The 115,294-nt window shown below is 29.2% G+C and overlaps 21 protein-coding genes across 21 annotated transcripts in view; 7 read left to right on the plus strand and 14 right to left on the minus strand.

Moving 5' to 3' along the window:
- The window catches only part of MKS88_002484 (kinase-related protein PKRP), a gene marked incomplete at both ends in the record, with an annotated part of 11,210 nt that extends 3,688 nt beyond the window's left edge, over positions 1–7,522 (minus strand). Inside the window, 3 exons of the mRNA XM_067215497.1 lie at positions 1–4,741; positions 4,855–6,634; positions 7,097–7,522. The exon at positions 1–4,741 is cut by the window's left edge and continues 3,688 nt beyond it. Of these exons, the coding sequence (XP_067073918.1) occupies positions 1–4,741; positions 4,855–6,634; positions 7,097–7,522 (6,947 nt within the window). The remainder of the gene's footprint in view (positions 4,742–4,854; positions 6,635–7,096) is intronic.
- Positions 7,523–16,372: 8,850 nt separating this feature from the next.
- MKS88_002485 (phosphatidylinositol 3- and 4-kinase) lies at positions 16,373–20,114 on the plus strand (the record flags this gene model as incomplete). The annotated part of the gene is made up of 4 exons (XM_067215498.1): positions 16,373–17,424; positions 17,620–17,689; positions 17,932–18,177; positions 18,453–20,114. The coding sequence occupies 4 exons, from the start codon at positions 16,373–16,375 to the stop codon at positions 20,112–20,114; spliced, it is 3,030 nt and encodes a 1,009-aa protein (XP_067073919.1).
- A 2,156-nt stretch (positions 20,115–22,270) lies between these two features.
- On the minus strand, positions 22,271–26,516 carry MKS88_002486 (valine--tRNA ligase; the record flags this gene model as incomplete). Its single annotated transcript, XM_067215499.1, has 3 exons — positions 22,271–22,671; positions 22,752–25,346; positions 25,577–26,516. The coding sequence occupies 3 exons, from the start codon at positions 26,514–26,516 to the stop codon at positions 22,271–22,273; spliced, it is 3,936 nt and encodes a 1,311-aa protein (XP_067073920.1).
- Positions 26,517–28,759: 2,243 nt separating this feature from the next.
- Positions 28,760–31,470, plus strand: MKS88_002487 (pre-mRNA splicing factor; the record flags this gene model as incomplete). Its single annotated transcript, XM_067215501.1, has 6 exons — positions 28,760–29,009; positions 29,222–29,284; positions 29,422–29,601; positions 30,006–30,685; positions 30,754–30,992; positions 31,338–31,470. The coding sequence occupies 6 exons, from the start codon at positions 28,760–28,762 to the stop codon at positions 31,468–31,470; spliced, it is 1,545 nt and encodes a 514-aa protein (XP_067073921.1).
- A 792-nt stretch (positions 31,471–32,262) lies between these two features.
- Positions 32,263–33,272, minus strand: MKS88_002488 (uncharacterized protein; the record flags this gene model as incomplete). Its single annotated transcript, XM_067215502.1, has 2 exons — positions 32,263–32,629; positions 33,073–33,272. The coding sequence occupies 2 exons, from the start codon at positions 33,270–33,272 to the stop codon at positions 32,263–32,265; spliced, it is 567 nt and encodes a 188-aa protein (XP_067073922.1).
- A 1,143-nt stretch (positions 33,273–34,415) lies between these two features.
- Positions 34,416–36,743, minus strand: MKS88_002489 (uncharacterized protein; the record flags this gene model as incomplete). The annotated part of the gene is made up of 1 exon (XM_067215503.1): positions 34,416–36,743. The coding sequence occupies one exon, from the start codon at positions 36,741–36,743 to the stop codon at positions 34,416–34,418; it is 2,328 nt and encodes a 775-aa protein (XP_067073923.1).
- Positions 36,744–39,124: 2,381 nt separating this feature from the next.
- MKS88_002490 (trafficking protein particle complex subunit 4) lies at positions 39,125–40,176 on the minus strand (the record flags this gene model as incomplete). Its single annotated transcript, XM_067215504.1, has 2 exons — positions 39,125–39,514; positions 40,126–40,176. 2 exons carry the CDS (start codon positions 40,174–40,176, stop codon positions 39,125–39,127), a joined length of 441 nt encoding a protein of 146 aa, XP_067073924.1.
- Positions 40,177–41,490: 1,314 nt separating this feature from the next.
- On the plus strand, positions 41,491–42,672 carry MKS88_002491 (eukaryotic translation initiation factor 3 subunit K; the record flags this gene model as incomplete). The annotated part of the gene is made up of 3 exons (XM_067215505.1): positions 41,491–41,569; positions 41,899–41,916; positions 42,017–42,672. The coding sequence occupies 3 exons, from the start codon at positions 41,491–41,493 to the stop codon at positions 42,670–42,672; spliced, it is 753 nt and encodes a 250-aa protein (XP_067073925.1).
- A 2,515-nt stretch (positions 42,673–45,187) lies between these two features.
- On the plus strand, positions 45,188–52,621 carry MKS88_002492 (ATP-dependent RNA helicase DHX57; the record flags this gene model as incomplete). The annotated part of the gene is made up of 1 exon (XM_067215506.1): positions 45,188–52,621. One exon carries the CDS (start codon positions 45,188–45,190, stop codon positions 52,619–52,621), a length of 7,434 nt encoding a protein of 2,477 aa, XP_067073926.1.
- A 1,099-nt stretch (positions 52,622–53,720) lies between these two features.
- Positions 53,721–57,266, minus strand: MKS88_002493 (parasite-infected erythrocyte surface protein; the record flags this gene model as incomplete). The annotated part of the gene is made up of 1 exon (XM_067215507.1): positions 53,721–57,266. One exon carries the CDS (start codon positions 57,264–57,266, stop codon positions 53,721–53,723), a length of 3,546 nt encoding a protein of 1,181 aa, XP_067073927.1.
- Positions 57,267–59,056: 1,790 nt separating this feature from the next.
- On the minus strand, positions 59,057–63,057 carry MKS88_002494 (phosphoglycerate mutase; the record flags this gene model as incomplete). Its single annotated transcript, XM_067215508.1, has 2 exons — positions 59,057–59,160; positions 59,349–63,057. The coding sequence occupies 2 exons, from the start codon at positions 63,055–63,057 to the stop codon at positions 59,057–59,059; spliced, it is 3,813 nt and encodes a 1,270-aa protein (XP_067073928.1).
- A 2,823-nt stretch (positions 63,058–65,880) lies between these two features.
- Positions 65,881–80,229, minus strand: MKS88_002495 (phd finger protein; the record flags this gene model as incomplete). The annotated part of the gene is made up of 5 exons (XM_067215509.1): positions 65,881–72,896; positions 72,931–78,490; positions 79,116–79,122; positions 79,230–79,320; positions 80,181–80,229. 5 exons carry the CDS (start codon positions 80,227–80,229, stop codon positions 65,881–65,883), a joined length of 12,723 nt encoding a protein of 4,240 aa, XP_067073929.1.
- A 1,462-nt stretch (positions 80,230–81,691) lies between these two features.
- MKS88_002496 (calcium-dependent protein kinase 3) lies at positions 81,692–84,123 on the minus strand (the record flags this gene model as incomplete). Its single annotated transcript, XM_067215510.1, has 5 exons — positions 81,692–81,736; positions 81,872–81,970; positions 82,115–82,189; positions 82,404–82,895; positions 83,152–84,123. 5 exons carry the CDS (start codon positions 84,121–84,123, stop codon positions 81,692–81,694), a joined length of 1,683 nt encoding a protein of 560 aa, XP_067073930.1.
- A 413-nt stretch (positions 84,124–84,536) lies between these two features.
- On the plus strand, positions 84,537–85,241 carry MKS88_002497 (uncharacterized protein; the record flags this gene model as incomplete). The annotated part of the gene is made up of 2 exons (XM_067215512.1): positions 84,537–84,576; positions 84,952–85,241. The coding sequence occupies 2 exons, from the start codon at positions 84,537–84,539 to the stop codon at positions 85,239–85,241; spliced, it is 330 nt and encodes a 109-aa protein (XP_067073931.1).
- Positions 85,242–87,130: 1,889 nt separating this feature from the next.
- MKS88_002498 (50S ribosomal protein L9) lies at positions 87,131–88,237 on the minus strand (the record flags this gene model as incomplete). Its single annotated transcript, XM_067215513.1, has 4 exons — positions 87,131–87,292; positions 87,526–87,770; positions 87,953–88,075; positions 88,165–88,237. 4 exons carry the CDS (start codon positions 88,235–88,237, stop codon positions 87,131–87,133), a joined length of 603 nt encoding a protein of 200 aa, XP_067073932.1.
- An 807-nt stretch (positions 88,238–89,044) lies between these two features.
- On the plus strand, positions 89,045–93,968 carry MKS88_002499 (uncharacterized protein; the record flags this gene model as incomplete). The annotated part of the gene is made up of 3 exons (XM_067215514.1): positions 89,045–89,111; positions 89,250–89,552; positions 89,707–93,968. The coding sequence occupies 3 exons, from the start codon at positions 89,045–89,047 to the stop codon at positions 93,966–93,968; spliced, it is 4,632 nt and encodes a 1,543-aa protein (XP_067073933.1).
- Positions 93,969–94,843: 875 nt separating this feature from the next.
- Positions 94,844–96,653, minus strand: MKS88_002500 (YTH domain-containing protein 2; the record flags this gene model as incomplete). The annotated part of the gene is made up of 6 exons (XM_067215515.1): positions 94,844–95,150; positions 95,375–95,448; positions 95,574–95,658; positions 95,810–95,899; positions 96,141–96,217; positions 96,519–96,653. 6 exons carry the CDS (start codon positions 96,651–96,653, stop codon positions 94,844–94,846), a joined length of 768 nt encoding a protein of 255 aa, XP_067073934.1.
- Positions 96,654–98,119: 1,466 nt separating this feature from the next.
- Positions 98,120–99,697, plus strand: MKS88_002501 (SECIS-binding protein 2; the record flags this gene model as incomplete). The annotated part of the gene is made up of 1 exon (XM_067215516.1): positions 98,120–99,697. The coding sequence occupies one exon, from the start codon at positions 98,120–98,122 to the stop codon at positions 99,695–99,697; it is 1,578 nt and encodes a 525-aa protein (XP_067073935.1).
- A 1,083-nt stretch (positions 99,698–100,780) lies between these two features.
- Positions 100,781–101,119, minus strand: MKS88_002502 (60S acidic ribosomal protein P2; the record flags this gene model as incomplete). The annotated part of the gene is made up of 1 exon (XM_067215517.1): positions 100,781–101,119. One exon carries the CDS (start codon positions 101,117–101,119, stop codon positions 100,781–100,783), a length of 339 nt encoding a protein of 112 aa, XP_067073936.1.
- A 2,185-nt stretch (positions 101,120–103,304) lies between these two features.
- Positions 103,305–105,044, minus strand: MKS88_002503 (asparagine synthetase; the record flags this gene model as incomplete). The annotated part of the gene is made up of 1 exon (XM_067215518.1): positions 103,305–105,044. One exon carries the CDS (start codon positions 105,042–105,044, stop codon positions 103,305–103,307), a length of 1,740 nt encoding a protein of 579 aa, XP_067073937.1.
- Positions 105,045–108,507: 3,463 nt separating this feature from the next.
- Positions 108,508–111,276, minus strand: MKS88_002504 (N2227-like protein; the record flags this gene model as incomplete). Its single annotated transcript, XM_067215519.1, has 1 exon — positions 108,508–111,276. The coding sequence occupies one exon, from the start codon at positions 111,274–111,276 to the stop codon at positions 108,508–108,510; it is 2,769 nt and encodes a 922-aa protein (XP_067073938.1).
- Positions 111,277–115,294: the final 4,018 nt, after the last annotated feature.

Below are 115,294 nucleotides of genomic sequence, written 5' to 3' on the forward strand. Positions count from 1 at the left end.
TTCTTTATATTGGACAAAGTAACATGCAGCAGTTTATTTTTTACGTCATTGTTAGTGCAGATAGAGACAGTATGACCTTCGTCTCTCATGTTGAGCTTTCTACTGTTTATTTTTCCATTTATTTCTACCTTTGTATTCCCATTTATGGCAGCCTTTTTTGGAAATGTAGCTGCCTCTTCATCTTCTCGCTTTCTATTTTTCTCATCCTTCTTTCTCACATCTCCATTCATATTGTTTAAAAATTGTTCTAATGTTAATTCATTACTTGATGCGTTCTCTCCCTGCATTTTTCTCTTCATTGTTGTTATAATCTTTTTCTTATTTTTCATCGTAGTGTCTGTTATAATATTTCGAATAGAATAGTTTTCTTTCATCCGTGAGGGTGTATTTCCCATGGAATTATTAGACAGAAGAGTAGAAGAGATTAAGGGCTTCTCTCTTCGTTTGGTCACATTGGGCAAACGTTTACTATAACTAAAATTAATATTATAATTTTTACTGCTGTCATTGTTATTATTTCTCTTATTACTATTATTCCCCTTATCATTGTTTTCACTATCATTATTCGCGTTATACTTCTTCACGTATGAGGTTAACATAATTTTTCTTTTTTCAACCCCGCTCGAGGTTTTTCCTTTCTCATTTTTCTCTACGCCGTTATTGCATTCACTCTTCTTCCCCGAAATATTATTCCACTTGGTAATATTTACGTCATTCTTATTCCATTTGTTGGTAGCATCCTCTATACCTGTTATTCTATGAGTAAATCCCTTTACGCTACTTCTTCCCAATGCATTCACATGCCTTCCTCTAGTTGCACATATGCCATTGATAATACATTTATCATTATTATGAACTGCTACATCTACGTAGTTACCCGTATATACTTTATTCACATAAACATTTTTGCCATTGGTAGTGTCTAATTTTTTATTTTCATTTTTTATATCAAAATTGTAGGTTAGTACCTTTTTTTTTTCTTGTCTGTTGCGCTGATTATTAATTAAGCTTTCTCTAAATGGTTGTTTTCTTATTACATTTTTTAAAAAATTTGTTTTTTCAAACTTTGAACCTTTTGTGTCTTTTCTAGAATCGTTGATAAGAACATTAGAATATTTATTATCTTCATACAATTCGTTTAGATTTTTTTTTTTGTTTTGTTTTTTTGTCTGTTTCCCATATTTCTTACTTACATCCCTTTCAAGTAATATATTTTTACTAAATTTTTCGACAAAATTTTCATGCATTTCATTTTTATCTTTTTTCATCTTACCTTTTGCACATTGTTTAATGTAACTAGCTGATTGGAGAACACCTACTGCCTTTCTATCGACTCTATCCAATTCAGCAGCTGTCAAGGAATAATTACTACCTCCTTTCTTTTCTAACCAGTGGTTGTACAAATTATCACTCCGTTTTATGTTTTTCTCACTGTACTGATGATTCCTCTTTTTTGTTTCATATAACACTCCTATTGTTCTTCTAACACTGGGGAGTAAGAACACATTTTTTATTATTTTCCCTGCTCTTCCAGGTTCTTTACAGAATTTAATTTTTCTGTTTTTTTGCTCTACTTTGGGAGTAATGAAGTCATTCTTTTTTTTATTTTCACCTTCTAGTTGTACTCCTGATATAGTATGTCTTTTTGAAATGGACGTTTGTTTGACATTACTGTAATTGTAACTTCTGTTGATACGTTTGCTACTACTGTTGTTACTATGCTTATTTTTTTTTGCACCGCTTTTTCCATTTGCGCACTTAGTAATGGTAGATATGCTCTTATTTTCATTTTCATTTCGCTTGTCAGGTATACTCTTTTTATCTATAAATATGTTCAGTTTTGCATTATACAAATGGTTTTCTACTGGAGTGGGGTTTCTTATTATGAACAAGTTTCTTTTATTCTCTTTGTTCAATTTGTTGTTAAAAAAAAGGACTTTTTTTTTATTCTTATCAAATACACATGTTCCATATTTTACAATTTTGCTTTTTTTCTTTTCTGAATTAAAGCAATATTTTACCTTTTTCATTTTATTCATTGATCTTCTCTTTTTTATTTTCAATTTGCATGATACATTTTTTTTCTTCAAAATTTCTTTTATTTCGTTTAGCTTCTTTCTACTCCTTATTATTATCTTTTTTCCCCTTTCTCTCCTCAATTTTTCCTTTATTGCACCTTTTTTATACTTGTTCGTTTCGTTAAGCTCCTCAAGCAGTAGTTTGTTTACTGCCACTCCTTCTTCTAGATCATCCAATGTTCCTATACAAAATTTTATTAATTTCTCTTGGGATGAATGGATGACTTTTTCTGCTTTATCCCCCAACGTATTATCTATTTTATTGTCCCATTTATCGCTCCGTTCAAGTAGGGACTGGTCTACTTGCATATGTGCTGGCTCCCCCTTAAATCTGTTTTCCAAATCAGAAGGATCTATATTAAAATCAATCTGCTCCTCCTTTTCTATATTTTCCTCTTCTTCTTTAATTTCTCTATCCAATGCGTTTTCCAGCTCATACTGCAAGGCGTCTTTAAACTCATCTTCTTCGTACTCTGCGTCTACTCCAGCGTCTACAACTGCATCTACATCTGCATCTACTTCCGTATCCATTACATCTTTGAAGATGAGGGCTTCTAACTCGCTTCGAAAAGAACCCAGGTTTGATTCCTCGGAATCCTTTTCGTCATATTGTTCCATGTAGTCACCTTCCAAAATTAACTGCCTTTTCTCTTTTGATGCATATATGTCCAAACATTCAGTTGTTAATAATGATGTAACTCTATTTACATTTTCTAGTGCGCATTCTTGTTTGTCTTCAACTGGAAGACAAGATATAGACTCATTCGTAATGCTACCTTGTATCATCTGTCTTTTTCCGTAATTCTCATTTTCATCCTTTATCACTTCATAACATAGATTATTATCTATTTGCTTATACTCCTTATCTTTTAAAATTATGCTCTCTTTAGAATCGTTTATCTCTTTTTTAGATGAAATAAAATTTTTTGAAAAATTTATATCTGAAGAAGGGGAATGGTAACTTTTACATAAATTGTTCATATTTAATTTTATAGTTTCTACTTTCTTCTTTTCGCCTACAATATTGGACTCCATAGAGGTAGAGAAGCTATCACTAAGATGTTTTTCATTCGATAAAGAATCATTTTTGTATTTTTTAGACGCATGTTGGAACTTTTCACTAATAACATCATCGTTTTGCTTCAAGCCACTTGTTCTATCACTACACACAAGAACACTGCACTTTCTGCTAATATTTTGAAGAAAATGCTTTTCTACATAACAATTTTTATTGATTATTTGTCCCGCACAAATACAGCTATTCTTTGAACTATCATAACTTTCGTTAGTACCACAGGAATCATAAACATTGAGGGGCGATGTGCACTGGTTTTGCTCACTTCGATCATTTACACCAGTTACACCATTTATTCCACTTAAAATAATTATACTTTGTCCATCCTTTCCACTAACCTCTCCATGTGAGCTACTTTTTATATACATTTCTTTAGTCCCATACATCGTATCATCATTATTTGTGTTCTTTCGATTTCTTACCCTCATTGTTATTCCTTCTTTTTCCTTATTTACATTTGAACTGCTAGTACTTAAAAAACTGCTCTTAAATACGTTCGCTGGCCCATTTCTTGCATTTCCCTTTTTGGCCTCTTCCAAAATGGCGGCGTTCTTGTGGCTGCTCTTTTTGGTAGAAGGAGTAGCAGCAGTAGAAGTAGCAGTAGTAGCAGTAGCAGCAGTAGCAGTAGCAGTAGCAGCAGTAGCAGTAGTAGCAGTAGCAGTAGTAGCAGTAGCAGCAGTAGCAGTAGCAGCAGTAGCAGTAGCAGTAGTAGCAGTAGTAGCAGTAGCAGCAGTAGCAGTAGCAGTAGCAGCAGTAGCAGTAGCAGCAGTAGCAGTAGCAGCAGTAGCAGTAGCAGTAGCAGCAGTAGCAGTAGCAGTAGCAGCAGTAGCAGCGCCCGCATCGTTGTTAACTTGCACTTTGTTGCCTACTACACAAAATTCATCTCTTATTTTTTCAACAACAAACTTGTCATCATTTATTTTACCCCTTACGACTTCCAGTTCAGTATACGGAAGAATATACAACTTGTTATTTTCGTCAGGTGGTTCTTCGTTCTTTTTTAATTTTTTTAAAAAGGAAGTATTTTCTGGAATTTCTTCCAACACTTTACATTTTTGAGACTCATTACTTTCGACTACCTGCGCACATTTTCCGCAACTCTCATTATTCATTTCTATTTCAATCAAGCTGGTGTTTTTCGACAACTCAGCGCTCCTTCCCCCGCTGTTTCTACTAGAACTGTGCATAATTTTTCCATTTTCCCCTGAATTGTGCATAATTTTCCCATTTTCACATGAACTATGCATAATTTTTCCATTTTCACATGAACTATGCATAATTTTTCCATATTCATCTGCAGTGCTCACACTTTTTCCATTTTCCCTATCCTTTCTGCTCGAAGTGAACACATTTTCCTGAAGATCTACAATCAACGAAACGTAGTTTCTCTCGTGGCTTCCTCTTTTTGGGAATTCTTCCATTTTGTTAAATTCCATTTCTGAAACTACGCTCACGGTAGGCATTTCCTTATTTGATACCACCGGAGCAGTTGATATATATTTTTTTTTTTTGACTACATTATTTTCTTCATTTTTAAGGAAAAACTGCTTAGACGCTACATGGTTAGCGCTTTTATTTTCTAAATAATCTGTACCTTTTTTTATTTCAGGAAATAATTTTTTTTTTTTTTGTTTTTTAGTTCAATTAATTTGTTGATATTTTTTTTATGATTATTTAAAATTTTTATTTTTGATCTTTCACTAAGTTCGTTGCAGGTTTTTAACGTCTTCTTGTAGTCAAACTGATTAGTTCCTGCCACACATATGCTGTCACAGTTGGGTTGGTTAACATAGTTTATCTGCTTGCTGTTATAATCGGCTCGCTGGAAGTTTTTGGCACTGCCTTTGATCTGGGTATAACTGATTGTGTTTCGGTTCATGGTGGTACCACTGAGGTGCTCTGAGCTGCTGACATTGTACATTTTATTCGAATTACAGGTAGTGTAAGAACAACATTCAGGGATGCTTCCTCTGTTAATTGGCATCATCATTGTATCTTTCTCCACATTAGTCATGTTATTGTTATTATTTTTACCTTTTTGGGAATGATAACTATTAGTACTCTTATCACTACTGTTATATTGATTAAAAGGGGAAAAAACATTTGCAACATTATGACCATGTTCAGGTTGTTGAATATAATTTATCTTCTTATAACTATTATACAAAGAACAGCAGGCTTTACTGCATTTATTTTGTATTTGTATATTGTACGAGTTAGGAGATAAAAAAACATGTTCATATATTTGAAATTCCATAGTTGAGTTTTCGTCTATCCTTATGTTATTCTTTTTTGCGTATTGTTCAATTTCCAGAGAGAGTTTGAACGAGTGTGTGGTATTGATAATGCCGCTGTGACCGCTACAGTTGACAGTAGTACTGCTTCTATTAGCATTATTATCGCGAGCACTGCTTCTATTATCATTATGACAACTAATACTATTGCTATTACCATTATTGCCGCTATAACTTCTATTGCCGTTACTGCTCCTGTTTCTTTTGCCAGATATGCCGACCTGTGGAGGTCCCAGAGCATCATCACAGTACAAATTAAGATTGTGCACAGGGAAGAAGGTACCCTTGAACCAAGGATGATTCAAAGCTTCGTTAATGTTATATCTTATTTTAAAATTTGGTTCTAAGCAATGAAATATTAAATCAAGCGCTTGATTGGATAGATGTAATCCTTTTTTATCTTTTAACAATTCGTTATATTTTTTATTTTTCAACATATTCCAATATATATCTTTATTTAGTGCACACCTGAACAGTTCATGTTTTGTTAAACAAAAATATAGAATATATCCTGTACAAAAAATATCAACTTTTGTTGGGTCATATTTACATTTTTCATATATTTCTGGAGGTCTGAAAATTTTCCCAAAAACCTTTGTATACTCTTCTAATATAACTTCATGCTTTTTATTTATATTAAAATATATAGCTTGCCCAGGATCATTTAACACTGGGTATATTAAACCATTCTTTTCATTTTCAAACAAGAGTATATTTTCTAGGGATATATCTCTTAATGCCATTTTTTTTGAATGCAAAAATTTAATAGCTAATAAAATTTGATAAAACAAATATCTAGCTTCTTCTTCTGAAAATGATTTATTTCTATGCTTCATAACTTCAAACAAATCACCATGGATAGCAAAAGGCATAACCATATAGACATACAAATTATCATCAAAAATATTATCGCAACTCAATATATTACTATGACCACTCATATTATCTCTATAATAGTACTCTGACAGCGGATCTTCTTGCACTTTATCCTTTGCCATTTCTATAAGATGTTTAGATAATATTTTAATAGCCTTCTGGGTATTTACTAAACTTTTATCAACATCTTCAATTACTTCGGATAAGTAGACACTCCCATAAATTGCAGATTGAAGAATGTTAATTAACTTGTACTTCGACTGACTGCATTCAATGACGTTTCCAGCCAAATTGTAAGATAGCGAAGTGAACTGAGAAAAGGGAACAAAGACACGTAGGTAGGTAAGAGTATATAGGTAAGAGTATATAGGTAAGAGTATATAGGTAAGAGTATATAGGTAAGAGTAGATAGGTAAGAGTAGATAGGTAAGAGTAGATAGGTAAGAGTAGATAGGTACGGCAGACAGCTAGTGCAGATAAAAGTGGATAAATATACGAAATAATATAAGAAGTAAGTTGCTGCTAATAAAGGGGGAAAAAAGTACGTCTTAAGCGTAAAATGATGCTCACAGAATGGGCCTATATACAGCATATAAATACAAACAGTTCGCAATTACACTAACGACATATTGATAATACAAAAAAATGTGGTTAAAGAATGGTACATTTCATTACAAACAAAAATGCATGCTTGTATATATTTACTTATGTACATATGTATGTATGTACATTTGTATGTATGTACATATGTAATAAGTAGTTATGCGTATTACGTATTTCATTTTGTGTTCCCTTGGTAAGTTCTCAAAGTACTCATCATTTTTTTCACTAGTATATTTGTACTGATAAAAAAAGTTCTTTTGATTTTTAGACATAATTCCTCCTGGATTAATATCAAAATATAGGCAATCGTTTTGTTTTTCTTTTCCATTTCTATTTTTTACTTTTAATTTTAATTTCAGTGAAACGCAAATATTATTTATGTCAAAGGTTTTACTTAAAGCTGAAAGTTCTACACTATTGCTACAGCCCTCGTTCAGGTAGGATGGTGGCCTAAATGCCACGCTGTGCTTTTCACATTTTTGCTTATAAAATTTGTGTATATTTTGTATTAACTCATTGTCGATATTTATGCAGTTATGAACGCTGTTGTCTGAATGGTTTTTCAAGAAATTATGGAATTGTGTTTTTAATTGCATAATTGAATCGTTTCGTTCCCTTTTATTTTATGTATTTATTAGCTTATTTGTTGGTTAATTTATTAGCTTATTCGTTGGTTAATTTATTAGCTTATTCGTTGGTTAATTTATTAGCTTATTCGTTGGTTAATTTATTAGCTTATTCGTTGGTTAATTTATTAGCTTATTTGTTCGTTTATTTATTAGCTTATGTGTTCGTTTATTTATTAGCTTATGTGTTCGTTTATTTGTCTATTTATTTATATACCTGACTGTTCATCTACTCATTTGTTTATTTATTTTTATTTTAATTCAATGTTTTTTATTTTATCTATTTATTTTTTTTTATTTTATCTATTTATTTTTTTTTATTTTATTTATTTTTTAGGCGAAACGCAGTTCTCATGCGTGTTTTCCTTTTTCATCTTTTTAATTTCTCAAGGTAGAAATTTACGAAAAATTGTCTAAATTAGAAGATGAATATAAACGCTTGTATACATCTGTAGAACGGGTGAACTTCTGCGTATATTCTTGCGTGTTCAGGCAAGTTCTTGCTCATTCATACGATTTTCTGCACGTCCATACGAATTTCCACACGTTTTCGCTAGTTCACACACAAGCCACCAAAATGTTCTTGCAAGTTCATAAAAATTATTTTTTACTGAAATAATTTAAACTAATTAATACTATATTTTGTGCTTCTATACACAAACATGTATATAAATAAACATAAGTTTCTTTATAAGTATACACTTTTTAGTTTCATTTTTTTAAATAAAATTAAAATAAATGAAGAGATGAATAAACAAGAAAACAATATTTGCCACAAGTCGGAGGTAGATAGGATGAGTGTATAAAGTGCATGAACAATTACACATTTAGAGACTTTTGCTTTTATAAATTCTACGGTGTTACAGTGTTACTGTGCTTCATTCTGTAACGCATACATGCGTGCACTCACACATATGAATATATACGTGTACGTATGTGTATATATGAATGTATATATATATATATATATGCGTATGTATGCGCGTATATTTAAAAAAGATATGTATAAATTACTTATATCACAATGTTTTATCAAGCTTAACTTGCTAAAGATTACATGCTTTTTTTTTTTTTTTTTATTACAAGAAAACAACATAAAAAGCGGTAAATATCTATATAACTCTTTCTTTTTCTTTTTCTTTTTTTTTTAAATAATTATTATTTAATCTTTCAAAATATTATGTCTGAGTTATTTTATTATTTCTTTTTTATTTTATTCTTAAAGTTATTAAAAGGTTGTACATATATATATATATTTTTTTTTTCATTTACCCTTTTGTACAATTAAGAAAAAAAAAATTAATTTTTTCTTAATTCTTTTTTTTTTTTTTTTTTTTTTTTTTTTTTTTTTTTTTTTTTTTTTTTTTTTTTTTTTTTTTTTTTTTTTTTTTTTTTTTTTTTTTTTTTTTTTTTTTTTTTTTTTTTTTTTTTTTTCTTATTTTTGGACACACACATTCTACAACATTGACAGGACCTTTTTTTCTTAGAAAAAATAAAAAAGGAATTTATGAAATATTTATTTTCCACATATATAGAACGAGTCTTCTTAATTTTTTATTTTTATTTAAACTTAAGTACTTTTAATGTTATAAGTACATATGTATGTATTCGCAAATACACAGATATATACACATACATGTATACCTATTCCTTTGTGAATAATTATATATGTGCATGTTGAAGTTTGTGTACGCGCAGTGGCCAATAATATATTCCTTAAAATGTTATAAATTCATGTACTTTGTTATTATTACATATACATGTTTATACGTCTACATGTAAGTATATGATGAGTACATGCGCATATTCCTTCTGTACTCATGTTATCTTCTTAAAAGCGTACAGTAACCTAGCATAGGTATGTATGCACATTTAAGAATTATTTTTCTATGTGTGCATGTGTGCACTTGTCTTAAGTTATTTCAATTTAGCAAAAAAAAAAAAAAAAAAAAATTAAATAGTTGAAGTGTTGAAGTATTGAAGTGTTGAAGTGTTGAATAGTTGAATAGTTGAATAGTTGAATAGTTGAATAGTTGAATAGTTGAATAGTTGAATAGTTGAATAGTTGAATAGTTGAATTGTTGAATAGTTGAATAGTTGAATAGTTGAATTTATTTCTAGTAAAAACAAGCCAATGAAAATATAATTTCAATTTTACTACTTATTAAAAAAAAAAAAAAGAAAAAAAAAAGCAATTTTAATATGAACTGCTAATAATTTTTTTTAAAAATACATTAGAAAATTTATTTAAAAACGAGTAAGCAATAATAACAATGTTGCAAATTATATTATATATATATATATATATGTATATGTATATAGAAGACAAAACATTGCATAAGCTTCTTACATTTTATAGTTAAACATAACTGTATTGCAACAACTGTATACTATATATTGTCGAAAGCTTGGACTTAATAAATATTAAGCGAGCATCTCATTTTATTTATTGCTTCTTATTATTTCTGTTATATTTCAAAGAAATACATTTTAAAAAAAACGAAAGGTATTAAGAGTTAATATTATAAGCCCTTCCCGGAAGAAAGAAGAGCTGAAGGAAAAGAAAAGGTCGGCGGGTGGACATATATATATATATATATATTTGCATGTACGTTCATGTAAGTACACATTTATGCATCCCTTTCTTCCGCTTAAAAGGAAAAATGTTTTGCGCGATCGGGGCTTTAACAGCACACATACATTAACTGAACAAAATAAAACGAAAAGATCTCACCTTGTTCGAAAAATGAAGTAAATAAAAAATATGTCTCTGTGAGACTTGCACATATATATATATATATATATACTTAAAATATTTTTTAGGCATGCAATGTGCTTTAAATAAAGAGCTTTTTCCCCCTTATGAGGGAACGCCTTTATCATCTTATAGAACTGTCAAGTTCGCATTTTAAGCAGTAAATTTATATAGAAAAAAAAAAAAAAAAAAGAACGTTATGTGGTTATTTGCACCTACATACATATATATGTAGTTACCAGAATTTTTAATTATTGTCCCCCTCCCCCTTTATAAATTAACATAGAGGAGTATAAATAAGCTACACTATGAATCATTTTTGTTCCTACATAATTACTCCCTTCTAATTTTATTTTTTTTTATTTTTTTTTCTTGCTCTTATTACATGTTGTACATATAACATGACCAATTTATCTTTTTCTGTATAATTTAAAAAAATTTTGCGTATAATACTGAATTTCTTTTTTTTTCCATTTATTGCTTTTTCTTCTTTTTTTTTTTTTCTCATGTATCTGAAGGCAGTAATTTCTTCTTAATTTAAGCTAGCTTATTCAAATAAAAAAAAAAAAAAAAAAATTTACCATTTTGAAAATTAAAAAACAAAGGTTATAAACAACTGTTATCATTTTGTGCTTAATATTAATTCTACAACAATAATTTTGTTTTGTATATTCCCCTTTATTTTTTTTAATGTACTAACAAACTGTTTCTTTTTTTCTAAGTACTCAGTTTTTTCATTTGTACATATGTGCATGTGTGTATGTATAATCTACACATTAAAAAGGAAGGATTTTTTTTTTTTTTTTTTTTTTTATGCACAGATTATTTCCTACAAGTGCCGGTAAACAATTTTTTTTTCTTCTTCAAAACATACTGTATATGCACAGAGTATATATAATAGAATTTTCATTTGCTGAAACGTTTTAATAAACTTCATATTCAGCGTCCCAATCTGCGCACATATATAAATATATATATGTTTATACATATTAACACATACATATTTATGTATGCGCATTTGTATGTGCTTGCGTGGGCGTATATGTTCCACGAGGTACCATTTAGCATAAGTTTGCTAGATAATACTGAATCCTTAACACTTAACGCGTATCGTTTAATGCTTATCACTTAACGCTTAACGTGTATCACTTAACGCTTAACGTGTATCACTTAACGCTTAACGTGTATCACTTAATACTTAACACTTAATACTTAACACTTAACACTTAACACTTAACACTTAATGACTTTTTTTTTTTTTTGCAAGTGCCATTTCACACACAGTAACTGCCGTAGTGCGTTATGGTCAAAATGGAAGCAGATAATTCGAAACTACAACATATAAAGAATCATATAAAAAGTTACAGTTAGCTAGCTCGTTTTTTTTTTTTTTTTTTTTTTTTTTTTTAAATGTGTAAGGTGAAAAAAGAAAATTTCGTTTTTACGAAATTATAAAGTTAAAGAATAAAAGAGATGAGTTTTATATTCCATTTTTTTTCATTTATAACATAAAGAAAAAAATGTAATGTTTTTTGTGCAATTTATGATTTAATATTTTCCGTTAATAAGAAAGTTTAACGGTGCACTTCAATTCAATTCAGCAGTTATGCACCAATGTATATAACTGCATTTAAGTATATCTATATACCTGTATTTACAAATATATCTACGAATGTATGTATATTTTGTATACACTTATGTGTTACTTAAGTATGTAAATAGGTAAAAATATTTTAAAAAGGTTTATTTCATTTTGTTTCTTAATGTACGTATTAAATTTATTATATTCTCTCTTTCTCAACAATGCTTTTTTTTTTTTTTTTTTCTTTTACTGTCCTTTATTTTAAGGCATATGGATGTGTTGTTTATATATATATATATATATATATTATTATATATATATATATTTATATATTTTTTTTTTATTTTTTTATTACATTTTATTTTAATTTAGTTTTTTTTTTCAACGTGTAAAATAATATTCTTGCTTACAGTTGTGCTAAGCCGTACCGGCATACTAAAAAAATTTGTCAATTTTTTAATTTTTTTTTTTTTTTAGGTATATATATGAAGGGGAAAAAACAAAATATTAGTATAACGTTCACTTTTTCAATTAATACGTGAAAGGGTTATATATAATTTTTAATTCTTGCCTTTAAAAGAAAAAAAAAAAATTTATACATGGATAAATATATATATTTTATTCTGATTTTGTTAAGGTCGAATTAAACTTATAAAAAAAAAAAATAAAATAAAAACTAAACATTCCTAAAAACGTTTTCTTTAATTTTCCATACCGTAAACAAATATTTCAAACGAAAGAAATGTAAAAAAAAAAAAAAAGGATATATGTTAACTCGAACGGATAGGAGTACACGCATACAGTATGTATGTATATCTATGTATGTATGTATATCTATGTATGTATGTATGTATGTATATCTATGTATGTATGTATATCTATGTATGTATGTATATCTATGAATGTATGCATATCTATGTATGCATGTATATCTATGTATGTATGTATATCTATGAATGTATGCATATCTATGTATGCATGTATATCTATGTATGTATGTATATCTATGTATGTATGTATATCTATGTATGTATGTATATCTATGTATGTATGTATATCTATGTATGTATGTATATCTATGTATGTATGTATATCTATGTATGTATAAAAGTGTACCCTTGTGTTGGTTGGAAAAAAAAAAAAAAAATGCAATGAACTCTCGAAATAAGCAAAATGGTACTGATGATGATGAAATAAATGAAAATTCATAAAAAATTAAGTCCTTGAATTTATATAAAAATAAAAGTGTAAAATAAAATTTTGGCTTCAACTCATAGGCAGGTTTATTAGTTTTAATACAGTATTAGTACAAATGAAAAAAAAAAAAAAAAAAAAATTAAACAGGCGGAAAAATAAGAAATGTAACTAGAGGGCTGGGAAATATATATATAAATATATATGTAATTATATTCATTTATGTGGGGAAGGGAAAAAAAAAGAAAACTGATAAATAAGCAGCAGAAAGGGAAAAATAAATGGCGAACAGAATAAAAAAAAAAAAAGTATTACATAAAAACGGGAAAAAATATGGAACTAAAAAGTGAAAATATAAACTTGCATATCATCCATGATATACAGTTAATATACGTATGTGTGTACGTGTGTATGTATAATAGTTTTATAGGACTAATTACATATTTGTTTGTAACTAGATGGTGAGTAATATGCATAACGTATATGTAATTTATATATGTAAAGATCTGTATGAATTACACATGGGTATAAAGTTATGTGCTCATATATACTTTTTATGCATTACTTACTTTACATTTGTGTGTAAATAAATTCATTGCTAAGGGTATAATTTTACATATTATATGAACAAAAGGCAAAATTCGCCAGAATTCTCCAAAAAAGGTATAAGCATAAAAAATGGAAAAAAAAAGAGGGGAATGAAGAAAGGGCGAAAAAGGGAATTAAAAAATTGGAAGATGAACGAAGAAAGAAGAAGCAAGATATAGCAAATTCTTCTTGAAAAATATTAGATTAAACGATATATTAAATATCATTTTTCATTTTTAATAAACCATACGTATGCTTTACTCTCAGTAGTAAAATTAAATCCATTTCTCTTTCAGTTGTTTGAAAAGATATGTTTATATGTTAAAAAGCGTGTAATCAGATAAAATTAAGTGCTACATTTTTATAATAATTTTATTTTTTTAGTGAGAGAAAAAAAAAAAAAAAAAAAAAAAAAAAGAAAGAAAAAGAAAAAGAAAAAGAAAAAGGAAAAGGAAAATAAAACAAAGAGAAACAAAACAAAGCGAAACAAAACAAAGCGAAACAAAACAAAGCGAAACAAAACAAAGCGAAACAAAACAAATCAAAAAAGAAAACAGACGAAGAGGCGAAAAGAACGCGAAAAAGGAGCGCTGAAGTGAGCATAAAACAATATCACGAATAGGCAATTGTGTTGATGCCTTGGCACAAAAAAGGTCATTCTTTGTGCTGAACAAATCAGAAAAAAAAAATTCTTCAAATGTGTAATTAAAAATAGCAAAAATGAACATATGCTTGTTTTTGTTTAAATAATTGGGATTAAATGTATGCATTCATAAATGTAACATATATATATATATATATATATATATATATATATACATATATGTATACATATATGTATATATGTGTACATATCATAAAACGTATGTGTTAAAATAAGGCTATTTTAAATTTTGTGTATACAGTTTTTACATTGATCATTTTTTTTTTTTTACCACTTGTATCTTTTTTTTTTATCCTCTTTATTTTTTTTTAATTTTTTTAATTTTTTTAATTTTATTCATTTTCATTCCATTTTATTCCATTTTTTTTCCTTTCATTACAGCTTAATTACAGCTTAAGCTTATAAATATATATGAACAAACATATACTCATGAAAGTGTACATATGAGAATATATATCGTCGTAAATGATTATGAACAATATGTGAATTATCCTTTTATACATATGTACACGTGAACATATATATATATATATATATGTATGTTGATCATGCTCTTTTCATTTCCTTAAATTCGACGTACTCTTTTTTTAAGCTTCTCCTGTCCTTTCCTTTTATACACTACTTCTGCCCTTACCTTTTTTTTTTTTTATTTAGAACATACGTATTTGTGCATTTTGTAAATATATATATATATTTATGTGTATATATTTGAGTATATATTTGTGCATATATTTGAGTATATATTTGTGTATATATTTGTGTATATATTTGAGTATATATTTGAGTATATATTTGTGTATATATTTGAGTATATATTTGAGTATATATTTTTATATGTATTTGTGTATATATGTATGTATATATATGCGCATATATGTACGTATTTTTATGTGTATAAGTGTATGTATATTTATATATACATTTGTACATGTACATTTGTATAAGCACGTTCTATATTTTATTTTTATGAAACCTACCAATTTGTATCGTATATTTGTTTTATCATAACGTACATATATGTATATTTTTCTGTGATTCTCCAAATGCGTATGTATGTATTTAAGTATAAATTTATTGAATGAACATGGTCATAATTTTATGAATGTTCCAATAATAGCAAAGAAAAAAAAAAAAAAAAAGAAACAAGAAAAAATGAAAAATGAAAAAGAAAAATGAAAAATGAAAAATGAAAAATGAAAAAAGAATAGAAATGGAGATATAAACAGAGACTTAAAAATAAATGAGTAATGTTTGATTTATTTGTGAATATATGTGCATTTTTGCTCTTTTGCTTTTTATAAATCCTATATGTATTTACGTACATACATATGTATATGTACCCACACAAGTGCACACACACACATTTGCTCACGCACCTTTAGTGAACCTTTATTTTATTAAAACGCAGATAAGCGTTATAGGTACGAAAAAAGGTCGTGCAAGTAAAAGGTTGTACATTATTTGTAAATTCGTTTGTTTTTAATTATTTATGAATAGTAATATTATATGAGCGTAACGGTTGGTGGAATTTTATATCATATAAAATGCACCCCTCGTTCACGGTATGTTTGCTAATTTTTAAGTTTTCATGCATTTTTTTTCACACGCACATGAACACACGGATGCACACACATATGCACACAAGTCTATACATGCATATACCCGTGCGCTTAATTAACTATCGATTATTTGGATGCTCTTCCATCTCGTTTTTAAATAACGTTCACACCTGTTTTTGTATTTGTACCATTTGCTGATACTTTTTGAATGCCTTATTTTTTTTCATTGTGCATATATTATTTGAGTCTGATATTATATTCGTACAATTTTGGGCCTGATTTTGGTCTATTTTATACTTCATATTGGTCAATTCCGGGTCCATTTTGGTCCTATATTTTGTCCTATATTTGGCCCATATTTGGCCCATATTTGGTCCATATTTGGTCCATTTTTGGTCCATTTTTGGCCCATTTTTGGCCCGTTTTTGGCCCGTTTTTAGTCCATTTTTTCCTTCACCCTCTATCCGCTAATACCAACATGGGTAGCAGCAGCCTACCAATGTCACAGCAGATGTACTTTAGTACGCACAATGCTTTAAGAATAAATGAAGAGAATGATGTAATTAGTACGTTATTTTATGAAATAAATGGGAATAGACATATAAGTTTGTTAATATTTCCTTTTTATGATGTGCAAATGTTAAAACGATTATTAATAAAAAAATTAAATTTACCAGGAGGAGTAAAAGTAAACGATATAATAATATTTTATAAAGGTATAAAACTACCAAATTATAGAATAATTAGTACATATTTAGATAATTCAAATAGGAGAGAAAAAAAAAAGAAAAAAAGAATAAATAAATTATATTGGGCAATAAAAGATACTAATCCAAATTCATCAATAAGAGTTATAGACAATAAAAGTTATCCATCTTTTTTTGAAAATATTTTAAATGATATAAAATTAGCTTTTAAAAAAAATATATCACCCAAATTAACAATGGATGGGACTGGAGGAACATATTTACTATTTAATGCAAAAAAAAAAGTATGCTCTGTTTTCAAACCAATAGATGAAGAAGCATTTGCTCCATGTAACCCACGTGGTTATGAAGGGAAAATGTATCAAGAAGGATTTAGATCAGGTGTACTCTCAGGGGAAGGAGCAAGTAGAGAAATTGCAGCATATATCTTGGATAATAACTATAATAATTTTAGTAATGTACCTTGTACTATTATGGTAGAGGCATGCAACCCATATTTTAATAATAAAAGTAAATTTAAATATATTGATAATGAAAGTAATTTAAAATGGAAATGTGGATCCTTACAAGAATTTATAGATTCAAGAGAGAGTGTTGGAAATTATGACTTCAAACAATTTAGCATAAGAGATATACATAAAATTGCTATTCTTGATATAAGAGTTATGAACTTGGATAGAAATGATGGTAATATTTTAGTATCCCCTTTAAAAAGTTTGAAAGATTCGTGTAATCAGTTCTTGTACAGGAATAATAAATGTTTCAGCACCAACGACGAGGACATCCTCAAGCGCATAGTCACCATAGATAAGAAGCCGTCGCGGTAAAGGAAAAAAAAAAAAAAAAAAAAAAAAAAAAAAAAAAAGAGATGTATTGACGTGTGGGATTGTTTTGTATTTTATGGTATTTCATACGAACTGAACATATTTTGGATCATTTTTTTTTTTTTTTTTTTTTTTTTTTTTTTTTTTTTTTTTTCCCGACACACACGCCGCTACTATATATCGTTTCTTTACAGATATAGCTTAATACCCATAGACCATGGGCTTATAATGCCCCACATAATGGATGTCGCGGAAATTGACCTGGTTTGGTTCGAATGGCCCCAAACAAAAGTATTTTGCAAATTTTGAAAAATATTTATAATGTATTTTTTTTTTTTTACAATGCACTTGTGTAAATTATTGCATGGTCAGGTGAATGTGCATAGATTATTGCACTATAAATATTTACGCGTAACTGCACGCATAGTTACTCCTTTTGTATATATGATCCATGCATGCATTGTTTATTCCTATTTTTTTGCATTTTTTTTTTTATTGTCAAAAAGGTACCATTTGACGACGAAGAGCTGGAGGTTATATTTACATTCGACCCCGATAGGGATGCTGAAAAAATAAGAAACAAATTATTAATTAGAGAAGACTGCATAAGGACCATGAGGGTGTGCACACGTCTTTTGCAAATAGGAGCAAGGATGCATTTGAATTTGCATGAAATTGCAAAAATAAGTACAAGAAAAAACATCGATGAGGAATCAATTCTGGAGCATTTAGTTAGGGACTCTATTATTCAAGTAGGTGCTTTCCCGTGTACCATCATGCTCGTATATATGTGAATATACGTATGTGTGCATGTATGTACACGCATGTGGACTCGTCATTGCTGCACATTATTTCCTTATGATATGTTAATTTTTATTTTTCATGTTTTATTCATCTTTGCGCATGGCTGTCTCTCATTTTTCATGTTGCGAAAGTTATGTGATATCATCTTTTTTTTTTTTTTTTTTTTTTTTTTTTTCCATCCACTATGACTGCCCATTTTTTGATTATTTATTCATCTATGAAGGCCTACCAGATGATGGACTGCACGTCTCTAATGAGTACGAACAGACTTGGGTACATCCTTGACCTGGCAGAGATTAAGATAAACAAAAAGAAGAAAGTAAATAAAACAAAAATGTCTGAAACTAATGATGAAAAAGTGAAAGTAGGTGAGGATTCGAATGAGCAAGGAAAAAATGCAAATGCGCAGGAAAAGTCGAGTAGTTTCACTGCACAAATGAAATATGTATATCCAGATAATAATAGCAACAATAGTAATAACAATTGTAGTAGTAGCAATAATATGAAGGAATGTATCTGCACTTCAGTTAGTTTCAAGGATGTAAGAGAGGAATTACCATCAGAAGAAGACTCTTTTTCCAAAGATAAGCTATTAACAATGGTTTGCAGTGATGTAGATGTAAGTAGGAGCGATGATACAAATGGTCAAACCATTACTACGGTAGCAATTTCGACTGCGACTGGTGCTATAACTGCTACTACGACTGTTGGTACTACTTCCAATAAGTGTTCATTAAAAAATGCGCATTCTCGTAGTCCAACGGAAAATGGTTTACACAGCGTGAAAACAAAAGAAGAGGAGGAGAGTGAAAATGGAAATAGCGCATATGAGTTTTTGCACTCCTCAGATATAGTTGAATCAAGCAAAAAAACAAATAATATTTACAAGGATAGTAAATCGTTTATCAACGAATTAGAGAATACATCGTGTAATGAAGTAGGTACTGGGTGCAGTACATTATACAAAGATAATGATATATGTAAGAAAGAGCAAAATGGAGTAAGTAACAAAAAAAATAAAATTTCATCTAATTCATTTAGCTATGGAAGTGGGTATAATACTCTTGTTACAGGTAGTTCAAGCTCATATAACGATGATAAGGATAATTATTCGATGAGGAATGCTTTTCCAAAGGATGGCGTAAATAAAAATGTATATACCCGTCCGAGAATGGATAAATGGTTTTATAAGAATGACGAAGGAAAAGATGCAAAAGCTAAAAAAAAGAAGAAAAAAATAAAAAAAAAAATAAAAAGTGATGAAGAAGAGGATGAAAAACATTATACATATGAAATAAAGGATGTTCATGATGTCGATGAAAATGAAATCATCAAGGATGAACAGAGCGAGGCACAGCAGATGCAGATGCACAAGGATTTACCGGACGGTACCGGTGAAGCGGAGGAAAATGTTGATAATAATAATAATAATAACAGTGATAAGGATAATGATCACAATGTGGACGATGATGAGGAGGAAGAAAATGATGATGACGATGATGATGATGATGATGATGATGATGATGATGACGATGACGATGAGGAGGAAGACGATGATGACGATGAGGAGGAAGAAAATGATGATGACAATGCTACTTTTAAAAAAAAAACAGGTACAATAAAAAGAATAAGTGAAAATACTGGAACAGCATATAGAAATATAGAAATGAACAAAATAAATTCCATTTGGATGATCAGAGATAAAAATAATAAAATAATAAACGTAAAATGGGAAAATAAAATTTTCGAAAAACTTTTTTTTGAAACCTTTGAAAATTATGTAAAGAAATATATTAATGATTATCACCCTGAATGGAAGCAGTATCCATACAATGGCTCAAAAATAACTTGCATAAAACATCCCTACTTAAACAGCATAAAATAGGCGCTTTCCTCAGGGTGAGCTCGGCATGTACACATACATGCGTACTCTACAGCATGCAGGGATTTACACGAGTACTTCCTATTCATTCGTTCATTTGTTCAGTTTTTGTATTTGCACAATTCGTTTAATTCGTGAATGTATTCATTCGTTCAATGCATTCGTTCAGTTCATTCGTTCAGTTCATTCGTTCAATCCATTCGTTCAATCCATTCGTTCAATCCATTCGTTCAATCCATTCGTTCAATCCATTCGTCCAATCCATTCGTTCAGTCCATTCGTTCAATCCATTCGTTCAATCCATTCGTTTTTGCTCGTCGGTTACCCCTCTCTATTTATTGTCCATCGTTATTCTTCTATTTATTCCTATCATTTTCCCTCATATGTAAAACTTTTTTTTTTTTTTTTTTTTTTTTTAAATGTATTTTAGCGCATGTCAGTTATATTAATGTGCATATATTTATAAATTGTGCTGTACAGTATTATTTTTTCAAATTAGTTCATATATATTATGTTCGTTTATGTAAATTTTTTTTTTTTTTTTAAATTCTGTCTTATTTAGTATATTTCCACTTTTTTTTTTTTTTTTTTTTTTTTTTTTTTTTTTTTTTTTTTTTTTTTTTTTTTTTTTTTTTTTTTTGCATTTTTATGATTGTATTAAAAAGCAAAGGCTGATAATTGCACTGCAAGCGTATTTATGCTTTACAGCGAGTTTGTTACGTTACGCTTATTACAGCTTGCTAGTTACTACTTACGTGTTACTTCCTATGCGTAATCATTTATGTATGATTTGTTTATATTTGTAAACGTCTCTCTTGCATACTTCCCCTTTGTACCCATCATTTCTGTTTATTTCATTTTTTTTTTTTTTTTTTTATGTTGTTATTCTATCTCATTTTTAAGAGACAAGAAAAACAACAACAACAACAACAACAACAAAAAAAAGAACATAGAAACGAATAAAATCTATGTCTCTAAACGAATAAAATCTGTGTCTAAACGAATAAAATCTGCGTCTAAACGAATAAAATCTGTGTCTAAACGAATAAAATCTGTGTCTAAACGAATAAAATCTATGTCTTTAAATTAATAAAAATACATGCCATTAAATTAATAAAATGCGGCCAATATGCAAATAAATGATGCAGAGATGATGCACAGATGATTTAAACAGAATTAAGGTGGGCATGCTAAATATGTCAAACGAAAGTTCATATTTCGGTTTAATCTTTACTACGGATTATTTGTGTTCATATAATATAAAAGAACGCGGGCTTTTAGAATGTATATTTCGAATGGCGGATGATAAAAAAAAAAGAAAAAATACATAAAGAACATGTTGATGGAATAACTACATCGTCAAACAATTTTTGTTACGTGAAGTTTATAAATACATAAAAAAAAGAGTGCATTGAGAGGAGAAAAATATATGTATATTGAAAGGGCGTAAATAAAAACGTATAAAATATAAAAGAGTAAAAACATAAAATCATAAAAGCATAAAATTGTAAATGTATAATTATGTGAACAGGTGTTCACATACTGCGCAAACTTTATTTCAATAAAGCAGTTTACATGAAAAAAACAAAAAAAAAAAAAAAAAAAAAAAAAAAAAAAAGGACATCCTGTATATACAGATTAAAGACACGCTTAAAAAATCGAGGGGGAGGAAAAAAAAGAACCACAAACTCAAAAATATACAAAAAATGAAAACAAAAATGAACAGTAACAAAAACAGTAACAAAAACAGTAACACAAACGAAACACAAATAGTAACACAAACAGTAACACAAACAGTAACACAAACAGTAACACAAACAGTAACACAAACAGTAACACAAACAGTAACACAAACAGTAACACAAACAGTAACACAAACAGTAACACAAACAGTAACACAAACAGTAACACAAACAGTAACAAAAACAGTAACAAAAACAGTAACACAAACGTAACACAAATAGTAACACAAACGTGTGGGCATACTCGTGCACGTGTTGTCTCTTAAAGACGATATGTGATGTAAGTTCCGCTATACGGAAAAAAAAAAAAAGAAGTCTTCTCAATTTTTATATGCATTTTTTTCTTCCTAAATAAATTGTATATTTCCTTCATTTCGCGTTTTTTAAAATGCACATTCCATTCGGCTATGTTTTAAGTTATGACAACATTATAAAAAAATCGCTACTGCACAATATCTGTTTCCCCTTTAACTTATGGCTGCGTTCTTTTTCCTTATTAAGACGAACTTCCGGATGGCTTAGCGCCTCCTTATCGTGCACAAAATAAACGTTCGAGCCGAACAAGTTGTGCAAGCAAGCTTCTTCATTCTTGAAGTATTCCATGGGAATTTGTTGTCCACTTGTCTTCAAATATATATGCACTGATTTGTGGTTATATGCACCGTTCTTTTTGTAATTACGAAGAAAATTAACTATTTGAGTAAATTGGACAAAGTATTTTTCCTCCGTATTGTTTTTATTTACGTTAATAAAATTTTGATTTTTAAAAAAATCGTAATTACAAGATAGAAATTTTTTTTTTTTTCTTTTGACCTGACCTGTTCATATTTTAAATTAAGTTGTATGAACAAGATCTCAGCTATATGTGGGATGAATGGATATAAAACTTTTAATAAACCATTAAAAATAAAAAATATTAAAAAAGTATTTATCTCATTATTATCATCATTATATGCATAATAATTTAAATAAAATTTTGAAAAATATGTCATTATATAATTATGAATAATGTTAATACTTTTTTGCAAATTATGATTTTTCATTTCATGTACTACCGAATTGATAGTATTACAATATAAATTAAAAATTCCTATATTTGATATTTTGCATATACTTTTTTCCTTTAAAAAATCATATATTTTTTTATTATTATCTAAGAAATAATTTCTCATATTGTTATATAAATAGAAAGAACAATTTTTTTTAATAAAATTGGCTATATTCCATATTTTCCTTACAAATTTTTTACTCTTACGAATACAGTTATCAGAGAAAATAATATCCTCTGTTCCTTTTTGAAGAAAACTAAAACACATCCTCAAACAGTCTACATTTACATTTTCCAAGTACTTGTTATAATAAGTGGAATTCTCGTCGCTCTTGCTGATTTTCTTTCCCACGTTGTCTTTCAGCATACCATGAAATTTTATCACATTGGAAAGGCGGTAGCCCTGCGGGGGGGGGCCCGAGCTACGTTCCCGCACTTCAGCGCTGCCTACACTGCTTTCGCTTCCCACACTGCTCACACTGCTTACATCGCTAACATTAAGAATCTCCTTAATGTGGTCATGCTTCATAAAGTAGTGCAGTAGGATGAAGCTCCTGAGGATCCACGGGTAAAGAATATCTTTTCCCGTGCAAATGAAATCAACTAAGCATCCCTTGTGTCTAAGCAGGCGTTTTATATTTATTCCGCTTTGATGCAAACAATGTAGGAAATATAGTGATGAGGAAAACCAGCTATCCAAAACGTCCTTTTCTTGTTTTAGATCTTCCTTTTTAATTATTCCCATTTTGAAATAATTCGAATCGACCAAATTTTCATATGCTTCATCCACATTTGTACCGTATACGTAACAAGTGGGTGGGTTCCCGTTTACGTCTTCTGTGCTGAAGGTAGGGGAAGCAATAGAGGGAGTGGTACTTTCAGTGGCAGCAATAGTTGGGGTAGTGGCAGTGGTAGCAGTATTGGTAGCAGTATTGGTAGCAGTAGTGGTAGCAGTAGTGGTAGCAGTAGTGGTAGCAGTAGTGGTAGCAGTAGTGGTAGCAGTAGCAGTGGTTCGGACTGCCGAATCACTAGCTGGTGCCCCTACCTGTTCATATTTATACAGTGGAATGGGATGACCGTATGGAATTTGACGATTCAGTAACCACTCCGGACTGTTTATGTAATCATACAAAAAGTATTTCTTATATTTCAAAGGTATTACAGTGAAGTTTTCGTTAGGTGCATTCTCATAAAAAAGTTGAGTTATCTTGTCATACTTTATGCTCCACTGTTCTGCAAGTGTTAATGTGCATTTGTGATTCTTATAATATGCACATTTGAAGATACTACTACTCTTCTTTGTTTCTACAAAATTTATTATTGAGTCGTCATTTTGTTTTTCTAGTCTCTTCAATAATTGTTTTTCTTCATCCGAATAAACAAAATTACCATTCATTTCATTTTCATTATATGGTACCTTATATAATCTATTGTTGTGACGTAAGATAGTTGAATATGCTTCCCTCTTTATAGAAAATACAGGTATGAATATGTCTTCAGTTTCATCATCTACATCACTCGCTAGGCAGATACATATATTTTTTTTTTTACAGAAAATTAGGGGTACTGCTACCTTATTGGAAAAAGGAATCAAAGCATATTTATTTTGGTATTTCTCCTTGTCTGAAGAATAATACAAAACTGCAATTAATCGGTTTAAATCATGAATAGATTCCAACTCGATGGAAACAAAGGGTGGATTTCTTCCACCTCGTTCGGCTCCTTTGGAAGCGACTTCTCTTTGTGCACCTTCTCTTTCACTTACGTAATTAAAATGATACGAATTCTTTCCAAAAAATTTTACAGTACCCGAGTTAGGATTTTCTCTCGAGCTCTCCACATTACGCGGATCATTACGCCAGTTATTATGCTGCATGTAGTCTGTGGTCCCGCCTGCTTTTTCCACGCAGTGATCCCTGTCAAGTTCAACATTACAGTCGTCAATTTTGTTACAGCCACTAACGTTAACACTTCGAGTAGTACCCGTAACACCGATATCAGTGGCTCTGTTGATGGCATCACTGTTTGAATTGTTGTCCAAAGACAACCCTTGTGATCGCGTATAGTCCATATCATTTACTATATACAACTTCAACAAGTACCTATCTTTCTGCTCCTTTCTAAATTGTAAGTCAAACCTTGGAATTATCGTATTCATATCTTCACAGTAATAAACAGGATACAATTTTTTTACGATTAAATTGTCTTTATATAAAATTTTAAATGCCCTACTGATAATCATTTGCATCCTATCATCCATTGTACTGTAAAACTTCTTTTCATCAACAATGATGTTCATTTGTTGTAAACTTTTTAAAATATCTTGTTTTAAGTTTTCTTGCCATTTTATTATTTCACTTATATATTCTTCTTTACTCCAGTGGTCCTTCTTTTTGAATTCTTTTGAAAACATTTCGTGAGCACTTAGACCTCCATGATCTGTACCTGTTGAAAAAGGGAGAGAATGGATTGAAAAAAGCTATGATCAATGGGTAAAGATACTAAACGGGGTGAGACACAGGTGCACAGGGATTTGTGCATGAGTGAATGTGCGTAGGTTCGTGCACATGTACCCACATACATACTGCTACATGCATATATATATATATATATATATATGTATATGCAAGTTCGCATGCCTGCCTAATGGGCAGCCTCCTCCACATGCACATTACCATAAAGGGGAATGACATACTTCGATAAGATGTGCTTATTGAATAGGCACAGAATATCCTGGTAGATATAATTGAAATAATGACCAGCATGTAACTGTCCTGATAAATTCGGAGGAGGATAAATTAAAATAAAAGAATTAGAATAATGAGACGAGTTGAACTTTTCAAAATACTTTCTATCTCTATCCTTTCTAAACAAATACATATAATTTATAAGTTCTTTGTTGTAAATATTTTCATATTCGTCAATATTGTACAAATGTAAAAAAGGATCTACATAAAAACTCGAACTTATTGTAAATCTCCTTAGAATTGTATTAATTATATCATCATTTAAATGTAAAGGATCTTTTTTAAAAAAATTGTAGTTTAACAAATAATTATGTCGTGTACATCTTATCCTATATATCGCTTCAAGAATATCATTAGTTATCTTTTTCGATTTGCTTTGATGATGTTTTATCATTACTCCTAGTGTACATCTTTTTTTATTTTCTAAATTGGTTTCATTTAAATTTAAAAGAATTTTCTTTTTTTTTTTCCCATACGATTTTTTAAAAAAAAGGGAACGGGAGGGAAGCATAATATTGTTACTTGTTCCATCTGTCAAGTAGGGAGTGCCATATAGAAAGAAAAGAATACACTCGCGGTAGTTTGCTTTTATCTCTACTTCATTATTTGTCATATTTTCTACTTCTTTTTGTTTTTTCCATTTTCGCTTTTTTCCACCCCTATATTTATAAATAGGCTGACTCCTACCTTTTACAACCTGCGAAATTGAGTAGCCTACACTTGGACCTTCCCCACGCTTACTGTTACATTGTGTGGTAAGGGCATGTAATAATTTCACTCTATTTGATGGCTTTCTTTTTAAAAATACGGTTGAACTGAAATGTACACAAAGATAAATAATGCACAGGGAGGTTAATAACCCTTTCATAATTAGTACACTAACAAACTCTTAAAAAAAAGGGGGGAAAACGGAAAATAGGACAAAGGGAAAAAAAAAAAAAAAAAAGAAAATTTTTTTTTTTGCTCAGCTTCACTGCCCAGATTTGCCTGAACAAGTCATGTCAAAAGCGTCCTTGCTGCTTCGACTTTTTTCCTTCCTTCATTTTTTCCCCTTTTTTTAATATTTTCAATAATAACATCAATGGAAGCAATGGTAGCAATCGCACCAAAAGCAGTAATAGTGGTAAATTATGTATATCCCTTTATTTTCTACCTGTCTGTGTGGAACAGTAACTGATTATACGCGATGAGAAAAAAAGGGAAACTATAAAATGTCTGTTCATTGGAAACTACACGTGTAGGGTGGAAGCTGCCATAATATACGTACTCTCCGTATGTGCATACATATATGCATATGTGTATGCACATATGTATACATGTATGTATGTTTGTATTTATGTATAACTACTCAGGCGCCTGAGAAGGCACATAACGAAGGGTGGTGTTTCCCCGTCCGTAAACCTTGAAAGGGATCTCTCTCAGAAGTAGAGCTTTATTACAGTGACAATTGAGCTTATATATATTATTCAAAAAGAACTCAGTGTTTCAGTAGTTTTATTTTTTATCACCTACTACTCATACTGTACAACATATACCTTTCTAATGCTAAATCTGTTCATCTGATTTTAAGCTTATATTTGCTAAGGAGGACGTCTACAGATACTTTTGAGCAAGGCAATTCTGTAAGAGGCTTATAACGCTACTCCACTGTGCCTCTCGTAAAATCCTCATACACATGTATATGGAGATATATGTATGTATATATATATGTATAAATGTTTATATATATATATATATATATATATATGCTTATGTTGTATTTGTATTTGTGTATTTATTCGTATATATATATGTACATGTACGCATATCTGTATTCTGTAAGGGTGCCCCGTGCACTTCACAGTAGCCTCATCACATTCGCTCACTTTTGTATACTAACTTTTACGTTAAAGAAAAACAAAAAGTAAATCTAAAAAATGCATTCTCTTCATGTTTTTATGCTGCTCCGTTAGTTCTTCTACTTCTACTTCTACTTCTACTCTTTTTTTTTTTTTCTTTTTTTTACGTCCCTTTAAAAGATATAAAAAAAGATCATCCATTTTTTGTAAAAGGAATTTTCAAGTTTCTTCTCATGAAGAAAATTCAAATTGGGTATTCGCATAAATGAACACAAAACGCATTTATACATAAAATGATGAATATATACACGTATATTCATATATATATATATATATATATGCATATATATACACTTATATGCATATTCCATGCCGCATTTTTCCCCTCTTTTTCTTTCTACATTATTATGCTCTATATGCATAAAATAATGCAAATGTAAGGCACTGTTAATATTAAACGGGAAAAAATTTATCTTTATGCTTATGCTTTTTTCTTTTTTTTCTGCTGAAGATTTCTTGTCCTTTTTATGGGTGCAAGTATTACAAAGGTATAAACAAACGTATGTATGAGTTTATGCATGTATGTATGTACGTATATATGAATTTACGTACGTACTTAAGTATGTATGTAGGCATATATATATATATATATATGTGAATAACTGTGCTAAAAAACGTAGCAAAAACGAACTGAAGTGGAAATAAAATAGTCTCCCTTACCCACAACGTATTTACGATATATTTTATTTTTACTCTGTTAAAATATTTTTTGATAAGGCCTAGAAATGTATTGAATAGTTGCACAGGATGAGGCTGTAAATATATATATATATATATATATAAATGTACAAATATATATAAATATATATATAAATGTATAAATATATATACATAATTATATATAAACTTACGCATTTGCATATATGTATATATATCTATATACACGCATTGTTTACACGTTCGAGAAAATTAAACGAGCCCTCAGAAGAACAACTGAAACTCTTAACTATATGTATTTTTGTAATATATAGATAGAAAGATGCACATAAGGCAGTCGCACTACCCCGTAAAGTAATGTTGTTTAGTCATCTTTATAATAAATACAAAGCGTATATTAAAAGGAAAAACAAATAATAGGGGGGAGGGGAAAAAAAAAAAAAAAAATCAAACATAGTGCACAGTAAGTAGTAGCAATTGTAGTATTAAACGCAGCACTTCCACTTCCAGCCAAACACATATATACGCACAGTTGCACTAGGGACTGAGCAGAATAATGAAAGGAGGAGGGTTTTACAAAGGGACGAGCACAGAACAGACTCCTTTCTTTGGGGATAAGGAAAAAAAATTGATGGAAAAACTCGTATGGCCAGAAATATACAATTACAAAATAGATGTAACCAAAATTAATTTTAATGTAGTAGAAAAATGGATAAACAAAAAGCTAATAGAAATCTTAGGTTTTGAAGATGATATCTTATATGAGTATTGCATATCACAGTTAAAATATGCCAAGGAGAAAAAAGGTTAGCCCTCAGCCTGGTGCCCTCACCCAAGCGTCTGTCCAGCGCGCACGAACATATATACATATATATATATTGTATACATGTGTATATATACCTATGTGTATATATACTTATGTGTATATATACTTATGTGTATATATACGTATGTGTCTATACACTGGTGCATTCTCCTCACTCTCACACATTCCATTGCGATTTACTTCTTTCACAAGATGATGAAGAACAGAATTATTTAAATGCAAAAAAGCTAAAAATTAACTTGACTGGATTTATAGGTAATTCGAAAAAAGGAAAAAAAAAAAAAAAAATAATAAATAATAAAAGCTTTAACAAAACAGAAACGAAGCGAAATAAAGACGCTGGAAAAAATGAACTTATAAGCGACGCATTATTCTAAAATTCTTTTCCTCAGGTAATAAGAAAAGTGAAATATTCGTTAGGGAACTATTAGAATTGTTAATATCTAATGAAAGAAATGAAGAAAAACTTTTAAGCTCATTAATGGAAAACAGGAAAAATGAAATGGAACAGGCGAAAAATCAAAATGAACTCATAAATGAAAATATAAAAAATATTAAAAGCATATATGCAGGTAAGGGATAAGTACTACTACTATTAGTTTAACCATTACTCATTTGTACAGATTCGTTCATATGTCCTCTACACATAAAGGGGAAAAAATAAAACACGCATATCTTGGTGCACTGCATTATACGGAATTACTTGATGTTGTTTTGCGTTCCTTCGGCGTGTTTTGCTTTGCTCCGTGGGGTTATGCTCTTTTGAATTTTGTCATTTTGTCGATTTGTCATTTTTCCACCTTTCAGTTGTTCATTTATTTTACAGTTTTATTTTACAGTTCTATCTTACAGTTCTATCTTACAGTTCTAGCTTACAGTTCTAGCTTACAGTTCTATCTTACAGTTCTATCTTACAGTTCTATCTTACAGTTCTATTTTATTTTTTTATTATTTTGCTTCTTTCCCCCGTACGCAGAAAATAAACAGGGTGAACGGAACGACCAAGGAGGGGATGATAACCCTATCAGTGTAAGGAACAAACAACAAGAGAAAAAAGAAGAACAACAAGAACAAGAAACGGGTAAATACTCTTCAGAGCAAAGTGATAGTAATAGTTATAATAAAAAAAGAAAAGAAGGGGGAAAAAATAAAATAAAAACAAATGAGCATTCGAATTCATCAGATCAGTCAGTATTACAGGATGAGCACTCAGAAAATGATAAAAATTACTATATGAAGAAAATTAGAAATAACACAAATAAAGATAGAAATAAAAAAGGTACGAGTAAACATTCGTCCATTTCGTCCAGTGATCAGAGTTGTTATTATAGCGCATCATTAGGTAGTCAAACATCGGAATATAAAGAAAAAAAAAAAAAAAAAAAAAGGAACATAATGAAAGCAACGAAAGGGGGAGCAGTGACAGGTATGGTAGGAAGTACGAGATGGGAAGAGAAAGGGATGGGGGTAAATATAGACATAGGAGTAGGTCAAGGGAAAGAAAAAAGCATAGGAGTAGGGATAGAGATAGAGATAGAGAAAGAGATAGAGAAAGAGATAGACATAATAGGGATAGGGAAAGAGAAACACACAGGGATAAAGAAAGAGATAGACATAGACATATGGACAGAGAAAGGCATCGGGATAGACATAGAAGTAGGAATGGGGATTGGAAAAGAGAGAGAAGAAGGGAATCAAAAGAAATGCATGCTGATGAAATGAAGTCAAGAAGTGCATCATTTAATAATGAAAGAAATTATAAAGTGAAACAAAAAAACAAATATGAAAAACGACGTGACAGAAAAGAGAATAGTTTAACCAATTCGATTGAAAGAAGTAGTAATCCTTTGTCTAATTCATCTACATCATCAATCATTGTTAAAAGGAAAAGAAGGAAAGAGAGAGTCATCACAAATAGTAGAAGTAATAGACACTGCAGAAGAGAAATTGAGAAGGAGGACGGGTAAGATATGTATCCTATGTTTATATCGTATTTCATGTTTTGCTTGATTTTTCATTTTTGAGTTAAACATAAAATATTTTATGTATATTATAATATATTAATGAAAACCTTTTTGGTTTACAAATGTAGTCATGTTATCATCATTCAAACATCGATAGAGGTGTGCTTTCATCATTCACCCCTTTTTTCCCCTTTTCATTTTGCCACACCCATACATTTAGCATATTTCATCCATTAGGTCGCTATTATATTATGATTTTAGCATTATTATTATTTGAGTAATATTATATAAGTACTGTTATTATCTTATCATTATTTTCTTTTTTTTTTTCCCATCTTTGTTAGTTCATTGAAATTACACAAAGAGAATAAAATAAAAGAAATAGACAGCATAATGCAGAAAAAGAGTTATAAACATTTCAAAAAGAAATTAAGAGCTTGGTCGTCGTCAGAAAGCGAAAAGGGCGAAGAGGATTAGATGGCTGAAGGGGTAATACGGAAAGGTAGAATATGTAAAAAATGGAAAATAGGGAAAAAAGAAAAGTATGCGAATTCTGCTTCATTGACACTGTAAAAGAATCGTCTTAGTCTTTTCAATGAACAGCATTTACATTTTACGAGAAAAAAAAAAAAAAAAAAATGTTTTCTTCACTTGAACTCGGTTATATTCATCGAGCATAATACTTATAGGTAGTGTCTATATATTTTTGTTTTTTCATTGTACATTGTATGAAATGAACAAATGCATGTGAATGTATGTGAGTGACTGCAAATGTGTGTACAATTTATTTAAGCAAAAAGGGAGGGGGTGTACATAAAACGATCAATATTAACGAAGGAACAGGGGTAACGCAACGGGGGTGAAGGAGCGAGGATGAAGGAAATATCTTGTTCCCATTTTCGACTGTATAATCTTTGTACATTTCATAAAAAGATAATTTTACTTTTTTTAAGACAAATTATAAAATATATTACAGTTAAGTTGATATATTTAAAAATAAAATGAATTAAAAAAAAAAAAAAAAAAAAAAAAAAAAAAAAAAAAAAAAAAAAAAAAAAAAAAATACAAAAAAAAAATGTAGTATATATGAGGGTAAATGTTATTACATACACAATAATATATAATGAAAACATAATAATATACGTTACACACATAAATGACGTATATATACATGCATAGATATTGTACGTTGCACCTGCAAAAAGGCACACTTATTTTAAGAGGGTAAACTGATTAGTACGTCAGTGGTTATTTATGTGTTAATTATACTTAAATTATTGTGTAATACTTATAGACAACTCTCAAAGAAAAGTAGACTACTCCCTTATTTCTTGAAAGGAATTTTAAATACTTAAATCCTAAACCACTGAAATTAATTAGCTTAAAATATATTTGTTCTTCTTTATATTTTTTATTTAACTCTTTGATATGTATTTCAACAGTTCCGATAACGCTCTTAGTTATTATGTAGCTGTATATCTTACACATAATATAATGGACAAATGCAATTATGAATGTACAGGCAAATATGAATGAGACAGGTATATCGTTCTGGGTGTTGTAAAATATGAACAATCCGATAGTACAAAGTACCATAACTAAGTAGGAGAAGGATGAAATGAAAAACACCGAATACCTATTGAAAAAGTGAAGAGAGGGAAGAAGAGGAATATGAAGAGGAAAGATAGGAATAGGAAGAAAGGAAATTTTATGATCATTTGTATGTGTGTGTATAGTTGCTGGATGCGATGGTCCCGCGATACGTCATATGTATGTATGTACATGTATTTACTGTTAAAAAAACTACTTGTTTACATGTACGCCAAAAGTAAGCATAAACTGCAAAGGGGTACTTTTTATTTTTTTAATGAAGATGAATTTAGTGTGTACATGTATAGGTATGTATATGCATGCACACGATCATATCACGTAAAACATCAGCCTATAATGTAACATTTAAAAGAAAAAAAAAAAAAAAAATTATATAATATATGTAATTTGTATAACTAATATAATTTATGTATCTTTTATAATTCACGTAACGTTTATAATTTACGTAAATTTTGTAATTTATTTAACCATGGTACCCTAGATTTCATCAACACGTTCAATTCTTCTATTTCTTTTTGCATATTTTCATGTGAATATAAATATCTGGAATCGTTAGACCAAGGATTCAATTTATACGTATATGTTAATAAGGACACTAGCATTGGGATGTCCGTATATTCAAAAACTGCTAGGTCTACTTCAGGTTTTGCTAAGTCGGTGTTTAGCATATTGTTCTTAAGGAGGCATTAGACTTTTTAAAATATGCAAAACTTTGAGACTCTTTATTTGCTAATCGATTTATCAGATGTTAATTTAATTGCTTTTATATGTAAAGTGTTAATATACCTACTTATTAATCTATGTGCCCATTTATTTATGTGCTTATTTTGATTTTTTTTTTTTTTTTTTTTTTTTTTAACATGTAAATATGCATAAACTGAGCATTTTCAAATTTTTCTTTTCATGAAAAACAAAAGAACATACAAAAACAGAATTAGCTTAAAACTGAAAAGAGTAAAAATGCTTTCTTTACGCTTTTAATAAAGAGGAGTCTGCATAAATATGTGCTCGTACAACTCTATGTCTACGTGCGTGTTACTATGTACACCTGTATGTTTATACGTATGTATGTGAATATATATATATATATATATATATATATACATATAATTATCTTTTCGCCTAATTTATGTTCCCCGTTAGCTTACTATTTCGTTTTTTTCGTTTTTTACTTTTTGCTTAATTTTAATTATCGCAAATGGAAAATTTTACAAAATAACCTTGCACGTTAATAAAATTCTGGTCATTATTATGAACGTTCACATTTTTTATAAAGAAAAAAAAAAAAAAAAAAAAAAAAAAATTTGGTACATCCTTATGGCTAGTTTCCTCAACATAATCACCTAAAAATACATTAATTTAATAAATCACAAATTTGGACACGAAAAACAAAAATACATTAAAGCCTATGCAATATATGCTTTCAATTTTATATACACAATAAAAGTAGAAATAAACATTTGGGAAATTTTTTCTTATTTCTCATTTTCAACTCAGTTTTGCAAATTTGTTTTCAAGTTAAATTTTATCCTTAATGTAACAATGTGAAGTAACGAAAAAAAAAAAAATAAAAATATAAAAAAAAATTGAACATCTTACGAAAAAAAATATGCACAACAAGGTAAATTATTTAAAAGTTTGAATGAGGGAAGTTACAAAAATGTATATGCAGTTACTCGGTACTTTAAGCTGATTAAATGAATCAAAAGGTAAAAGAAAAGGGTAGCATATAAACAAATAAATATACATATATATATATATATATATGTGTGTATATATTTTTTTTTATCATAACGCGAAACGAAGGCCCGTCACATATTTGCCCGCAAGTAGGTGTGCGTCACAGGTACCCTGTAGATATTGGACGTTAGCGATTTAGACCTTTCGAGCATTTTTGCATAATTATCTCTCATTGTGGTACGGTCGCTTTTTAAGCTATTCGAACTATTTACATAATTCCTACTAGTATTGCTATTTAAATCATTTATATCTAGTGCTCTCGAATATTTATTTGTGTACATATTCAAATTCGATTCAACGGATTTATGCACATTTCGTGAGAAGTTACTAAGGTTATCTGTATTTAATGGTGTACTAGAATTGTTATTTCGTTCAGACATAGGGTAATTCATATATTTATTATCACTTAAATAATTTTCCCTTAAATAATTAATTTTCGATTTTGGAGGAAAATGGTTATTATCAAAATCACCTACTACATTGAAGGAGTCTTCCTCTAACATGTTCTGTTTATTTGCACTACTTATAATAAAACTACTGTTATTATTTGTGTCTGATGTATAATTCTTTCTTTGACCTAATGTACTATATTTGTTTAGTGACATATCACTGTTATAATTATGTGAATTTCTATTAATAAATTTTTCAATACTTGGTTTTTCATACGATTTTCTTTTGCTAAATAATAACTCTCTTTGTTGAACATTTGGACTTAGAAGTATAGAGCTCATTCTTCTAGCAGCATAATCATTACGTGCCATAGAATTTTTTAAATGATTATTGACAATTTCTTTTTCTGCTTTATCTATATTTGCTAGTACATTACTGTTCCATGTACTGATTTTATTTTTATCAAATATAGTATTGTTTGGTGAGCGGTCTTTTTTTAACCCTATGTTGTATATGGAGTTGTATGCGGCACCATTATTATTATTATGATCACTGTTAATTCCACTAACATGATTACCAATAATATTATTTCCACTCATATTATTACCATCATCATTACTGTTGTTACTGTTTATGCCTACTTTAAATTCTGCGTTGTTGCCATCATAACTCATTTCATCCTTGTTTAATAAGTTTTTATTTTTTTCATCATAATTATAGTTCATATTGCTGTATTCAGAAACATCTGATCTAATTTTATTATTGCCACGCGCATCGTATAAACCTTTCCTGTTCATAATATATTCATTACTAATTCTATTTGTAAAATGGTGAGCAGTACCAATTATGGTACTCCTGTGATTGTTTTCATATAGGTCTTCTTCGTCTGTTTTTTCATAGTGTGTTTTTCTATTCAAGTAGTTCATTTTCATTCGATCGTTGAATATGTTTTTCTCACCCGAGTCGTAATGAGACACGTTATCACAGCTGCTCCTCCTCTGGTGATACGTATTACTATTATTTTTAACGTTGCTGTTTAGATTGCTGCTGACGCTAGTAGAGGAGTTCTTGCAAATATTGTGCTTCATTCCATGGTTATTATTATTGCTCCCGTTGCTGTAAACGTTTACATCGCCATTCACATTTTCGACGCTATTACACTGGGTACTGTTTGTGCCCTCCTTTGCATAGTAGTGCAAGTTACTTCCATTCGTATTTCCGTTACGAGCGGTGCTATTGTTGTTGTTTAAGTGGGCTCTGTACCTGTAACTGTAACTGTCGTACACATTAGGCAGAGTGGTACTGTGTCTTTTTTCATTTTTTAAGTTCACATAATTTTCATAATTATTAATATTATTATCATCATATAAGTCCTTGTTTAAAATGCTTCTATCACGATCTAAGTATTTATTTTGTTTCATATTATAGTACATATCGTTTTCACCCAAAATGGAACTAAACTTATCAGATTCATCATTCGTGCCAATACCATTGTAATGCAGTAGAGCATCCCTTTTTAAGTGATCCTCTGAATAAGAAAGTAATTTACGAATTTTTCCCTCATAATTTTTAATTTGATTATTTATATCATTCATTATTTCTAAATTTATGTTCATAACACTTCTCTTGTCATTTAAATTAAATGTACTGTCATTTGTAATTAATCCTTTCTGAGAATATTCATAATACATTTGTTCTGCTAATTCTAAGATATAATTTTTATTTCTGCTCTCATTAATTACTATTTGTTCATCCACTTTTTTTAATGTTGACAATGCTAATATAATGTCATTCGTATCGATATCTTTATATATATCATTATTTATGTTTTTTATTTGACTTCCTAAAAGTGCCATTATGCTATAATTATTTTTCATATTACTTATTTCATTAAAATCTATACTATCGTTTTGAAACTTATGCTTATCAACTAATAAAGACAACACGTTGCTAATTTTGTACTTTTCGTATATTCTTCCATGGTAGTAATTTAGCTTAAGCATTTTCATTTTTTTGAAGAATTTCGCTTATTTTAAAATATTTCGCGTTTTTTGAAGAATTTCCCTTTTTTTTTTTTTTATTTTATTTTTTATTATTTCCTATGTTTTACCGTTTTTATGAACTGTACAGGTGGTGGAAGCATTTACTCAAATGTGCATTCATAAAAAAAAAAAAATTCATCCGCGATAACATGTACGCATTTACATATTCTTGATAAAAAAACTGGGAAACTGTGCTAACTGAAACTAATAAAAAAAAAAATTTCCAACATCAAAAAATGCGCAAAAGAAGCATATTGCGTATTCAAGCCTATACACACATATAAGTAAACATAAACGTATACCTGCACATAAACGTATACCTGCACATAAACGTATACCTACACATACGTATAAGTGTACGTATACACACACTAGCGCACATATACCTTACGCGTTTGAAATAGTTGAATAAATTTTAATTGAAGCAAACGAAAATTCATAAATGGTAAAGGAGAAAAAAAAAAAAAAAAAAATACTTCTCACAAACACGTATGCACATGTGCATAATACATGCACATTTTATATGCCTATTGTATTGTGCTACGTTTTTGTATTTCCGTAGCATTCTATTTTCCCTATGTTACTCATAAAATGTTTATTTTAAAACGAAAATAAACTGCATGCATTTTTTTTGTTCTTTTCTTGCTCGATGTATTTCAAAAGAAGAGATACACATTTTTCAAGGTTTCCCCTTTCTGCGTACGTTTAATGGATAAGTACGAACGTTTTTTTTGAGAATTTCAGATAGCGAAGCGGCAAAAAAATAAAAAGAAAAAAATGTAGCTGGTAAAACGTAAATAACAAAACGTAAATGGTAAAACGTAAAAATTAAAGTACATAAATAGGACACGTACGGATGCGCAAATACGCAGAAGGAATAAAAAAGTATATGGAGAAAAGTAAGCTACTAAAGTTTGCATTTTTAAAAAAATATTAGCAAAACAGATCACAACTAAAAGTGTATTACTTCAATAATTGTTCCATTATTATAATATTAAAAAATGTTAATTTGTTATTTACTCATTTTGTGACATTTAAAATAATAAAAAAAATATATATATATATACATAGCATACATAGGAATTTAAAAAAAAAAAACAGGACTATTTCAAAATATAAAATTAAAATAAAAGAAAAGTACGTAGCAATAATAATGAAGAGAAAAAAAAAAGAAAAAAAATTATGAACGGTAGCTAAAATTGTCATATAATGAATATACTTATAATTGTAAAAAGAAATAAAAAAATTATGAACACTTAATAATTTTAATTTTTCTCTACCTTTTTTTATTAATGGTGCATAATAATTTATTAAACTAAATGAACAGCGCGATATGTGCATAAATAAGTGTATTGATGAGTTTACGTATTGCTATATATATATATAATATATATATATATATAATATATATATATATATATATATATATATATATATATATATATATGTATATATACGTGTGAATGTGATTCCCGCGTATGTGCATGTGTGCAACGCATGCTCGCTCGTACAAAATTCCGCTATATTTTACTTAGCTCATACTGCTCATAATCATCGCTTGCTGAAAAATACGTGCTTGAGAGCTGAACATACTTAGGTGCGTTTCTGTTTTTCATAAAAAAGTTGTTATATAACTTTCGCTTGTTTTTGTACGCTCTGTATATAAATAATAAAACTAAAAAAACAGCATATAATAATATGGCTGCAACCAATGCTTTTTTCCCATTTTCTCGGTGCGCTTTACTTAATAGTAAGCTCTCTTCATTTAAATTAATCATAAGAAATGTTATTGAAAGAAAAGCAACACTTGCTGCGTCAAGCAAAATAAGTATATTAAGAAACATGCTCATTTTATCTCTGTTTTGAAGCCACGTGCGGATTTAAAGCCTTCTCTCTCTATATATATATATATATTTTTTTTTTTTATTATATTTTGTATTATTATTCTTTCTTATTTTTCGTATTATTATTCTTTCTTATTTTTCGTATTATTATTCTTTCTTATTTTTCGTATTATTATTCTTTCTTCTTATTTTTCTAAGTGTATATATATATTTTTTGTATGATAATGCTTATATACAAAGTACGTATTAATCCTTGAATTATACTTCTTTTTGTGTATATAAATACATGTACATAAACATATATATGTATATATAAATTATTTAATATATAAATTACGTACAGGGGCTCCTGTGCTTGAAAAAATGAAATTGGAAAAGGAATGACAATAATGTAAATAAGTATATATACACATAAACACAAACACAAACACATGCATTAACACAGGCACATGTATATGTGTGTATGCACACATAGTTTCTCTTACATACAGTAATACAAACCTGTCAATTTATATTTGAAAAAAGCTTCTCAATATGCTCATTAAAAACTGCAGAACGTATAGGCATATCAATATCGTAAAATGGATTTTTCAGTATTATGTCACTGTACAATTCATATACCTTTTTTAAATATGTGCTCACCTCAACATTTAAGTCATCTTTGTGGACAATAAATATTTTTATACCTGTTAAAGTATCAAAACATTGAATTTTAAAACCATTTCCCTCAATTGCCTCTATGCCCTTTTTTTCCAAAGATTTAAATATATTATTTTTATTTTCATTAAATGATGAATGCACATTTATTTTTTCAGAAATCGTTGAAATACCATGTAACATGGATGCAAGTCTTATTTCTTCATTACTGTTTAATTTTATTTCTTCACTGAAATGCTGCAAGGAACATTTTATAAAAACAATTTAAACTAATAAATGGTAAAAATAAAATTAAAATAAATATTGAAATTGAAATTTAAACTGCAATTACAATTTGTATTTAAAAAAAAAAAAAAAAAAAATATTTACAATTAAATTAAAGCAAAATACAAAATCACTTGTGCAGTTAAGGTTTTTGCAGAAAAATGCGAAGCACGAATTGTCATGCTTACACGTAAGTATGTACGTAAGTATGCAAATATATATATATATATGCTTTATTTTGTTTCCCCCTTTACACACCTTTTATGTGTGTAAATGAAAACAATTTTTTTTGCTGAGAAAAATCAATTTTTCAAAATTGACCAAATTTTGCTAAATGTTGTCAAATATGAAAAATTGTAAGTTCTTTTTTTTTTTTTTTCACATAATATAACCATTGGGTAACGTATAGAAAAAGGTTCGAAATATATTTTTTTGTTTTCTCCCAAAGCATGTAAAATATAAAAATAGCAAATAACATGAAAAAAAAAAAGATATTTTTATTCTTTAAAAATGTGTGTATAATACATATATATATATATATATATATATTATATATACTGTAAACGCTTGTACATGGTTTATACCTTTTGATAAACTAAAGTGCCGTGTTGGTTGTTAACATAAAGAGAATACATTTTACTTCTTCAATTTAAGTATACTTAAATTTGATATTGTATAATCTCAGAAATCAAAATTATACAATTCTTTTACAGTTTAATTCCCTTTTTTTTTTTTCCCCCCTTCTCTTAGCTTAAACATCTTATTGTTTTCTTTGTTCCTTATCCTTAAACTTTATTCTTTTTTATTTTTCGTATTATTATGAAATGAAATTTATAACATATATATAAGTTGCAGCGCTTATTCGTTTTTTTTTCCCTTTTTTTTTTTTTTTTTTATTTTTTTAATTCATACTTTTTTTATCAATCCAAGTAACACGAAAAAGAAAAGAAGTCATACATAATCAGATAAAAAAAAGGTAAAATATATCGTACAAGGAAACTAGGCGAGGATTCCCAAAAAATTTTTTCTTAAAGGGAAAAATTCTTTATTTTCTAATTTATCACGTAAGTACATAATATATAATGCGTGTACATAATATATAATGCGTATACATAATATATAATGCGTGTACAAATATATATACATATGTGTACAAATATACATACATATGTGTACAAATATACATACATATGTGTACAAATATACATACATATGTGTACATTTATTTATATATATATATATATATAATACATATACATTTGTGTATAAATATATATAGAAGGAAACACTACGGATGTAATAAAAAAAAAAAAAAAAAAGTCAGTATTCTCATGTTTTGAAAATATTCGAAAATATGTTTTCCTTTTCTTTTTCTTTTTTTTTTTTTTTTTTTAATCAACGTTATGTAATATAACATTTAACATAAAAGATAATAAACTTTTTGATTTTTCTAATATTTTTTTTTTTTTTTTTTAGTTTTACTGAAGTTCACTACGGATGTTACGAATTTTTTTTTTTTTTTTTGCGTCGATAATAAAATAATTGCAATGTTAGAAGTATATATTGTACATACGTATACGCATATATGTAAAAATACGTATGTACGTGCCATATATGTACATAATATAAATTTATAAAATATATATGTATATATAGCTTGTATGTATTTAATGCATATACATATATATTACATTCGTTTTATTATTTGTACAAATGCATAACATTTTTGTTCGTAATTTTTTTGGCATATATTTATAAAAAATTTATAGGAAAACTAGTGTTACATGTACAATTTATATAAATATTGTATGTATATATATATATATATATATGTATATATTTAATTACAAACGTGTACAAGCAAGTATGTGATACGAAATTGCATAAATCGCGTTGAGTTTTAAAACATTTCTTGTTTAATCAGATAATACAGGTTTTCAATATTAACAATGGATGTGAGAAGCGTTATCGAGGAGGTTCAGGCAATAAAAATTTTCCCGCATATGATGTTCAATGCGTCAAAGCTGAGTAAGTATAGAAAATGGCATAATTTAAAAAATATGAGCGCCGACTTTTGCCGTAATATTTAACAAAAAGAAAAGAAAAGAAAAAGAAGTGTATGCATAAATATATATATCCGTTTTGCAAAGAAAATGTTAATAAAGTCTTGCGCGTAGTATTTATAGGAATTATAAGCATTTGCAAAGACATACATGCTTACATACGTTCACTGCGCGTGTTCAATCTGAAACGAAGTTGTTCGTGCGACTTCGTAAATATATGCATATGTACATACATATAAGTGCATGTGCATATTTTCATTTGCATGTAGCGCTACAGGGAATTACCCTTTGTAGGGAAACCCCTGCCAACCGGTACTTGCATATTCTAAGTGTACATTATTAAGAAATACTGAAAAGCGCAAAGAAGCATATGTATTTTTTCATTTTATATTTCCTAATTTTCCGTTTGCAGAAGTACTGAGTGATTATGTAGATATAGCACTTGAAAATAATGAATATTTTGATAATGAAGTTATGCTGACCTTGTTAAGGTTATTTTGCTTATATCCCCACTGTTACGATAAAGTTGTAATTAAGAAAATTTTAGTATGCGTTTTGTATAATATAAATGAAGTAGACATGAATATTTACCTTAGTTTAATAAACCCCAATATATATGATGATAACATAAAAAGCATTGTATATTTGCATGATTTGATAAAAGAGTGTCAGTTTAAGAAGCTATGGGCATGTATAAACAGTGGTAGTAGTAGTAGTATCGATGATAATAATAATAATAATAATAATAGTAATTATGATTACACCTTTTTAAAAAATTCTATTAATTTTACGTATAATATTAGAAAATATATATTAAATACAATATCGTTAAGTTTTGAAAATATTACGATGAAAAATATGTCGGAGTATTTAAATATGCATGACTATTCAGAAATTGAAAAATTATTAAATGAAAATAAATGGATGATTAAAAATGTTAATTATAAAGATGAAGAGCAATCAATTTGCTGCAACGGAAATATAGAAGCTGTTCAGCAGAAAAAAAATATCAACGCTTATTTCAGTGAAGATAATATAGCGTCTTACATGACCAAATTGAATAATTGATTGGGTGAGTACTGGGTGTTTTCATACCCCCCCCCGTCGTTGTGCCATTCGTGAGCTTATTCCATTTATTCTATCTATTATGTTTTAATATATCTTTACATTGTATGTATGTAATATTTACCTAATATTATTTTATTTTTACTTAATTTTATTTTATTTTTATTTTTACTTAATTTTTCTTCATTTTATTTTTACTTAATTTTTCTTCATTTTTTTTTATTGCACGTACATCCTCCTTTTTCACCTGCGCAACCTGCAAAAAAAAAAAGTCGTTATTACACTACAACCTAGCTACCTACGACTTAGTTTTTAAACGGTAAAATTTATTTTTAATTAACTCATATTTTTGTAATAATTGGTAAGGGGGTTATTATTAAGACCAACAAAAGAACAGTAGAAGGAAGCATACTTGTGAACTTGTAGAAAAAAAAAAAAAAAAAAAAAGATTAAATATGCAACTAGCCAAAATTTTCGTTGTTTTTCTCTTATTTTATGAACTTTTTTTTTTTTTTAATTAATATGCCTATATGTGTATATATGGTACTTTGTATATTTGTACATTTGTAATTTTCGTTGTGTGCATTTCATTTTTTTGCTTCATCTTTAACTTCTTGTTCTAGTTTATTCTAAAAAGTGTTTTGTAACAAGCGGCGTTAAGTTGGTAAGCAGGAACTATATTAGGAGGATAAAATCTTAGAGAAAAGATAAAATGTATGAGAGGAATATATGCCTTTTTTTTTTTTTTTTTTTTTTTTTTTTTGGGGGTTCTTTCCCGACTTGTTAATATTATTTTATGGGAATCCTTCAGAACCGTTATATTATATCCCTATACTATTATAACTGTTTTAAACTCGTTTTCGAGTAGGAAAAAAAGAAAAATAAGATATTATTAGTTTGGTTCTCAATATATAATAACAAATATGTAAACGGAAAAGCATGTATCAGAAATGCTTATTTATATCTGTTTGTATATCGTTGTGTATGTAACAGTTATGCGCATATATTTATACGAGAACACAAATATGCAAATTTGTTCTACGTAGAATTAAAAAGAGAAGAAGATTGTTTTGAAAAAAACACATCACCCCCAAAAAACTGTTTGGTCGAAATATTTACATATGTTAAGTATGCATGTATGTTCGTGCGACTGCACATATATTTGCACGTATGTATGCATTTATCGCCTGTGCAACAATGTTCAAACGAAAGGGCGTACCTGGGGATTATATAATATATTTGCCCCTTTTAATTTTGAACACTTCATTTTGTTCTTTTTCCTCTCTAATTTGTTTTTCGGTTTTAACTAGGGGAGAAATATTTGTACGTATTTATATAGGTAGTTGTACATACTATTTTTTTGCTCCTTTTGCTAATATTTGAGTATGTTTTTTAGTTTATTTTTATGTCCTCTTGCATTTATTATTTTTTTTTTTTTTTTTTATTATATTATATTATATTAAATTTATATTATTATCTACACTTATTTTTATAAAAAAAAAAAAAAAAAAAAAGTTGTCATCCTATACACCTTAAAAGAGTTTTAAATTTCTCCTTTATTTTTCATTATATTTTTTTAATGTTTTATTTTTGAGTAGTGTTCATTGCATAATTTGAATATCTTAATAAGGTTTTTTCTTTTTTTTTTTTTTTTTTTTTTTTTTTTTTTTTTTTTTTTCTTTTTCTTTTTCTTTTTTCTCGTTTTTTGCAAATATTTTTTCAAATTCTTTATACACTTCTTCCCTCATTTTTTATAAATTTCTCCCCATATTTTTTGTTTATTTATTCCTGCATTTTTTATTTATTTCATTCGTCATTTTTTTTAAATTTCTTTTCTGATCTTTTATAAAATTCTTCACTCATTTTTTATATATTTCTTGCCTTATTTTTTATTCATTTTTATATACCTTTTTCTCCTTTTCTATATCACCATCTTTTTGCATTTTGTCCATGCCCCTTTTGAACATATGTGTTTATGGCATAAATTTTACAATCTTGTATTACACTATTTATATAAATAAATTTTATATTAATATATATGATATGTACATACGTAATATATATATATATATATATATATATATATGCATATTTATTTATCCATTTATCCCTTTTTAAATGATTACCTCTATAAAAGTAGGCTTGTGAATGTTAATTGTATTTTCCCTTTTTACAAATCTTTCGCATTTAATTTATTTTTAATAATCCTTCATAGGCCTGCATAAGCCAGGAAAAATCTGCAATTCATTGAATGCCCACGTTGATGATTACCTTTTCATACATTCTGAGGCTGAAAACGTTTACTCGATACTTTTCTGCTTCTTCTTATTCTCTACCCTTTTTACCAGTTTGGCAGTACAATCAGCTTCTCACACCCGTACCATCTGCTTGTCTTATTTTCCACTGAGAGTATTCGTACAAATATATTTAGGATGTTAAAAAAAGGAGGTAGATGAGATTACACCACTAAGTTTGCTAATTGTACATATGACACGTTACAGCAATATTAAAAGTTAATATGAAATGTAACAACACGATAGGTAAGAAAAGAAGGTATACAGTCAAGCCAAATCATTTAAACACATTAACCAAAAAGAGGTTCTCATACTGTTATAACGACCATATTGATAATGATAAAGGAATGGTATATCAAAAAAAGATAAATCAAGATTTACATAAAATGAATTCATCAAAAAGGATTAATAGATGTGCTAATGGGAAGAACAAGGAAATAGAAGAAATACAATTTTTTAAAAGACCCATAGGAAGTAATACTGCAATAAAAGAAAACGCATATTATAATAGAGATGAAGATATTATTAGATATAAAGAAAAGTACATGTGTGAAAATGATGATGCAAATAATGATAATGGTATCTGTGATGGCAATGATGACAGTGGCAAAAATTTATCCTACAAACAAATTTATTATAAATACAGTAATTACGATCCATGTAACGACCATTTGAAACACTCATATAATACAAATAGTGTGCACAGTACAAATGGATGTTACGTGGTGAAAAGTGTTCACATGATGGACGGTAAACATATAGACAATAATGATAATAACAGTTACAATGGGAATGAATGTAGAAGTAATAAATATAAAGGAACGAATTCTAATCCCTTTTTCAGTGTTGTGAACGGGGCTCAGTCTCTGAAGGAAAACAGTATGAACAGTACGCGGATAAATGCATCTGATGTTAGGGGGAGTGATGTGCACAATAATAATAGGAGTAGTAACAGTTTTATTGGCAATAGCATCGATAAGAATAGTGATAAGCATAACCCAGTTGAGGTGAACTGTTCAGAACCCAATAACAACGTAAAGGGGGAGGATTATATATTGCAGGATAGCAGAAACGACAATTTGTATTTTTTTGAAAATGAAGAATATGAACTAGTTAGGAAAAATATTGAGGAAAGTAGAAATCGAGCTGACGATTTATCACATCTAGTTGATAAAACAATGGAGGATGGTATACGAAAGAATAATGATCATTTGAAAAAAATAGAAGGGGGATGTACAACAAATGACAAAGTAAATTATGCAATGGATAACGGTAGTTATAAAGACGGTTGTAATGGAAACCATAATGAGGATGATTATTATAATTATGTACAAAATAATGAGGAAAGAGAACTTAATTATGAGCATAACATGAATAATCTCCTTAATTATAATTACGGTGGTGTTTATAATGAAAATTGTTCACTGCCAAAAAATTATAAGAATGACTCGGGGAAGTATAACAATTATAACTGTATTTATGAAAATTATAATAGCAAGTACGGACAGAGTTATGCTAAAGGTATTGAGGGGAATGATGATCCTAAGCATGAAGCATACAAACGAATTTCCCCATTAAGGCGTAATACAGCAAATAGAACTACTGATGAAAATATGATGTGTAATGAGTGGGAGAGAGATGATTTATCTTTTCATTGCCAGCCATATGAAGCAGTTAGTAATGAGAGAAAGGTAAAAGGAAGTTTAGGTATACACGCAGATAACAGTTGGAATTATCGCCCTAACAGGCCTAATCAGACAAATCAGCATCATAATAGGCCATATCAGCCTAATCTATCTTACCTTCATCGGCATTCCTATGAGCATAAAACGAAACAGGGAAACTACAACAGGGACTCAAGAAGACACAGTAAATATGACAGAGACTCAGAAAGGTGCATATCCAATTTTGAAGCAAGCGATGGGACTGGAAATAGGAATGGAAATGGACATAGAGATAGAGAAAATAAAACAAGAAGAAAGGATAACAGAATAGGGGGTAAATATCGAAATGGTTATGTAAATTATAGGCATGGAAACAGTATGTATTATAAAGAGGCAGACAGTAACTGTAATGGTAGTAGCACTATCCACAGGAGCAGCTGCTATGATAATAATAGCAAGAGGGATATTCAAAGGAATGCCCTTCACAGGGGCAGTAGTGCATGTTCACCGAGAGCGAACAATGCTCCATTTGCAAACATTGAAGGGGATGATGTTTGCGAATCAGATCCCCCTCATTTGGTAGATGAACATATAAAGGAAAATAAAAATTGTTTAGTTAGAAAGAAAATATTGTTGACTGAAGATATTAGAAATAATGCTCAAAAGAATATAGAGAGATTGTCGATTTACAAATTGAGAGAAGATATCTTAAGGATGGTAGAAGCAAATGACATTACGTTTATTCATGGTGAAACGGGGTCAGGTAAATCTACATGTGTTCCGAGATTTTTACTAGAAGATATTTTAAAAAAAAATAAAAAAAAAATAAATATTATTGTAACTGAGCCAAGAAGAATTGCTTGTATAGCTTTATCAAAAATATTATCAGAACTGACTAATGAAAAGTTAGGTGGTAAGATAGGATATAGAATATCAGGTGAATCTTTATATGACCCCGAGAAAACTGTTATCACATATATAACTATAGGGTATTTATTTAAACTATTTTTGCATCATAAAAATATATACAAAAGGTTTACACATGTAATTATTGATGAAATACATGATCGAAGTATACTCTTAGATATTGTATTATTATTTATAAAATTATATTTACATAATAAGGATAAGGAGGAGCACATGTTTAAATTAATTATTATGTCAGCAACTATGCAGAGAGATTTATTTTATTCCTACTTCCAGCATGATAATATAAAGATGGATAGCATATTTATAGGTACGAAAATTTATAATATAGATACATTTTACATAGAAGATATTATAGAATACGCAAGGAAGGGCATGAGCAATGCTAGTGTTGCAAGCAGCAGTGGTGGTGATGGAAGTGGTAACGGCATTGTTGATGATACAGAAGACACGAAGACGGAGCATGTGCACGAAAGAGTAATAGAGTACATCCTTAGAAAAAAGAATTATACAAAGCTGGAGCTGTCGAAAAATTCAGAAATGTTGTTATACAAAATAAAAAATGAATATGATAAGAATATACACATGTTTAATAATAAAAATTTGATTCATTCAGAGAACAGAGATTTAGATGTAGATGAAATAATTCCAGCGAATGTTTTTTCAAATATATCTACGCTTTGTTTAGACTTAGTATACAATTTATGTTTAAAGGGGGATAGCGTTTTAATATTCCTGTCTGGTATGCAAGATATAACGGACATGTATCATCAATTAAGTATGACTATAAATAATGGAGGTCATAATTATAATGTTAAATTCCATATTCATATGTTACATAGTTGTTTATATGATAATACTATTAGTAAATTAAAAGGAAATGACTCTGATATCAAGATTTTTTTATCCTCAAATATTGCCGAGAGTTCTATTACTATTCCTAATGTAAGACTAGTTATTGATTTTTGTATTCAAAAAAATATTGAATATAATACGAAAAAAAAAGCGCATATTTTAGTGAAAAAATGGATAAACAAATCTTCCATGGAACAAAGGAAAGGTAGGTGTGGTAGAACTTGTCATGGTATATGCATTAGAATGATCAGTAAGCACTTTTTAAACTTATTAAGGGACCACAAGTTATCGGAAATATATACGCACAGTTTGCACTTGTTATATTTGTATATTTTGAAGAGCATGCCAGTGTTAAATACTCTATTGGGAAGAAGAGGTCAGTGTATTAGCGAAAGGGATGGTGAAACTGCTATTAGCACTAGTGCTGTATTTAGTAGCGGAACCACTGAGAATGGGAGGATGATGAATGAGAAAGGAATGAAGAACAGGCTAAATATATATCACGTTCTGGGTATGATTATAGAAAAACCATCTAGGGAAAAAATCAAAAATACTAGATACGAATTAGAACAAATGAAGGCCATTATAAAAATAAAAGATAAAATAATTATTTCAATTATTGGACAAATAATGATACGATTTAATTTAAGTTTTAACTTATGTAAATTACTATTATATGGAGTTATATTAGACTTAACATTTGATACTATAATAATTATTAGTATATTAAATACAAATGATATATTCCCTACATTTAATTTATATTCCTCTAGAAATATTTATTCATATGGTGTATTCTTAGAATTATTATTAAAACAAAAAGAATATTTTGATGGAAAAACATATTCAGAACCAATCATGTTAAGAAATGTTTTTATAGAATGGTTATGCATATTTTTACTTTACATTCAAGAGTTAAGAAAGAAAAACAAATTTAATAAAAACGATTTGAAAAATTATTACATTCATACATGTTCCATCATGAATAAAAAAAATTATATAAATGTGAAGAAATTACTATGTGTAATCAATAGCGTCGAAAATATGTGTAGAAAAATGCTTAAAATAGTTAGCTATGGCAGCAATGCGTATAGGTCCACCCGCTATTTGTTGAATTTGCTAAGGGGGGAAATAGGGAAGGTTAGAAGTGATCAGAGAGGGATTAATGGCCTAGACGAAAATCATAATGTGAGCAGTGTAAATAGGATGAGAGAGAAGGAGAAGGAGAAGGAGGAGGATGTAAATATGTGGAGTAGTGGTAACATGGGGGATGATGTGAATGAGGGAAATGTCTTTCGTATAGTAAGCAAGTACGCGCATTATGATCACCACACGAATGAAAATCTTTACTTGAAGTTTTTATTCGCCTTAGCTTTTTCCCCTCTCTTTATACACGGTACCCCTAATCTATCACTTAAAGACATGAATGAGGGAAAAAAGAAGAGCAAAAAGTTATTGAGTGTGTTAAATTTTATGACTGAAAGGAGGTTAAATACGAAAGACTGCATATATTTTAGCGGTGTAAACATATTCGACATAAATATTTTGAAAAGGGGGTTATATATCATGTGTCCATACTTATCGCTCGATGTTTATCACAATAGAGGTATGTACATCGTTCATTTTAACAACAAGGGTGTGAACAGTTACCTGAACGGGTTAAGAAGTTGCCATAGAGGCAGTTATCAAAGTGGAAACCGAAGCAGCAATGCAGATATCCATGCGAATTACCCTGTTTGCACACATGACTACATGGACAGTCAAAGATATGAAGACACGGGTGGTAATCTCTACGTTGTCCATGATGATTACCGAAACAACGGTACTGCTACTATTACTACGACTACGACTAATACTTCTAGTACTATTACTACTAGCACTGCCACCTCTCCCCTGTTAATGAAAAATCTTCACATAAATGGAAACAGTGCAAATGGTTCGTATCATACCCTAAATAGAATGATTAAAAATGGTAACAACAACCAGTTTGCTCTAAATGAATTTAACAGCTTTTCTTCAAATGGGATAAATATGAAACAGTGCACAGAAATAATAGAAATGATTAGAGCTGAACTGATTTACATGTATAATAATAATGTCGAAAGAAATATTTTTACAAATTTTTATAATAACATTCTAAACCTAATACTAGACGTGCATGCATATGTGCCAGTGTGCATAAATAAAAAAGATGAAATTAATAATGTGTTTTTATGTACAAGTATTATTAACATGTTTTCAAATGGGAGATGGTCCTTCCCCATGCCACTGTATAACAGTAGCGGTAGAAGTAATAGTAGTAGTGTTCGTGGTGGTAAAGGCATAAACGATGTGAATGACTATTTCGTTCATAAGTACGAACTGAAGAAGCCGAAGCATTTGTTTCTAGTCAAGTGGCTTCTTCTAGACAAAGATAACTACAAAATAAAAAAGGGAAAAAATGGAAAAAATGGAAAACAGGGTGGTGGTAATAGTAATAGTAGTAGGGGAAAAGGCTTAGAGAAGTGCGAAAAAGAGGCCATGATGGACAGTGCGCAAGATGGCAGTAGTAGCAGAAGCAGCAGTAGTAGTAGTAGAAATGGGAGAGATGCCGCTGATACCTCTAATCGCAGTGATAAAGAAGGAAGTTGTAACTCCCCAGGGGAAGTGAAAAACAGCTCCAACAACAACAACAACAACAACAACAACAACAACAACAATAACAACAACAATAACAACAATAACAACAACAATAACAACAATAACCCGTATAGAAAAACAGATGATCCTATCGTGGACGACGTAAAGGTTGAGGAGGAGAGGGATGACAAAGGCGGATCAAGCAGCACGTACAGCACATTGAACAAAAAAAGCAAACAAAAAAAATTAAAGTGCAATTTGAATTTTAGGTCAGTACTTGGTTTTTTATCTCTATGTCCATTTAGTTATGACCCGAAAAAAAATATATATGAAAATCAGGCATCTGAAATTTTTGCTGTTTGTGCAAGTATTGATTACAATTGTGCTAATATCTCATATACATGGGTAAATTACGCTACAGTTATTCCAATGGCTTATTTTCTTACCTTCTTTTTAACATCCTTACCATTTCATGATAATATAATTTTTCAAACGAGTACAAATTTACTTGGGTGTGATATACTATCAGTGAAAATCTTTGATTCAAAAGAAATAATTTTTATTAACACGAAAAACAATAAATCCAAGTTGAAGTCCAAGACATATCCCGGTGGTAGTAATACCAGCTCAGAAGCCATAGGCGATAATGTAAGGGGTGCTCGTGTTAATAAGTTTGACTTACTGCGGATTAATTATGTGAGATATTGTCTTTCGAAAATTTTACTCACACTTACCTTGTCGTATAACAACCATGATGAGAACAAAAAGAAGCAGCAGGAACATCAGAAGCAACATCACCTGCTGGAGTTGCCTCTACCGTTATCACAGTTGAGTAACTATGACAACATACCTCTATTTGTGAAGGATAAAAACAGGGATGAGATGTCCGAATGGACAGAAGGCAGAAATGTGGAGGAGGAAGGAAATCCGTATGAACGTAGTACTATAATAGAGCACCAGAAGAAGGGAGAGAAGAAGCAAATGGAGGAAAACGAGACGGAAGAAGAGGAAGGAGGAGGGGGCTATTTCAGTGAGGACGATGTCATGAGTGATATTGAAGAAAATAATGTATTGAGGGAAAATTTATATTTAAAAAAGATTGTTCATAATATGATAAATGAAAATAATAGTGAAAAAATTAATTATAATGATTATTCTGTCGAAAATAATACTAATAATAACTTTGATGATGACAGAATATTTGATATGTCCATTTTATGTGAGGATGAAAATTTGGAAATTTTAAATAATAAATGGAATAATTACAAAGGAGAAAGACTAATTAAAGCATACAGTTACCTGTACAACGTTTTAACAAGAAAAAAAGATTCTTTTTATGAATCTAAAGATATTAAAGAAAAGTCTTTAAACTCTTTTGAAGCTGTAAAAAACTGTTATATGAATAACAATTTTGTGGTTCAAGTTACAAATGGAATGAATGCATATACTAATTCTGATTCTGAGGACTATATTTTCTTTCAGCCTGTTAATATCTCGGCGATTCGGAACGCAAATTTTCAGTTGAGGTCTATGTATTACAGGGAATGTTCTCCCGACTTGTCGTACAACCAAGCAGGGAGGAAAAGCGGCTAGACGGCTTGGTGTTGCAAAAAAAAAAAAAAAAAAAAAAAAAAAAAAAAAAAATTTAGGAAAGACTTATGTGGAGACTTTCTTTTTATATACAAACATACGCATACATATACACATACACATAATCATACATTTATATATAAATACGCCATATATGTATGACTTAGAAAAACAGCGAGAGCGCAATGCTTGTTTATTTTTGTTGAAAAGCAAGTTCTTAATTCTTTGTTTGTTTTTGTATATAAATGCTGAATAAAGGAAAGTAACGTTGGAATTGCTTGTCATTCCTCAATACCTTTTTTTTTTTTTTTTTTTTAATGCATTCATTTATATGAGACTATTTCGTTTTGCACATGGTAGGGGATATCTCACCCGCGAAACAGTTTGTCCGTTTTTTTAAAAAAATAAATAAATAAAAGAAAGAACAATAAAACGAAGCAAAATAAATCAAAAAAAAAAAAAAAAAAATAAAAAAGATAAAGTATAACAAAATAAACTTTGTTTATGCGTGTGTAATTAACAAAATTGCTCATATGAAATAATAATTTAACATTGCTCCGTATGATTGATGTTTCTTGTGGTGCTTCTTTTTTTTTTTTTTTTTTTCAACAACTGAGATATTTTTTGTATTCAAGTAGTACATAATAAAAGAAAAAGCACTTCGATTAGATTCAAAATGTATGCACCATTATTTTAAAAGCCGATTAAAAGGGATCAACAACAAATAGGTCTCTCCATTTCGATTTTACCCAAACACATGCTGTATTTTTTTCAAGATAATACGGGAAAAAATGACAAATTCGTGGCTTGTATGATAACTATAACTATGTACATATACGTAGGGACGGACAAACGCACACAAGTTTGAATTTGTCAAGTTTTAATACTCCACAAATTATGCAATTTCGAAGTAAGGCGTCGCTGCTGCTTATCAGCAAAAATTTTATACATATAGATGCATACATACATATATATGTGGACTTTTGAGAATGTAAAAAAAAAAAAAAAAAAAAAAAAAAGACCGTACGAAAAAGCAAATTTTCTACAAAAAGCTTCTTAACATGTTTTCCTTTGGAAGAGACAAAACTGGAGCTCTCCAATTTTACAATTCATCATTGTTGTGTTCATTTGGGTTGACATTTGAAGTTTCTCCCTTGTCAGGAGGAGTTGGACCAGCCAATTCGTCCTTGCTTTCAGGTCTGCTTTTATTTGATGACCAGCTGCTCTTCTTTTCACTACTTCTTTTTTGAGTCCTTATTTGTTCTAAGAATTCATCATAGTCATAATAATCTTCATTAAATTCGTCCACCTCATCCGATTCATCCGATTCATCCGATTCGTCCACCTCATCCGCTTCATCCGCTTCATCCACTTCATCCGCTTCATCCACTTCATCCACTTCATCCGTTTCATCTCTCTGTTTTCCTTCCAACGAGGGTGGTGAATCTACCTCCCTCCTCTGAACGTAATTATTTGTATACATTTTTTTTCTTTTTTTCCTCCCCCTTGTATTGGTGTTAGCCCCCGATTTTTGAAAATATACCCTTTCTTGTACTTCCTTCATAAAGAATTTGTTCAAATTGAATATACGCTTGTATTTTGTACTTGATTGGATCTTATCATACATCTTATTAATAACTTTGAATAAATCTTTTAGTAATTTATTGGTATCGTTTTTGTCTAATTTGGTAAGGTAAAAGTAATAGTGAAACACATGGTCGGTAAAATTTTTATGATTTCTGTCTAAGTAGTCTATATAGGAATCTCTACTTGTCGTAGTTGCTTCTTTATTGTAGTTTACTAAATGATGAAAAAACAATTTCTTTGTTTCTTCAGGTGTGTTTTCTTTATTTAATTTGTTAAAACTTATTGGCACGAGTGTATTTAAATATATTTTATTATATTCATGGGGGCTATTTTGAAAAAATCCTTCAAAATTTATTGGCAATATATTTAAATTTTTCATCCATTCACCTAAAATTATATCATCTGCATATGAACTATTCAAAGGACAAGTGCAATTATTACAAGAGTAAATTCTTTTTACCGCTTCATCGTTCATTAATATTCCTGCACCTCCTGTTAAGTAATCATAATGAAATTTGCCTTCATCCGCGGATGAGAAATAATTATAACGATTACCCAGATAAATAGGAGTAACATCATATGCACTGTTGGATGTTACCCCTGTGTTTGCTCCACTACCTTTTTTGCAATATATCGGAATATAATCATACTTTTTCAACAGCATAATGGTCTCTAAATAATTTCGTTTTATATAATTATACAAACGCAATGATTTATTGTTCGGAAAATTTTGAAGAAAAGAAGCTTCACTGTCTTTTAAAAACTCAAAGCTTTTCACATACTTGTCATACATGTACTTCCTCGAATGAATACATCCATTTAATGTTAAGTTAATTACATCAACTAAATTTTTTGTATTTACAAATGTATCATCATCAGCAATAAAAAAAAATCTTTTTCTCGAATTTTTATCAATATACTCTTCATAAAAATAATAAATCATATGCTTTAACTTTTCACATAATCCATCTTTTGTAGTAATTTCTTTGTTGTAATATAATAATGTATCATATGTAGAACTCTCTTTATCTGACATGTATATTACATCTATATGAACATCCTCTGAGTCAAATGCACTTTTTAAATATTCCATATTAAGTACATGTGTTCCTGCTTTTTCTTCTTTTAATTTACTGTCATATTTAAAATTCTGGAAAATCTTTTTGGTATTTTCTTTATTATCATATGTATTTTTTATATGTGGTATTCTATCGTTTTCTATATTTATACTTGTTTTAACCCCTATTAATAAATTTTGATAACTTAAATTATTTTCATTTTCATCTAATAACTTATCATATTTGTTATTTATTCTGTTTAGCTTCATTTTGTACTCATCCAACGACTTGAACTCTATTCCTTCTGTTTCAACCATATACTGTTTCAACTTCAAATCGTTTTCGATACTCATCATGTGGAATTTATCGAAATCGACGAACGACTCCCTCTTTGATCTGATAGAGTAACTCACACAGGTAGACACGGGGTAAAACAGGTTGAAGTAGCCGAGCACCACGTCCACCGCGTCCTCGCATTGTTCATTGGAGGATTGTTCATTGGAGGATTGTTCGTTGGAGGATTGTTCGTTGGAGGATTGTTCATTGGAGGATTGTTCGTTGGAGGATTGTTCATTGGAGGATTGTTCATTGGAGGATTGTTCGTTGGAGGATTGTTCATTGGAGGATTGTTCGTTGGAGGATTGTTCGTTGGAGGATTGTTCATTGGAGGATTGTTCGTTGGAGGATTGTTCGTTGGAGGTCTGCTTATCATTGCTCCGTGTATCTTGGCTAAGCTTATCACCGCCTTGTTTCCCCCCCTGTATGGTCCAATTTGTGCCAGATACCTCTGCCTTGCTATCTTTAAACAAATGCAAAATTTGATCGCGTTTGTAAATTTCAAAATCGCTCATTTCGTTGTCCAGTAGGTGCACATTGCTCTCATCACTCAAGCAGCAATTGTCAAAGTGTGTTAACTGTACATTGAAATGTTCATCAACATATTTCGTTATTTCGAAAATAGGATCAGGGTGTATATTAGAAGAGAAATAATGTTCATCTTTCTCCTTCGACTTTTGAAAATGGTCATAAACATTTTTCAACAATACTAAATCTATTATGATGCCACTATTAAGAGAGGGGAAAAGAAAATCTTTATTTAAATGATTGTTGTGAAGTACAGACGGGTTTTTATCATTAAACCCATACCCGATAAGTAACCCCTTGTAAGTATCATTCTCAATGATATACTTATCACTACCATTATCATCGTTATTTAAAAAAAATTTCTTTTCTCTTTGGAGCATCTCTTCTATATTATTTAAATGATTATTTTTACCATTGCTGTTTTTACTTAATACATTATTCATTCTTTGCTTTTCTTCGACTTTTTCTTTCACTTGTCTGTTGTATTCTTCCAGTATCGCCTTAACATGTATGTTTCCCTTTTTGTAAATGGATTCATTGTATATGTACTTATCCAGCATTCGAAGGAACAACTCAAGGTTCTGTGGATGTATGCGGGAGTAAGCTGTCCCGATGTATATATACCGAATGGTCTTTCCTTTGTTTACACCGTTTGCTGCTCCATTTGCTGCTCCATTTGATGCTCCATTTGCTGCTCCATTTGATGCTCCATTTGCTGCTCCATTTGCTGCTCCATTTGCTGCTCCGTTTGCTGCTTCATTTGCTGCTCCATTTGCTGCTCCATTTGCTGCTCCATTTGATGCTCCATTTGATGCTCCATTTGATGCTCCGTTTACATCTTTCCCTTTTATTTGCTCGTATGTATCAGCTAACAGGTGAAAGATACTAGTGTGCTTTAAATTTTGCAGGTTGAGAAGTTCCTCATCAAGAGTATACAAATTGGTGTCAAGCTCCAAATCGAATATTAGACTATGTAGTAAACGTTCACCGAAGGTTAGATGGACTATGGGTTCGTTTAATATTATAAACTTTGTTTTATTTCTTATATTTCTAAATAGTTTATCCTTAATGGTATTGCATTTTACATATGCCAAATATAAAGTACATATCAAACAAAAAAGTACTTTCGTTATTTTCATATTTTTTAAATGATAAATTTTCTCTTTAGGTACATATGCGTCACAGGCTTTTCCTGTTCTTGTACCCCTTTCGAAATGTATGTATTTGGAAGTAGTACTAGGAACATGCGCACCTTACTCATGTATGAATGGCCTATGTGCAAATGTACGCATATATACGTATATATGCATATATAAAAAATACTTGTAACAAGCTCAAGCACAAGTGTGTATTTAAAATGGGTTACTAATTACACAATTGATGAGAGTGTAAACGAATAAAAAAAAAAAAAAAAAAAAAAAAAAAGGAAGGAGTAGAATTGTTTGAACTCATTATGTCAGAGTGTGAATGCCTGACTACAAATAGGAACACAATGAGAAGAAGCGGACCAGGAAAAAAAGCTTTATCTGTTAATACATGTATGCGCTTATGCGGATATTCGCTTATGCGTGTGGAGAAGTGCTATTCTGGAAATCTAATTTTATGAAACCATTTTTTGACAAGCAAACAGTGCAAAGCAGTAAAGTTAAACTCTGAAAAGGCTAAACCAAATTTATTCCATAAGCCCAAAAAAAAAAAAAAAAAAAAAGTAAACTTTTAGAACTCGAACAATTTGAATTAAAACCTCAAAGTGGCTACCCCCACTTTATTTTATCGTTAATAAAAAAAAAAAAAAATTGAAAAGAAATGGGCCAAATGAACATACGCGGTGAAGAGGCAAGATTTAAATTAAAAGATTTTATTCTCAAAATGGAAAAAAAAATACATGCACACAATTTAATTGTTATTCCTATTTTAATTGCTAAGAAAAAGAAAAAAAATGCGCCTTTGTCGGATGAAGCGAAAGAGGACACTGAAGGTCTACTTACACAACAATAAATGGATGGGCGTAAATAAATGTGTGTAAATGGATAAACATAAATGGATGGGCGTATATGGCTTAACGTAATACATTACTATTCCTCTGAGCAAGTAATATATATTCAAAAAGTGAATGCACGAGGCGTACTTACACGTTTAAGGAGATTGCTAGCATTTTTGCGCATACATTTACATATAATGCTCATATATATATACTTATAATGCGCATATATATATACTTATAATGCGCATATATATATACTTATAATGTGCATATATATATACTTATAATGCGCATATATATATACTTATAATGTGCATATATATATACTTATAATGTGCATATATACATATGATTGTATGATCCATATGTAATGTCTGCTCTCTTCCCGAATCAATGAGTTTCCTACTTTTTACCTTATCGCTTTGAAGCATTTTAAAAGAGTAGTGCATAATAAAAGGGGAACACAAAAAATATGAATTGAAAAATGTTCTAGTCTAGCATATAAATATAATATAAACATGTTGATTCTTTACACAGTTCATTTTTTTTTTAAGAATATTTATATATATGTACCTTTATAAATTTTCATTAGATACGACATTTTACCATCAAGTGGTAAATCGCGCTAAAAAGAAATGAATAAATGTAACGCATAAACGAAAATGTACCATTAATACTGTGGGTTTTACGTTAAAAGTTTTTGTCAGGTGAAAAGCAAAGAGATCTACATTTCTGTTTTGTTTTGATTTATCATATTTTTACGTACGTGTTTACGCAGCTGTAAACGATTTTTTGTGTTGTTCATTATACTTTGCACTTTTTACTTTACTCATTATATTTTGTATTTTTTTTTTTTTTTTCTAGCTCTTTTTTCAAGTATAACCCATTCCATATAATGTATATAAGAGACGCATGAAAAAAAAAAAAAAAAAAAAAGAATAAAAATCATTTGAGAACATTTAAAATGTACACATTTTCAGCCCCTCCAGCTACTGTCAACAGGTTGTACCTTAGGTAGTTAAGATCATTCACTATTCCCTTTTTTCGACCTACAAAATAAAAAAGAAAAATGTGTGCACGTGATAGTAAAGCGAAGAGTACAGGTGCAAATAGAATAAATATTATGCAGAAGTGTATATGTGTATGTTCGTGTAAAGATATATATGCACGTATGCAAATATGTACATATATATATGTTTATATGCATAGATATGCAAGCACATGCATAGAGCAGTACCTTTCATCGCTTGGATAGGTTTATAATTTCTGGCCGCCTCTGCATAGTACAATGTGTTATTTGCAAGGACGCCTCTCTTATCACATGAGTATGTATTAATTATTTTGCTTCCCTCCGTGCTTGTGTTATTATCAATTAGATGCTCCAACTTGTTAAGTTTCTGTACAATTTTATTTGATGTATTAATGTTAAATGATTTTAAAAGATCAAGAAATGTAAGTAACTTTAATATTACAAGGCCTTCTATTTTATTTTTGCTTTTAATGAATTTATGTAAACAATGAAAGAAAAAGTAATTATCACGATAAAACATTTCGACGTTTAAGTTTTGAACAAATAGTGGAAGGGTTTTTAACACTTTAATATTCTCTTGCAAAAAGTTCTTATTCATATCACTCATAGTTTGGGCATTTGTACTAAGTACATCCTTCTTCACCTTCAGCTTCATGTGTGTCTCTTCTGTTGGTATATATATAAATTTCCTCTTAATCTGATGCTGTTCATTTTGTAGATTTTCCCCATTTTGGTAGTTCATTTCACTTTTTCTCTCATTTGTATCTTTTCGCTCCCCCTTATCATTACAATTGTTCATAGCATAGTCAGACGGGAATATTATATTTAACAAGTTTTCATTAATATGTTTACACTCTTTCTCTAAATCAAGATAAGAGTCATTGTTATCATATCTTTCTTTTAATTTTTTGAAATATTTATCGCACTTATTTTCATGTTTTTCCATGAAATGTGTATTTCTAATGCACGCAACTAAATCGATATAGCACACATTATCATCATCCATCTCAGTGTTTACAATTCGATTATATTTTTTAGTTAAATATTCTTGCAGAGAGTACAAATTCATTTTGTGAATGTTATCTTTTAAGGTCAACCAGAAGTCTTTTGATCTAATCAAATCGTTTACACTGTCGTAATTGTCTATAATTTGAATTACATTCTGCAAAAAGGGGGTCTTTTCCTTCTTAGAACTACTACTGTTAGCTTTACCGCTCCTACTACTACTCCTGCTGTTGCTGCTACAGCTGCTTCCATTTCTATTTTCATTCTCATTACCATTTCTGTCATTACTGTAGCTACCTCTTGCACATTTATCCATCCCCTGGTTCTTACCAGGAATAGGTGTATCATCATTTCTTGTAGGGATCGGTTCGACGTCTGGGAGCACTATTACGACTACATTTTGCCCCACAAAGAACCCCTTCTTGTTAAGCTCCCAAGCGCCTTTGTCCTCTGAGTACGTGAGGTATTTGCTTCCATCTACTATAACTAAATTTCTTCCAAGGTTCTGTTTATCCCTTTGTACATAGTTTTTATAAATACCGTTCGAAAAACTAACATCGGTACTGTTATTACAGTTATGTAGCAGTTTTTGTTGTTGTTGTTGTTGTTGTTGCTGTTGTTGTTGTTGTTGTTGCTGTTGTTGTTGTTGTTGCTGCTGTTGGAAATGACTATTATTACAGTCGATAAAATTCATAATTTTATCCAAATACTTTCTACTGTTTTCATTTTTTATTAACATGTCATACTGATATATAAGGACTGTACAGGCATGTAAGCACGTGAGCTCATCCATATCGTTGTAGCTGTTTAAAGTGTAAATATATTTATCTTTATAAGTTTTTTTTAAAATTTTGTTCTTGTTTTTAAAACTTAAGGGCATGGTATTTATACATACCGGTTTAACTAGCTGTAAATTAATTACATTGTTAAAAAATAAAAATATACTTGTCAAGGGTATTGTAATTTTTCTTATATCACAATTATTAAAATTTCTCTCTTCTAAATTTAAATAATCTAACAGGGCTAAAAAATGAAGAATGAAAGAGCTATGGGAAACCAACACGATGTTGTAAACTTTTTTTTGCTTGTTTTCTTTTTCATTCTTTATCATTTCATGTTTGCTTCTTTTATCGCTGCATACATCTACCTCTCTATCGTTGTTCTTTTTACTTGAATCATTTTCGACGTTTATGTTCAGCTCCTTTTTGTGTTCATCTGAATCGGTGCGAGGTAGATCATGTTCCTTTACCGATGCCCCTTCTGCAGTTACTTGCCCGTTCCGTTGGATACCCTCTTTATTCTGGGGGTCGATCGTACTTCCACCACCATTGCCGCTAACACGGCTAACATGACTAACGGCACTCCCACTGCGTCCCTCTTTGGTGCTAAGTTTTGATTGCATGCCCCTTTCGATAGACGCAAAATAGTTCAGAGACAAGGCATGAGCAAGCTTCAGAAACTGTAAACAACGACAGAATATTTGATCAGAGGATTCTCTAAATTTATCTGCCCCGATAATATCATTTTCTCCAAAGCAAACTAATTCATAGTCGTCAAAATTTTTATCACAAAACTTTTTTATTTCTGATGTTTTTGATCTCTCATCACTGTAATAATTTCCTGCCATTTCACGTACTGATTCATATATAATAATATTTTTTTTAAAATTAAAAAAATATTTCATCGTTTCTAAACATCTTTTAAGAGGTGAAGATATAATAACAAAATTATTATTTTTTTCAAAAATTCCTTTTTTATTATCTTTCTGATTATAAGATTTATTCCCACTATTATTTCTTTTCGTGGAATTATTATATAACTTAATAACATCTTGATATAATTTATTATTCTTGTCACTTCTTAACTCTTCACACATTTTTATTCCTTCCTCACTACATTTACAATCTAAAAATTTAGAATTCTTATAAATTATATCCCTAGACATATTTCCATTCTCTATAACTTCTCTATTATGTAAAGCTTCCATATGTCTAACTATATAAATTTTTATGACATAATTTTTTTTAAGTATTCCTTGTATGTACTTTCTATTTTTTTTTAAATAATGAGATGTTTTATAATATATATCATTAATTAAATTATTGCTGTAATGCGCTTTTTGTTTTTTTTGTTTCTTTTTATCATCCCCTTTGTTGTGGTCTGTACTAGCTATATATTCATAGCTGACCTTGTTAGCCTTTTCAGCACCATTATTGTTACTACCACCTCCCATACTGTTACTATTATTGTTATTGTTACTATGACTGTAATTTCCGTAATTGTAACTACTGTAATTACCGTAATTGTACCTACCGTAATTGTACCTACCGTAATTGTAATTTCCGTAATTGTAATTTCCATAATTTCCATAATTATTACTAATGCTACCCACCCCTTTTCCGTTCGAATAATCAACATAAGAATTGCTATAATAGTTCGGCTTTGCATATTTTTCAATGTTGTAATTTTCCTTGGTGTAATAATTGTATTCTCCGTAATCACCGTACGAAGTACTACTAAATTTTTTCCTGTTAAACTTGTAGTTCTTATCTCTTCCTTTTTCTGCTCTTCCTTTTTCTTCTCCTCCTTTTTCTGCTCTTCCTTTTTCTTCTCCTCCTTTTTCTGCTCTTCCTTTTTCTTCTCCTCCTTTTTCTGCTCTTCCTTTTTCTTCTCCTCCTTTTTCTTCTCCTCCTTTTTCTGCTCCTTCTTGCACTTCTTCATTCCCAGCATACTTTTTTTCACTCGAACCGTTTACATAAATCCCATTTTTGACTGTACCTCTGTCATAATTATTGTACTGATAATTCTTGTCTTTGTTAATATTATTATTTATCTTTTTTTTTTTTAATGCGAGTGCGTTCACATTAGAACTGTAAGGATGATTTCTCTCGTACGAACAGTTTCCCTTCATTTTTTCCTGTTCATCTTTTTGAAAATAAAAGTTCGTCCAGATACTTATATATAAATACGACTAAATGTGTTCGCAACAAGCTCGTATGTAACCGCTACACGTTGCAATGTAATTGGCAATAACGTCTTATAAATTTATTATAAAACTTCAGTACAATCCCTTTTTTAAATTTCATTAGCTTTATTTATTTATTTATTTATTTTATTTATTTTTTTTTTTTTGCTACATATATTTAATCGTTATTTATTCTTTTACTGTTGCTGCTTGTTCCTACATTAAATTAATTCTATATAAATTATATCAAGGTGAAAAAAAAAAATGGCATAAATGAAAAAAAAAAAAAAAAAAAAAAAAAGGTAGAGAGAAGAATAATTTTTATCAAAAAAAAAAAAAAAAAAAAAAAGAAAAACTATGAAGAATATAAAATTAGCAAAAATAATTTGTCCTATTACATGAGCAAAAAAAAAATTCATTAAATGTTTCTTTACGCGTTACATATGTATATATGCCCATATATGTACTATAGGTACGTGTATATATATATATATGCCCATATGCACGTTTGTACATATTTGTATAGTCTGCTAAGCGCTCTATACATAAAATATAAATATGACACCACAAGGAAGTACATGTAAAATAAGCGCACAAAAAAAATTACTTGGTATAAAAAAAAAAAAATAAATAAAATAATTTTGATGACGTTTTTCCTTATCTACATAAGTATATTCAAGCGTTGATTAATACGTGCACATACATATGTTACACTGAACTGCTGGAAAGATTAGCTTTCAAAAATTTTATCAAAATGATTTATATTATATTAGGAAGGATATATATACATATATGAATATGTAAGTTTAAGGAGTTATTCTGTGCTCAGCCGTATAGGCGGTACACATTACTTTACCGTATAAAAAAGGAGTACATTGGAAATGCCTACATAAAAGTAATGTACATACATACATAAATATGCAAATGCACGCATATATATATATATATATATATATATTTGTATATATGTGTGTATACTGTAGGTATAAAAATAAACTCGGCAAAAGTATAATAAATGATAAAATAATTTATTGCAAATTTTGAGAAAAGAACACTATACGTGATTGTCAAAAATAAAAAATAAATTCCCGATTGTAAGCTTCAAAGATAAAAAAAAAAAAAAAAAAAAAGATCAAAAAGGGAAAATGTGTGTATCAAAAAAAAAAAAAAAAATGAATTTAAAATTACATTTTCATAAAATTGAACACTACTTATTAAAATGTGACAAATGAAAAAAAAAAAAGTTACTAATACTTGTACATGTATCTACATATACTTATGTTCAATAACAAAATTAGTATATGTTATATTTTGAAAGGAACCCTTTTTCCTTTTTTTTTCAAACGATCATTTTGTTCTACTATTCCATATATAATTCACGTATATATTTATATTATCATGCTATTTTATGAATATCTAAAATTTTTCTATATTTTTACATGTGCCTACATTTCTGAGTTTTTTCTAATACCCTTATACATATACATAACATATACATATATACACATATATATATATATATATATATATATGATACCCTAGATAAAAAAAAATTTTGCTGTAAACATTCAAGTAAAATTTCTTTTTTTTTAGAAAGATATAAAAAATATTGCACGTACATAAGGTGATGGCATTTACTAATGGAACTCGAAAAAAATAGGATAGTTAAAAGCACAACAACAAAAAAAAAATATATATATAGATATATATACATATATGGTATAAATGTGTGTAAACACAAATTTACGTGTGCGGTAAAAATTCAGTTTATATATTTTCCTTATTTATTTTAATTTTCTACATTTCAAAATTTCAAGAATGTGTTATTACTCTGTCCATGAAAAAAAAAAAAAAAAGGTAAAACGAAAAAAGGAAAAAAGGAAACAATACATGATTCAAAATACAGAAACATAAAAAAAAACAGAAACAATGTTGAGTTTACTTTGTTGGTAAAACAGTGTCATGTGTCTATCACTTATATGCAGTAAAACGTTTAGTATCATTTTTTTTACTTTTTTTCTTAAGTATACCTTTTAAAAAGCTTTAAAATAAATATTAAAAAGGTAAGCAAATATATAATTATATGAATGAATATATGAAATAATATATGAATGAATATAAGAAGGAATGAATGAATGAATGAATAAATAAATAAATACAATTCACATTCCCTGCCGGACAAAGAAAAAGAGCATAAAAAAACGAAATTTGTTATTATTATCAAAATTGCGGTAAAAAATGATTACGCATTTTAGTTCGCTCTCTATGTTCTTCATAAATATATTATGTGAGCCATAGAATTAAAAAAAATAAATATATGAGACTATGTAGTGTTCCCACCTGTTTAGTATTACATTAAAATAACTAACACAGGAATTCTACAAAACTAACATTATATAAGTCCAAGTTTTTCTATTTTTGAAATTGTGCGAGAGTTTAATAGGTTTTCCTTTAAATTTATATTTACATTTGTAGCTATTTTTTTTTTTTTTTTACCATTTCACCTGCACTGGTCATAATATTTTACCAATATTTGACACATCACGTTTTTTTATTTTTTGTTTCCTCTTTTTTAATAATCCTCATTTTTTCCAAGTTTATTATCATACTTATATATCCTAACATTGGAATTTCTTTTTTCTTTCCTTCCACACTAACTCCTGTAATAATGTCTTACTTGCACATCCTTTTGTACGTTTCTTTTATATACATTTTTATTCATTACACATAATGACTGTTAAAAATTTTTATTTAAGATAAATATTCCTATTATTTTTTTTTTGGCGCATTATTATTGTATTGTTCTAGCTTAATCAGTGGGGAATTTTGTTTTTGATTCGTTTCTTTTTTTATTATATTATCATTCTTGTACTTCAAAGGGGCCGGTGAAGAGTTGTTGTTCTTTTGTTTGAGTAAACATGAAACATTCTTACTAATATTTTTATGACTGTTACTTTTTCCTATTATTTTTAAAACTTTGTCATTTGCTTTGTGGCACGGAACATCTTCCTTGTTATTGATACTGTTAGCACTGCTATTGTTATCGATACTGTTAGCACTGCTATTGTTATTGATACTGTTAGCACTACTTTTGTTATTCATACTATTAGCACTGCTTCTGTTGTTATTATTTGTGAACAACAGATTTCTTCTCTCTTTAACCTCTTTCCTGTTTTGATAAGCACCCTGTGGTACATGGTCATTGCAACACGTTATAACATTAAAACGAGAAAAGCAGTTGTCCAAAAAATAAGTTTTTATAAACTGATCTTCATATATTTCAACCTGCATATGATATCCTTCTAGGTAAGCACAAAGTGGATGAAAATATTTACTACATTTCCTGCAATCGCTACAGCTACTACAATTACTTCTATTACTACAATTACTTCTATTACTACAATTACTTCTATTACTACAATTACTTCTATTACTGCAATTACTTCTATTACTGCAATTACAGCTGTTACAACATTTATTACAGTTGTTTCCTTTTTTACCGCACAATTTATTCAAGTGATTATTTGTATCGTCCATTCCTTCATCGTTTTTTTTATTATGACCACAATTTATTACGGCACCTCTTTTATTACATATGCAACAAACATTTTCAAAAAATTTCAAATTATTAATATCCCAGTTGTTCAAATTGTAAATATTTAAACAAAACACTTTAGATGTAAAAAACAAAACACAAAAAATATGAATTAAATATTTGGACGTTGTCTTTTTTAAAGCTCCTCCATCCCTTTTACATATATAGCAATAATTTTCAAAATTTCTGTTACTTGCATCAGGTGAATTATTGTCCGTGTTTCCGTCCCACGCGCTGCTGCAACTCATATCAAAATTGTTTCCATTACTACTACTACTTCCATTACCACTTCTATTACCACTTCCATTACCACTTCCATTACCACTTCCTTTACCATTACTGCTACTATTACTTTGCTTTTTTTTTTTTTTTATGTGCATATTGCTCCTGGTAATATCCTCACTCTGGTGTCGTTTCTTAACATGCTTGCTGAATACACATTTTTGACATAAAAAATCATCACTCCTTCCCTTAGGATAAATACCATAACAATATTTATGAATATATATTGCGCATCCTACGCATTTGTACAGAATATTTATATTGCTCTCTTCAGTATTGAAACACACGCTACATATAAAATTATTCGTTTTTTCTTTGTCATCATTTTTATTATTCTTTCCGTTATGGGTTTGTCCAGGATGTAATTCCTTACTCACACTTGGAATACTATCTTTCGCAGTTACAGTAGTAGTTACAGTCTCAGCAACACCATTATATTTGCATTTTTTATTGGTATCATATTCTTTCTTCATCTTTTTATTATTAGTCAAGTTATTTACAACATCATTCTCTGCTTTACTGTCCTTTGCACTTATCCCTCTGTCTTTTTTATTACACGTTTGAATCAACTGAATTTTGGCATCATTACTTCCTGTGGTGTCCTTTACATCATTATGTTGTCCTGAACTTTCTGGACTAATTTTTTTTTCATTTTTTTTTTTATCTTTTTTCTCGTCCTTTTTTTCATCTTTTTCTTCATCTTTTTTCTCGTCCTTTTTTTCATCTTTTTCTTCATCTTTTTTTTCGTTCTTTTGTTTGTCATTTTCTTCATCTTTTTTTTCTTCAATATTTTGACTGTTTGTACCATTATTCCGGTTTAGAAAAAATGCCTCTTCCTTTAAAAAACTCTCTTTTAAATTATAAATCAAATTTGTCCAATTGTTCACACACAAGTATTTATAAAAAACAAAATTTATGTACATCGGCATGTCCGATAAATTGTATGAATAGTTTTCTTCAATTATTCGGCTTACTAAATGTAATTTCTTTTTTACTATTTCTTCATTCAGGTTATTGTACAACCTGTGCATTTTTTCGTAATTATTATCAATGACTGCTTTGAAAATTTCGCCATTCATTTGGTCATTATTATGAACATGGTCAGAATAAGCGCCGTGAATCGGATATGTGACATGTACCGGATGGACCGAATGGACAGGGTGAGTGGGCGATTTTCTCTTACCCTCTTTGGCTAAATTTCTCTTCAGATTACTGGAAGAATTGCTGCTGCTGTTGCTGTTCTTGGCGAATTTAAATATTTCTTTGCCGTTTCCCCCTCTAGCATTAAGATACCCCTGAGTATTGCTACGTGTTTTACTACCGTCATATGTATTATTGCTTAAGCAGCTTTTACTGTCATTCGTGCCGCTAGTACTAGCATTGATGATGTTACTAGTACACTTCTTATCATAGTTGTTATTTTTTTTCTTAAAAATATTTGTAGTTTCAATGTGTTCATAACGATTTAACAAAAAAGGAGTTTCCAATTTTTTATACTCCAAGTTATCCGTTTCTGCGTTTAATGAATGAACACCTATCTTGCTTGGATTTTCACTTATACTACTAAAACATCTAGATCTGCTGTTCATGTCAATATTAATTCCTTCATTCTTCACACCCCTTCTACTATTACTGCTGTTCCAGTTGGTTTCATTTATATTAATTTTTGTTTCTACTTCTTCAACATTTCGCTTATTCGATTTTTTCAAAAAATTATTTTTGTTAATGTTAAAAGATAAAATATGGTACATATCTAAAAAATTGTATTCCTTATCTAAGCAATTGGTGTAGGCACTTAAATTTTTATAATAGAACTCCATTTGCTTTTTTCTCACAACAAAATTTCTATAATTGGTCATAATGGTTTGGTCATACAATAATTCATTTATGAGTTTCTTTGTATCCTCTTTGTTGCTTATGTTTTGTATCTCGTTATTTCTACCATCAATGTTGACGTTACTGCTAGTATCATTCTTATTGTCAAGCAAAAATAGCTTATATATGTCATACGCACTGAAGGAACGAATGGACGACACACAGTTTTCACTTAAAACATTGCTATACTTTAACCCCGTTTTGCCATTCACACTAAAGCTGTTGTATTTCCGAACCACGTCGTTAACGTTATCTCTAAGGATATTGTCACTAACGATACCATTATTGATACTATTAATACTATTGCCACCACTGCAACTACTTCCATTATTATTACTGCCTCCCCTTCCACCCAAATACTCCTTTATAATGCAATCGATAAGACTTTCCTCGTTGTTGTCAACACTGCTGTACCCGTTGGTATCACCTCCAGCTACATAACTACTGTTTGCAGTTTTATTTATCTTATTTAAATAGGCACACTCCTTATTTGTAATAGTTTCTTCTGTGTTATTTTTATTTCCATTTTTACTTTTACTCCTCCTTTCTCTTTCTCTTTTTCGATCTCTTTTATCTTTTCTATCCTTCCTTTTTGATATATGATGTCTGTTCATAATTTTTTTTTTCAAACCTAAACTTATATATTTTTTGCATTCATTTATTTTATCTAATGGTACACAATTACCCATTTCTGCACCATAATAAATGGGAGTTATTTTCCCATCAGTGATACAAGCAGTTGTACCGTTTATACTGCATATCTCATTATTTACAGGAAGCTTTATTTGTTTATTCTTCAAATAAACATTATTCTTGTCTTCTATTAAGTTGTTGTAAAGGATAGTATCATTTGTTAGCGTACCTCGAAAATACATCATATTATTAGTGCATTGGGCTGTGTACATTTTACTTATAATTTCCTTTAATTTGTGTGCATGTGTTTTGAAATAATTTTTCAGCTTAACCTTGTTCTCGTTATTATTACTCCTTTTAATACTACTTCGTTGAGTATCTACCACGTGTTTTGAGTCTTCTCCATATGTCATGTTCCCCCAATATTTTGTATCCTCCTCATCTGCCACTTCCGCCATATCGTACATCTTGTTACACGTGTCGAATATTTTTACTCCCTCTTTTGAAAAAAAGAATTTATGTCTTTTTATAAATAGATAATCATAATACGTCAACTCGATAATGTTAGCTAATTTTAGGCAAGTATTTTTTTCTATATTAAAAATTTCAAAATTGTTCAGTATATTTTCTAGTATATTTTTATTTAACACCATTTCACTGAGCTTGCGTAGGTTTAAGTCATCTGAATACCTACTACTACTACTACTGATGTTATTACTACTTGCCAAACTGTTGACGATACTATTACCGATACTATTGCTAATACTACTACTATTATTATTGTAATAGTGACTGATACTTCTATTATTTGTGTTTGCGTAGCTGGACTTGCTTCTCGTATTGTTCACTCTACTACTAGGTGTTATGTTATTAGTGCCTCTACTACACATACTTCTAATGCCACTACACTTGATAATCCATTTCAATATATCGTATGCTGCTTCCTTTGAGTTCCTCTTATGAAGTTTCTCATACAAATCTTTAAAAAAAGAGTCTATGTTATTTGAATTTTTTTTCTTCTTTCTTGTTGACTTACTTTTAGAATATGTCTTTCTACTGTTATATATATACGATTCGTATATCAACAGATAAATATTATTCCCGTTATCAAATAGACAAAAGATTATATTGAAACTTTTGTTAACATACGGGTTTATCTCTCTTCTTGATTCTTCAATCTTTACATTTTTACTCTTATCATGCGCATGTTTGTTTTTTTCCTCTGCGTTGATGGGGAGGACCTCAAACGCACGGTTATCACTTCCAATTATATTCCTACATCCATTTTCAGTTCCCTTGGTCTTTCTTCTTTTACCTAGACCAAATGGACCATCACAAAACTTCTGAGACTCCGAATTTGCAAAAGCAACTGTGGGAGTAGTGACAATCCTTCCAAAGTTATCATCCACTGCATCCTTTGTAGTATCCTTTTTTTTACTTTTCATTTGATCAAAACTTTCCACAGTACTGACACTACAGCTCACATTAGTTGCTATATCAGACTCAGCTTCCATCATCAATTTGTTTTTTTTTTCTTTTCCTTTTACTACGCAATACTCGACATAGACTGTGTCCATTTTGTCGTTCGATATATGAGAGCTGCTAGTAGTATTGTTATCATCTTTGCTCCTTTCATTTTCCTCCTTATTGTTTTCTCTATCCAGAAGAAAATCATTACCAATCAAACTTCGTTCGTTGTTATTGCTTTCCCTTTGATCAATATTACTCAAACTAGAGGCTATACTATTTATATTATTCTTTAACTCTTTTACGATCCTACTGTTTGCTTTCCTTTGGGAAGGTTCTTCCACTTCATTGCTGTAGTTAAGCTCACTGTCATTAGAAATGACAATAGCACAGGTATTAGTGTTAGCACTGGTATTAGCATTGGAATTGTCAATACAATTATCATTACCATTATCCTTCACACTCACGTTACATTGGTCATTTACACTTACATCTTTACCTTGGGTAACGATGTTTCTTGTTGCTGGTCTCCTTCCGCCCCTTAGAAACATGGCATGTGTAGAGTAGCTTCTTAACAACTCAACAAGTGACAAGATATTTCTCGAGTTATGAGAACATTCAACATATTGATAGAACAAATTTTTTATTTGAAAAATATATCTTAGATTTTTTACATCATTTACATACTTATTACCAAATAAAAGTAAAGGTAATCTATAGAATAGATAAGAATAATTGTTTATATCCACTTTTTTTTTTAAGTCTATATTACTACTAATACAGTTATTTTTATTGTTCTTTGCTACTTGCATATCCATATGTATATTATTATTATTATTAGTAGTAGTAGTACTTCTCAAAATATTTATTATATCCCCTACTTTCTTTTTCTTTTTTTTATTTTTTTTTATTTTTGTATTTTGAATTTTTAACTGTTTCTTAAAACGACCACTTACCTTCTGATAAATATTTACTCCACCCTGTTGCCTTAAAAAATATATACCTTCGCATACATTATTTTTTATGATTATACTTATTTCCACTCTTTCAATAACCTTATCGAAGAATCTGATGAATGAAAGCAAGTTCTTTTCATTCACTTCATCCCTCTGCATTGTAGTGATACCCTCATTGTCCATACCATTCCGACTATTCACACTGTCCGCATCGTCCACATCCTTCGCACCATATTTATCAAATTTACTATCATCATGACGCTTTTTTTTTACCTCATCCGTTTGCTCACATTCTTTTTTTTTTTCTTTTATATTACTTCCTACACATTCAAAAAATGCTTCTGCATTTTCCTCTCTCCCCTCTTTTACACCATTCATCGGCATATTAGCAGCGTTTAACAATGTTTTGTCATCATCACCATCATAATATCTTATTGAGCTGCTGCCATCATTTCCTTGCTCTTTTTTTAAATAAATATACGCGCTTTGGTCATTTTCCCTTGGGGAATCCCTCCAAGCAGTCACTGCTACCTTCGTCATTGCTTCTTTCGTCATTGCTTCTTTCGTCACTGCTTCTTTCGTCAACGCTTCTTTCGTCAATGCTTCTTTCGTCAACGCTTCTTTCGTCAATGCTTCTTTCGTCAATGCTTCTTTCGTCAATGCTTCTTTCGTCATTTCTTCTCTCACTTCGTGCGTTACTTCCTCCGTTACTTCCTCCGTTACTCCTTCCCCATTTTCTAAATGTTTACCTCTACTTAATACATTCCTTTGTTCCTCTGCTATGTTGGCTTCCACTTCATTCGATGTGCTCCCATAAAAGTTTTCCTTTCTATGTATATCCTTTTTCTTCTCCTCTTCACAATTATCTCTTCTAAAATTTTTTACCATGTTATGTTTTTGACCCTTCGAATGTTCAACGCTATCTTCTACCATTTTTTCTATTTCGATGATATTTCCTCTTTCATTAGTACACGTACCTGAGCTACCATTCAACTTTTTTTTTTTTTTTACTTTCGCACAAATTATTCGCGTCTTCACTGCCCCCTTCTGCATCTGTACTACGACTACTGCCGCTGCTATTGGCACTAACGCTAACGTTGACTCCATTACTTCCTGCACTTTCATTATCTAATCTATGCGTGTTCGTAATAATGTCAAGCTTACGCTTATTTAAATGAAAATTCTCTTTTTTTTCCTGAACACGGTCATCATTTTGAAAGGAAGAGGTTTGTCCTACCGTAATAAAATCAACTTTATTTTCCTCCTTCTTGACCTTTTTACAATCCACTGCCACTCCTTTGTTACTTTGACTGTTTATTTGATTGTCTTCTTGCTTCTTATCTGGACTGATTTCTTCATTCCTGTCTCGATCCCTTTCTTCCGTTTTTTCCTTTTCCCTTTGCTCCTGTTTATCCTTGAGATCTTCATGCTCGATATTCTTTTCTTCCCCCATTTCTTCCCCCATTTCTTCCCCCATTTCTTCCCCCTTTTCCTCCTGCACATAGTCATATTTATTTGAGAAAAAAACAGAGCGTAGAAAGGAGTTGTAATAATGGTAGAAGATACTACTTAAGTTGTTGTTCTTCTTATCATTAAGTGAGTTCAATTTTAAGCTCAAAACAGTTGTTATATCCTTTCTATTATTATGCAAACTGCATAAAGCTAATTTGATACATTTCGCTTGAACAAAACCGCTATTTTTGCTTTCTACGTCTGTTGTAAATAATCCGAGAGTGGGAAAATTAATTTGTTTTTCTGCCGGTATTGTATCATCCTGGTAACGACTACTTCTGTATCTGTTAGTGCTATATTTTTTTCTCTTTCTGTTTCTTTTTCTCTCTTTATTTTTATTTGTTTCTCTACTAGTATGCAGAGTATTATTTGTATCGTTTTTCCTCAGATTCATTTGATCTATTTTATAATTTGAAAAAAGCTCTTCACATAATGAAGAATGAAGTCCTTGTGAATTGCTGCTACTTAAGGTTTGACTTATTTGACAACAAAATTTCGATGCTTGTGAGGAGAAACTCGCGGAAGACACAGATTTGTTATGATTAACATTAGCACTTGCCGAGGAGGATGCCGAAGTAGCATATTTGATGGAGTCCTGATAACTTGCTAAACAACAAGATGATAATGATGCGCGTGAATATGTTGAAGATACGCGCGAATGAGTGAACGATGGGCACGAGTGGGACGATGCCACTAGAGAATGAATAGATGGCGATACTTCCGATGAGCAAACGAAAGAAGAATATGATTCTGCAAGGAAGGATAGGAACATATCAGAGGGTTTATCATCAGTTACCAGTTCGGCAGAAAAACAATCCGTAGACATGGAGGAGTGTAGTATGGATGAGAGTGAAGAGAGACTATCGTCGTTTTCATCCCCTTCATTGGGTTTATTATGCTTACTGTTATAACTTAAGTTCAGGTATGGCATATTGGCTGGAAATACATTTTCTCTATTTGCAAATTTATTTCTATCACTACTGTTAATGTGTTTGTCACTACTGGTATCGTGTTTGTCACTACTGGTATCGTGTTTATCACTACTGCTGTCATTATTATTACCACTATTATTTCCATTTTTATTAGTATTATTCCCGCTAAAAGAAGCTGGGAGATTGCTTTTACCATTCCCATCAAGTTCATCCAATAAAATGGAGGAGTTATACACGACATTGTTCCAGCTTACTTCCTTCTGTTCAATACTTTTCTTATAATCATTTTCAAAATGAAGCGGCTTCATGTAATTTGTGATGTATATACAATTATTCCGTTTGGAAGTAAGGTTATTTTTGCCCTTCGTATAATGACTAGACGCACTGTGGTCCTCTATAAACTTATTTGTGTACTCTATATTGCTGCTATTTGTAAACACATTATTGCTAGTACTACTACTACTCCTGCAAGTAGTAGTATTCCTATTTTTTTCCTTTCCATTTTCTCTTCTTAAATGACTAATTTTATTGTATATTTTGTTTAAATTTATATACCCACCCCTATTTTTCTTCTCTTCAATTTCGCTTAGGTTTATATAACTTCTTTTTTTATTATTGTAATGATCATTCATTTTAAATGTAGTAGTAATACTATTACTATTGTAAGTGAGTAAATCTTTTTCCTCCCCTTTTTTAAAACGATTATTCATTTTTTCTAATGCATTCGTTTTGGATATACATTTTATTTTATTTAATTTTTCTTCACTTTTAAATATTCTCTTCTCAGAAATATTTTGTCCACTCTCCTGTTTGTTCTTTACTTCAGGGGTCAAGGTCATAACATTATGGTCCTTACCATGACTGCTTCTATTTGACGATGGAAGCACATGCCATGCTCCTGTACTACCTTCTTCATTCCGCGCATTTCTACTGTTTACACTGCTCCCATCGTTTACACTGTTCCCATCGTTTACACTGTTCCCATCGTTTACACTGTTCCCATCGTTTACACTGTTCCTATCGTTACTATCGACCATCCTCCTTCGCACATTTCGGGAGAATAGCTCACGGTTCTGCGTCCCTTCTTCGTCATGGTATTTGCGCTTATCCCAGTCTTTACCTCGTCCTAGACTCGTAGCCTTGGATTTCGAATAAATCCTATCGTTACCTATACCTCCTTTATTTGCACTACCAAGGACGCTACTCCCTCGTGTTCGCTTCTTTCTTCTCTGCTTATTCTTCATTACCCTGTCATACTTCGGAACAATATTTACGCATCTTTTTTTCTGTTCATATAGATTTGACTTCTTCATGATGCTTCGCAAGTGATGATATGTTTTCCTCTTTTGCCAATTTTTTAAAAATGCGTTAAAATAACAATATATGTGAAAATAAGTACAACATGATGGATACATACACTTGGTCTTTATTCCCGTGTGACTGTTACAGAATGAACATGCCTTTGTGTTATTATTTTGTATAGCTTCTATCATTTTTTCCTTTATCTGTTTTAATATATTTAAGTTTATAAAATCTCTTTTATAAATTAGTTGTTCAATTTCTTTAAAAAGAGCATTATACTCGTTATGTTTTATGCTACTAAAATGTGTATCATCATTCTCTTGGTCATTTATAATGCATGCAATATCGTTTGAAAAATAATTTTCTTCCTTGACGATTGTGCAGTTATTTGTGTCAATGCAGTACATGGAACTTAAGTCGTTGGATAATCTTAAGTGTTCTTCATCATCCATAAGAAGTTCTCTTAACCCATCTTTGTCCACATCATTGTTCATTTCATCGTCCGTTTCGTTGTTCACTTTAAAGTTTACTTCCTTGACCTCTTTTTTGTCAATTCTGATACGACTTCTCTCACTACTAACTCCACTACCGCTACCACTACTGATATCACTACCGCTACCACTACTGATATCACTACCGCTACCACTACTGATATCACTACCGCTGCCACTACTGATATCACTGCTATTGCCACTACTATCACTACCACTGCTGCTACTATTACTGTTACCACTACCACTGCTACTAGTACCACTGCTGCTACTATTACTGCTACTACTATCACTGCTACTACTACTTACAATAGTGCTCCCGTAAAAACCCCTTGCAGAGTCTTTCCCCCGAACATTAATTATATCGTCTTGTGGGAAAAAATGATTTGTGCCTCCACTAGGTAAAATATTTTTTGGGTCGCATTTCTTACCATCAGTTATCATGTTACAACTAACGCTAGAATTACAAAAGTATGAAGCAGTATTATGATCATTACCACAGTCATTACAACCATTACAACCATTAAAACCACTACACCCATTACAACCATTACAACCATTACAACCATTACACCCATTACACCCATTACAACCACTACACCCATTACACCCATTACAACCATTACAACCACTACACCCATTACAATCATCATCCCCATTGTTGTTCTTGTAAAAATTGCTGCACGCGAGCTGCCTATGTGTGCTGCGGCAATTATAATAAAGCATATTTTTGCGTTGTATAAAATTGCAGTATATTAAATTACGAATCTGTTTAAGGGTTAAATTGTAATAATAGGGATTCATCAAAAAATTGAATGTGTGACTATGTAAAATTACATTATAATTATTTAAAAACTGATCCTTAATTTTTTTTATTATCATATCATTTACACTTCTGAGACTTGCATACAGATTTACAAAATAATCCTCATTATAATAATTAAAAAAAAAATATTCAAAATATACATGTAACAAACTATTATACTTGGTAATACTGTTATAGTATAAACAGCACAGATGATACCACAAATTGTCGTCTTTCTTTTTCATCAGTGCATTTTTACTTGATCCTTTACATATACTGCATTTAATATTTTCTTCATTATAAGCTTTTCGAAGTTTATTTATTTTATGCTGAATGATGTGCACATAACTAACTTTGTAATTGTTAGCTAGTGTTCTCATTACAATGCACTTCTTTATATTTCCAATGTTATCAACATGTAGGGCATTTTTTCTTTTCTTATTAGTAGCACTATTGTAAAGTATAGAGAACGAACACAAACTTCGGTTGTATGTACTGTCAGAATGGTAACCACTACTTCGATGAGTTTGATCACATGTAAATCTGCCATTAGCACACCCCTCTCGTTTGTTTCTACCAGCACATCCAGTTGCCCCTTCGGTTGACCTATGTCCATGCTTACTATTCACTGTTCCGTTCATTGTTCCTTTCTCTTTAGAACAAATGTATGCACTTAACTCTTGATCACTTACACATTTTACGTATTTCTTCTTTTCCAAGAGCTTAGTTGTTCGTTCCTTTCCCTTTTTTGTGTTATCATGAATATGCATTTGCTTTTTTTTTACAATTTCACTATCGGCAAGTGGGGAAAAATTATAAATGTTCTTATCATTTTCACGTGAACAGTTCAAATTCATGTATTTACTAAACGGAGGATCATAATAATTACGATCTTCTAAGCACATATCACATAAAAAATAATTTAAATTAAAAGAATTACAAAAAGGTTTGTAGCAATATATGTGAAAATACAAGGAACAACTTTTACACTTTTCTAGATATTCAGAATTATTATTATGAAAACAAATCGTACAAATTTTTCTTTTTTTATTTTTAAAAATTTTTTTTTCCATTTTTTTAAATTGACTATTAATAAAAAAATGTTGTCTCTTCTCACATTTTATTTTTTTATTGTATTCTTCTCTTAATTTTCTCCTTAACAACTTCTCTTCCTTGTCTTTTACTTCCCCTCCTTTGTTATCCTTATAAATTTTGCTTTCATAAAGAATATTATTGTTATTTGGACTGTTGGACAAATAATGACTGCTTCTTTTTTTTTTATTTAAAAATAGTAAGGAAAAAAATAGATCTGTATTTAGACCCACTGCATTGTTCATGTTCACATCTTTATTAAAGAATGAAGAAGGAGGATTACTCCTCCTTTTTTTATCTCCATTTGTGTGTTCATACAATTTTTCTCCTTCATTGTCAACAAGCTCATCTTTGCTGTAATATTTTAATATTTCTACATAGCTTTTATAGCATCCTTTGTTTTCCATATCTTCATTATTTTTGTTGTGTAGGTATAGCTTTTATAACAAAGGAGTGGTAATCAGAATAAGCAGTACTAACATCACTGTTAGTAATAAATAATACTATAGCAGAATAGTACGGAAAAAAAAAAGGAAACAAATTAAACAAAAGAACGTGGTAAAATTTATAGCTGGTGGAAATTTAAAATGGCTAGCTTTTTTTTTTTTTTTTTTTTTTTTTTTTTTTTTTTTTTTTTTTTTTTTTTAATATTTAATATACTCTTAATTATAATCTTATATAAATTTATTTTTAATTATAATCTTATATAAATTTATTTTTAATTATAATCTTATATAAATTTATTCTTAGTTATATTTTAATTAATTTTTTTATTATTTCAAAATTTAATCTAGGTTTTTTTCTCTTTAATTTTTCTCAAAAATATCCTTTTTGCCGTTTTTCCACTTCTGTAGCCTCTCATGTACAATTCAGTTGAACTCCACCAAATCAGTGGGATTTCAAGCTGGGGTATGCCAAAATTGTTTACTTAATTCTTCCTCATATGTAAACATGCACGTATATAGATATACGCACAAGTATGTATAATATATATATATATATATATACATGTATAGATATATCACTAATTATACACTGAAATATACAAAATTATCAACGAACTATATTGCTGAAAAAAAAAAAAAAAAAAAAAAAAAAAAATGAAGTATGATACTACCTTCGACAACGAAGGGAAAGCATGTTAAAATTATTTTGTATAAACTCGTTACAAGCTACTGTACTACAATTTCTTTTTTTAAAAATATATTTTTTCTCTTTTTATGAGTTTCTTTTTTAAAAATGCTGTTTTTTCTTTTCCCTGTTTTCGCTAAAAAAAAAAGAAAAAAATTCGGAAAAAGGAAGTGAATAACGGTGAAGTTCAAAAATGAATGGGGATTAAACCGTTCTGTTATTTAATATACATTTATAATTAGGTATAGTATTATATATATATACGTATATATAGGCACTTACGGTATAAGCACGTATGTTTGTATATTTTTACGTACATGTATAATAAATGCATACACTTGCATATTTTTATAAATCTGTTAAAATATGAGCATGGGCTCAGAAAATTCGAAATTCGAAAAGAACGACTGGAGAAAAATATATTCCACGATGTATATGATGTATAACTAAGTATCTACGTTCATGTAATTTAAGCCTATAACATTATATATACATATATATATATATATATATATATATATATATATAATAAAGTTATATACATGTAATTATACATAAGCGAACTTTTGTTTAGGAAAGCGTAATTCTACAACTATAAGATGATGTATGCATATAAACGCATAAACAGGCAATAATTTGTTACCATTTTTTTGCATTACCATTAGCTCTAAATTTTATTATTTTTTTTTTATTCCCTATATTTTATCACCTCCGTAAAGGGTAAAAAAAAAAGCGTAAAAATTAAAAAAAAATTAATTTATATCAATAATAATATATAAAGCTTTAACAGTAGAAATTAAATAATAATAAAATAATAGCTCAATTTAATTGATGATATTCTCCATAAAATGTTCAGCCCGAATTTAATGCTTCAAACAAAAAATGCGGAAATAATGAATAATCGTATAAAAAAAAAAAAAATAGGAAGCTAAACAATAGGATGCAAAACAAAAGAAAACACATGTTCAAACACGCCCTTATTTAAGCCTACTTTACGAGTTCTATTTGCATATTCGTGAGAAAAGCTTTGGCTGATTATTTCCATTATTCATATTTTAAAAAAAATTTATGAATATACTCTTCTCAAAAGTAGGTTAAACAGATTTAGCAGGAGGGAGAATATGTACATAAATATATATATATATGTATAATTATATACATATAGCTTAAAAATACGGTGAACCGGGTACATATCCATTCCCTGTTGCTTTATTTTTTTTAATTTTACGAGTAGTGAAAAATTATATTTCTCTAGTTGGGATGGCCCCATATGTAGGAAATGCTTTTTGTTACTATGTTGTATGATGCATGTATGTATACAACAGATATATTACATAACTGAAGGTGTCAAAACTTTCAAAATGTCTACCATATTTTTGGTGAAAATATTGATAAGTTAATCTTGTATGAGGATGTTCATTCGAAATTTTTTTTTCTAATGCGTTGATTAAAATGTGCTAATATAATAAAACAAATTATTTCTACAAGTTGGCAAAAATTATTTGCGTAAGCCGCTAAAGTGTATCGTCATTAAGTTAATGATTATTATGGGAAGTACAGGCATATGCATATGTTTATACATGTATATATGTACGTCTCCTTAAGACGCTCTTCTTTACTTCCTTACTCCCTCATTCCTTTCCCCCCTCTGCTAGTCCAAACATATTTCTAAAGTGGCTTGCACTCATTATATATATATATATATATAGATATATATATATTTTTTTTTTTTTTTTTTACCCCTTGCGGGAAAAACACACTGCTTATTATTTGCATATAACTTTTTTTTTTTTTTTCCTTTCATTATTTAATTATTGTGTTGTGCGAGGAAAGAAAGTTGAAGTTAATAAAGAAAAACGGAAGGGTCTTTTAACACAGGAATAAAAAATTAAAAGTGAAGAAAACAAAGAAGTAAAAACTGAGCGAGTAAAAAAAGTAAAGACCGAGCGAGCAGCAAATATAAACACTAAAAGTGAGCTATTAAATAAAGTAAAAAATAACAAAAAGGGGGAAACAATAGAAGAAGACAAGGACATAAATAATGTAAATAAAGAATTCGCACTATTCGCTTCGGCATCAAACTAAAGGGGCATATAATGCCTAAGAAAACTACATAAAATGTGCATAAAAAATGTGCCAAAAAATAGGCGTAAAATATGAGCGCCAAAAATGTGAAAAAATTATGAAAAAAAAAATTACGGGGCTGTGAATGCAAATACTATTACTTACTCATGTGCTAGCACAGAGGATGCACTAATTACCAAAAAAAGTCGTTATCGAACACACGTATATACACCTATGTACATAAATATGTGTTCTTAACTGCAATAGTGAAGCGCAGTTGTGCGTAATATATACGAATGCCAACAAAAAAAAAAAAAAAGAAAAGAAAAGAAAAGAAAAAGAAGAAGAGGAAGAGGAATAAGAAGAGTAATAGTCAAAGGAAGAAGAAACATCATTGTTCTGTTCTATTTGATTTATTCAGGTCGTTTTTTTACTTTCTTTCTCTAATACTTTAGCTTCATCATTTCGCAGAACTCGTAAAAGTCGATCTAAAAAGGAAGAAAAAAAAAAGCGGAAAAACAGAGGAATAGAGGAATAGAGGAATATTTATATATAAATCATGTTAAGTGAACAAATTAGACATGAAATTGTTTTTTTTTTTTTTTTTTTAATCTTTAGTTTACCTTCCCGTCATGATTTTTGTCAACTTCGCCTATCATTTTCTTAACTTGGTTAATGTCTCTTTCAGTTATATTCCCCTTTTTATTTCCATTATATAGTATCTGAAAAAAAAAAAAAAAAAGTATCTTATAAATGTGCGTACATGGGATGTTCATACGTCTAAGCGGGCAAACATACATACATATATGTGTATACATTCACGTATGCAACACAATATGAACACAAGTGCGCAGTGAAGTGTTCACATGTGCCAATTCCGCGGTAGTAATTTCTCCATCATTATCTACATCAAACACACGAAAGGCGCAGTACATTAGTTTCTAAAAAGGAAAGAAAATAAAGAAGCTCCTATGAGTGACCATAAGAGTACGGCTATATATACGTAAACGTATACATTGACGTGCATATGTGCACATAGACGTATTTTCTTGTGCCTTTTTGCATACTTCTGTTTTACACAGAAATAAAGAAGTTAGAGGCAAAAACGCAGAAAATATGAGGTAAAAAAGCGGCAAATATATGGTAAAAACGCACCTTTGTTAACTTTTTTCTATCTAGCGCCGCTGCCAAAAATTCTGTGTAGTCTATTCTGCCACTTCCATCGCTGTCTATTTGATCGATAAGCCTATCAAAATTTTGGGGTAGTTTTAAACCACTACTTTCCAAACCTTTTTTCAATTGTTGTTTTGTGATATTTCCTTTTCCTTCTTCATCTAAATGAAGAAAAGCTGATTTGAGTTGTTGTAAATCATAATCATTGCTTTGTTGAGCTATAATTGTCATAGCCAGTTTTTGAAATTTTAATAACAGTGCATAGTTTTTAAAATTTTCCAGTACATGTATGTCCATTTTAACATCCAAATTAAATGCCCCTTTTTTCTTTTTGAACCATGGATGTTTCAGAGCCTCACTTGCACTTATTCTTTTCCTTGGGTCCATGGTAAGACAACACTTAATCAGATCTTTTGCCTCTTGTGTTACGTTGTCCCATTCCTTCCCCTTGAAATTATATTCCCCCTTTTTCACCTGCACAAACAAAAAAAAAAAAAAAAAAAAAAAAAAAAAAAAAAAATGCACTAATGCGGTAAGGCAGAGATGAGAACAGGAAATAACAGAAAAATACGCTATACCGCGAGGGTGCATGCTAAGTGTAAAATTAGGACAAGTTGTAGGGGCAGATGAACTTATATAAACTAGAAGAGGGGAATAATGAAAACTTTGCATAGAAAAGGTTGAACAGTGCATTATGTCTCCCCACTTTTGATCTTTCCTTTTTTATTACCATAATTAATATCTCATGGTCACTTTCGCCATAAAAGGGGGGATAGCCGCACAGAAGTATGTAAAATAACACACCGGTTGACCATATATCACATTTATAATCGTAGGAGCCTGCTAACACTTGAGGAGCAACATAATAAGGAGTACCAGCTTTTGTTTTCATTTCCAAATTTATGTCGCTAAAGTAAGATGCCAAACCAAAATCAATGATTTTTATTAACGATTCAGGTGATTTATCATAAAATAAAAAGTTTTCAGGTTTAATATCTCTATGACAAATATTTCGAATATGTAAATAATTTAATACAGAATATATTTGTTTCATTATAAAAGAAGAATATATTTCTGAAAAGGAACCTTTTTTTACAATTTTATCAAATAATTCACCACCTGTACATAATTCCATAACTAAATATATTTGTTCTTCATCTTCAAATGTCTCTAATAATTTTATTACATTTGGATGATCTAAATTTTTCATTATATCAATTTCTTGTCTAAATCGTGGTATATTTTTTAATTTTTTCTTTGATACTACTTTAACAGCCCTTGAAATTTTTAACATTTTATCTGTTGCTTTATATACACATCCATATGTACCTTTTCCTATTGGTTCTTCTGATAAATTATAAAAATCATCTAAATTTCCTGAAAAACTTAAAATAAATCCTCTTCTTGAAAATTTGAAATCCTCACCTTTCATCGATTTGATTAGAGTATCTTTATACCTTGCACTTTTATTAAATTGTTTTTCGCCCAATTTTGATTCTTTTAACTTTAAGTCTATTAGTTCTTCTTTAGTACTTGTTCCTTTGCTGTCTTCATACAGAACGTTATTATTTTTTATGCATTTATTGGAGCTTTTTTTTTTCTTTATTTTTTCCTTGTATATCTTCGACTTATTTCTAGTTCCGTTATCACGGATGTGCTTATTTCGTTTTGTGTATGACTCGTTCATCTTATTATCTATCATTTTGTTTTTATCAATTTGTTCTTATCAATTTGTTCTTATCAATTTGATCTTATCAATTTGTTCTTATCAATTTATTTTTTTATTTATTTAAGCAGAGAACAGTGTTTTTTTATTGAAGCATATTATTTTTTTTTATTTTATTTTTTTTATCATAGAAATGTTGTTCTCGTACACATCTTTATATAGAATTGTGCGATACTTATGCGAGGCTTATACGCGGCCGCTCAAAGAAAAAGAAAAAAAAATTTAAAATATAAACAAAAAAAATTAAAATATAAACAAAAAAAATTAAAATATAAACAAAAGAAATTAAAATATAAACAAAAGAAATTAAAATATAAACAAAAGAAATTAAAGACTACTCTGCATCCCCTCCCTAACATTCTCCCATTTGAAAAAATTGTTACTATATAATGCTGATATTTCACGAAAAAAAGGACTCTTCAAAATATGGTTTTGTAAATGTATACATATATATAAACGCATAAACGAAAAGACGCATATTTGTGCATATACATGGGAGCATATACATATATATATAATGTATATGCGCGTGAATTATGCTCACATGAAAATCACTAAGAAAAAAAATATCATATTTTTAAAAAGAAAAGCAAAGGTGAATCCATATGGCGGAAAAAAAGTAAGTCTTCAAATGAAAAAAGCTACTACTACTGCTATTACTGCGTAAGTAATATTTAAAAAATTGGAGAATTGGATCTTTTCAAAGACATTTGGGAAAAAAAATAAAAAAGGAGAAAAGTAAAGAATTAACAAGAAATTGAAATGAAATTAAAGTATACGAAATTGAAGTACACGAAATTGAAGTATACGAAATTGAAGAATACGAAATTGAAGTACACGAAATTGAAGTATACGAAATTGAAGAATACGAAATTGAAGTATACGAAATTGAAGTGTACGAGATTAAAATAAGCGAAATTAAAGTATACAAAATTAAAATAAATGATATTAAAATAAATGATATCAAAATAAATGAAATTAAAATAAATGATATTAAAATAAATGATATTAAAATAAATGATATTAAAATAAATGATATTAAAATAAATGGTATTAAAATAATTGAAATTATGTGCTTGGGGGCACGGGAGTAAAAAATAAAAAAAAAATTTACAGGTTGCCTATATATAACTGAAACTACAAGAAAATTCTGTGATATTTGAACTTGTCTTAAATACTTTTATAGTACAAATAGAATTAATCCTCATAGCTAAAACAACTTGTTCAAAAAGTGTAAATACTTTTTCATAAGAATATGAGTTTCCTTATGTAAAAAAATTGTACAAAAGGATAGATCAGTAGGATGTACGCTGTTTTCTAAAAATATAGCTCGAAAAAAAAAAAATATTTAGCTACAAAAAATACTAGCCAATTTTTGGTGCATAAAGAAAAAAAAAAAAACAGATAAAGAAAGAAAAGATAAAGAAAGAAAAGATAGAAAGGGATAAGATAAATTAAGAAAAGATAAGAGGAAATATGAAAAGACAAGAAAAATGTTAAAACATAAAAACGACAGATAAGAAAAAAGTCATGATATTATAAAAAAAAAGACAAGAAGAATGTTAAGAAAAATGTTATGAAAAATGTTATGAAAAATGTTATGAAAAATGTTATGAAAAATGTTATGAAAAATGTTATGAAAAATTATGATATGCTCAGAATTGTCCGCGAATATTATGTTGACTTGTTAAGGTAGTATTACGCATTAAAAGGTTAGCACATTTAGGCTTATTGTTTCCCAGAAATGAACACTATAGTTAATATTCGCATATCATTTTTCTGAGTATCACCCAAAAAACTACATTTGAAAGTATTCTTTGTAGTTACATTAATAGAGAAAAAACTTCATTCTTATTTATCATTAATACTGGCTTGGATTATGCATAATGTTTCTATATGTCTTAAGGAAATTAATGTTTACCAAAAATAAGGATACGTAATTTTTTTTTTTTTTATTAGCTTATATTTTATTTTAAAAATTATTACTATTCATATTGTATAAATAATTTTTTCTTCAAAATATGTACCAGATTGAAGCAGCTTAAATGGCAAGGAAATTTTTTTTTTTTTTTTTTAAAAACAGCATAATATATATGTGCAAACGTACTCGTATCATTTATGCTTATTTTGTCGAAACATATCACATTTATAGGATTATTCTGTGTTTTATTTTAATTCTCCTTATTTTCAAAACATGTTTATTGATTAGATATCATTAAGTGAAATGTTTTATGTTGAGTAGCATTTAGTTCTTCAAAAAGCTGCCCTTAAATTGTTCAGAAAGAATAAAGTATAATAAAATACAGTAAATTTGAATAATATAAAACAAAAATGAGTAGAATGAAACAAAAATGAGTAGAATGAAACAAAAATGAGTAGAATGAAACAAAAATGAGTAGAATGAAACAAAAATGAGTAGAATGAAACAAAAATGAGTAGAATGAAACAAAAATGAGTAGAATGAAACAAAAATGAGTAGAATGAAACAAAAATGAGTAGAATGAAACAAAAATGAGTAGAATGAAACAAAAATGAGTAGAATGAAACAAAAATGAGTAGAATGAAACAAAAATGAGTAGAATGAAACAAAAATGAGTAGAATGAAACAAAAATGAGTAAAATGAAACAAAAATGAGTAAAATGAAACAAATATAAGTAAAATGAAACAAATATAAGTAAAATGAAACAAAAATGAGTAAAATGAAACAAAAATGAGTAAAATAAATCAACGTGGGATGAAATAAAACAAAATGGAGCAGAAACAACATAACACAAAGTAATGGCTAATATTAAATGAAAAAAAATTTTCAGTTGATATACATTAATATATTTCTTTTTTCTTCATTTTTTTTTTGTTATACTTGTTTGTCTCAACGCGGATTGCTTCTTCATATATTTCCGAGTAAGCTCTGCATCAAACATTTTAAAATTTCTCCCAGTTCTCCTTACTTATTAAACCGTATGAAAAAATCCATAATAACAACTAATCATTTATTTTAATAATATGAACCGTAATGTCGATGTTAATATTATTCATAAACCTATATATTATTGGGTAGGTCCCAAAATCTACCAATTTTATTTTTTTATTTTTTATTTTATCGTACAACTCATCGTTTTCTCTTATTAATCCTCTGCCTAAAAGCTGATGAAAAAAAAGATGATTGAAAAAAAAAAAAAAAAAAAAAAAAAACGTGAATGCATAACGGAACTAAAAATTAAAATATACACAAAACGAACGATACACATGTACATACAAAGATATGTATATATGTACATATACATAAGTATATGTGTGCACATACGCAAACTCGTACACTTATAAGTCTACATTTTTTCGCCCATTTCTGTTTTATGGTGCAAATATGCACAAATTACATAATCTAGTATATCCTCTTGGGTAACAACAATTTTTACGTCTTTGTTAAATTCAAAAGGAATGTTTAATCCATTCAATCTCCTTTTATACTCCCATAGAAAACTTGTTTTTATTTCGTCTATATATCTAAGTGTGTTTTCATTCTTTTCCTTTTCGACTAGTTCGTCGATGGTACTCCGATATCCAAGCTTTTGCGGTATAATGTAGTTGAAGGCGTGGGACAGTTTTACCTTCTTTATTTGCCCTATTTATATGGAAAAAAATAAATAAAAATGTGCATAGATAAACATATGTACAGATTTACCTATATACATATATATATGTATATGTGCACATATGCATGTGTGTATGTACCCCCACTTAGGAAACGTAACGTTAACATTAGGCTATGCAAGAACTTTTTTCTCTTTGTTTTCATTAATTAACCTTTTTTCCCTATTTCATTGTCACTGCTCACAGTAATGTGAACCATTTTAGGTATTTTTTTCTTTTTTTTTTTTACTGCATATAACACAGAATTTGATTTTACTATATCATGTGTTATATATCCTTCAGGCGATAATGGTAAGCATAATAAATAGAAAAGAATAAAAAGAAAAAAAGCGCAATGCATTTTTCTCTTTTTATCTTTTCAGAACGATAGTTCTTTTCATTGCATTTTCCGCTGTAGGTGACTTCTTTATCTTTTGTTAGTTTTAACACATTCTTCATTTTTTATTTTTATTTCTCAAAATAAATACGTATGACCACAACAATGTGCCAAGTAATAAAAATGAAAATTTGCTAAGAAATAAAAATGTCAAACTACATAAAAATAAAATAAACAAAGAAATTAAAAATCAGAAGCTCGAACAGGTAAAGATAATGAACATGAAAATAGAAAAGAAAAAAAAAGGTAGCAGGAGCGAAGTGCTATTTTAATGGGTTCATTTCGCGTGTTCACTTAGCTTGTTCACTTTGCGTGTTCACGTATCTTGTTCAATTAAATTGTTCTATTAATGTAAAAAAAAAAAAAAAAAAAAAAAGGATTGCTACTATTACCAAAAAGGAAAGCAGGTTACTGTTTTTTTTTTTTTTTTTTTTTTTTCTTTTTACATTTCAACTATACTGCTTTTATGAATGTTTAGGAATTAGCTTAATACATACGCTTTTCAAAGTTGCACATATTGTACGTATTGCGAGTATTATGCATAATGGAATATATATTTTTTGTAAATGGCTTAGTCTGTTCACTCTGTTTGTGCTTCCACATTTTATAGGCACTTTAATCCAAATTGTTCGTAAAAAATTAGTCTATAAATATAATTTTAGTAAAAAAAAAAAAAAAAAAAAAAAAAATGTATCCTAATATTTTAGGGGTTAAAATACATAAAGATTTTATGAAATATGTTAGGACAAGTTTAATGAAACAGAGGGTCATGTGAAATTAAATTTAAGTGAAGGAAAATATTTTCTAATTCTTTACTCAAATAATCAATGTGGAAAAAGGTGAAAATATTCCAGGTTAAATTAAAATAAATGAGTAGAGTAGAATCGTTGTCTGACCAGCAGTTGAACTGGTATGTTGGCAGTTATGCTTACACAAGTGAGTAAATACTGCACACACGCATGAATACGTACGTGAATACCCCTATACTTACGTATGCATTTACTCACGCCCATCTCCACATGCATACGTATTCACATTTGTGAGTGATCGTTTGCTTGTGCTCCACTCAGGTAGGAAGAAAAGTGCACACACTAGTAGCTAGGACAAAGGACAACAAGTTAAAAAAAATAAGAACATATATTAATAATTATGAGGAAAATGTGAGCGAGATCAAAAGGAAAAAAGAGTATCTGAATTTGTTAAGAAATATATATCACACAATTCCGTCAAGACTTAATGAAAAGGATGTATGGGATGAGTTTGTAAATAAATTGAAAGCAGAAAACTGCTACTTCAAATTAAAGCAAATTGTTCAGAAGGGCACTATGCACTGTCAGTCATTATATTGCAGGCAAATAATATTCCTTTATTACATAGGTAATTGGGAACACCGCGCCCTCGTGCGGGTTAACGTAAATTTGATTATATCTTGAAATCTGTCTCCCTATGTACGTATATATATATATATATATGTATATATTTTTTTTTTTTTTTTTTTTTTTTCCCCAATTCTCTTTCTCCCCCTTAACAGGCTTTGATGACGAAATGTCCTTCCTGCTGAATAAGATGAATTACAAGTTGAGCAGATGTGAAGAAAATAATTTCATTGAATGTGATAAGTACATAAATGAAGATATAAATGATGTTATAAAAATGTTATATGTATTATATTATTTCCAAAGGAAAGACAAAAATTATAAAGACATGATGTTGTTATTTGATAAATACATATATCATAGCAAGAATAATTTTATTAACAATTTGAAATATTTGTTTTATTTTCATTTATTTTATTTTAACATGAATTATTCTCTAGTTAAGATTGAAAGGAGCATATATTTTCATCGACATTTGTTGGTAACTGAACAACTGATGCTTTTAATTCGATATGTAAATATTTACTTAAAATATTTATATTTGCAAAATGCTATTAAGCATAGGAATGACTTGTCTTATGAGAGTGAAGCACATAAGGACGAAAATAAATTAACGCATACGAGTAATTTATTCTGGAAGGACTTTGTGCATACTGAGTCTGAGGATGTTCTGTTGAGAGGAAGCAATATTGGAAGTAGTGGAATACGTAGTGGAGTACGTAGTGAAATAAGTAGTGGAGTACGTAGTGAAATAGGTAGTGAAATAAGTAGTGGAGTATGTAGTGGAATACGTAGTGGAGTACGTAGTGAAATACGTAGTGGAGTACGTAGTGGAGTACGTAGTGGAAGAAATAGCGAACGCAGTGGGGGGAGTAGAGCACAAAGAGAGATAGGCACTTTTATAAATAACCTGTTCAGGATAAATAAAAATGAAAAGAAATACTTCATTTTTAACAGTTTCGATGATATTGAAATAAGAGATCAGATACAGAAGAAGGGAAGGTATCTTGACTACCTAAATGGGATAAATAAAGCAGGGAATCGTATATCCAGTAGGGGAGGGAACATAGATGCGCCACCTCAACTGTTGGGAGATAGCTATCGTTCTGGAAAGGACTTATTGGAAGAGGAAAGGAATAAAATGGATGTAAGCGAAAATTTGGTCGTTTGTTCGTTAAGCTATGATGGTAATATTCCGCATAAAGTAAACTTTCTTTCCGATGTTCCGGATGTAGATAAGAAGGGAGAAGATGGTAGTACCCATCATACAGCTAGTAACAAAACAGGGATCCATAAAAATGATCTTCAATTAAATGAGATAAATGATGGTGTAAATAATGACGTATATAATGTGAGGGAGGAGGAGGTATGCAGAAAAAATAGGACAGCGTGGAGAAGGGAAGAAATAACAGTGAGTGAAAGGGAACTAAAATTGTATAAGAGCATATACAATTTATGTGTTAAGGAAGTTTTTAAAAATATTTTATTAAACAAAGAAAGAATAAGTGTGGACATTATATGGAATAATTTTATAAGCAATTTGTTTAAAGATGAATATATTTATTTGTTAATGAACGAAATGAAAAATGGACTTAATATTTTAAATGAAGAGAAATTTTTAATCTACTTAAAACAAGTAAGATTATTAAAATTGCATGAAAATTCTTTATTCATTATGATGGCAAATGCATTTTTTAAAAATTATTATATAGAGAAAAAGTACATAACAAATTTACCATTAGCTGATAAGATGACATACTATACCGACATATTTTGTTATAACTGTTTATTACAGAAATATGTTCTTTATATATACAAATTTAATTTTAACAAATTTAATATAAAAATTTTAAAAAAAATTCTATGCAAATTATTTTATGTTTTAAAAGAAAATAGATCATTAATAAATGGTTATGATAAATTTATAAAATCGATAATTATGAAAATTATTATGAATGGTTCATTAAGTGACAATGTAGTGGTGCTTTACATCTTGAGGCAGTATAATTTTTACAAAATATGCATGAACAGACAAGCACAAAGTGAAAGGGAAACGTTATCCGCACGACACCACTACGACGAACCAGTGGACACAAATGATTCCATTAATTCGGAGCAACGTAAAGAAGATTACGGAATTGTTTACAGTGAGATAAAAAACAAAGTAGTGAGATTCCTGTCATCAAATGGTGATAATTGTTTAGTAGGAAAAGAAGCTGCAGTTGAAGGAGGAGGAGCTGGAATTAGCAAACAAAACGAACAACGCTTCTTTAAACACGTTGACAGTCATGTGAACATGTTTCATCTAAGCAGCCCCCTCCTAGGGCACCTAACAAAGGACTACTTAAAAATATATGAATACATGTGTTATAGAACAATAATAGAAAAAAGGAAAATACACAAAATTACATATGACAAATATTTCGATATAAACATTATCCTAATGATAAACAAACAGGTGGTAAAATTATTCTGCATATTCATAAATAAATTTTTTGATTCAGTGGTGAAGGGTGATAAAGACATGCATATTTACGAGTGTATAAATGATTTTTTCATTGACAATCCTGTGTATTACAGTTCAAGTGAGAAGAAGCATATGTACCGAGGAGATAACTCATTCAAAGGAAATCAACCAATCGATGATAATATGAAGAATGTCGACGCGGATCATACCCATGTGAAAGATGTTAGTATGAGAGGCGTCAACACGGATGAAACTGAACCAATGGAAAGAAACCACATGACTGAAAAAAATAAGAACAACTTTCATTTCAACTTTTTTGGGTTAAAAAGGTATATGCCTTTGTCAACCATAAGTAGCTATATAAAGGATAACAAATTTGAATATAATACAGTCCAAAATTTTGTGGACTTATTACTAATGATAATTATTGATAATTTTATATATTTTGAAATTAATAATTTTTTTTTCTTACGTTTTTTTTTTCTTCTATTCGAAAAGGACTTCTTATTACCGATGAATATATATCATTACTTTTTCTTTTTTTACATTCTTAAAAATATGAATTATAGTCAAATAAGTCAACGAGAAAGAAGGGAATACACATTTTCAGAAGAGTATTTTAATAAAAATAAAAAAAAAGTTGTAAATTTGTGTAGTTGGAAAATTAAATCAATCATAAGGGGGTACATATGCGAGAATATGAATGACTGTGCAATTTCCATGACTGACTGCACATTTGATGAAAGCGATGCTGTAAAAGAACTGGACAGATATGAAGAGAGTAATAGGCGTGATCATCCTGATCAACCTCACCAACCTGACCATCCTGACCATGTTTATAATATACGGGGGGGAAAAAACGTATTTGACTTGGACTGCTTAATAAATTTAATTGTGTGCCATTTGAGCAATGAGGATATAGCTGACATATTCCAAAGCTGCTTTTTATTTTCATTAAATTTGTATTTAAAAAGTAAAGGAAATAATGTTGTTATTAAATATTGGAAGGATATGATAATAAAAAGTGCACACTGTGACAACAGTTTGAATGTTATAAATTGCAATAATTTTCAAAAAATTAGATCTTTATTTCGCTTTAATGAAAAAAGGAAAGAAAGACATAATAATACAGATAGCATTATAAGAAAGTACGAATTTTTTTATGTCAATATTATTGATGAAAAGTTGGTGCATAACGATAATTTTGATGATGAAAGAGATTACGAATGTTACATCCATTTTTTAGCAGAAAGAGAAAGATATGAAGCAGAAGATATTTTAAATGTGTGTAAAATGGGTGAGAAGTTTGATAATAGGGGAAATATTGAAATAATAATTAATAATATTAAATCGACTTTAAATAGATATTCAAATTTTGAATTTTTTGTGAGCTATCTCTTTCTGTTAATACTATATGATAAAAAAAATTATATAAATGACATTTGTATAATTTTTAGTGAAATAAATAAATACATATTATTAATGAATAAAAATATCAACTCCTTTTGGCATATTTTGTTAGCTCAACTTATTTATTTGATGAAGATAAAAAAATTTTTTTCTTTCGATCTTCTCTTCTGGAAATATAAAAATGTAGCAGATTTTTACAACGATTTAATTAATACTGTTAAAAAAAATGGATACAGACAGATGACTAACACTACCACTGTTAAGGAAAATAATACTTTCAAATATAGCATTTTACATTTTTTAAAAAAAAAAGAAACATCTTTTTTGACAGACGTTCATTTGAAAGATAGTCCATTCATATTCGACATTTACGTACCTTCTGCAAACCTTCTTTTTATAAATCAAAATAAGTATCTCTTTTGTGATATATTTGTGCAGCAATTGCAGGAAAATATATTTGACCACATGAACTCACATATTTTCGAAATGCACGAAAAAAATTACAATTCGTTCACTCAGATTGTAATGGGAAAGGTTTAGCTATTTTCCCTTCTTTCGCCTTTTTAAAATTGTACACATTTTTTTTTTTTTTTTTTTTTTTTTGCAATAAGGACATAGGGGAGGAATGCATTTTATTTTTGACAATATATACTCCTAATTGCTTACATTTTTTAAACCTAATTTTTAAGGTTTGCTTTTTGCGCAGATAGATTTTTTTTTTTTTATGTTACAGTTTTTCACGTGTGAATCTGTGAGTACTTGATATTAAGAAGGTACGAATACCGCACAGATGAGTATACATACACACATATACACGTATATGCGTGAGTATATATATAGGGAGAGAGTGAAATATTGGCAAAGGTACTAACAAGTAGAAGGAAATTTTTCACAAATAAATGCATTTATGCCAAAATTTTGATTAGACAACGGATAAATAAAAGCACGTAAACAATGTGCGAATTGTTGACATTTTTGTAATGAAAATTAAAAATTTTGCTAAAGACAGAAGTAGGAACCAAAAAAAAAAAAAAATTAATTAACAAACAAAAATGTATAACATGAATGTATATAAATATGTACAATGGGCATATTTATCGAAGGATAAACTTAAAAAGAAACTTCAGTATATCATCCATTTGGTGAATTTAAAAAAAAAAAAAAAAAAATTTATTTTTCCCAGGCAAAAAAATATATGAACATATCAGCTTATGTACACTAGTAAAAAGTACTCAGTCATTATGAACGGTTTAGTATATAAAGTTATATGGGTTAAATAGGGTGACAAATAATATGGAAAAAACAAAAAAAAGGAAGCAGCAAGGATATATCAAAATATACACAGATAAAAAAACGAGTTAGGCCGCTAAATATATATATACATATGTATGTTAGTGCTTCACAAATCTCGGACTTTATTTTAGCTGTAGCATTTTTTGCTGCCATACTAATAGGGATTTTTCATACAAATCAATATATTCGTCATAATTCATGTTTGTCAGATCTATCGGGAAAATGTGTAAAGCTGGGTTATATATATTAAATAAATTATACTGCGATTCTTCTTGTATAGTTCGAATGGGGTTGTAATTTGTATTTGAATTATTATTTGAAGGGCTCAATGTTCCTATCTGCTTTTTTTCATCCGTACATGGACTTCCTACTGAATTGTTTTCATTAACATCTTGTGCTGTTTGTATGTTTTTTTTAGGTTGCGTATCTCTGTGTATATAAGAAAAAAGAATTTAAAAAAAATATATATATGGAATATCATATTGTTGAAATGGTTAGTCATCTTATGACCGATGAAACAAATATACGAAAAAGCGCAAGAACAATTCTCGGAAAACAGTAATACGTGTGTATAAATATGTACATATACATGTACATACATACACACATGCATATACACACATATACATTAACATAACTATTCAGTTAATTACGCTATATTGTTTATTTTGACAAACTTCGCTTCAAATATCTCACACAGTTTAATTCCTGCTATTTGTTCGATTTCCTAGAAAAAAAAAAGGTACACACATAATAGCTTATTTTTGTAATTACATAATTTTACCTTGCATGCGCATAATTAATTTACACTTTTGCATTGCCTGTTCATATTTTTTTACGTTATAAAATTACCTGACCATCTCTACCAACTTTTATTGGTTTGTTTTCATTCAAGCTGTTTTTCAAGTGGGACACTTCCTGGAAAGCTACGTCAACTCTGCATTTGCAAGGGTGAATAGCATATATGTATTTACATTGATATTTTCGCGTATACACAAGTTCATGTTATTCCTGTTATTGTTATTCTTATTCTTACTGTTAATATTTTATTTACTTATTTATTTACTTATTTATTTTTATTTTATTACACTCTAATCCACTGGATGTCGAAGTTTCTCCCCCGAAATATTTTGTCGTCATAATAAAAATAAACATGATTGTTTTTTGACATACCAGGCCTACATTAAGGGGTGTGGGAAGTGAACATGAACGCATATATGTATATATATTTTTACATATATATAAATGTGCGGTATATACATATGTGCATACACATCAGACCCGTTACGTAATGAATATGCCTGAGCAGGAACATTATTACTGGCACTACTTTGACCAACATAAATATATTATAATGTAAGAATAAAATTATAAACAATTATGATATTGAGTTAAAAGGAAGAAACATAAAAAAATTACTTTGATTGCATAATGGCATAACCGCAAAATTTAGAACTTCCATTAACGGAGAATATTAAAACGACGTAGTCATTTTCCTGACATGGAAAGGTAAAATTTTTTTTTTATGAATTTAAGAAAATATTAATTTAATGCATTAATAAAGAAGTATGTCATTAATGTGTGGACATCAAATATCTTTTTCGGGTGTAGAGAAAATGTATGTATGTATGTATGTATTTATGTATGTATGTATTCGTATGTATGTATTCGTATGTATGTATTCGTATGTATGTATTCGTATGTATGTACATATAATATATACATATATACGCATTTAATAATTTCCATATTTTCAATATTGAAAATTATTATTTTTTGATGTTACATATGGTTTACCACAAAAGCAGTGACGAATTTATTTTCGTTTTTTGGAGTTGTTGCCCATATATTAAAATTTAAAGAAATTGAAATGTTTTTGTCTGAAGAGCTCTTAATGAGAAAAAACTTAGTTTTTGCACGTGAGTCTAACATTACGTGAAAATAAAGGAGTGGCATTTCAAATGTATAACGTTTTATTTACACGCATATATATATATAAATATAAATATATATATATATATATATATACACTCAGTTTAAAATATAGCTATACACTTCATTTTTGTGCACATAAATGCGTAATACTAATACATATGTGCATATATACATCATGTTTAGTCTTCTTGTTTTTTACATAAATTTTTGACATCCTGGAATGGAGGCACTAAGGCAGAGCAACTATTATTCATTGTAAAATAAAAAAAGGAAAAATGGAAAAACGAGAGAGCAGAAAAAAGAAATGAAGAAAAGAAGAAAAGAAGAAAAGAAGAAAAGAAGAGAAGAAAAAATGAAAAAATATCTTTCTGGAAAAAAGCATTTACATTAAACTTTTTTTCGATTTACATGAAAAATTAGAAGCTCCAATTTTATATTTTAACTTTTTCCATACATGAAAATAAAGTAAAAAAAAAATTAAAAAAATAAAATATGATAAAATGAGATAAAATAAGATAAAAATGAATGGCACTTCCTTCCTTCTCAACAAACCATACATTTCGTAAAATTTATTAATAATATAATGATAATATAATAATAATGTAATTATATAATTATAATCTTTTTAAAAGGAAAACAATTCATTTTTCATATTTTCTGCACCTCGGTCAGCATCCGTGCGTATTATAAATTCTTACAAAGTATAAAAAAAAAAAAAAAAAAAAAGGGATTAAAAAAGAATGAAAGAACAAAAAACGAACATGTAGGCTTTGTAATCTGTTTAATAATATTTATTTTTTGGGAATTCTCATTTTGGAAGGTTTGACATACTTATTATAAAAATTAACAAACACATAAATGTAAGATGAAAAATCAACATAAATGTAATTTTATATAACTGAATATATGTTACAGTTAACGAAAAACTTTATAGATTTTTTGCATGTGTAGCATAGTATGCAAATGAAAAAAGTAGTTAAGATATATGAATGAGCAAATATAAAAATGTAAAATAAGGAAAACATCTTTTTCACCGTTTTGTATTTTAGTGTTACTAAGTTTGACAATTATACTATGACAGTTTTACGACGACAATTTTACCACGCCCGTTTTACCAATTTTGACGCTAATTTGTTTTCTTCTATCCTTAAAAGAGAAATAATGAAACGATATAAACTTTGTTTGCCCCCCTCGTTGTGATCCAAAAAATAGTTGTCTACTTGCTGCAGTATAATATTTTGTAAATTCAGCTTTGAGTAAAGTGCATATATAGGGAAAAAAAAAAAAAATTGGAAAAAAAAAGGAAAAAAAGGTAGAGAAAAAAAAAAAAAAAAAATCAGCATAATAAAGAATTACATATACCAAAGTAGTCTAACAAAATAGACACATGCATAAATATCATGAAGCGGCAGACGATATGTTACATTTAAAGTGGTTTACTCGTCAGATTTAACGTAATGACAATGAAAGCATATAGCGTAAAAAATAATGTAGAAACTATGGGGGAAAATACACACATCTTGCGCACAAAATGTAATTTAGTTAATATGAAGGGAGGGAGGAACATACAAATGAGTTCTTCGAAAAACTTAAGAAGCATAACGAATACAAATAAACGTTACAAAAATGAAGAAGAAATAAATAACAGATACATAAATATAGGAAATAGAAGTGTAAAAATTACTTTTAGTAGTGATAAAAAAAAGAGGAAAGAACAACGAAAAAAAAGAAAAATGCGTATATTGGCTAGTCAAAAAAAAAAAAAAGGGAAAGAACTCAAGAATAGAAAAAAACTGATTGATAACTTATACAAGATTTTGGATACTGAAAAAGAAAAAGGGAATATTTATTTTTTACCGAAGAGGTTAAAAAAAAAAAAAAAATTGAAATTAAAAAGAATGATAATTTTAGAAAAAGAAGTCAAAAATACCATTTATCATGATTTAATGCAAAGATGTAAAAATAAAGAAAATTTAACAAGTAGTGAAAAAGACGCGTATTTTTATTTACTTAAAAATAAAACAAAATGGAAGTTAAAAAACCATTGTGTCCTTTTTTATCTCAAAAAGGGTAAGCAAATTTGTTCCCTTGAGGAAAGGCATAAAATAAAAAAAAGGTATTTCTTAACCAATTACTTTTATAAAAATGAAGAAAAAGATGATAATGTAATAATAAGCAGTAATGGGAACATTGCCAAAGAAGTGAGTAGTATAAAAAAAATCATCCTCCTTTGGAATAAGAAATACGTAAAGTACGCAAAAAAGAATACAAAGAAGGTACATAATGAGAGGAAAAATACGTCATCTACATGTTATTACAAAAAAAAAAATGTACAAAATGTGGAGTATAAATGTAGTGAAGCAACTACCCACGGACAGCAGAATAAAATTGTGAGGTATAATTACATAAAGGATGAGAAGGGGAATGGTAAGAATCAGATAAGCAACTGTGTGGTGCAGGAGATTAACTTTAACACGGAAGAAGTTATAAATACAGAGATGGAAAATTCCCTGAATAGCAAGATAATTACTGAATATAGGAATAAAGAACAAATGAAAAAAGATATACTAAAAAATGAGAAAATTTTAAATTATATAGTTGTAAGCAAAATAGAAAAAAAAATATATATGAACGAATATGTTGATCATGAGATAACGGACGAATTGAATAATTTGGTTAAAGACTTTTTACAAAAAATTTCCAAGTCCCATGAAAAGCTGTTATTATTAAAAAAGAAAAGATATTACTTAGGTTTAAAAGAAAGCTATAAGCATATATGTATAAACGAACCAAAGTTAGTTTTAGTTGCTCCAAATATTGAACCAATGCTAAATAACACATTTAATGATATAATTCTTAAAATAATTTGTAAATGCAAAGAAAAAAATATTCCTTTGGTGTTTGCCTTAAGCAAGAACTTGCTAGGTAAATGCATAAACAAATCGAGACAGTCAATCATTTGTATAGTTAATAACGACTCGTATATAAAGGAATGTAATAGCATTATAAACTTGGCAAGTTCCCTTAAAATATACAAATAATCTGTGTGCACTATGTACTATTTTTTCTTTTTTTATTACTTTAAAATACGTTTGAACATTTTAAAATTTTAGCTAGCTGTTCATGTTCTCCGATACATTACTACCATTCTATTTTAACCTCTTTTATGTCTTTTTGATATGAGTGAAAAGAATTTTCATTTCGTATTTTTGAGTAACCACATGTATACAATTTTAGGAAATTTTTAATACATTCATTCTATTCTTATTGAGTTAGTTTTTTTATGCCCCCCCAATCTTGGCCTAATTTATTTTATTTTTTTTTTTTTTTTTGTTCATGTGTGTGTACGTGTATGTGTGTGTATGTGTATGTGTATGTGTGTGTATGTGTATGTGTGTGTGTTTGTATTTGTATTTGTGTATGTGCAAAAAATATTTTAAGGTCCTGGAAATTATGTACAGTACATGTAAACCTGAGCATACGTATGCATATAACACACGTACACATATATATTTAAAATATGCACATGCAATGTAGACACATACATAATAGACTTATACACATTTTCACGTACTAATATTTGCACTCACATTTTTTCAACAAACTGAATTTTCTGTTGTTTACCATTCAGTGAAATGGTATTTGCTTCTTTTCCAACAAAATTGCATTTAAGTATTTTCGAACTCTATATAAGCTTCCATCAATTATGAAATAATTTTTTTATTTCTTAAAATTTTAATTGTTAATCTTAAAATGGTGTACTATATAGTACATATATATATATATATATATGTATATGTATGTATATATGTTTTCCCTCCTTAAGAGTTGAGGTATTTCAACACGCCCATTTTATAAAGTTGCTACAGTTTTATGAACACATAAACACATGTTTACATATACATGCAATTTACAATGTTAATTTTTCGTTAAATAAATAAATAATAAAAAAAAAAAAAAAAAAGAAAAAATGTGCATTATAAAGTTATACGTATAAAAAAAAAAGAAAAAAATTAACATTATAAAGTATGTATAAAAAAAAAAAAAAAGGAAAAACTACGCATTATAAAGATATATAGATAAAAAAAAAAGGGAAATATACTTGATTTAAATATTTTGTACTTTTAACCAAATAAAGAAAATCCTAAATCGTCCTCTTCCTCTTCTTCTTCCTCTTTTTTTTCTTCTTTCTTTTCTTCTTTCTTCGCTTCACCTGCTTCAGCTGCAGCTGGTCCACCGGCAGCAGCGCCTCCTCCACCTCCAATATTTTGCAGTTTCTTTAATCCATCAGTAATTAATTCATGATACACTTTTCCCTTTAAAGATGATATAAAATTCTTTAATACTTCATCTTCTACACCTGCATTGACAGCACCTAGTACATTCTTAACCTCCTTTTCTCCTGGGTTTTCATTACCTCCTAACACACACATCAGGTAAGCTGCTACATATTTCATGGCCATTTTGCCTCCTACAAAAAAAAAAAAAAAAAAAAAAAAAAAATTTGCATAAATCCATATTTGAAGAATAGAAACTGTTGTAACATGTACGAATGTAATATGAACATAATATTACACATAAGTTTATATATGCACGCGTTCATTTATTAACCTTTTAAAAGTTTTAAAAAAAGAGCATTATGAAAAAAGGTTAAATATCACACACGTACATTACGCAGTAACTGCAGGGGATGCACAGCCGGCACTTTATCATTATGTACTTATGTATGTATATGTTCGTAGGTACGCATATATAAGTGTATATGTATGTACACATATAAGCGCGCTCAGGCACTATAAAATTATATTAATTTTGTAACACGAGCGACATACTATACACTTAAACAAATATAACATGTCGTACTGTAAAAAAAGTGTACTACATAAGGAAGGCCCATATACATACATACATACATATATGCGAACATAAAGAAGGCTCGTATTCTTCTTACCTTTTAATAGCTAAATGTATTGAGATGAGAAAAAACAAAATGGATAAGTAAAAATTTTATTTTTCTTATTTGTGTATTATTTTAAAAATTAAAGAGAGGATTTTTCTTAAGCCTTGTAAATCAGCGAAAAAAATATTTATAAAAAGTAAAAAAAATTATTTTGTACTATTTTTATTTTCCTATTAAAAAATTAATAAATAACAGCTGCTACTTGTTTAAAATTAAAAAAAAAAATAAATAAAATAAATAAATATAAATATATAATGACGTAAAAATGGGTAGAACATTTTATCTGCAATGATGAGAAAAAATATGTACGATTACGTAAGTGTAAGCAAATGTATGTGATATGCCGTTTATTTTTTGCTTTATTTAAATACTGAATAATTTTTATATTTATTTTTTTTTTTTCGCCTGTTATATGCGATTATGCATACGAGTTTAAAATTATGCAGTTTATAAAGTTTACGAAGATTAAGAAGTTTTACGAAGCGCTTAATACTGTAGGGGTTAAGAGACTATAACATGTAGAAATATTATTAAGGCAGTTCTTTCGAGATCATATATTGGTACATACATATATATATGTATATATATTTGTATATGTACATTTGCATATACATATGTATGTATAAACCTCGAAGCATAGCTTAAATAATATTATGCGCTATTTTTTTTTTTTCGGTGTTCAAAGTGCAGTGAATGGTTAATAAAGTACAGGTGCTATACATAGTAAGCGTTCCTAATAATGCCCATATAAATGTATGTACGCATATATATATATATATATATGTATATATATATATGTATATATGTATATATAACATTATTAACACTCTAACGAAGGCTGCAAAAAATGAAGATCATTTTGCAAAGAACGCTTATGATTAAAAACGCCTTTTGGCTTTTCTGTGTTTACCATAGTTTCATAATTACACATAAAAGGGAAGCGATGTATATATATATGAATGTATATGCTTATATTTACATACGTACATATATATATACAGCATACATACTTCGCTTCCCCCCTATTTTAATTCCATTTTTAAGCCCTTATTGTTTTCCATTAAAAATTTATTTTAATATTAAAAAAATAAAGCCATATATATCATACGGTAAAAATAGGTTTACGACTATATAATTTTTTTTTTTTTTTAAAAACGAAGTTTATATATACAGCATATACTTTAAATGCCAAAATGGTTAAGAGGTATGCGGTATGTTGCAAGCTGTAAGTACTAAGCAGTACGAGATTACATCAATTTGAACATTGGAAATTTGAAAAATAAAAAAAAAGGGAGTAATTCATTAATACTAATTTTTGATTCTTCACGTTAAAAAATGGAGTTGGAATATGAAACAAAATATCCATGTATAGGGGCGCATGCACATATGTACGTTCTAAAGTACATGTACACCAATACATACACGTGCACAAATGCACAAATGCACAAATGCACAAATGCACAAATGCACAAATGCACAAATGCACAAATGTACAAATGCACAAATGCACAAATACCATGTGTCTCCAAATATCAAATCGCAAGCAAATGGGCGCGTATGAACGCACATATATATCATACCCCTACGTGGACAATCCCCCCCTCTCCCCCTAAAAAAAATAAAAAAACTCGTGCACAAAACCAACAAAAGCATACACTTTTTTGTGTTCTTTTTCGCACTTGACATGATTACATAAAATTTCGATCTTCATCAGAGAGTATATGCATTACTTTCACGTCTTCAAACTGCTTGCAGTTTGTATGTACTCCTAGGACTGATCTACCTGACTGGTCAGCATTTTCTTTAAACGTTTTGTCCCATTCAACTGCTTTGCTAGTAGAGCATGCGATGGATGGTCCTTCCGGTACTGATTCTTGAGCACACTGTTCAGGAAAGCATTCGGAAAAAATACATCTATACAAATATGCTTCTTTTGTTTTTGGAGTATTATATGGGAAAAGAAAAGGTGCTCTTGAAAATTGAGTGTTAGAAATTTTTTTGTCTGCATATTCTTTTAATCCATCAATCCAGTTATAACCTACACCATCTGAAAATTGCTCTTTTTGCCTGTACAAAATATGGTCGGGTAAATAACCAGAAAAAGCTTTTCTTAAAATATCTTTTTCTATTCTATTATTTGTACACATTTTTTCTTGCGGATCAATATTCATAACTAATTCTAGTAGTTCTAAATCAAGGAAAGGAACACGAGCTTCTATTCCAAATGCCATAGTTGATTTATTTGCTCGTAACACATCATATATATGTAAGTCATGTACTTTTCTTTGTAATTCTCTATGAAATTCTTCTCTATTAGGAGCCTTATGAAAATATAAATACCCACCAAATATTTCATCCGCTCCTTCACCACTTAAAACCATTTTTACACAACTACTTTTTATTAATCGAGATAAGATATACATAGGTGTAGATGCACGTATTGTTGTAATATCATACGTTTCGATATGATAAATAACATCATGTAACGAGTCGACTCCTTCCTCTACAGTGAAATGAAATTCTGTATGGTTACTGCCCAAGAAATTTGCTACTTCTCTTGCTGCTTTTAGGTCAGGTGAATTGTTTAGTCCTATGGAAAAGCTCTTCAACTTATTTGGACCAATTGCATCATTGCTGTTGCTCAAAGGTGCGCAGTTATTATGGTCAATATGACTGCCAATTTGACTGTCTGTGTGACTACCTCTGTTTAGACTTTTCAAATGCTTCGCTATAATCGCAGCTACAATGGACGAGTCCAACCCCCCTGACAACAAAACTCCAAAAGGAACATCTCCCATTAGTCTTTTCAATACAGAGCGCTCTAAATGTAAACGGATTTGCTCTAAGTCAGCTTTATTGTTTGGTATTGGACTCTTTAAGTCCCACCATGTAGGAGAAAAGTACCTAACAAATTCTCCTCTATTATTATTATTTAAATAATAATGACCAGGAGGAAAAGAAACGTATCTAATACAATCATATTTTAAGGCTTTAAATTCCGAAGCAAACCATATTGAACCATCGGCTGCATATCCTATATAAAGTGGACATATACCTATAGGATCTCTAAAAGCAAAAAAAGTATTATTTTTTGTATCACTTATAACTCCTGCAAATATTCCATATAACATTGAAGGAACTTTCTCTTTATATATTTTATATAAATTTGGTATAACTGCACAATCTGAATGACTTTTTAAATTCTTTAAAATGTCTTCACTAATTAAATTTTTTAATTCTATATGGTTATATACTTCCCCATTAATAGTTAAACATATTTCCTTCTCATCATCATATAATGGTTGATTCCCTGAAAGAACGTCTACTATTGCTAGTCGCTCGTGGGCTAGTACGTTTGTTGTGCCATCATCATTTTCTTCGACCACTATGCCGTTCCAGTCGGGTCCCCGGTGTCTCAAGCTGTGCATGAATAGCGGTGCGCAAAAAGTGGTGCGTAAATAATGGTGCATAAATAGCGGTGCATAAATTGCGGTGCATAAATTGCGGTGCATAAATAGCACTGCGCATTATACGTATAATTTAATTCAAACACATACACGATCGAGCTGCTTTTTTAAAATGGGGAAAATCAATAACATGTACACTAAAACGTACATACACAAATGCACATATACACAAAAAAAAAAAAAAAAAAACATTCTTTTTATGATTTATATCTACAAAATATTAAAACTTAATTCCTGAAGTTATCTCACATTTATCAATGATAAACGGTGCCAACTTCGGGACATGACCATCCCCGGAATGACATACATTTTTACAAAGGGGAGGATGAAGAAAATGAGGAGATACGGCAAAGAATCAGAGAACAAATAAATGTAGAGGGTGAAAATATTAAAAAAAAAAAAAAAAAATACATAATTTTTTATACATACATATATACATACATATATGCATACATATATACATACATATATACATACATATATACATACATATAAACATGCATATATACATACATATATACATACATATATACATACATATATACATAAATACATACATATATATATATATATATATATATATATAAATTTAAAAAAAAAAATATGTTTATATATGAAAATTTTTTTTTTTTTTTCCCTTTTGAAAGCACCCCTTTCGATAAATAAGCAACGTGGTTACGTTTATGCATATTACATTTATTACTTCAGCGCGCATATGTAAATCAAGTGTACTTAAAAAAAATGTACATTTACACCTATATGTATGCATGTATTATTGTACTTTTGTATTCCTTTATGTACGTATGCTTATGTTACATTTTTTACTGTTTGTAATTATACATTTTCGACAGTTCAAGGGCCTTCCTCCTTAGCCGATGCTTCTCGATAGTTGAGTGAAAAATTGCTAATATACCGCACATTTTATAAAACAGTGAGCACTAATTTTTTTTATAATTTTTTTATAATTTTTAATATTTTTTTATAATTTTTTTATTTATTGATTAAATAGGATCTCCATGTATATTTTGTAACTGTGTACATAAAAAAAAAACAATTGAACAACTTCGCTTATTTTCTAACGCTGATATGGTGACAGTTCCATATATGGGAAGGGGAAGTATCATTCATTAAAGAACTAATTTTGCGTTCATCGTTATTGTTAAAAAGGTTTAAATATATTTAAATAATAATACTTAAAAATATATATATATATATATATATATATATATATATATACATTTATGAACGTGCTGTATGTGTACCTTTTTGAGCATTTATCAACTACATTTTATCTTTTAGCTTTTTAGCTTGTTTCTTTTTAACTGCTTTAAACATATGTATGCACGCTTTTAAATATATATATATATATATATGTATGCACCTCATTCGCACTGATAAAATTATATATTTTAAAACGTTTTTTTAAATATGAATTTATCCTTCTTAGTTATCTGTAGCTTCAACATACATGAGTTCGTACCACCTATCGTATGTTTTTGCATTTAAGTATTATATATATATATATATATATATATGCATAAATATATTATAACAGCACGTTATTTTATTTTTTATGTTTATTGATCATAAATTATGATAACTCTGAACTTAGAACCTTTATAATTTTATTTTAGCATAATTAGTTTTTCTTATTTTAATTCTTTAAGTTTTATATCATATTGTTTTACGTTGTTTTATTTTATATTACTTTATTTCATTTGCATATGTTTTAAGCGATTTTATTTATATTAATGTTAAATCCTTTATTGTTTCTTAAGTTAGCAGTATTTATGTATACATGACTGTTTTGCTGAGAATTAGCCATAGATTTTGTTAAGATTTATTTGAGGGTTAGTGAGTCATATATAAAGGAGGCAGGGATAAAAAAATTAAAAAATATTTACGTAATTATTTATTTATTTATTTATTTTATTATTCTTTTTATTTAATTTTTTTTATTTTTTTGCTTAACATTTATGCAGAATGAAGTACATTACGCGTTAAATATGAAAAATGTACGCATATTTTAGTGTACATATAATTATATATATATGTATGTATGTATATGTATGTATGTACGTATATGTATGTATATGTATGTATGTACATATATGTATATTCATTCGCTAAAGAAACACGTATAAGAGCGAACTGCTGCTCCTGATAATTATTTCAAAATGATGAAAATCATTACCCAGCTCATCTGAAAAAGAATACTTTGAAGATACTTTTTCATGCATCACAATCTGATTGAAATAATTTATTATTACAGAAACAATTTGGGAATACATCTTATTAATACTCCTATATATATATACGTAATCATCAGTTTGTTTGCGTATTTATATATGTTAATTATTAGTGTTTTTTCTCTTTTCGCCATTAAAATAGTTCTTTCAAATAAGGCGAGTTAGCACATAGCTAATCATAGGCGCCACGGCTTAGCAAAGTTACACATAAGGATAAATCCACGTTTATATTCATTCATATAGATCATATTAATTTTTTATTATTTTCAATTTTTTTTTTTTTTTTTTTTTTTTTTTTTTTGCGTTCCCGAAAATTTATGAACGCGCAAGGTAAAACATTTCTCTTTTCGAAATTACGTCTACAATTTTTTATTTATTTAACTACGATTAAAGAGAAGTGGGGAAAAGTACATAAAAGAGTCGCAAACAAGCCCAGTGTTAAAAGTATGATGTTAAAACTTTGAAGCATCAGCGACTTAACTGTAAATGTGTTTTCGTATATTGACCTTGAAAAGGCACACATGTGTACGTGCGTGAAAAAAAAAAAATATATATTTGTATTCATATGTACATAAATTTGTGTGTGTACATGTGCATACATATGCGCGTTCAATAAACCCAGCAGTCGAATGACCGTTGCAGTGAAGCACATAAAATAAAAACAGTAGAAAGGTATTAAGAAAATAAAAAAAGAGAACTGTTAATATTTATTAATAATTGAGCTTGATTTATGGCTTTTTTTATTTTAGCTAGCTAAAAAAAAAAAAAATTAATAAATAATAAAAAAAAAAAAAAGAAAGAATAAAAATAATAATAAGTAATGAATAATAAAAAAAATAATAAGCAATAAATAAAAAAAAAAAAATATATATATATATATATATATATATTAAATAAATGACGAAATGGTTAGGGAACAAATGGGAGGGTAAAATAACTGTTGAATTAAACGAGACCCGAAAAATGTGCAATACGGACTGCAGTGATAAATGCTGATAGGGTAAAAATGTGGCATGATAAAAGGAAGAACATATTAAGAGTAGTAGCCTTCTTTTTATTATGTACATATATGCGAAAAAATATACTATGCAGATTAATCATGAAAGAGTACTGCTAGACTGTAGCAGGAAGTGCCTCTGTTACAACTGTGCGTCCTCGGTCACGCGCTCTACCGGTTAATCATCTACAGGTACGTCATTTCGCAAGGCGTTAAAGAAAACGCAGTGATATTGCACTTGCATCATCGAGTCAGTGTTGGTTGTATAATAATTGTCGACCCATTTAATTTCTAAAAAAGTAAACCATCTGGAAATAATTATTTTGATTTCATCCCATGATAACTCTATAGACATTTCATTTGGCATTTCTGCGTAATGATATAATAGAGGACCAACATTAGACCATAAAGAATTTGGCTTTAAAATATTAGCAAAGGTACGGATATACATAAAAATATTCTTTGCTGTATCTAAAAAAAAACAAGTTAAAACACCATCGAATTGTTCTTTTTCATTATAATAAACTTCTATTAATTCGCCTGCACACATAGAAAATTCGGTATTCAATACAGCTTTATTATATGTATTGACATCTGGTAGTTTTATAATTTTTAAATGATCATCTCTACCTTTTCTATTTAATGTATTTAAACAATATGGTTGTATATGTAAAGAATTTTTTTCGTTGTAATAATTTAAAATAAAATTAGATGCTAAAAGCATAAAATAGGAAAATTCATTTCCTTGACTTCTATACCCTTTTTTTGCTACTTCATATGGGAGTCTACCTAAACCTGATCCAGGGCATAAAACTTTAGGTACATAGGTATCAGTTATGGGTAGATATTTGTCTAAGCTTTTTAGGATAAGTTCATATGCATTATCTCTTTCATGTTTTCCTTCATATGACCAATCACGAACAAATTGCCTTAGTGTACTTCTAACTTTGCTTATATTTTGTATTAAATTATACTCATCTAAGGAAGGACTATATACATTTGAAATTCTATGGCCAGGGGGAATGTGTTCTCCTTTTGAAGATTCTCTATTAGAAGAATTACTTTTGTTTTTTATTTTATTATTTTTTTTTTTTTTTTTATTTTTTTTTTTTTTTGTTTTATCACCATTAGTTCGGTTGTCATATCCTTGTTTGCAAGCTGGTGCATTAATGACGTTTTCCAAATTTTTCTCACAATTTTCACCATACTCTCCATTTTTACTGTTTTTATTGACATCTGTTTCAATTTTATTTTTATATGATGATGAGGAAGAGGACAGGGATACTAACGATGCGTCACTCTCTTTGGGCAATCCTACCTTCTTCAACTCGTTCGTCTTTTCTTGTCCTACACTTATTTCGTCTTTACATTTTTTGAAATTCATATTATCATTTATACGATTGGATAGACTTTTTTCACCAGCTTTGGTGTTTACATTGTTACTGGGCGTTTGTTCGGTATCCTTGTCAAGCAATCCTGTCATACTGTGTTTGTAATTAGTGGTAATATCATCTTCTTTGTTAGCGTTTTTTCCTCCTTCAGGTGCATCGACTTCGCGTAGATCCACTTTACGTACAACGACTTCGTGTACATCCTCTTCCTTTACGTCCACTTCATTCCCCCCTTCCTGCGCTTCTTTCTCACGGTCTCTTTTTCGAGGGGATCGTGTGCTGGTCGGTTCATTTAGGGGCGAAACTTTCATTTCATCTTTTTCGCTTATGCTATTTTGTTTTTCACCAAATGCGTAACTGTTTGCGCTTTTTATTTGATTAAATATGATATCATTAGGAAAACAAGACGATTGGACTTGTTCATAATTACCCTTTTTTGTGTTAACATTCGTAGGACCTTCATTGTTGTTGGACGAAGAAGAGTTTTCTGCTTCAAGACGAAGAAACTTATATATATCTTTTTCACTTTTTCTATTAATTAATTTAAATTTTATTTCATTAAGTATTGTTATAGGATCATCTTTACATAAAAGTCTAGCATCTAAATTATAGTAATTGTATATTTTATCAATATCTTCTTTTTCCTGAACAGTTAAGTTATCAATAATTTCGTTAATTACAAATTCTTCCTTAGACATTTTATTATTATATTTACAGTAACAGTTATCATCTTTCTTATTATCTTTATTATGTTCGTCCTTTTTACCCCCTTCTTTATTTTTACTATGCTTATAATGTCCATTGTCTACTCTATAATCATTACCATTGCAGTTCATATGTACATCATTCTGAACAACAGCAACATCGTCATCCTTATGAAACGTGTAAGACAACAGATGTATAATAATATGTGTTGATATTTGAGGAAGTAATATATTCATAATAAAATAATAGTTGTTCAAAACAGATAAATACATTTTATATATTTTTGCATATATGGATTCACTTAACAAACTTTTCTCTTCATCATTTAATAAGCAATAATTTCTATATATCCTTAACAGTTCATAAAAACAATATTTTTTATAATATAAGAAGGAAAAACACACATTACAAAAATGTTTTTCTTCTTCATAATTCAAAATTTCTGTATTATCATTACAATGCTCACTACATTGAATTTCGTTTATAAAATTATTGGAATTCTCTAAATTACTATAGCTGTTACCATATACCATCTGTTTCGATTCTTTTCCCTTTGATTTTTCCTTCGACGTATTATTATTCCCTCGATCGAGCGTGTCTTCACCTCTGCGGCATATACTATTGCTTTTTTTCCCATTTTTTTCATCGCTATTAGAACCCCCCTGGCTACCTTCACTACCACTGCTACGACCACTACCACTGCTACGACCACTACCCCTGCTACAACCACTACCCCTGCTACAACCACTACCACTGATACGACCACTACCACTGCTACGACCACTATCACTGATACCACTTGGACTTACCGATTTGTCCGCTCGAATTTCGTTCATGCCATCACTCATCATTCTGTTCTTTTGTTTCACTTCTTTACCCTTTCGACTCTTTGCATCATATAAAACGTCTCTCTACTTTTCTTTCTTCGTGCAGTCCTTGCAGCATTGCCTTCTTATCATCACAACTACTGCAATTACTTCTATCACTTGTATCACTACCGGTGTGCTTATACTCTTGCTAACGTGATGCTACCTTTTGTGGGAATTCTATGCAATGATATACTAAACGAGTAGAATAGGGAAAATTAATAAGATGATGCAACAAGGACTCGGCTATTAATTTTTCAATCAGGCAAATGCTCGTGTTACAAGCATCGGCTGAACGTGATAAAATATAGCAAAATGAGAGCAGTAAATCATGTAACTAAAATAAATAAAGCAAAATTAGCAAAATTAGCAAAATTAGCAAAATTAGCAAAATTGGCAAAATTGGCAAAATTGGCAAAATTGGCAAAATTGGCAAAATTGGCAAAATTGGCAAAATTAGCAAAATTCGTATATATTCAATGTTGGATTATACGGATAAGCAAATGAAACACATAAAATTTCTACATAAGCTGAGCTAACAGAACAAGGAAAATAAATGCACTGAAATGAAAGCAAAAATTAACTCTTTTTTTTTTTTTTTCAAACACAAACATAGAAATGTACGTTTATATCATGTCGATCTATAAGTATATCAACAAAATTAAAATGAAGAAAAAAAAGAAAAAGAGGGAAAAACAAAAAAAAAAAAAAAAAAGAATGAAGTTACTACACAATTAAACAAACAAGTATTTCTACTCCTTTCCAAGTAATTGAAAATTTTTTTTTTTTCATTTCAACTATGAAAATTTTTTTTACTTATTTATTATCACACTAAGTTGATTACTATTCCGGTCTCTCAATTTTTTTTTTTTTTTTTTTATATGTCCGAAGATTTCTTATTACTTAGAGGTACGCATAAACACATACATATATTATATGCATTTATATATACATATTCGTATATATATATATATATATGTAGAAGTTGGATGCGGATTAATGGAATTCTCTTCACACTTGAGTAACACTAATTACCCAAAACGGCGAAAATGAATTGAGCTACTGCTTTACCCACCTCTATAATATATGTAGAAGCTTATTAAAAGAATGAATGCACAATATGGTAGAGATACTCGTAACGCTTCGCTTATTTTGTTTCTACAGGAATAATGCCAAATTAGTCGTTTCTTTATATTAACAATACCCAAGCACAAGCGCATATGTATATATATATATATATATATATATATGTAGGTGCGCATTACATATACAGGAAAAATTATTGTAAAACTTGCGTGAACGGTTTATATTATAAAGCGCTCGAAAAAAGAAAAGGTGAAAAATGAAAGATAAAATTTAACAATAAATATAGACATCATTGTAGCACAATATTAAGCTTTTATTGCATATGGTGATAGCAGCAGACTCATTCTTTTTTTTTTTTTTTTTTTTTCTTGCCCATTCCAATAATATATGTCAAAATAGTAAGCTAAATAAATCTACAAAGGGAAAAATAAATTTATGTCCTCCCAGATTTATTTCATCTCTTTTTACAGGCATGAATTGTGTGCACATATTGACAATTTGTAACTGTATACATAACTACATATTCGTTTATATTATACGTTTAATAAAGATATAAATAAATACGAATAGAATTCCTCTATGTGGAAATGGCTAAATGGAGCTCTACATATATACCCAATTCCCGTGTTCATGCCCCCAACGAATATATAAAACTAACAGTAAAAGTAAAAGAAATATAATCAGTAATAACATTTATAAAAATATAAGTATAAAATAGTAGTAGTACAATCACTTGTGCAAACGGAAGCTATGAAAAAAGTAATATACCTCGGGAACAAGGACCTACCCTACTACTCTGTACGTATGTATGTATATATATATATATATATACGTGTTATATATGTGTGCGTATAAGGCGGGATGAGGAAAACCCTAAGTAGGGGGGGGGACTGAAAATAAACACCTATCTCCTTACACAATAACAACATAGAGATATTAATTGGCTCCTTATTCATAACTCTGTAAGATTAATTTATGTTCTTAACTAACGTAAAAGTTAAAGAGGAAAAAAGAAAAGGAAAAACAAAAGGAAACAAAAAAGGAAACAAAAAAGGAAAAAAAAAAGGAAAAAAAAATTATATTTGCCCTGTCCAAAAATTCAATTGTAAAGCTTAACAGTATGAAGCTATTTGTCCGCCCTAATTTTAAATTTACATTTTTATATATTTACGTTAAACATTTGGAGAGTTACACTTTTTCTTTTTGCTTTTTGAATATGTATATGCTGTATTTGTAGTAGCACATTTTACATAATCTAGTTTTGTTGGCTCTTTCTTTTTCATTTTTGTTGTTTTCCCCTTTTTGCCTCAATATATCCGTTGTATTAACAAAGGGAAAAAAAAAAAAAGAAAAAAGAAAGAAAAACAAAATAAGGCAAAGTCAAACAAAAGAAACAAGAGAAATAAAAAAAAGAAATAGTGAAGCAAAATGAGTATAAACCGTTAATGCCTTTTTTCAAAAGCACTTTTTTCACCATAAGCGTGGTTCAAACAAAAAAATTTTATTTTTTCTTCATTTTTACTCTTTGTTTAATCGGTTTAAGTAACACACTGATGAAGCACCCTAGGTAGTGTGCTTCCTTTTCCTATTTAACTATTCCCCTTATAATTTTCAAAATGCTCATTCGTGGTTAGTACTGTGGAAAAGTGAAGGGCTTCCAACGACCATGTAGTGCTTATTACGTATGTGTATGCTCCCGTACATATAAACAGACCCATACACACGTAAACCTTTTAACACCGGTTCGTCCTTTTTTTTAATCGGTCATCCCCGTTTCGTTCACCATCCCGTCGTGCGGTTTGTTAAAACTTATCCCATATGCATTGTACATTCTTTTTCCTTAATTTTTTCCCCCTTTTACTGAAATAGTATGCAATAGATTTAAGCTTTCTCAACTCGTGAGGCATACAAGATTGAATGTTAATTAAAAAAAAGGAAAATCATGCATTTCCGTATCATTACTTAAACACGTATATGTACACATACGCGTACCATTACTTATGCATGTACATGTACACATACGCGTACCATTACTTATGCATGTACATGTACACATACGCGTATCATTACTTATGCATGTACATGTACACATACGCGTATCATTACTTACACATGTATATGTATACATATGCACATATAATGATATACTATATTTGCATGATATGGCTTACAAATAAGAAACAACATTTTTCGTGAGCATTTCGTCATTGCTACTCTTGAGTAGTTCACCTGACCATGTGCATATAATAAATTTACCTTTTTTTTTTTTTTATTCAACTTACTTAAAACTTGAAATAAAGGAATATATGAATTATTGTTGGTTGTCTTTTCAAAAAATTATATTTATTATGAATATAACTAGGACAAATTAATCTGCTGCTAGACGTTATTTCTTTTTTTCTTTCTTTTTTCTATTTTGTTTTTTCTCTTTTTTTTTTTTTTATTTAGAAGATTTAGACATACACACGCAAAAGTTATACAAAAAAAAAAAAAAAAAAAAAAAAAAAAAAGAAAAAACAAAGCAAAATGAAGTAAAATTAATTAAAATTGTGAAAAACATGTAAAACGAAACAAAACTAAGCAAAGTAAAACAAAGTAAAGCTAAGCAAAATAATGAAAAACCAGTAAAACAAAGCAAAATAAATTTACATTCAACAAATTGTATGAAGGAATACTATTATTTGCAAGGAAAGCGTATTAAAAAAAAAAAAAAAAAAAAAAAAAGAAAAAAAATATATTTACCATAAAATGGATAATAAATGAAAAAACAAAAAAAAAACAAAAAAAAATATGAAAGGTGAAGTAAAGATAATTATAACATTTTACAATAAAATTTTTGAAAGCCCTTTGAGTTTTTTTAAATAAATTTTCAAAAAGAAATATAAGACAAAGTATTGGGAAAAAAAGGAAAAAAAAA

The sequence above is a fragment of the Plasmodium brasilianum genome, chromosome 8, assembly GCF_023973825.1.
Source record: "Plasmodium brasilianum strain Bolivian I chromosome 8, whole genome shotgun sequence".
Taxonomy (NCBI): domain Eukaryota; phylum Apicomplexa; class Aconoidasida; order Haemosporida; family Plasmodiidae; genus Plasmodium; species Plasmodium brasilianum.